The sequence below is a fragment of the Lichenostomus cassidix genome, chromosome 9, assembly GCF_008360975.1.
Source record: "Lichenostomus cassidix isolate B80296 chromosome 9, HeHo_3.0, whole genome shotgun sequence".
Classification (NCBI taxonomy): domain Eukaryota; kingdom Metazoa; phylum Chordata; class Aves; order Passeriformes; family Meliphagidae; genus Lichenostomus; species Lichenostomus cassidix.
Window position 1 is genome coordinate 8,965,793 of NC_139490.1, and position 139,674 is coordinate 9,105,466.

The 139,674-nt window shown below is 51.8% G+C and overlaps 4 protein-coding genes and 2 long non-coding RNA genes across 11 annotated transcripts; 2 read left to right on the forward strand and 4 right to left on the reverse strand.

Annotated features, from left to right (window-relative positions):
- Positions 1-533: 533 nt before the first annotated feature.
- COPS7B (COP9 signalosome subunit 7B) lies at positions 534-10,430 on the reverse strand. 2 transcript variants are annotated; one of them, XM_085069270.1, is made up of 8 exons: positions 10,274-10,368; positions 9,554-9,611; positions 8,188-8,363; positions 6,945-7,020; positions 5,314-5,402; positions 4,528-4,730; positions 3,175-3,280; positions 534-1,887 (listed from the first exon to the last, which is right to left on the reverse strand). In XM_085069270.1, the coding sequence occupies exons 3-8, from the start codon at positions 8,347-8,349 to the stop codon at positions 1,729-1,731; spliced, it is 795 nt and encodes a 264-aa protein (XP_084925396.1). In that variant the 5' UTR covers positions 8,350-8,363; positions 9,554-9,611; positions 10,274-10,368; the 3' UTR covers positions 534-1,728. The 2 variants fall into 2 exon arrangements, with proteins under 2 accessions (XP_084925396.1, XP_084925395.1); XM_085069269.1 differs by lacking the exon at positions 9,554-9,611 and having other exon boundaries at positions 10,274-10,430.
- Positions 10,431-11,645: 1,215 nt separating this feature from the next.
- Positions 11,646-13,039, reverse strand: LOC146433210 (uncharacterized). The gene is made up of 2 exons (XR_014853928.1): positions 12,378-13,039; positions 11,646-11,798 (listed from the first exon to the last, which is right to left on the reverse strand). It is a non-coding gene; the product is annotated as an uncharacterized LOC146433210 (long non-coding RNA).
- Positions 13,040-15,147: 2,108 nt separating this feature from the next.
- On the forward strand, positions 15,148-48,915 carry PDE6D (phosphodiesterase 6D). The gene is made up of 5 exons (XM_085069272.1): positions 15,148-15,336; positions 41,697-41,785; positions 44,914-45,039; positions 45,836-45,941; positions 48,289-48,915. Exons 1-5 carry the CDS (start codon positions 15,287-15,289, stop codon positions 48,368-48,370), a joined length of 453 nt encoding a protein of 150 aa, XP_084925398.1. The 5' UTR covers positions 15,148-15,286; the 3' UTR covers positions 48,371-48,915.
- Positions 48,748-57,332, reverse strand: LOC146433212 (uncharacterized). Its single transcript, XR_014854020.1, has 2 exons — positions 50,073-57,332; positions 48,748-49,786 (listed from the first exon to the last, which is right to left on the reverse strand). It is a non-coding gene; the product is annotated as an uncharacterized LOC146433212 (long non-coding RNA).
- A 2,402-nt stretch (positions 57,333-59,734) lies between these two features.
- Positions 59,735-68,892, reverse strand: PTMA (prothymosin alpha). 4 transcript variants are annotated; one of them, XM_085069277.1, is made up of 5 exons: positions 68,733-68,892; positions 64,477-64,548; positions 63,708-63,795; positions 61,064-61,137; positions 59,735-60,601 (listed from the first exon to the last, which is right to left on the reverse strand). In XM_085069277.1, exons 1-5 carry the CDS (start codon positions 68,775-68,777, stop codon positions 60,554-60,556), a joined length of 327 nt encoding a protein of 108 aa, XP_084925403.1. In that variant the 5' UTR covers positions 68,778-68,892; the 3' UTR covers positions 59,735-60,553. The 4 variants fall into 4 exon arrangements, with proteins under 4 accessions (XP_084925403.1, XP_084925400.1, XP_084925402.1 ...); XM_085069274.1 differs by having other exon boundaries at positions 63,702-63,795; XM_085069276.1 differs by having other exon boundaries at positions 63,708-63,798.
- A 60,545-nt stretch (positions 68,893-129,437) lies between these two features.
- Positions 129,438-135,852, forward strand: NMUR1 (neuromedin U receptor 1). Of its 2 annotated transcripts, XM_085069281.1 has the most exons (4): positions 129,438-130,080; positions 130,641-130,986; positions 131,455-132,351; positions 133,590-135,852. In XM_085069281.1, exons 3-4 carry the CDS (start codon positions 131,457-131,459, stop codon positions 133,991-133,993), a joined length of 1,299 nt encoding a protein of 432 aa, XP_084925407.1. In that variant the 5' UTR covers positions 129,438-130,080; positions 130,641-130,986; positions 131,455-131,456; the 3' UTR covers positions 133,994-135,852. The 2 variants fall into 2 exon arrangements, with proteins under 2 accessions (XP_084925407.1, XP_084925406.1); XM_085069280.1 differs by having other exon boundaries at positions 129,438-130,986.
- The last annotated feature ends 3,822 nt before the right edge of the window (positions 135,853-139,674 follow it).

Sequence of the window (139,674 nt, forward strand, 5' to 3'; positions counted from 1 at the left end):
AAGTGAGCAAGTCCTGTGACTGAGGACTGCAAACACGCAGATGGCAAGGAGTCCTGGTAGCAATAAGAGGAAGGCACGTGCATTGCACGAGCAAGTGCAGGTGACAGCTGTCTGCAGGACTGGAGCATTGTCACAGTCCTCTGCTTAAACAGCTCCCCTGCCTGCTCAGGAAAAGAGCTTCTCTTTATAGAAGTGAAATGCAGGGGCCAAACTACAAAGCAGCACTCTGCTAGACCCAAAGGAAGGAATCAACTGGCCTAAGACAGAGCACAGCTACTAACCTTCCACAACCAAACATCAAAGCTGTTTAGGTTCAGGACACCAGGTTCAGCTACCAGCTTTGCCACAGATCCTTCTGCACAAATCTGGACAAAGATGAACTACTGACAAAACGTGAAGAGGCTTCCCTGTCTCCCAGATGCATCAGAGATTCACACAGTGTACACCAAGAATCAAATAAATGCTCAAGTAAACAAGAGCCATTGTACAACAAGACTAAAGCAGCCTCAAAGTCAAGACTCCAGACTCTGACATTAAATCAGCATTTTTAATTTTTTTTCTAAAATGTGCTTTCTTATGAATTGCTGTTCCAATGTTTCCCCCTTAAAAAAAACCCCACACCTTGCCAAACTAGGTGCAAATCACCTGAAGTTAGTTTGTAACAAATAAAAAAACCCCACAAAACAAAGGCTGAAATGCTTCAGAATCACAACAATGTAAAAAAAAAAAAAAAAAGAAGGAAAATACAACCTGAAAGTGTTCAAAATTCAGAAAGACTAGTCAAGTCCATTGCTTCAGGAAGGGGATGCTGCTGCGACCCCTGCCAGTGGGTCCTGGGCCACCAGCCTGCCTCGATGCCAAACAAGCTCCTCTTCCACTGTCGCCAGCATCCAAGGAAGAGCAAATGCATTACCCTTTGAAGGTATCAATGGGGGAAACAACTCACAAGCAGCTCTGGGAGGTCACATCACATTCAGGAGGAACAGTTTCTAGCATGGCCCTAACCACCTGCAAGGACTGTGTGAAAGAGCAGCATGCTTCCTCCTTATTGTATTGATGCCTCAGAGATGCAGAACAGTGCTTTAAATCTGTGAGAGATTAAAGGGCTTAGTAAGGGCAGTAAACAGACAGTTAAGTAAACAGCCCAGCACTGGAACTCATCTTCACAGAGCGAGGTAGTGTGAATTTCACCCCAGTTTAAAATAGACAGGGGTAGCGGAAAGGCTGAAGACTTCCATGTAAAGCAGTTCCTGGCCTAGAAACTTTCCTGCGCTCCCTTTGGGAATGAAAAGATCTGTGTTGATGGCTTCCTCACTCCCAGCCTGGCTTTGGTAGCCACACTTCAACCCTGGGATTCAGACTCTTGCTATAAAAGCTCTCCCATGATCTGTTTTAGTACAGCAGCTTCCTCAAGGTTAAGCAGCAATGAAACTAGCTGGGAGGGAGCAAAACGGCCCACAGATATTTTGGTTTTTTCCTGCCCCTTTTGGTTAGTCCCTTTCTTTAAAAGTCCCTTTAGACAGGATCAGAACAGGGACACCCTGAAAATTCCTAGGGGCTGCACAGTGTAACTTAGCCAGGTGCTGCTAACTGGGAGCTGTATTCAAACAGGGCTTTTACTTGCCAGCTGGGAAGGGACTGGCCCAGAACCCACCGAAAAAGGAGACGCAGGCCCTTTTTGCTCCTCCTGTTGTCATTCCTAACTGAATGACATTTAGATGGCATGTTCTAGTGACGGCTGGAGACCAGCCCTTTGACTTTGGACATCTTCTTTGTGGGCTGCCTTTGTTCTGTGTGTGGAGGGCACTCTCGCTCTACCAGCTGCTGTTCCATCTCCTGTGCCGACGACGAGGCCGTAGCTTTTAATGTTTTCTTTATGTTTGTGACCTGGCCAAGAAGAGACAGTGAATCAGCACCTGCTTCTTCCTCCCCTCGCAGCAGACACTCTGTTCATAAACATATTGAAAAACCCCTGGAGTGTAAGAGTGGAGATTATAAAAAGAGACTCTCCCAGCAGTAACATGCTCTGCATTTGAGTTTAATAAAGGTAGTGTTTCATCCTCACTCACAGACAGAGCTGATAGTATTTCCAAACCGGCATAACTAGGGATTACTTTTTTTCCTAAGAGACAATGGTATAATATTGTTCCACCCTTCTGTCTGGCTGGAAGAACTTACTACTGCCTTGGTGCAGAAGGCAGCCATCCTACCATTCTGTTGGCCAGAAACAGGAATGGGAAAGGAGACAGTGAAAGAAAAATTTAGTCAGGTCTCAGGACAGAACTCAAAAAGGAAAAATGCCACCTGGGCTAGCTGGCTGTCTGAGACACAGGTATTTGCCAAGAATCAGAAACAGAAATCGGTTTTGTCAGAGGCAGTGGTAATGTTTCTGCTACTCTGGCTGAAAAGGAGACATCCAGCACTAAGCACCATCTTCTGTCCCCCATAACTCTGTAGGGCTCACCACAAATATAGTGAGCAAACCTAAAAAAAAAAGCCCCCAAGATTTGGGAGTCAGGTGTGTCAACTCCAAGCCAAAGGCATCTGGCAAACCAAATGCACTATGCAAGCAGACGCAAACGTAAAGCTGCAGGGATGATAACCCCTGATGCAGCGTCTCGGGAAGCTCATCCCCACCTTCCCAGCGGCCGCACCGAGCTGCGGGCACAGGGCCGGGCTGGACCGCGGGCTCGTGCTGCCACCTAACGGCGGGAGCGCGCCAGGGCCCGGCCCGACCCCGGGGAGCTGCCGCGGGTACTTTTCTCAAAAGCAATTGAGACTCCAGAGATTTTTGTTAATTACGCTTCCAGGTTTAACAAAGAAAAGTGTTTTTGACTTCCCTCCTGCCTTGTGCAAAGGGAAGAAAATTGTAATGAAGATTTGTGGTAAAAGCACATTTTCCTAACGAATAAATACAGGAAAATTTAGTCCTGGCCTAAATTTATAAAGGTTTATCAAGAAAAGTTCCAATCTGCTCAGAATGGGCAAATTTGATGTTTGTGGTTTTATTAGCACTCAGAAGCAGATATATTTTCTTCCTACCCCACACCTTATTTGCATGATTGCTAGCCTTCTTCAGAGAGCCACAACCATCAACCAGGCATTACCAGATTATTTCCCTCAGCAAACAAGTATTTATCCAACAGCATAGAAGCCTGACATGACTGTACCCACCTCCATCTCTACCTGCTGCTGAGTTCGATGATGGTTCTCTTTGTACTGATTGGCTCTAAGTACTTGCTGCTCAATTCCTAAAAGAACTGCTTCACACCCATCACACCTGCAAGATACAAATGGTGTCAAACAGTGTTTACAAGTTCTCTCAGGAGCAGCTCAATCAGGCAATCTGAAAAGTCACGCTCATCTAAAAGTTTAAGAGATTATTAAATTTAAACTTCCTGCTTAGAGTTGCAAAAAGCTGGAAAGAAAAAGCTTTGCTGTGTACTCAATGTATTTTTTAGCATCCTCTAGAGAGTCTGTGTTACTCTCACCATCAAAGAGTAAGTACAGGTTCAATGCACTTTCATCTTCCTTTTCAGTCAGAATTATAGCTTAAACAGGATGCAACACAGTATTTAAATGTAAAAGTCTAAAATTAAAGAAAAAAGTAATATTGAGATAATCCTCCTGCCTGTTAAGCGTTCAAATGACAAGAGCACTCAGCACGAAACTCAGAACTGGAGAAGACAAAAGGGAAATTGGCAGTGAATTCACTGCTACCTTCCAAACAATGCTGCAAGGTCCTGGAAGCTGCCAGAGCCCTCCCACCGTGATGGGACTGAGGGAGTTGGAGCAGAGAAGCTAAAAACCTGCCCCCACCACAGGACCATATTTGCCCAGCAGTTTAATTACTTTTCATGCACTCATTACCACAGCAACTAGGAAGCAAATCCCAGTCAGCTCAGAACCTGCCACAGTCTATGAGGGGATTTCTTTGGGTGGGAAGGGAATCCTACAAAAAGATGAGTAACAGCTTTTTGGCAAAGGCACAAAAAGACAGTCCCACAGTCCCACTATAGCTGCAGATAGGCTGCATCTGCCGGAACAAAGAGAAGACAAAGGCACCTGAGACTTCAAACTTGAAGAAACATCCAAAGAGCTGTGATTCTCCAGCATATGCCCACACAGTTCTCAACAGTGAAAAAGACTGAAGAGTAACAGTTCAGTCTTCACAATCAAGTGCTCCAGCTCTTAAGGGGAGCAGCTCCCACCACAGAACTATGGGTCCAGTTTCGGACCTCTTTCTGCAAAGTCCTCAACTCCTCACTGGGGTTCTGCCATGTAAAAGCTACAGTGAGAGGAGAAGCTCACAATGTGGTACAGTTTGGCTTGATACACAATACTAATTGAATCCCAGATGGGATCTTGGAAAACTTGCTCAACAGACTCCTCCTCCAAGTGCCTACTTATAGCATAAGACTCCTGATTAATGGAACATGGTGAAATTGAGCCAGCACTCGAAACTCTGAGGGGAAAAACAGGACAAGCTATGTACAAGGAACAAGGAGGGTGGAGAGACTGCCTCACCATTCCTGGAGTGTTTTGACAATGTTACTGATGTCCTTCTTCTGAATGTCTCTGCCAATACAAAAATCCACCTCCAACACTTGGTTTCGTTGATCCAACTTCCCTTGGATAATATCTGTATAAACTGCTTCAATAATGAGATCTTCCAGCTCCCTCAGATTCCTCATATCCAGGTCCTTCAGCAACACAGAATAGGGAATGCACTAAAAACAGCAAGACCAAGAGTAAGTTAACAGCCCTAGAGCCAAAATGAATGGCTAAGTCTCAGAAGTTTGAGACTCAAATGTTTATTGTATCCTACACTTTGACCTGCAGGTGCAGCAGTGACTGATCATGGCAGAACAAATGCTTGCCAGGTTATGAAATATTCTGACACAACTTTGGTAATTCCTGAAGCTTTGGTATAGCACATTCTAGAAGAAAAAAAGGTAATGGGATTGTAGAAGAGATTAAGAGTGCTACTAAATTTTCTCTAGAACAAGAAGTCAGTGTTTTTAAGAATTATTCTCCATCCCCAGCAGTGAAAGAAGTCCTACAAAGTTTCCCAGACCTTCCTGACCAATCTGTACATCAGTTCAGACACCCCCACACTTCACCCACGGAAGTCCACAAAGTTAATATCCCACATGCAGCAGGAGAGAACATTGTACCCTACAGGTACTTTCCCAGTACAGGATTTTTTTGTGAGTGCCCATGCAGCCTGATACAACTTCAGTGCTCTGGAATGGATTTAATTTTCTAAAACAAAACCAAGAGACAACACCTGTCACACCCCATGCACTTTACCTTCATTCGGGAAGCCAGGCTTACGATCGTCAAGTGTTTCAGCTTGTTTTTCTGAGTCACTGTTAATTCAGGCAGGTTATCTTTGTTTGCTGTTAATGTCAAAAAGACAGGATTCAGGACTTTACTTTGAAAATAACATAATCCAGGCTGCAGAACTTCAGGCTAGCTATGCCACACTACACCCTGAAAGCCTGAACACCTCCAGCCAATGTCAGTGCTAGTGAACAGAGCGTGCTGCTGCTGCTACAGACAAACTGGCACACCCAGGGAGAGAAGGGGAAAAGTTAAGAACAACTTGGCAATTCCATTCTTCTCTGCTTCTTTAGTAATTCTGGTTCTGGAATTAGAAGATAATTCACAACCGGTGCCCTGCCAAAACTGTTGGTCAATGGCTTTGTTTCTACCAAGTAATTTTTATTTCATTAACAAGCTGACAGAAAAAAAATCTTCCCCCTTTGCTGATCTGGTTGCACATACAGCTGGTTTTATTTCTCTGAAGAGCTGCAGAATTTAAAGTGTAAAGTACTATGCTGAGGAAGAGAGGAGAAATTATTAATCTAGATGGCCACATTGTCACTGTATTATATCCATGTGCCTCATGAATATTTAAAAAGAGAAAGGAAACTGGCAGCTCTCCAAAGCTAAGAAACTCTTTAAAATATCTACTTTAATGGAAATTAGTGTTTCAGGGCCACTCAAGTTCTCCCATCCATCCCACCTCATCCAATGCTCTACATTTTGACTGCTTTTCCCCCTTTCTCTTTCTTCACTAGAAAAGGAAGAATGAACTGTGCTGTCACACACTGTGGCACAAGAGCCATGGACAGCAAACACATCCTCTAATCAGTCACAGAATTCATGAGGCTCATGTTGCTTCACAGACACTGGAATTTCCAGTCCTTGCACTTACAGATGCCACTTCTCCTTACAGGAACTAGATAGCTCATCCACCACACTGAGAATCAGCACTATGACAGAATTATTTGTCACACTCCGTAATGGTCTGGATGAGGCTGCTACCCACAAATGAAGCATTAAATTATAGCAGAATGGAAGCATAAGCACCAGAGATAAAAGCACATTTCAACAGATACAAAGATGATTCACACATAGTCTTTCTAAAGCTGTATAAAAGTCATTATTTCGACTTGTATTCTAGCTAAGAAATTATTCATTTTGTTTCAGCAATGCCGTCATGGAATAAAAGGTTATCTCACAAACCATATAGGTTTTTATAAATAATGCAGAACAATTTTGTCTAAGTTTTCTGCAGTTTCCATAACTGGTGTTATCTAAATTTCCATAGAGATGTCTGAAATTGCCCTCCACAGAGGTAAGAGGCCTGTGAACGTTGATGAATTCTGCTGCAGATCAGTTCTATCCAGGACTGCAGATCCATCCAAACCAGTAACACACCACAGTCTTTAGCCCTTCCTTTCATTTTTAGCAAGTAAAAAGCACACATGACCCAGAGACCCCCTCCACACCACACTCCTCCCAAGAAAATTCTCTTCTTGGGCACTTTTACCCAGCCACACTACACCAGGCATCTTAGAAAGCAACAGATTGCCTGTGACAAACCCTAAAGGGCAACCCAGCCCCACACTCTGCAAAGGGCAGCAGTCACTTACCTATATAGTCCCGATATGTTCCATATGCAAACAGGTTCAGCAGCTGGAAATAAGCAGCATTAGACCCCTCAGCAAGCTGGATGGAGAGAAAAGAAATGTCACATAATATGGTCAACACAACCCTGATAAGCAGCTTCTCCAGAGAATGGTTTAAGTCTGCACAGGACAAGCAGCACCCAGAAAAGCAATTACATCCAGAGCCTGGACCCTTTCTAAGGCTTCATGAGCAGCAGCAAATTTCAGCACTTTCAGAGCCAAGATGATCCAGCCATTTCTATGCACTGGAACTTAACCACAGTTTGGACTGTCAACTGCTTTTGCTGCATCTTGGGAGGTAAAAGAAAAAAGCAAATCTTAATTTCAGCTGGCAACCTACAGGGCCAGCTCCTCTCATCAGAGGATAAGGAAGCAGGCAACAGTGATGGCTGGTTAAGCATCCTGGGAAAGCTAAGACAGCTTAACTGCAGAGCCACCACAGCTTCAAGGCAAAGCAAAACACTGTAACTTGAATGCATTTGAAGGTAACAGCTCTCCTCTTGCCTGCAAACACTTCACTGGAATAATGGCAGCACCAAGCAGTGACTTTTATTGACTGGGTTTTTAATACCATTAGCTGCACACAAACCCAGGAGAAAAAGTACTTGTGATTTGATGCTGAAAAACCACTGAGGTACTTTCCAGCATACTTAAGAAACTGTTTGGAAAGCCAAATTTGCTATATACTGTGTTACTCTAGCTGCAGAGATACTCAACTTAGATTCCCCTCACTGTAGTAGAGGCAGGGGCTGGCAAGACATTCTCAGCAAAAGCTGTGGAACTTTCTTTCCATCTTGGTTTGAAATAATTTGGATTTGGTTACCACCCAGGCCTGATACACTGGACATCTGTTCACAAAGACTTTTGGAGAGCACTGAAGTTCTGCCTTCCAGGACAGTAAAGGAGTAGAAAGTGATTTTTTTCCTTGTTAGCTGGCAAAGTGCCTCCTTAAAACTGCCACTGTGCTTCTGCCAGGTTTTTGCTGTGTTAGCAATTGCCTTAAGATAGCAAAGCTTTACATAGGTATTCTTTAACACCTCACATATACAGGCAAAAGCAAGGTCAGTAGCTTATACAAAAACATCTCTCAACCAAGGTAAGTTGCACCAGGCCCCTCCTGGCACAGAAATTTCATTCACAGGCAGCCTGTGGAATCCCTGGCACTGGTAATGCAGAAGGGGCATTAGATTAAAAACTCAGGTCTTACCTCTTGCACATTTGTTAACTCCAACAGCTCTCCGAAGACATAAACCCCAGGAGCCTCCAGCACTTGATTTATAAGAGCAGTCAGAGCTGAGCCACTTGTACCTTTGGCTAGTAAAATAAACTGCTCTAGAAGATTGCAGGACGGCTTCTGTTCTCCTGCCATTCTAGGTTTTCAATCTGTCAGTAAAAGAACATAATATTAACACATCCTTTCTCCTCTGCTGAGTTCTGCCTGGCAGTGGACCAGAAGGTGCTCAGCATAGCAACATTTCAGTGTCAGCAGAGCCAGACTTTTCTTCAGCATTCAGGGAGCAGGCCAGAAACCCAGCAGGCTCAACTGCTGATTTAACTGGGGAGCAAAAATTAACCAGGCAGTATCTGAGAAAAATTTCTATCTGACCAGTTCCCTAAAAGGACCTGCTCTCACAGAACCCTTCTTGTAGGAAAGGAGTTTAGACATCATGCTCTTTTCAGACTTTTCCTTCTTGTGATGCTGCCAAATAATGCCAACTGTAAAGATGCTTATTGATACACTTCATTGACTTCCTCCCTCCTCATTACACAGCTCCAAACCAGCAACTGACATAGTTCCCTGTGAAGGACTGATCCACACATCCCACCTTTTCCTTTGACTTTGTCTGTTGATAAAGTGTCCATAATTCCCACTGCTTTCTGAGCCCAAAAGTCAAAAAGAACTGTGGCCTGTAAGCAGCTCCCCAGTCTGCACTGCACAGTTCAAGTGTTTTGGGTTAACTGGAAAGCCTGAGTGATAAAAATACCCTTTCTACAAAGGCTCTATTTAAGTGCCTGCAAAGAGAGGTCTTTGTCTTTGGCTGCTGCCTGACATTTCTGGTGTGCATGTTGTCTCCCAGCACCAACATGTTGCTTTTGAAATGTAAACCACTATTTATTAACCAGTTCCACAAAATGAGCTGTTTGTTTACAAACAGCTAAGACAAAACTTCCCAAGCATGCTATTCAGAAACCAAACAAAGAACTTAACAGATAAGGGAGGTTTTGTGTAATGCTTGTATGGGATAATTATCAAGCAGAGGGTATAACCTTTACTCTGGTGATGAAAACCAAACACCAGAAAACCTGTCTGGTTCTGGGTGACCACCAGGTCCACATCCACCCTTGTGGGGGGAGCACAGTCATACAGGGGTTTCACTGTCTCACCAGGCCTAACCAAATTAAGGCTTGTGAAGGCAACACAGACAGCTTCCTGTATTAGTCAACTTCTAAAAATACACTTTACTCTGTTCTGTTACACCTGCGGATATAAATGGCTTCAACCAGAGCATGCAACCTTTAACACTCTCCACACAGAGAAATCTCAGCCCCCAAAGTCTCTTTGGGGTTCTTACCATCAGGGGCACACATGCAGTTTGGCTGAACAGCACCTCAGTTCTGGCTGAGAAATCCCTGCAATACAGGAACATTCAGTGTGGCCTCCTAACACATCAGTGCTGCTCTCTCTGCTCACACAGAAGGAACACACAGAGAGGACAATTTCCTCGGGAGAGAACATGGACTGACTGTGTTGGGAGTGAGATTCAGATTTCACAGTTCTATTGTCCTCCCTCACAGGTAATCAAACCACACGCTGGTGTATGAGGTTACAAAAGACTGGCTGGCTGTATCCATGCCCTGGTAGGACAGGAATGCCAATTCTCTGCCCCTTTCCCAGTAAACATTCGGACAACTGCAGAGCTATTGCGACCTGTGTGCACACCCGTGTACCCGGGAATACCCTGCTGCTTCCACAGCCGACTTACCCTGGTGAGAAGTGACTGAAATACAGCAGACACTCCAACGCAGCTTGCCCAAAGGCTACAGCAACCCAAATATGGGGACAAACCGGGCTCCTCTCCCGGTGGCGCCTCGCTGAGGTACCTCAGGGGGTTCGGGGCGGGAAGCGGCCCGCAGCCCCCGCAGCAGCAAGGCGGGGGTTTCCCGGCCCTCCCGCTCCCCCAGACCCCCGGGAGAGCCCTCGGCCCCACCGAGCCCTGCCGCAGGGGTGATTTACCGGGGGTCCCTCACCGCCGCCCCTTTTCCCGGGAAGCTTCTTGCAGCCCCGGCATTACCTCTCCGCTCCGCTCTCCCGTCCCGCCGCTCCCGGCGCCGAACCCGCCGCGCCTCAGGCCGCCATGATGGCGGCGCCGGTGTCCGCGCACGGCTCCTTCCCCCCGGAACACGCGGGCAGCGCCGAACGTTCCGCCCGATCGCGGGGGCCGCAAGGACCGGGAGCCGCGACCGGCATGGCCGGGATACCGGGATGGGCACGGGATACCGGGATGGGCACGGGATACCGGGATGGGCACGGCGGGCTGGTGTGCCGGCAGCTGTAGAGCCATGGTCCGGCAGCCCATGGAGCAAACTTCAGTTGCGTGTGCTGAAACAGCTGCTCGCTGTGTCCCGAGCAGCTGTTCAGCACAAGCACGTGAAACTCCTGCCTCTCTTTTTGGGCATACGAGGTGCTGTGGCAGCATCCCAGGGGTTTGCACCCCAAAATAACCCGTGCAAAAGGCCACTGTTGTCAGACCGCTTCGTTGTTAGAAGTGGGGCCATTATTGAAAATAATGGTTGCACGGGGCACTGGAACAGCTCCCCAGGGAAGTGGTCATGACCCCAAGCCTGGCAGAGCCCAAGGAGTGTTTGGACAACGCTCTCAGGCACAAGGTGGGATTCTTGGAGCCATCCTGTGCAAGGACAGGAGTTGGGCTCGATGATCATTGTAAGTCCCTTCCCACTCAAGATATTCTATGATTCTACCAGCTGAGCCTCTCAAGCCAATCCTCCTGGGAAATACCAAGAAATGGGGTGAAAGATCATGGGGTGCTAGACGTGATTTTAAACTCTATAGAAAAATGGTCCATACAAATGGTAAACCAAAGGGCAGAGTTGTGACCTGGGGAAACAGGGAGGGAGAAAGGGTTGAGATCTTCTCCATGGCATTGATCAGAAGCCACAAGACTCTTGAAGGGGTGTAAGAGCAAGGGTGGAAACAAGAGGGAATTGGGTGTTACCACTCTCCCAGAGGTCTGTAGGCTCATCCATGCCATGTTGGGAATAAAATGTGCCTTTGTTAAAAATCCTTCAGCTGAGAGCAAAGTGCTTCTGACTTTCAGTCAGCAAGTCCCTGAAGATCAAATCATGGACCAGCATGGTACCAGGAGGGGGGAGCTTTCAGGGAATGAACATCAGAAACTATTAGGGAAACTGATGGGGCTTAGCCTGTGTCTCAGAGCCATCCACAGCAGGTCCCAAGGGTCCCATCAACCATCAGATAAGGGGTGTCAGATGAGTGCAGAGACACAGGTGTTGAAATGCTGTTGTGACCCTCTGGGCTTCAAAGCAAATTGGATGTAGAAAACCAGGCCCTGCGCAACAAGGGAACTCAGCCAGGGCTATAACAAGCCAGTCAGTAATTTACTTAAGCCACACTTAGCTCTCATCTGCACAGGGAGGGAGAATTACCTCTTTAATCGCATCCTAACCAGGCCCTTCCCCACAGTTCATGTCATCCTGCAGACACGCTGGAACAGTTGCCTTGGACAAGCAATGTGTGGCCTCCTTTTTCCCAACACTCATTAAAGCTCAAATTCCAAGCTGAAATGGAAATGGAAATGTATGATTGTGAACTATTTTCCACGGATTGGTTTTGCAACCTATTGCTAGAGGCTGTGGGTAAAAATCAGCTGTTAGCTCCATGTAGGTCAGCCAGGAGTGTCTGTCCTGATACCTCCCAATTGTTGACAGCCAGCCTGGCTGGCTGACCTGGACTTTGGAGGACAGCATCAGCTAAGCTCAGCTTTTGGGATGGATTTTTTTTTAAAGAGGAAAAATATGTGGATGTCCAGCTGTCTCATTCCCTTTTAAACAGCTATTGCAACCTCTTGCTCCACCCACGCAGCTTTCTGTGTCCCAGGAGATGTTAATCCATTTTATCTTTTAATGTTGGCATTATCTCTTGACTCGCCCCATCTCTTTCCCTTGTGATTCTGCAGTCCAGGTCTCTTTTAGGCAGCAGATAATTCATCTTATTTCCCACCACTGCCAGAGTGATGTGCCCAAGCAGAGGGGTCCTGGGCCCCCAGACTTTGCAGACACCTGGCCTCACCAAGGAGAGGGTCAACAGTGAAAATACTTTTGTGTTTCTTCTGTTTTTCCTTATCTTTTGTTACTCACCTGTGTGTGCTTCTACCAAGCTTCATCCATTTATCCTCATTCCTTCCAGCCTTCTGACCCCTGCAGCTGCCAGCACCCACCTCCAGAGCATGGTGAGGGGCACTCCCAGGCCCTACTGAAAAGTTGCCAAACTCTCTGTGTTTCCCAGGATCCAGGGACTAGGCTGCTTGCTGGACTCTCATCACAGCCAGGCAAGGAGCGATGTCTGGGTGGTTGTAGATGTGAAGTTGTACAACCCCTTCCATCAAGTGTGGGGTGGGATGAATCCCTAATTTCCTTGGCAGAAAAACCAGCTCCTTTACCTGCACCTTGAGAGAACATCTGCTGGAGATGCAGAAAGCAGGCTGCATGCATTTTCTCATTTGCAGTTGCAGCTCTGAAATTGCCACACCTGCCAGAGATGTGAAGGAAAAGTTTTCAGTTCCAAGTGGCACCAAGGCATAGTGGGATTTGCAGCAACTTTCCTGCAAGCAGAATTTTAAAATGATGTGCTCAGGAGTGCTGTTTGTGTTAATGCAGCCCAAGGACTTTGAGAGATCCCAGGGTTTTTGTCACTCTGAGTTGTGCTGTCACATGTTCCACTGCTGCTTGTCCCTGCAGTAGTCATATGAGCTTCACACTTCAGCCATATGCTCTTGTGTGATTTTCAGAAGTTCAAGAATGAGAGGTGTATTGGTTTGAAAACAAACCAGTGGGAGATCACAAGTCAAGATTGAAATTAAAAATAAGTGAAATAATACAAGGAAAAGCACTGACAAAGTCAGATACAACCTAACACCCTGTTAGGGTGGTAGTAGCAGTCCAACTGAAGTAGTCCAGTTGAAGCGGTGATCCTGTGAAGGTCTAGTCTCCAGCTGAAGATCCAGTGGTAGCTCTGGTCCGGCCTGTGCTTCCCTGCACAGCAAGGCAAATTTGGGAAATCTGAGACTTGGCCAGGAAATGCAAAAGCTCCAACTCAAAACTCCAGAAACATCCCTACTCCTGTGCTAGAGAAGCCCTTCAAAGCTGCAGGAGTTCTTTGCCATGAGATCCATTTGGTGTCTGGCTCCATCTCTGAGGAGCCTGAATAGAAGCAGGATTGAGTTTCTTATGACTTCTGTAAACCAGCATGTCATACTTCCACCATGCAGGCTCATCCACTACACACAACCATTTGCTTCTGCCTTCTTCAGGGCTGCTTTTTCTCACTCACCTTTTCTCCTAGTCATTTTTTCTCCCTCCTCCTTAGCATGCCTAGCTAAAATCCAGGATGGACTCTTAATAAAACATATATATGTATTTGCCCACAGGTCACCCCTGGCACTCTGCCCAGACTCAAAATGATCCCTTCATACGCTTTAAACTGAGGTGGGAAACTGAGCATGGATTACATACATCAGGGAAATAAATGCTCCCTGTTTTTATTATTAAGATCTCTTATTGGTGATGCTGGCAGTGGCCTTGTCCTTATGCATTAAATGCAGCCTTTATAAATGCTCACATTCTCCACTTTTGTACAGTGGCTGATTTGGAAGCAAGTGGAGCCATGAGTGAGTGTATTGATGACACCCTGACTGTTCACTGGTCCTCTTATGAGGACTGGGTTATAACTGCTGCCTTTATTTTTATCATGACTTAATGCTTTTTACCAGTTTCACTCAGGTTGTTAACAGAGGCATCAATGTGCTCATGTTAAAGAGCAGCCTGGCTCCTGGGATATGCTAACAAACCTGAGATCTCCCCCCAACAATCGACTCTGCTACACAAACATAAGGCCACAAAGATGATTAGAGGGCTACAGCACCTCTCCTATGATGAAAGGCTAAAAGAATTTGCGCTGTTCAGCCTGGAGAAGGTTCCAGGGTGACCTCATTCAGGCCTTTCAGTACCTGAAGGGGTGCTACAAGAAAACTTGGACTTTTTACAACGGTATGTAGTGATAGAACAAGGGGAATGCCTTCAAAATGACAGAGGGCAGATTTAGATTAGATATAAAGATGAAATTATTTACTGTGAGGGTGCTGAGGCACTGACACAGGTTGCCCAGCAAAGCTGTAGATGTCCCATCTCTGGATGTGTTCAAGGCCAGTCTAGATGGTCTTTAAGTCCCTAACAATTCCAACTGCTCTGTGATTCAAAGTTCTGCAGCACAAAGAAAGGCTGCCTTTGTTCCAGGGCATAGCACACTATTTATTTTAAACCTTCTCCACAATGCTGGTCCTGTTGTTTCCAGCCTCGGGACACGCAGAATCACAGAACTGCTAGGTTTGGGAGGGACCTCTGGCGATCATCCAGTCCAAGGCAGTGTCAGATGACACAGAAACTCGTGCAGGTGAGTTCTGAAGGTCTCCAGCAGAAGCTGCTCTGGGTCTGAGCACCCGAGCCCCCGTTACCACCCGGGTTCAAGGCTGGAGCTCCACCGAACAGCCCCAAAGACGAAACCGTGGGACCGCCACTGCCTGAGAAGCGCCAGCCGAGCTCCACCGGCTCGGGGACGTGCGGGCACCGCCCGGCAGGCGCTGACCAGGCCCGTGGAGGCTTCTCGGCCCCTCGACTGCTCCCGGCTGAAGCCTCCCGAGCCCGGGGACCGCCCGCTCCTCCTGCCCAGCCAGCCTGCGGCGCCTCCATCGCGGCCACGTCAGGCCCAACCGAAGAGTCTCTGCGACCGCTGCGCACCCACCCTTGAATGAGGGAGAGCGCTGTCTGATTGGTCAGGGGCGCTGTCATTCCTGGGCAGAAGGCGGGGCGAGGAGGGGACACCGGCGGATGATTGGTCGGTGCGGCGGCGGGCGGCCGCTGGGGTTGGTTGCGCCGGGCAGTGGCGGGTGCGCGGGAGGGAGGGGCGGGGGGTCCTGAGGCTCCGCTGTCACCGCCGCGCTCCCGCCAGGCCCGGCCCAGCCCCGTCCGCCCGCCCGCGGCGCGGCAGGACCATGTCGGCCACGGACGAGCGGGCCAAGGAGATCCTCCGCGGCTTCAAGCTGTATCCTCCGTGCGGGGGCCGTGAGGGGGAGCGGGGATCGCCGACCCGCTGTGGCGAGGCCCCCGGGGCGGGAGGGGGGTTGCCATGGCAACGCGGTTCTCAATGGCGTCCGCCCTCCGGCGGTGGCGGGAGGGTCCCTCCGGGCTGGGACCGGCCGGGAGCCGCTGGGGCGGGGGGACGGGAGAGCACCGCCGTGACGCCGGGGTCGGGGGTCCGGTCCCTGCCCCGAGCGGTGCCGTGGGTGGGGGTCCCCGCGGCCAAAGTCCCCAGCAGGGTGGCGGCGGCCACCGCCCCTGTGGCCCCTGCCGTGGCGCTGAGAGGGGCTGGGCCGGGGGCGGCGGCCCTGGGCAGCGGGAGCCCCCCGCCCGCAGCGAGGACAGCTTACAGAGGTGAAGTAGCTCTGCGCCAGGAGGATCTGATCCCTTTCCCTCCGGCCTGCGCTTAAGCACCTCTGCTTGGAAGGGAAATACCTGGTCGTCAGGTCCAGGAGCAACTAAACACCTTGTTCCTTGTCATAGCGTGAGGTACTGGCACATGTGTTGGTCGTGCAGTGTCTTTTAGTGCTGACGTATTCTGCGTGTAAATGCCTTTCTGTGCAGCTCGTTTTAAAACTTTTCATGTTGCGGCTTTCAAAAAGCATTCTCATTTTATGCCTGTGGTACCTGGATGTGCATTTAACGCTGATGGAATGAGATAGATCTGAGCTTGGAAGAGAAGCGAGAGCCTTTGTGCACCTTCCAACCCGGGATTTTAGCAAAGTAGAGAAAGGCTCACCCTAAAGGCCCATGTTCAAACTAAGGCTGTGAGAAATAGAGTAGCTTTATTTTACATGAAGTATGTTTTACTGGAGTAAATTATTCTAAGCTTAGAAGGCAGATGCAAGCTTGCTATCTTGACCTTTAGACATGAGAATATTGTTGTGAGTTGGTTTGTATTTTATTTTTTGCAATAAAAAGGACAGGAGTGAAGGGAATATCCTCTTGATCTAAACCTATTATTTGTAAACAGGGTGGTGGGGTTTTTTTGTTCAGCAAGATGTTCATAATCTCTATGCCAGCTGTAGCAGGATCTGATTTTCTAGGTTGGATTTAGAGAGAGAGCTGTTATCAAACTATAAGCAGATGTTTTTCTTAACTTTTTATAGAATCATTGCAGTCTCCCCCAGCTGTTAGTACTGCATCTGGTTTCTTTGCTTCTGCGATGGCACTATTGACAGCTCTTTGTATTTATGAAGATGTAGTATTTTAGCTGTCAAAACATAAATTAAAAACCTTTTGTGCTGGCAGTTAGAAGGAGAATAAGCTTTTGACAAGACCAGACTAAGCTATTGGTAGAAGTGAGGAGTGCTTTGAAAGTTAAGCCTAGAGAATAAACTTTTAAGTGGTTTTTGCATGTGTTTGTAGATAATCTTTTCTGGATAGTGGAATTTACATAAAGGCCTTTGTCCAGCTTTGGGTGAAATAACCCTTTTCGTTGTTTACTGTCTTAAGGGGAAAATGCTTTTTCCTCTTTGAGAGGAAGGATGTTAGACAACAAACTGGTATGATCTCAAGCAGCCATAGCATGGACAAGAAGCTTTATTAGAAATACTCTGCAGTCTGTGTTGAAGTGTCTCAAGTCTAGTCTTCCTTTGCTTGTCCTTGCAAAAAAAAAAAAAATTACTTCTGACAGGATAGTTTAAGGCAAAACCTGGACTGCACTTCTCCAAAAACGTGGTAGCATACTTTGATGGTTGCCATAGAGGCCACGTAGTACAAAGTCTGACAAACAGGAAAGTTTGGAGAAGCATTTCATAACTGAAACTTTTAGCAAGTTGAAATAGTTGAAAAACATCTATGTTGCTTTTAGTAAACCAGAAGAGTGGCTGAACAGACATTCCTCATTTATGAGGAAGCCTTGAGACACCACACCATCCCCACAGGAAACTGCTCATGCCCAGCTGTGACCACGCTCCCTGTAAGAGAGACATCAGCTCAGACTTCCCATCCCTTGTCCAAGGGCAGGCATCTGTTCCAGAGAGAATTGCAATTTGGAGATGATTTATCTTCCAGCCAGCCTATTGCTGCATATACTCCATTAATAGAAAAGAGAGAAATGTGTTCTGAAAAACTGTTAAGTTTATGCTTTCAGTACTTAAAAGCTTTCTCATCTGCTCCCACGAGGGAGGGAGTTCAATGCCACCAACTTAAGCACATCCTGCAAACTTGGCACTTCAAACTGAGCTTGCTTTTAGCACAAGAGAGGAGCATGGCATTACACCCAGGGGCTGGGTGCAGGGGATTCCTTGGGAGGCAAGAACAGTTGCTAGGGCCAAAAGCACCACTGAGGAAGCAGGCTTTCAAAATAATTGCTACCTTTAACACAAGAGCAGGCAGTCCAGCTGGAAGTCCAGTTCACATTGAGTAATCAGAGTTTCCTCAAACAATTCTATTTACTTGTGGTTCCTGAGAAGATGTTAATTACAAGCTTTCCTACTGATTGGGGCATGCTGGATGATGGGGGCATGTGGAAATTAAATTATAGCCCAAATGCACCCTCTAATTTCAATGCAAAGATAGGTTTTCCTTCCTCTATGACATTAGTGCAGAAACATGTTGTGACTAATGTCCCAAAATTCAAGCCAGAAACATTTACTCCCTCTTCTCATGGATTTTGCTATTTTAAAAATATTAAAACCAAGGGAAATATATTTGATGCTTGGCAAATATACTTGCAGGCAAATGAGAATATGATACTTTATTACATTTGTCCTAAGAATTTTTATGGCACCAGCAAAAATTGAACACTAACAGTTCAGGAAATACAGTGCAGAAAAATTTTGAAAGCAGACAACAAACACTTACAGCTTGTCACTTGTTCAGGGACAATATTTGTTAAGAGAGTTTGTAAGTATGTTTATCAACAAACTGTTCTGAAGGCACTTGCCTGAACAGCAGTTGTTGCATCCAGCATAATATCTACAAGTAATTTATGAAAATGCATTTGTTTGGCTATAAGCAACATCAGTCCAGTTGGTAACTGAAGGTCCATTCCTGTGAAGTATTAGCCAAGTCTTATTTCTGCAAGTATTTATGCACATCTGGTCCTGTGATCTCAAATGCATGAAATTAGATTATGCCTTTTTTTCTCTGGAAAATGGGACACTTACTCTGTCAAGCTACAGTGGAGCATTTTACTTGACCCTCACTAACCCTTTCAACACATTCTTCAAATCTTGTTCTGTCATTTTATCTTTAGTGTGCACTATTAAATGTATGTGTTTAGCATCCTTTATCAAAAGACAGTAACACCAATGATATACCTCCCCAACAGTCAAAGTTCAGGGTTGTTTTAATTTGATGGCTCCCCCTCAACAACTCCCTTGACAATTTGTGGGTTGCTTGTTTACCTTGGTTCTGAGATGAACTAGCACAGATTTTTTTTTTTAATGCCCTAAGTTCACTAGAATAAGAACACTGTACAGTTACCCTGTTTAGTTTGGTTTGCCAGCATTTGAAAAGTATCCATGCTGTAGATTAGGAATATCCAGTCACAATTTGCAACAGCAGATCCACATCCACCTCTTGAGGGATCACAGTCCAACTTCTTTAAGCACTTCTTTCTGTGAGGTTTCAGTTAGAGGAGGAGAAAACCCAAATGAGTCAGTTTTTTCTCTTAGCATGGTTAAAGTGCCATGTCTTGCCCCTCAACACAGGAATAAGGACATCCACTTTCCATTTTTAATCTTACGATTCAAACAAGATATCACCTATTTATTTGCTTCTATACAGAGAAGTCTCATCAGAATTGGATCTCCATAGTGTTAATTGTCCTGCAGCTATTTATCAGTTTAGAGTAAGTTTTTCCTTGAACTTCATTTTAAGGCTGTGCAGTAGCCTGTCCTTCAGAAGTCTCCTGAAACAAAATAATATGGTGAACATAAGGAGGAAGAGACAATTGACAATACTAACTCCAGAACAATTACAAAGCTGTGAAACTTGTGTTTGTGGTTAGTGTAAACACACACCTGTTCCTCAGACACTCCAGTTTTTTGACCAAAACTTTTGTCAAAGGCTGACCTACTTTTCTGCAGTCCTCAAAATTCCCTGTACAACATCTTCCTAGCTCCCAGAGCTTTTTCCAGTTTTATTCTCACTATTATTTTTCTGTCCAGGAAGTCTTTCTAGTCCTTTCTGTCCAGGAAGTTTTTCTGTCCAGGAAGTCTTTCTATTCCTAATCATTAGGAATATCTGTGAACTTTATATTACTCTGCAGACAGTGAAACTTCCGACTTCAGCCTCGTCTGCTGTACGCACAGGAACTGAAGTCAATGACAGTCTCATCCATCAATTCCTAGTAGTCACTGAAGTTTTGAACTAGTTTGATGCAGCATTCCATAGATGGGTAATTAGAAGCAGCATCAAACTGAATTTCCAATTTCATTGTTAGGCTGGTAGATGTTTAGCAGCTTATTCATTTGAAATGCTTACCTGTTGCAGTGTTTACAAAACTGACAAGGTACCAGCTGTAATTTGCGTAAGGATTCCCCTTTGTTTTGAGGTTTTGTCTGTGCACTTCCTCAGATCTCACTCTGTTTAGACTCATTGCAATGGAATAGAAAGATGAACCATCAAATTCATGGGTAAAAAGGAGACACTGGCCAGCCAAAAGAAGGAACAGGACTGCCCAGAAGCTGGGACACATATTCTGTAGAGACCCAACTCAGAACTTGCACGTAGCTTGCTCTAATGCAATTTCAAAACACCCCAGGAAACATGAGTTTGTTCTCCCTTATCTATATTTCTGCTTTTTAGAACCCTCTTACTTTCTACAAAACTTAAAATACTTAACAAGCAAGAGTTGTCCACATTCCCAGTTAGTCTGACTTCAGAACAAGTTCCCATCCTGGCAGCATTGAGAGATCTTTATTTCAGAGGCTTGAGTTTCACACAGAAGCTTCAGCCAGCTTATAGTTGGTAGTTGAATGTCATGGTAATCAGGGTACTTTTACCATATGAGAATTATTTCCAGCAGAAGTTCTGCACAATGCAGTGATCTATAGCTCTGGCATGCTAAACACAGTCCTCATGTTTCTTATGACTGAGTCATGAGGCACACCTGCAAATAAAGCAGGAGCAATTTTACCAGGTTTGGTTTCACCTGCCTGGTTCCTTAGTGAGCACCAGCAACTTCATGTCCTCCTCTTGTTAACTTTCATTGAAAAAAGTGTATTTAACTATACTTAACCTGTGATTTGCATTAACTTGGTATCTGAACTAGTCAGTTGTCTACTTGTCAGATTTAGTGCAATCCTCATGTAGTGTTGGAAGTGGGGTTTTGTGCCCTTGACAGTGGAAGGGGCATCACAGGATACAAATGAGTTGCCAGGTGCCACAGAGAATACATCTGACATCAACTTAAACGTGTAAGTTGACATTGGAGTTCGAGATTTTCTTTTTAATCAGCAATATTGCTTTAGCACTTTGTAGTTACAGTTTTATATCTAAGATTTATCCTTTCATCTCTCCAAAGCCTAGCCATCCAGCATTTTACTGGAATTATGGTTTCAGTATTTTTAATTGCTTGCTTAGCGCCAACCTAATGAAGTACTTAAAATAATGCAGTTGTCATTAGCAAAATTATTTCCCCTTGTTTCCTTTGTATCATATTAAGATATCAGTTACTCTTTGCATCCTTGGAAGTCACTGGTGCCTTACGCTTCAGCTGTTGTTACAGTATTTGAATTTCCATGGAGCAGAAGATAGCAATTTAATCCATCAAGTGAGAACCAGTAGAGCTTCTTTGCCCCCACTCCCTGCATCTTCACAGCCAACATATAGGATAAAAGCCAAGCTTACACAGATATAGAGAAGCAGGGGAGCTATCCAAAAATCCTCCAATTAAACAGATACTGTTCAGAATAGGGTTTTTTTATATAGACATCTGATGTAGCTCCTGTGTCTCTGGAAAAAAAGAAAAAGTTTTCTGTTAGCTAAAGCAGTCTTAGTGTGGAAGCTGATTTCACTTGTTATTACATGTTTGTCTCTGAAGGTAGGCTGATCCCTGAGAGATTGTTGAGTCAAAATTTTACATGAAATTTGTAAGATAGCAGGCTACTGTATTTCTTATATTTATGTAAGCCTCTTCTATTTCTCCAAGTTAGGAAATTAAGGCAACTTCAAATTTGATCTCAGAACCTCCATTAAAGATAAACCAATGCCATTTATGTTTGTATAGAAGTAGGAGGTATGCTATGTTCCCAGGTACAGGGAACACGCAGAAAACATCATGATCTATTAAGGTCCACCTGGCAACATTGAATTTTGTCCTTTTTTTCCTGCATATTAGTATGGCAGAGTTTATAAAATATAGTTATTTAGGCACATGAAAGGTGATTTTTGCACAGCTGTTGCTCTCACATTTTAAGGAGCACATCATATGTTTATTCTGGATGTGCAATAAACTACAGTAGCAAGCACTGAATATTAAAAGCTTTTCTCAAATGCTTCCTCTTTGTCCTGAGACTGCATCAGGAGCGCTCAGAGAAGCAGTTTTGTCATCTGTGTAGCATCATTCCCAGAGCAGTTCGAGAGACTATCCCTGTACACTTGTTGGGCTTTACTGTGGGGTTTCCAAAGCCATTTGGCCTCATGCCCAAGCAGACACAGTAGGACTATTGGGAGGCTCTCGCCACAAGACACCTGACAGCAACCAAGGTTCTCATAGGAACCAGATCTCCTCTGCACATTGCTAAATTCTAGTTGACAGCCAGGATTTTCAGTTGTGATTATGGGTTTGAGATTCCATTGTCACATTTCTCTTGAACAGAGTTCTCAGGTGTGACAGAAGTGTTATGTATAGAACAGACCTGAGGGAAGCAGTATCAGATTAGTTCAGTCATGAGTGAGCCTTTGAGATGATTATGTTCATGACTAGAATTTCAGGCAACATTCTTCTGGAAGAATGGCAGGCTTAAGTAAAAGGAGGAAGAAAAATAATTTTTTTATTTTCAGTCAGCCTTTGGGCTAACAGTGCACAAAAGAATAGTGTTATTAAATGTATCCAGTCCTGCATTGAAAGGATTGTAACTAACTAGGAGTAATAGTCTTACATTAGAGATTGAGAGTGCAGGGCACTGTACTTAGTAATTCTACAGAGGACTATTTATATGGGTTGGTCTGTGTGCTACACTGTACTTAACCTTCATCTACTCTGTAGCAAGTCAGACACTTATTTGGTCCTTGGGACAGCTAATTATATCCATCTTTGCTTATTTATCAGGAAGGTGGGGAGGATCATATACTTGCCTGTATGGTTGCCTCATTTTCAGATTTACTAGCCAAGCTGCTCAGATGAGCCCTGCAGCCTCCTGCAGGCTGGCTTAAACAACTTCAGCAACAGGCTGAGGAGCAGGGACTTGTGCTGGCTGGCAGTTGTACCAACAGCTCAGCTGTTTGATTTGAGAGAGAAAGTAAGAAGCAGCTGGGGAGGGCTGTTAGTACAGTCCTCTGCAGCCCCTGCTGCTGTTGGATGCGATGCCCACAGCCTCAGCTCAGATGAACTCAGTGCAGCCTTCCCCAATGCTCAGCAGCACCTTACCTGAGGAGGCTTCTCACATAGCATGTGTAGTTACCCAGCACCAATTCTAAAAACCTAGCTTAGCATTATTAGTTGAACATTTTAGCTTCACATTGCTAAGTCTGGTCACATAACTTCCAAGAGAAATGGATTTGAGATGACCTCAGTAAGGCAGACGCTTTTTCTTTGCACTCAAACTGTGCAAGAAATCTTTAGCTTTACTGTGCTATGTGACAAGTTACTGCCTGGTCACAAGGCAAAGTCACAAACAGGGTCTGGGACCATGCAGCAAGTACCATTAGAGACTATTCTCTGCGGCTCTCAATGAACCAGACATAGGAAATCACTGGCTAAAAAATGAACCAGACATAGGAAATCACTGGCTAAAAACCCAATGCAGCCTTGGAGAGAAAATACATGTTATTTTTTAAATACTCTTTCCAGAAAGAGACAAAGTAGCCAGTAAGTTTCTCAACCCAGTTTGGGCTGTTAATTTATGGCACCCTTGTTAATCCACAAGACATCATTACAGTTGCATTGTTGCCATAAAAATGCAGTATTTAAACAGCCCCAGAAAGGAATTGTTTTATGTGCTTCCCCCTGTAATTCCTTCAAAGAGAACTGCATTATACTACTACCACACTGACCTTAAGGGTTAGTTTCATAGGAAGGAAGAAAAACTGGTTTCCTGGTTTTCCAAGCATCTTCCATTCTGCCACTAGAATAATTTTCTCTCACCACTGGCAATCCCTCCATGACCACCTTCTCCCTATCTACACAAATTGGAGGGGAGGCATTAACCTCCAGCTGTAATAAACCTCTGCTGCTGATCCCCCAGCCATACTGCTCTCTTTAATTCTCTCTTTCTCATATAACTGCAGCACTGCCAGTGGCCAGCTGAAAATGTTTCGAAGTTCATGATGGTCTCTTGCATTTGTTTGTACTGATAAACGAATAGTTCCTTGTTTTCCTGCTGAATAAATTGTCTACATCAGTGCTAGTGTTGCCAGTTCTGAAATAGTAAATGCAGTGACTGAGGCAGTAGAACATTTGAAAAGGTGCAAATTCAAATAAAAAGAGACTATATTTTAATGTAGGCACACCTGTAAAGGGTGCAGATAATGCTGATTATAACATTTTTTCAGCTTTTTGCGTATAACTTCTCCATGTTAGCATTCACCTTAACATAAATGCTTATGAAATTCATAAGCACTTTGGAACACCAAAATAATACTTTATAAACATAGTCTTTGTATCAGCTGTGTGTAAGTCTAGCTTTTCAATAAGTAAATTTTTATTTTCTTGGGTATATAGGTATTTATTAATACCTATACTGAAAGAATCGACTTTTGAATTACAGCTGATTGTATTTATACAATCTGCCCTTTTTTTCACAGCAGAAATAAGTTATTCCATTACTTCTGTTGAAAAATATATTAATATATTTTTATAAAAATGGCAAAAATATGATTTAGCATGTTCTGAAAATTTAAGATACAGCTACAAGCATGTTAAAATAATAAAATTTAAACCTCAGCATAAACATAACTGTAGATTTTATTGACAGTGAAAGCTATAAGAGGTGCTTGGAAGCAGAGCAGAGTAATAGAGGTCATTGCCTTTTTTGTTATTTCAATGGAGGTTTCATTACTTTGTCCCCACAATAATGGTTTTTTATCTGAATTCCAATGCACACTTAAGCAGAGAGATGTTGGCACAGACCCTCCATCTTCCAGATCATGGTGATCATATTGACATGCTCAGAGGTTCACATCTGTATAGGTCATGTTCCTGGAGCTGTAGAGGTTGATCAAAGTACAGCATTCAGAACGAAATAATAGTATTTTACCTCCTCTCAGCTGGTTTGGAACTGAATTGTTTCCTTGTACTTTCCATGTTTTGCTGTAGTGCTTTTCCGAGCAACTCCCTCTCTTTTCAGACTGCGGTAATGTTGAACACTGTGTAAAACACTGGGATGGTTAAATTGTCAAATCACTAGTCCACACTGCCAGTTGAAGCACTTCTCATATTCTAGGAGATTCCTAAAAAAGCATAGTATTTCTGATATGGAATCGCTATTTTTTGGGAGTTCTGCATCAATCTGCGTAAATCCCCCTTTATTCCTCCTCTCTGCATCTGCTTTGAGCAGCCTCTGGTCCATTTACAAGATTAGTTTCCTCATGCAACTGCCATTCATTCCCTCCTGACTGTATTTTCATTTTGCTTTCATTCTCCACTTGGTCTGTATGCTCTCAAGTTTTCTTCCCTTCCTCAAAAGAGACAAGATAATGAACTTGTTTTCGTTGAATAATCTTAGTCTTGTCAGTCTTAAGTGGAAAACCAAAAATTGTTTGATCTGTATTGCAGCATGTGGTCCTGCCTGAATAGTACTCCAGAGATAAAACCACTTTTGTATCTCAGATCCATGCCTTTTTTTCCTCTTGCCCATTAAATAAATACATCTGATTCTCACTGTGGTCTTGTCCTGTGAATCTAGAGGGCCACTGACATCCACCTTAGCATTCATATCCTTACTGACTCCCTCAGCTTGGCGTTGAGGGTGTCCATAATCGTTTTCTGCCAGTTTGTACCTGAAAAAGCAGGGTAACTGGTGGTGAGGATGCTCTTCTTGTTTAGTCAGCCCTTCTGGCTGTGAGGGTTGTACAGTTTGCAAGGATAAAGCATGCCCACTTCTCATGCAGACATAGTCCAAATTAAAAAAACAAAACAAAACAAAAATACTAACAAACAAAACTGAAGTATTTGTAGCTCCAGTGAAATTCAGGCCAATACTATCCACAGGGATTGTATATCCAAGGAACCATTTAAGCTAATGCCAGGAAAAGTGTAGCTTTTTCCTCTCCTGTGCTTTGTCAGCGAATGAGAAATTGGCATTTGTCATTGTGGACTTCATGAAAGTGCTTGTTGTAGTTGTTTCTCTGGCTGATTTGAATTTTTATTTTGTTTATTAGGTGTAGAGTGTGTGTGCCAGGGCTAAATGCTGTTTTATATAAAATCTCGATAAGATTAAATCCCCTTGCGATTCTGTAATTAATTTCAAGGATGTTGTGTTGCTTTCCCACAGAACTTCTGGTGATCTCTAGATGTGTCTCTGGTTACAGAAGAACTCTGGATTGAAACAGTGAGGGATGTGCTCTGTGTGAGATATTGTGGGGCAGTTAAAGGTGCAGAGGTTCTGAAAAAGCATCAAGTGCTTTGAATAAACCACCTTTAGTAGAACTGAGTGACTTCTGCCCTACCAACTGGAGCAGATCCGCTGGGCATAGCTGAGAAACTGACCAAAACAAGCAGATTTGTGTTCAGCCAATATTTCTTCTGCTGCAATAGTTAGTTTTCACTTTTGCCATAAACCCAGAACCTTATAGACTAATTACCAGATGTGCTGCTGCAGTAGCACTTGTTCCCTGGAGGCTGCAATTAGCTTTGCTTTCAAAGCTATGTAAGGAAGATCTTTTTGGGATATTCATTTTTGTCTTTTTCCAGCATTGCTTGTGAGAAAGAGCAAATGAGCCCACCTGGAAAAGAAAGTTCAATTGTCTGGCCTATTTTTCTGCATAGCTCACAGAGCTGTAATCTCACCTTGAGGGAATGCACACCATCTTTATGCCAACTGGCTTGGGCAATATGGAATTTGTTGGTGCCAGAAGTTTTTGAATGCATGTAGCTACACAGTGAAAATGTACTGCACTGAATAAAGCACTGTCTGTACTTTTCTTCCCGGTGTCAAACAAAAGGTGGCAATGTTGTTGGAGAAAGCTCTAGTCTAGATAAAACTACATTGTTTATATGCTTAAAATTTACTCCAGTTTAACCATTTCTGCTTGATTTCCCCACTGTGCATACCTTTATCCCTGGGTGTGTCCAGTTCCCAGTCACTTCAAAGCTTTGGGATTGGACTCTATTGGTGTAGAATATGAACATTCAGGCAAAGGTTAAATAAGGGATAGTTAGCTCAACTCTAAATTCACTCTGTGCAATGATCTGGATTGACTCGAGTGCACTGACAAATTCTCAGTTAATTCAATTGCCAGAGAAAGGTAGTTTAAAAATTAACATTGTGTTGAAAAGGTGTTCAGTAAGGGAAGTTCAGACAGAATCAGTGTGTGTGAATGCAAGAGAAATCCAGTGCTTGACCTTTTATTCCTACCTTCTCTTGAGACTGCCAACGAGAATCTCAAAAGTGCTCCCTTTACAGTTGATTTTGGTGGTGTGAACACCTGCCTTTCAACAATTAGAATAAAGCTCACAAGCTCATTTCCTGGAAGGCAGGAGCTCTCAGACGTAATGACTGCAGGCTTTATTGATCTGATGGGGAGGATTTGGAGTGCTAACACACAGCCTGAAGTTTTTCCATGGCCAAATAAAAATCCCTGAGTCCCTGAAGTCCTTTGCACAAATGAATTCTTCCTTTTTTACAGACCTCTCTGAAATCAAGACATGTCTATCTGAAGACAGAGCTACAGATTTTCCCTAAATGTTTTTACAAAGTCTTTTTCAATAGTGATTTTTTGCTTTGTTCTGTATAGGTGGAAACCCCACTTGACAGTAACACTGAAATCTCCCCTGGCCTAGTTTCTGCTCTCAGCAGCACAAGTTAAAGTATGCTCTTGAACACAGTTTTATTTCTGCTCTTTTCTGATTCCCTGGAAGAGCAAGAGACCAAACAAAAGTAACTTTATATCAGAAATGTAAAAAGTCCAAGGGCAGGACTTTCTCTGTAAAGACAACTATCTCTCCTTCATGTGAAAGATGTGGGTTAACAGCTCTCAGTATGAAAGATGCCTTCTTTCATGTACAAAACATTCACCAGTTATATAAGATTGCTGGAGAACAACAAAGTATCACTTGAGACCCTTAAAATTATGGCTCTTGAAGACTTTTGTGGTAACTGCAAGTTGCTTGTTTACCCAGAGTTGAGGATATCTGTCCTCCTGTGCATGGAGGGGTGTTCTAAGGACCAGCTCAGAACAGGATCTCTCCCCTGTAATAGTGCAATGTGCTTGTAGCCTCTTCAGTCTTTGAATAGTTAACCAGAAGTCTTTCAAATGTACAAAATCTGTACTCCTCGACTCTGCCCTGACCAGTCTTCTGCTGAAGAAGATTTTTAAAAATCACAAGTCCCTCCTGGTTGCTAAATTTGGTGTTCAAAGACCTGTGTCAGAGTCCTTGCTAATACAGCTCTATATGTTCAATTGTCACATCTTATACATGTTTGGGGTGTTGGTTGGTTGGGGTTTGTTCCATGAAGAATGAGAAAAAGAATTCCATTAAAAGATGGAATATATATTTGTTCTTTGTGGAATATTTTTTGTCAACAGAAATTACAGTAAAATTCTTGAGTAGACAGTATCCATCTCAGAGGTAACCAAGCTAGCAGGGCTGTTGGCTGCTAACACACTAATCACCTACTTAATGTTAATTTATGGCAGTACAGGAATGATTAATAGGAGGCTTTACAAACTTAGGTGCCTGGGTGGTACATGCATCTTGTGTGTGTGAACTGTGTGGTGCTGATCTCTGACATGGGCACCATTCCAAAGGAACAGTAGGAAGAACCTGATGTTGTTGAACTGTTGAACATTCAGTGATGCCACTGTACCATGCCTTTTTTATCCTTGGAAATGGAACAAATAAAAGCTCTCTGCAGAGAGGAAACCCAATTGAGTTGCTTGGAATTCAGGCGCAAAGAATCCAGAAGAATTTTTGCACTATTGAGGATGGCAGCCTGGTAAAATAGTGGGTTTTGAAATAGATCTCTTTTGGATTAATAAGGGAAGCCTTTATGCAAAGTATTACTGTAATTGCAGGCTCATGTTCTGATTGCCTTATCAGGGGAGATGCATCCTCAATGGCATCTTTGTTTGTCTTACAATGGAAGGAGATAGAAAATAAGCAATTAAAGCAGACTTATTGAAATGCCACAAATCTGAGCATTCAGCTATGAACTTCTAGCTAAGATTGTTGGTTAGTTTTTGTATTAAAAAAAATAAAATTATTGCTACTGTCTGTACTTGCTTTGTAGTATGGCCAGACTACTGACAAAAGAAAAATTTTCTCTTTTTGTTTCAACTGTGATCTTCTTTTCTCTTTTCTGCTTCTCACCCTAAAGCAGTCTTTCATGAATGTGTGTGTAGAAATTAGAGGTTAATTACCTCTGTTGTGTTCTTGGGATCCTTGTTATTCCAATGAACCTTGTAAAGAAATACTACAGAATCTGGCACTGGTAATTTCAAAAATAGATGGACTTTGCTCTGATTGTGTATCAGCTGATATTCAAGTAGTGAATAGTGTATTTATTGAGCTTTATGAAAATGAAAAACAAACCCCTTGCTCCCTATTTTGTGGTCTAGTGCCACCTGGGCATGGGCAAGTCCACCATTAAACTCATATCTCCCAGGAACAGAAGATCCCCAGGGGAAAATCAGCATACATCTTTTATATAGTGATAAGGAAATATATTTTCAAAAGAAAATGGCTTGGGTTTATCCTGTAATACCTCATAACAGCAGTCTAATATTAGTGGAAGATTAACATTATTCAGTCATTTAAATGTCAAATCTTTATGGCAAACCAGCAGAGATTTTGTGTTAAATCTCAAAGACTCTTGCTTTCTAGTTGTCTCTGTGTGTGTGTATGTCTGTGTGTTGCTTAATCTCCCTGGCCAGTATAGGGGATGTTGTGATCTCCTCGTTAAAGACGTCACACTGAGAAGATTGGAGTAGAGGAATAAATAGAACAAGTGCTAGAAAGCCAAGCAGCTCATCTTGGCTGAACTGAAATGCACTCTGCAGAAACTGTCTTCCCCATAGATTTGTTTAACTAAGTGAAACTAATTTCCCATTTTGGAGGGTATCTAACCTGCTCATTTGGGGCTCTGTTAAATATGTTTGCATCCATTTCTGAAATGTTTTACCTCATCATGCAACTCAGTAGACAGTATTTTTTACAAGTTACTCCTCTGGTGGAGGAAGTAGACAAGGGCAAAGAGGGCAAAGAGGCTCAAAATTTGACTGGTGAGGTTCAGTAGGGAGCTTGAGCACTTAAAAAGTTCTGCTGTGTCTGGGTTGGCTGTGTGCATCTTGCTAACTTTAGCCTGTATTCCTGGCCTGTGCATTGCAGTTAATCTGGGCAGGGGCTGCCAGACCTGTCCAGGCTGATTCTGTGTCTCCAGGTGCCAGGGCTACAGTCACAGTGTGTGTCCCTGCACACAGTTCCTCCTTGGAACTGCCCTGTGTGGAGCAATAGGGCTGTCAGATGTTCAGACACCCTTCACAAATGGAGGAGATCCAAAAAAACAAGCACACATTCCTGCATGGCTTTTTGTGAAAGGAAGAATGGAAGGATGTTTAGGAGTTCAGTTACAGGTAGATAGCTAAGATTTGAAAGATTTCCCACTAAAGTGTTTAATTGTTTGTGATTATAGATTGCATAAAAAGAATTGTGCATTGCACAAAAATCAGTGAAAAATTAGTCCTTGCCCTTCTTCTCAGCAGGATCTGGTGACTCTGGAACTACTGGAAAGTTTTTCAAGTAAAGTTAAGTTAGGAAAAGCTTGCTGCTGGAACTTACTGCTTTTTTCCAGAAGTTTTTTTATTCCGGCACTGTGCTTAGTCTTTGTCCTCCTCTGATCCCAATAGACTCTAAAAGAACGGAATGAAAAAAGGAAACAAGGCAGAATGCAACAGGGTGGACATTTCCTCGCAGTGACTGTGAGTTTATTTTTAGTATTTTTATCAAACAATTTCAAGCCTTGGAAATTTTTCTAAAATTTAATTACTTGATCACTGTCATCCCATATTCAAGGAGTCCAGTTTGAGGGTGCTGATGGCGTGGAGGTGCTGTCAGGCTGTTTGGACTTACTTAAGCAAAATGTGTTTATATTGGTTTATCTCTTGGAGTCCTTTAAACTCTTAGTCCTCACTTAATGTCATTCTGTGCAAAATTGATGGTCTCTTGGTACAAAATGGAGCCTGCCTGTCCCTGCCAGCAGTGAACAGCCATAGCATTTGTCCCAAGACTTTGTCCTTTCAGATTTACTGCTGACTGCCTTTTGCAAAATTATTGCTGCAGTTCCCAGAGCTGGCAGTTTTGAGGACAGCTTGAATACATGGAAATGTGCTATGTTTCTACTCATTCACTGGGCTCTCTTTTACACTTAATGTAATGTAGAAGGAAACTTTGTCTATTAAAGCATGTTAGAAACTTTGTATCAGGAGTCTCACTAGTTTTTAGAGTGCTGAATATGTTTTAACTTAGGTGGCTGCTTGCCTTAAATCAGCAAAGAATCAACCTGTGATGTTGACTATCACCTATACACGGAATTCATTGAAGCACTTTGAGCTCAAAATATACTTGAGTTTCCAGACTTAGAAAGGAAAAAGAAAATTCCCACAGGAGCTGTGGTTGAATTAATACAAACTAAGGCAGGAACAAATGCCGTTATTTTCCCCATGACTTTCCCATTTTGTATTTTTGGTGTTTTCTTAAGTTGTCTTAAAGAACAAGTATATTATTGATAAGTTTCAGAGGTTTACACATCTTTCTAGTTTAGAACCATTTTGCTTCTATTGTCAGAGCCAGTGCAGCCATTTTGCTGTCCTGCTTTAAAATGCCATTTTAGACACTAAAAAGTCCTTCTAATTCTGCAAGCAGTCCTCTTTATTTCCTTCCTGCTCCCTACTTCCATTAGTAATGCTTGGCAGTGATTCAGAACCAGCCTGCTTTTGAGATAGGGTGACTGAGAAACCAACAAAAGCAAGAGAAACAGAGTGAAGGAAACCACTGGCACCCACCCCACAGCACGATTGCAGCAATCTGTGCTCCTGCAGTCACTCCAAGTTACAATAAGAGTTTCCATCAGCCAGGGAGCACAGTTCCTGGCTGCCTAAAGAGAGAGGCAGTATTGTCTGTTGAAACACAAGTCTTGAAGCCAAACACCTCCTGAGATGTCTTTCGTCTTCTCTTACTGATTCATTGTGTGGCTGTGGGCAAGTCTTCATGCTTATTTCCCAGTCTCTACAACAGGCAGTTATTAAAAAGCTGCTTTGAGAACATGAGTTGAAGTTTTTGAAGCACAGTGTAGTGCTATGTTTGATTTAAGTTACTGATCACTGAGCTGTACTGTATTGCCTATCCTGTCTGGGGTGGCCCGTGGTAGGTGACAGTGACAATGTGAAGCCGTGCAAACTGCTAGCACAATTCATGCCAAAGCTAAATCTCTCAGCAATTTCCAATCTGCATCTGTTCTTAGAAGTACATGATATATTAATGCCTCCAGTAAATTACATATTCTTCTAAAATACATGAAACTGATAAATCTGTGGACTATCAGAAGTAGACTTTGGAGCTCAATAGGCTGGTGTGCTAGAGAGCTCTGTAAGAAGAGACATGAAATGAAGGAGAGAGAAAAGAAATTAAACATTAATGGGGGAAAAAAGCACATAGTCACTAAATAAGCACAGGCAGTTGGAAGTCTTGGAGGCTTTCTGTGTTGTCAGTTGCTTATTTTACCAGGGGGACACTTTCAGCCTGGGATATTGCTTGGAGTTGGATGGATAAACGGAACAGCGGGGGGACCTACTGATGCTCAGCTTTGCCATTCTCAATAAACATCACTTTGCTCAATAGAGAAATTATTGCAGAGGCCTTCAAGGAACAAAGGCATCAACTGGCCACAAGCAGTGCTGATAAAACTGCCTCTTTAGAGCCTTTTAGGTTTGCTTTTTCTCCACTTTTCACACAAGGCTACAGGTCATTCAAGTGAAACTGTATGAAAATACCAGCTAAGCAGCCGTGTTTATCCCTTTTAAAAATTTGGTCAAAGAAGTCATTGTTCATCTGCTCAGGTCTGTGCCCTTTCAGTATGGGGAAGTGTGAAGATCCTTTTAGACACGTTAAAAAAAATCCAATCCTCCAGTGTTACAAAAATGACATGAAATCAATCCAAGCTTTCTTTTATAGGCAAGCTAATATAATGCATATTTTAAAACAGTTGAATAATTGTATAAAATAAGAGGCATATTGAAGTTTAAAATGCTTCATTTCATTAAAGCTGATTTTGTTTCATAACTGTCATGACATCAGCTCTGTAAAGAACAATAGTCCATAACGATTTACAGGGAGATAAATTCCTTTGCTGGCTTCTGGTTGCAGCCTTATCTATGAAATTGAAGTTATGCACCAGAACCCCCTTATAGATTGTTTCCATGAAACTCCCTCTAGTTCATTTATTGCTGAGAACCTTGAAATGTTACCATAATAGTTCAGCTGTGAGGAAATGATTGTTTTGAAGTAGTTAAGACGAAATAAAATTATTTCAATTGCTGAATCACTTTCAGCATTCACTTGCAGAGAGGAAAATTGTTTGATGTGCTAAAATTAAAAAGTGGACAAACTGATTCCAATTGTTTTGGGGTTTAAAGAATTTAACTTAATTTTAAGCATTCTGGATGTGGCTCCTCAAGATGTCCTGCAATCTGTTTTACCCCTTGATATAAGCCAGGCATCTTCTGTAAGGAGGTTCCAGTGTTTCAACTGTGTTTTTAGCGTCCCTTGTATACACAGTGTCTCTATGAGCTTTCTTCCTAGTTACATTCAGTTTTTTTTCTTTCCACTGAGCTACAAACAACCCACTTTAAAATTATGTTCTGATAAAGCCCTATGGATTTTAAAGGTCATATTGTTTTCTTAGATGAATACATCATTCCCATTGATTCACCTGCTGTTTCTGCAAACTCAGAGTACTACTGATGACATTAATTATGTTAATATTCAAAGGGTTCTTAGCACAAGCTCAGGCTTTTCTAACATGCTAATTTTTGAAATGCATTTAAAATGCAGGGAAGATGGGAGGAGTTGGGTCTTACTGCACTGGAAAAGGGAAAATAATTTTCTTTGTGCAATTCATGGTCCTGCAAGGAATGATGAGTTTTCCCAAGTTATCGATTGTTTTACTACCTAGATTGTAAAGCAGTCTCCAGATGTGATCACATGTTGTTTTTCCTGCTTAGGCATTGGCATAAAGGAATTCTGTCAAGGCTATTCAGATAAGCCAAAGAAAAGCCTAAAAAACACAGGCGGCAGAAAACAGCATAGAACACTACATTGCTTCAGCTTGCTTTTATTTTGGCACTGTTGTCTGGTTCTAGGAACCATTTTAACATCTGTCTCTAGAGGAAACAAAGCACATTTCTAATAGTAGCAAACAGATCTGGCACAAAAGGCAGCTTGCTCCCTCTGACAGGGGAATCTGCCCCATAAGCCAGTGATGTGTGTGTAGATTTGATTTGGAGCTTATTCCTACTTTAAAAACATTGTGTTCCTTGTACCACAAGCATGTTTTGGGTTTTACTTTAAATCTTTTTGTTAGGGATTTCAGATCTTAGAGTATGGGGGTGGTTTTGAGGTTAGAAGTCATTTCGTCTCTTTGTATTGAGTTTGGTTCTCAGGGAAGTGTCTGGCATGCTCTCCAGAAGTCCATCTTGTGGCCTTTGCTGTTGTGCTTGGGGTAACAGGGCAGTCTCCTCATCTGCTGGGGGCAGGAGCTGCTCAGGAGTGTGACTTGTCATTGCTTTTGTCTGAAGAAATCAAAGGCTACTTGCAAATGCCTAAACTGGTTCCTATTGCTCATCAGTGACAAAAGTTGCTGGACTTTGTAAGAGTTGAGCTTCTTCAAGACTAGACTCATCTGGACAGAGATATAAACCTTGAAGCAATAGTGTCTACATCCCCAGTTCATCTGTTTGCAAACCAGTATAATTTATTCTTTTTTCCCTTTTTCCCTCCTGATGACCCTTAGCTTCATCTTCAGTATGTGTGTAACTCTTTCCTTCGAAATGTACATTTACTTGTTTCTTGCTCCTTTGGTTTGAGGAAGAGAGGAAAAGTCAATGGAATGACGAAATGGAAAGCCTGGCTTAGTTTGCAATATTGATGGGTATTACCAGAGAAACAAAACACGTTCTCCCACCCTGTCTGCCCATGCTAGACACTTCTCCTTCCAGCATCTAGGAGCTCTCCATCTTCATTGTTTTTATACAAGTAACTGCTTTTGTTAAGACTATGTCAGGTGTCACGAATTCTGATTTAAATATTTAAGATATGGAGAGATTTCACCCTGAATATTTTCAGACAGTTAATTGCCAACAGTGAAAATTAAATGTAAACTAAGTTAAAGTAAACTCTGCCTTATTCTGCTACATAATGTCACTGGGGTGCTGTGGAGTAGAGATGGATGTTAGTTGTTCATTTTGATAAAAATACTGAATAATACTTACATCTTTCAGCCTAAACTGTTTGAAGGCACAGGTGTTTAACTGGATACAATTTTTATTAGCAAGTGCTGGACATGGGTTTACTTAATTTCCAATGTTTGTAGACATAAACAGGTTCTGTACTTCTCTAATTTATTGGCATTCCATTGTAGCTGATCTGGCTGTGAATTGACCTAGGCTGCATTTTGTTGTAGACTTTTGCAGTGTGCCTCAACATGAGCCTAAGTTGAAATGTATTCAGAGGTTCAAGCAGGAAATACTTGGTGTGAACATAGCTCAGCTTAAAAATGGGCACCCAAGGTGCAGGGAGAATGTGACACAGCAGGGAGTACTGGAGCTTCACTCCAGGACCACCCTACTGCTCAGTGGGAATGGTCAGGGATCTGTCTACTTAACACAGTGGAATGGAGCAATATGAAATTCTGCCTTTTTAGCATAATTTCCGATTACAGCTAAGGTAAGGTTTACATGGTGTCCAGTAATTTGTGTAACTGTCTTTCCAAATATGGCCAAGAGCAGCTTAATCCAGAACTGTCTGATGGATGTTAGACGGAAAACTGCTGTGGTGGTACCAGATCTGTGTAGACAGACACAAAGATGTAAGGCAGTAAGTATAAAGGGAAGTACAAAGCATACAGGTATATGATATTGTGTTGATCTTTTTGCTGTGATGCTGTAGCTGTTAAATATATCCCTCTGATTACATAATTTGCTGTGAAATGACTTTGTTGGTTGCTGAGGATTTTTGCTGCATTTTGTCATGTGGTTCACATTAATCTGTGGATCTCTGTGGCTTCTGTTGCACAGCAATTTGTTCTATGCAGGAGACTTTAAATGCAGGCTCTTTTACAGCAAGTGAAGGAGTGTCAGGAGTGCTTTGAAGGGATAATTGGCTTCCTTCCATTTGAGGATTTAATAGAGCACCTTTCCAGTCCCCAGCACCTCCCATCATTTGGAGAAGCACAGTAACCCATATCTTGTGCATAACTCCAGGAAAGCTGGTTTATAATAGATGAGTTTAAAAAAAGGCCTGCTCCTGTAAGAGTTGTCATAGCATGTTTTCTGTCTCATCTGGAACTCAAGAAAGTGTGCTGCTTTCTGAAAGCAGGAGTTGACAGTACTACACCTGAAGGCTTCAGTAATGTTTGAGGAATAACTTCCAGGTTTTGTGTTTTGGTATTCCTGTTACTACACAGAATGGATGGATTCATTCTCATTCAGTAGGTAGGATTTTGAGCTGAATTTCATCCTTAGGCTTGGAGGAGCACTGCAAGCATGTGTACTTGTGGTTATTAAGCAGCAGACAGCAGCATTTCTCTTGAGTGTGAACAGCGTGAATTCAAGGACCTGAATCAGCAGAACGTCTGATCATATGCTTAAAATTAAGCACACAATTAGGAGTTCTGTGGAAGAGGGATTTGGGAGTTAGTTTTAATAAAAAGTGAGAATAGAGATGGGAAAGATTAGAGGATGAATGGCATGAGTGGAGGAAAAGTGTGTAAGGCCATTTAGGTGGTCTACTTTGTAGTCCTGTAGTTTGGTAGTTACTTTGCATAATTTATACTGGTCCTTGTTCCTCAGACTGGATTGAAACAACTGAGATGCAAATATTCTTCTGGGAAAATATGTCTGATATAAATATAATCCCTGAAGTTTGCTCATTATTTGCCTGTAAGGTAACATGCTTGCCCATGTCATGACTGCCTGGTTGTGTTTTCATGACAGACCATGTAAAGTCAGAAGTGAAAGTTGGTCAGTCTAGATCAGAAGCTTTTTTGGGTCTGCAAGAGAGATTGTAGTCTGAATTGTTCATGGCTTTCAGCTCCACCTTCTCCCCAGAGGACAGGTCTCATTAACATGTAATTGTTGAGATGCTGTTTGCACCTGGCATGCAGTGAACTGTTTTTAATGCTGCATTTCATGTGGGAAAAAAAAAAAAAAGCTGGCAAAGATAATGAAATACCTTCCTTCCAGGAGCGGTTATGAACATTAGCCTTGTTTTTATTATGAAATACAAGAATATAGCAGTTCCTGAGGTTTTAGAAAGGTGTGCACAGCAAGGAATAAAAGGAAAAATGGATCATTTTAACAAAAGAAATGACACCTACTGTTTGTCACAGCCTTTGAGGTATTCAAGAAGTGCTAAACATTAAAACATACAAATCATAGTCAGGGAGATTGAGGCAGAACTTCTTTTAACTCCATACTCTTTTAATGATAAATTTTGTTTGTACTCATTCTTTTCCTTCAAGGCTACTCTTAATTACAAGTGTGGTAATACAAGGCAATCTTTTGCAATGCTTAAGCACTGAAAGATAAGGATGTACATTTTGATTTGTTTGAACCAAGTGATCGCTATGACAGATAAAGAAAAGAAAGAACTTCTGTTCTGACATCAGAGATATTCAAGAAAGCAAAATTTGGATTTAGAAATTCACAAACCATTTCCCTTCATCAGTCTAAGCAAAGTAGGTCTGTGAGGAAGCTAATTCATGTCATGTATATAAAGCAAGTCAAGTTGCAGCTACTACAAAGCTTTTATGTAAGACTTTGCTGACCCAATAGGTGGTGGAATATAAATAGATCAACAGTACACCCTTCCTTCTGCTGTTCTACCTAATCCTTTCTTGCCTTCAGGATTGATGAGTGTTTGATCTATTGAATCTTAAATCAGACATTGTTTCCAAAAAAAACCCCCAAGCCCCCAAAATCCAGGTGAATGAAAATTTAATGGTGTAAGGGTGAGAAACTGAATTAGGAATACACTACTGTTCTTCCTTTTTTTTTTCCCCCCCAAATATACAAACTTCACAAAGCTGTAACTGCCTCGCTTCCTACTTGCTCTTCTTAGCTGCTGCTGTCAAGTGGCTTAACATGAACCTCTTCAAAAAGAGTAATTGTATTAAACCAATATTAATTTACTTTCTCCTTTTCAATAATGCTTGAAATGCCCTCGTCATCCTGCCTGCAGGCCTCCACTGCTGCTCAGGAGGTGGAGCACTCTTTATTTTTAGTAACAATATCTCTCATGCTGGGGTGGAAGAATCTTAAACCAATTAAACACATTAGAAGATAATAGTGTGTGTGGGTTTGGTTCAAGATCTCCATTTTCTTCACTGTGGGGTATGTCCTAGTACCAGCCTTCCTATCCAAGATGACAGAAATAGTGTGATAAGCTGCTAACTAGGTAAGCAGTACAGCTGCCACTTTGTCAGGTATTCCCTTGTCAAGAAATCACTTGTGATGGGGTTTGCCTCTTTTTTTTTAATTCCATTACACTTAAGTTTTATAAATTATCTCAATTTTAACTTAAATTTTTTTTCAGATTCTTGTTTCTTTTTAAAGATTTATTCTTTAAAAAGAATTAACCTCTTGTACATGAAGTGTTTTATCCAATAGAAAGAGACTGTGTGTGTGTGCGTGTGTGCTTTTAAGATCTGATGATTTGTTCTTTCCTTTTAATAATGCTTAGTTACTGGGAAAAAACTTATGAACTGGCTAGTGTACTCTGATCCCTCCAAATATGTGTGGGTCCACGTATTTTAACTCTTTATATAAACTCTGATTAGCAGGTTGATTTTGTTTTTTCGTTTGCAGAAGTTGGAAAAGCATGTCCTGAGCCAGCACATGGACTTGTCAAGGCCAGAAAACCCTTGGCTACACTGACATTAAACCTTTATTTATTTGATAAGGAATTTACACAGGCTAGTAATTTTAGATTGTTTACATACAAGATATTTTCTAGGAACTGTGGCATGTATTGCTGCATACATGAGGCATGCTCTCATTAGCAGGGGTACAGCCTTGAGCTTTTTATTTATTCTTCATCTTGAACTTGACAGTCATAATACAAAGCATGAGGCAGGCAGTCCTGCATGGATTTACTTTTATAGTGGAATATCAATAAACAAAATTAATCCAGATAGCACTTCACAGAAGTCCAACACCCCAAATGTTAACATACCTAACATACATTGTTCAGCACAGAAACATAACTTGTATCTTCTTTCTTGAAATGGACTGAGAGAGAAATCCTGATAGGGAGAAGTTACAGAGGTCAATAGTCTACAGTAGTGTTTTCTCTCACCAGAAATGGTAGAGAGTTCTAACACTCTAGAGTTCTAACACTCTAGAACTGTGTATTTCAAGTAAGGATAATAACTAAGCTGTCAGGCTACTTTTCACTGAAGGGCACTTCTGATATAATACTTTTGAAAATGGTAAGTGTGATTTTAGAGTGCTCCAAAAATTGACAGGGGAAGAAGGATGGGAAAGCAAGGCAAGTCATGGCAAGAAAAAGGAATGGTCCATTAGTTAGAGTACTGATATAGCAATTGAGAGGCTGGATCAGTTCCTTTGCAGTGCTGGGTTTGCAGTCATGGTCAGTGTTTCATTTCCAGTTCAGAGGAACTTACCTCGTTCTCAGTTTGGCACTACAGAGCCTGTGGCCAAACCTGGGAGCTCATAACTCTGTCTGATACTGATAGTGAACAAATAGCAAGTGAGGAGACCATTTTTTAAAGGTACTACAGGTTTTTGATAATCAAGTGCCCAATTTACTAAATTACTGTTCAGCTAATAGTTAAGACTGTTCACGTTGCAGAGTGTCGGGAAGATAAATGAGTTTGTCAGTGAGATGCTCACATTGTCTCATTTGTTATTTTCCCCTCGTACATGGCATTTGATAGATGGCACACTGCTTTCTATGCAAATAGTCTCACCCTGGCTAATTTGTATGTTTGTGTGTGGGAAGATGGTGGGAAAAATGGTGGATTTTTTTGACAGTTTAAGTTATGGTTGGGTCAGTTCCATCCTGCAGGTTGTGTTGGCTGAGGACTTCGAGTTTTCCAGCCAGCACCACATTAAATGCTCAGCCCTGCTGCAGGTTCTTCTTGCCATTCTGCTGTTCATTTTTTCCCTCTGACTTCCCTGCCAGCCCACATCTCCCTTGGGTTGCTGGCTGGGGAGAGAGATCCACTTTGCAGCTTCCTGCTAGGATATGGTGATGCCATAGGGGGCCCTCAGAGGATGATGATTTTCATCTGCCCCTTTCTCTGTCGCCTTAATCCCAGAACAAGTATTAGATACAATGTGTTTAGAAAAGGCCTAGAAGGACATGAGAAGGCTGCCCTATGTTCCCTCTTCCCATGTTCCAAGTTGATGCTCAGTTTTGTGTGACCAGACCTTGTACACACATTCCCTCTTTTCCTTTCAGTAGGACCTGGAAAGTCTGACCAGCCTTCAGCAAGGGAAAGACTCCTCACATCTCTGCTGAAGCAGCCATCTTCCCTTCCCCTCCTCCACACACATAATTTTAAAACAAATGTTACCCTGTAATGCAAAATTCGCTAAAGCATCTGTTTCTTCCTGGGAGCTTTGGAAAAATGTGATCGATGGGATGAGTTTGTGTGAGTCTGCCTGGAAACTGTGTGTTAGAGGATGAGTTCAATATGCAAATCTCAAACAGCTCCTATTTATACCCACTCCAAGGTCCACATTGTCCCTCTTCTGCCTCTCCACCTCCCCAGGCAGCTCCTTGAGCAGTTGTTATAGGCCATACTGAATACAAAGGGTGCGCTGCAATAACACAAACAAAAGGAGCTCCTGGAAAGGCTCTGGTTTGTGTGGGTTTATCCCACACATCCTGCTCTGTGCAGTCTCTGGCGTTGACACTGGTGAGTCCTCGGAGCCACCCTGAGGAGCTGCAGAGCAGGAGGGCCTGAGGCTTATGGACAGCTATGTCCCTGCTCAGGATGGCATCAGGCAGGTGTGCAGGCTCCTTGTCAGGTGTCAGTGTCTGAGTTAGCCTATGAGAGTGATTTTTCAAAGGTTGCTTATGATCATTATTAACTCTCCCTTTGGAAATATGAGTATTTCTTACTTGTCTAAAGATTTATTGACTAATTCTAGGCTTTTTGGAAGCTGGCACAGCCTCACTTGCTGAGAGTGAAAAGAGAAGGTCTCTCTTTGCTTAGCACTCAGCAGCTGAAGAATTCCCATGAATGGCAGTTATGAGGTCAACAGCAATAGAACAACCCTTGATATTGGTATTTTGTAAGCTAAGAAAACGAGCTCAATTGGATGTTACCCTTTTTCTCATGTAATGTAGAAAGGACTCCTTTTCCTAGCATTTTTCAAATGCTGGAACACAGCAATTGTTTGTGTAGAATTATCTGTTATTGTTAGCAATGTTCTCACTTCTCTGCAGCACAGCGACACTGCCTTTATCCTTTAGAAGCAATGGAAAATGATAAATGAGGTTAACAAGCTTCAGTCTAAAGTGAAAACTAAATCTGTGGCTATGAAACTCGTGTTGCATTCATTCTGGTCAGGGGTTGGTTTGTTCATTTATTCTCAGGGAAAAAGCATCTCTTTTTCTTGTCCTCCTGAGAATCAGAAACCATGACTGAAACCCAGCTGGAGTAGCCTATTTCAGAGCTCAGCAAAGAACACTATACACAGAATTCAGGAATATAGATAGCTTGTTTTCCTTATTTGCTTCCCAATCAGAAATTGGATGAACCTTCGGGATGCAGAAACAGGGAAAATCCTCTGGCAAGGAACAGAAGATCTGTCTGTACCTGGAGTGGAGCATGAAGGTACTGTGTGACTTTATTGTGCATTTTGGGGCTGGGTGGTGCTGCATGTGTGGGTCAGCTGAATTGCAAACATATCCCTGCTTTGAAGGACAGATGTCAGCTTTGTCACTTGGGCAAATCATATCACCTCACTGTGCCTCAGATTTTCACCACAAATAAAACAGGAACCATCATCTCCATCAGAGGAGCTTGGGGAATTCATTAAAACATACTCTGGCCTGAAATTAATGCCCATTGTACAAGGAATAGTTAAGACCTTATCTGGTGCACAGTTCACTCATCCATCTAGAAGATGGATGACTGCAAACTGTAGCAGATGCAGAGGAGAGCTATTAGAAGAAGCCACTGAAAAGATTACAGATGGGAGGATAGTCTTCCTTGGGAGAAGAGACAAAAAAAGCAGTTCTTGTATGTCTTAGTTAGAAATGAAATCTGAGGTAGATAGGTTATGCTCAATAAATAGGCTGAGAAGTGGGGGAGACATCCAACAAAGCAGGATAAACTGATGGTGAATTAAAAGAAGGTGTGGGAAAATGCCGTTCTGGTACAGCCCTGCAGCAGAAGCAGTGAGGGCAAACAGAATAATTGTTTTACAATTAAGTCCATATGTGTCTTAAAGATATTATATAGTACTTGTGTATGTGTGTAAGTTCTGTGACCATTCACAGTCTAGGCATAGCAAACAAAGAACCAAACATATAGCAGATTGAATAAAATATTTTTTTAAAACATGACTTCTGTTTGATTTAAGTACAAGTTTCTGTATAAAATGAACTCTTAAGTTTCAAATCATGATACAGTATTACTACCTTAACTTACCACTTCGATGAAATAAAAACAATATCAATGTGGTATTGGATTGCTGCCAAAGTCTTAACATTAAACTGCCTTAAGTAGTGAAAATCACAGCCTGAGCACCTGAAACTGGAATTAATCACCTAAACCAGCTTTTGACAGCAGGAGCTTTTCCAGTCAGTTCAACTCAGTGACAGGGCATTCAAAACTGTGGGCAGTTTGGAAGATGCAAATCTAAAGCTTGGTTTCTTCCAATATACAAGCAAATCTTGGAGTAAACTGCTGAGGTGTAGCTCTTACAGAATCCTTACAGCCAGCTTTCATTCATGACATAAAATAGTCCTTTCATTATCTAAGGAAAGGTGTAGTTATAAGTGCAAAATCGGTTTGGCTAAGATAACTTGCTTTCTTACATGTCCCAGATATTTAAGGTAGCTTTATTTAAACTAAATGAAAACATAATTGTATGGATATTTTAACGGAATTTCAGTTTCTAACTAAACACAGTTGGACCCAAAATGACTTGCTTAGTAAATAAGAAATGTGTCATTCAACATTTTCTAATCCAGTCAACATTAAGTATCTGACTAAATGTGTGTTAACCATGTAAGTGCTTAAATAAATGTGCAGGTGTAGTACATGTTCAAGTTAACAAAAAGCAATAGTAAATTTAGGATTAAGTCTATGTTTGTCTGCATCCCAGCATGTTTTAAAATAGACCTAACTGATGAGAATCAAACTCCCTTCTTTTCTATCTTTTTGAAGGAAAAAAAAGAGAAATTAAAGTAAAATGAGCTTGAAACAAATAATTTCAATTAAAATTTTTGCTTGATGGTATAAATGTAAATTAAAATGTCTTAAATCAGATGTTTAAAAACAACACAGTCCTACTTTTATTAAAAGTAACTATTTATTTGGTAGTTTTACAGTTTTAAAGCAAACATTCTCAGCGGTCTGTCTTGGGGATGAAAGAAATGAAATTACTAAATTGCAGAATACTTTTAATGGGTCATTTTACGCTTAACTGCAATGGGATGTTTATCCACAATGGTGTCGTCTGTACTGGTGATGGCAGTAAAGGATGGTGCCATGCAGATTTCCAGGGTGCAAAAAATCCCATAAAAATAATTAGAGATCATTTACATTTAAAACTCTTGCCTTACACTTTAATTTTCTTTTTAATCTTTCTTTTTTAACCAAACCATGGGCTCTGCCCTTCTCCTTGGGGTAGGATGCTGGCTGTCATTCCCTAACCCTACAGATCTTGAGATTGGTCTCATATCAAGGTCCTACTCCATTAAATTGTTCTACATTAGATAGATTTGCCTGGGGTTTGGGAGACTTTTCCTTTTATTAAACACCAGCCTGCTCTCTGCTCATGGATGTTTTGATATGCTTTCCATTTTGGAACAGTTTGGCTCATAAAGCACATGCCAGCTGTCTTCCCTCCCCTCTTTATTTCTAATAAATTTACATGAAACATTCTCTAATATGCAGGAAAGATTATGCACAATCACACCACTGAAGTATGACAGGCTTGGGAGATTTTTACTGTATTGACTCCCCCCATATTCTCCTGATTAGGACTCTTAATCAGTGCTCTCAAACTGTCCCTTCTCTTACTCCTCCATCTCTAAAAAAAAAATCATTTTGTGAAATATCTACCAGGTACAGTTTACCAGTTGCTGTTGGTGTCTCACCCATTGCAAGGGCCCAGAAACCTGGATTGTCAAATTGCTCTCTTAAACCTTCCAGTGTGGTTCTGGCCTTATAGCCTGGGGAGGTCTCAGTGTTACAGGAACATTTACTGTGAAGGCATTTACTTTACAGGACACTTCCCAGTGCCCTGAGATGGCTAAGGAAGTGCTGCTGGGCTGAGAAACACACGTTTGTGGTTTGCTCTGGGGATGCACAGTCTGAAAGGGAAGGAAAAGTGAGAAAGACTAAGAGGCTTGGTGTGCTAAGCAGCTCTTTGTCTGCCTGTGATCTTCAGCACAATTCCTAAAGTAAAAATTTAAGTTGCATCTCATGTTTCCGCTTGAAAAATTATGGAGTTTTGTAGCAAACAACTAAGAGCCAGGAGTCAGAGAGATGAGTGTTGGATCCCTGGTTCTGCTGTAAGTTTCATTCTTGGCTCTGGGCAAGGTACTTAATGTATTTGCATCTTGGTTTTCACCCTTGCAAATGTAAAAACAAAGTCCTTTATTTTTGCATTTCTCTTGCTGCTATGACCTTGTATAAGTACTAATCATTATTTCCAAGTATAGAGTAATAGTACCTGCAGAAACTGGATTTTATCGTGTCCAAGTAATGCTTCTTTATCTGTTTCACAGCTCGAGTTCCTAAAAAAATCCTGAAATGCAAAGCAGTATCTCGGGAGTTAAACTTTTCCTCAGCAGAACAAATGGAAAAATTCCGTCTGGAACAGAAAGTTTATTTCAAAGGGCAGTGTCTAGAAGGTATGGATGTGCTCTGTGTGCTGCAGCACAGGGACTGACCCCCAGCACAGCAGGGATTAGAGGGACTAAAATGGGTTGAACGTGGTGATTTTAATTTTTCAGAGTAGCACTGAAGCACTCATCTTGTCAGGACTAATGGGCCACAGTATTAAGGATAGCATTTCATAAGTGTATTAACACTTTGTTATGTAAGCAAAAAAGCTGGGTAATCATGGCTGAGGGCATAAATCCACCACAGGCTGTCTGAGGCAAGGAAACAGGTTATTTCAGAGTCATCTATTACTGGAATTCCTGGGTCTTCTTCAGAGTGCCAGCCTGGAGCCTCTGGTTTACCTGGGCTACAGCAGTGCCAGTGACCCCACAACTGCACATCTGACCTCTTCACTGCAGTGCTTCTCTTAATCTGGAGGAGAAGCAGGTAAAACACTGAGCTCTGTGTCTTTTGGGCAACCAGTTGCACACTTAATCTCAACTGGATCCCAGGGATGTCTGCAAGAGGAGGAGTGTGGTTTCCCTGTTCCCAATTAGGTGTGATGAAATTTTCACTGAATGTCAAGGAAGTGGTGTGACCTTATCATTACCATCAGCTATTTTAGAAAGGGAGTGTCTGCTCTAAGAGGAGGGCAGGGTTCAGTGCAGTTTAAACTGTACAAACTAATTTAAATGTAAAATGTTGGCAACACAGCAGGACAGTTTAGGGAGTTCCCCAGCCTGTCAGGTGAAAAGCAAAAGGACCATTTGTGAATTTTGTTCTATTAAATGCCTTTAGATCTCTTTTTTTTTTTCCACTTTGCAGAATGGTTCTTTGAATTTGGTTTTGTGATTCCTAACTCCACAAACACTTGGCAGTCCTTGATAGAGGCAGCACCTGAATCACAGATGATGCCAGCTAACGTTTTAACGTGAGTGTCTTGGGCTTGCAGAATGTGAGAGCAGGCAAAGCAAAAGCAGGGTGTGGTATTTCCTTGGGGGCAGCGGTGGGAAAGAGGAGAGGGAACTGCTGTCAACTCTGAATCACCTCACTACTGTTAGTTGTAGAGAGATTAAAGGGGCTAAGCCAACCTCATTACCTCCCTTCCCATAGGTACAATTTGCATTAATATAGCAATAAAGGTTTGGAGAAAGTAAAACTGATTCGTTATTAGAGTTAGTTAATTTTTTGGAAGGTGAACCTGAAAGGCTTTAAAAATGTTTTACAGCTTAATACTCTTACATCCAGGGGAAGAAAACCCAGCAGATTTTTAGCCATTTTTAAATCAGCTATTGATCACTGACTCTTGTCCAAGGTAGTTCAGTTCATGCAATATATCACCTGTAGTAGCTGCTCTAGTGTTTGTTTCATCACTGTAACATTTTGCTGAGCTTTGTGTCTTTAACACTGGCTTAATACACATTTAGTGTATATGCATTTATGTGCATTTATATGCACTATGCACGGAGTTGTATCTGGGGTTAAAATACCCTTAACAGGTAGGAAACAATCATTTTACAGTCACCTGTAGGAAGATTCACACACCTTTGTCACAAAGTCTAGTCCTGGCTCCATTTGCACATGGGCTTCTGAGCAGGACAGCAATGCCTTGGGCACTGGGCATTGCTCAGTGTGGGCAGCAAGGCTCCAGCTTTGGAGGGATGATGGATAAGGTTCCTGGAGGGAGGCTCTTGGGATCTGTAACCATGCTCCCTGCAGCGCTGGATGGGTGCTGGCAAGCACACAAGGAGTGCACTGGCAGAAACAGAAAGGTTTGGGATCCCTGCTGCCAACAAGAGGCAGACAGGGAGCAGCCAGTCTCACTGCAAGGTCACTGTGTCCTCTGGAAGACCTCCCTCTCCAGCATTTTCCCTCTCATTCCCTATCTGGAGCAAAGCCAGTCGCATAGCGAAGGCACCGGGATGGGAGCTACCGTCACTGATTGCCATTCACAGCACGTTTCAAAGAGAGAGCACCAGTGTTCCAGCAGTGCTCCTGGCACAGCCTGCCCAGAACCTTGGAGGTGCTGCACATGTGCTCTGCTACCAGAGCTGGGAACTGTCAGTACAGGAGCAGCCAGATTTGGGAACCAGAGTAAAGAAATAAAAGACATCTGACAAGTTGGTTTTTATCATCTCAGGAATTAAAGATATTTTCAGGACTGACAGTGAAAAGAAGCTAGTTTTCAAATGACCTTGAGGATTTTCCAGTGTCCCATTCTTTCCCTGAAGTGTGTCCACTTGTAGTGGGGACCCTAGAACTCTCTCCCTCCTATTCATGGAGATGTCCTAAAGGCATTCTTGAGACTTTTCAGTAGAACTGTCAGCCCAGAGAAATCCAATGGGGAACTTGTGGCCCAAAGAAATAATCATTTTACAGCTGCGAAGATTTGGAGAGCCCCTCACTTTCTGATATTCCCAAAGACCTCATGTTTGTCTCGGTGTTTCCAAACCAGGAGAGAATGGAGATGATACTTGTTGCTAACCAAGGCACTCTGCATGAAGAGTTCCCAGGATAACTGAATATCAGATTGAGACCATTCCCTGACATCTAAATTCAAACATTGTCCACACCACAGCAAACCCTTACACTCTCAGCAGATTCAGTGTTACAGACACCAAGAGCCACAGTGGAAGTAGAACTGCTGCTTTGGTTTTCAAGAGCCAGGTTGTTTAGACATGGTCAGATCACACTGCTCAGCTGTCCAAGTGTTGTAATGGTCCCAGAGTTCTTATTTTATGTATCCAAATCTCAAAAGTTAAATCCCCAGAGCTTCTGTCACACACAAATCCACATTTCCATTGCAGTTTGTATAAAATATGCTTGTGTCTTTACATTTAAGCACTTCTTGAGGGAAATGACATAAGTTGGTTGGTGTAGCTTGCTCAGCACTAGAGGACAGAGAAGAAGAATAAAAAAAGAATTCCCATTGGTTTTCACATTCCTGCAGGCCTGAAGGTGCTGGGACTGCTAGTTTATTTTTAGCAATAGGAGTGAGCAGAAGTGTGCTGTCCGAGCACTCTGCAGCCTGAGCATTACTGTGCTCAGATAGGAGAGGGATGGGGGGGAACATTCCACATAGGAATGTGTTTGAAAGATCCTTCAGTCCTGACTGACCCCGACCAGGACAGTGCTCACTGTGTGCAGCTCCAAACCAAAGATCATATGGGGGGTCAAGGTGTGAACCCAGTCTTGTGAGGGCGTGGAGAGGAGCAGTTGCTGTTCACCGTCTGTGCATCCTTCTAACATCTCTTCTTTCTCTTCCTTTCCTCCTGCAGTGGTAATGTTATTATAGAAACCAAATTCTATGATGACGATCTTCTCGTAAGCACTTCCAGAGTGAGACTTTTCTACGTTTGAGATGGGGCTTTTTGGAGCTGTTTTAGTTTTCCTCCATGCAGTTCTTGGTGCAGAACCCCCCGACTATCCAGTGGAAGACACTCCTGTAGGTGGTGACCCTGGGGACCAGCTCAGCGTGGGTTGTGACCTTTGCCCATCAGTTATTTTGCTTTCTCCTCTGACAAGACCAGACCAAACCCTCAGAGATGGGGCCATCTGCTCAGCGATGCCCTCAGGAAGAGAGGCTGTCTCTGAACACAGGCAAACGATGGTCATGCAGAACCAATACTGTAAATTTATGTTTGTCTCATCCTTTCTACTTCTCTGGACCCTGGTATAATTTCCCATTTCCACTCACACCAAACTCTCAATGCTTTTCTTTTGGGATTAAGTTAACCTTTTCATTCTTCTCATGTTGTAGAATTTTATCCTTTCGCTGGATTTCTGTGTAACTGGTCCACACATCCTCTTACCCCAAACTTGTAAAATAGACTGTGATATCACCTAATGTAATTAAAACAAATTTCTCAATTAAAACATTCCTACCGTCCAAAGAAGGGAAGAAATGCTCGTTCTGTGTGTTTTCCTTTCTGTTACAAATATGCACCTCAGCAGGCACAAACTGCCATCACTCAAGCCAGCAGCAGAACAATGCTTTCCACTGCCCTGGCCCTCCCCATCTCTGTTAAATTTCTCTTCTTCCAGCTGGCCATGTTGGAAAGGTGTCCTGACTGCTCTGACCAAGGCTTCTCCTTGGCCTCCCCTGTCTATTAATCTCTTGGGGCCGATTGTCCCTTTGTCACCAGTTTCTCAAGCAGCACTGCACACTATTGTGCTTTTCCAAGTGCCTGGGGACACTCAAGCCCCTGTGGAAAGCCCATGTTCCCCTGAGCATTGCTCCTGTGCTGGGCTGGGCTCCGTGGAGCTCTGCTGGGGCTGCATTTGCTGACACCAACAATCCCCATGTGTGGGAGCTTTAAAGACACACGGCAGCACTTTTGCTGTGACAGATTTCTCCAGCCCTGCTGCCACTTTTCTCTGTCATTTGTAATCAGCTCTAGCATGTGGACATCGTGGGAAGGGGCATCTCCAGCTTCTGCTCCTGAACATCATGGTCTCTGTGATCATGAACTCTGTGATCACTCAGTGCCTTTGCCAGCCTGTCCTGGCCCTCGGCTTGAGATTCTCAGGGGAGTCACAGGAAAATGAAAGGCATCATTTAATGTCCTGGATTCATCCTGGGTGTATATGGGAGGGATACAATGTAAATATCCTTTAGGGGGACTGAAGCTGGACCATTAATCCCCATTAGCCATGGTAGCAACGTTCTCACCAGACCTCACTGATGGATCCCATCCTAGGGCACTCGCAGGGCAGAGTCTTGTTGGCAGCATGACCCATCCTAAACCAGCCTTCAAACAGAGATATCAACTTAAACTGCATCCAGCAGGTCCCCCAGGGTGGTACCATCATCCAAGAGGAGACACAAAGGTATCTGAAAAGGAAAAATAGAAAAGGTTGAGGGCTTTGAGAGCAGGTGCCTTTGTGTTGTAGGGCAGATGCTCTGCTAGCCCCACCCAGGAGGTGTCCAGAAGGGACAGGGAGCAGCTACAGCCAAGGACCCAGAGCAGAGGGATGGATGCTCCCAGTGGGTTTGAGTCTATCCTCGGGTGCCTTTTCCAGAAAAGGCCACAAAAATGACCAGAGGGAAGGGTCAGCTCACCAGGGAAGGCAGGCTGAGACAGCTGGGGTTGTTCAGCCTGGAGAACAACCTGGAGAGAGATCTTTTTGCAGCCTTCCAGTACTTGAGTCCTGTAAGACAGAGGGGAACAGACCTTTTAGTAAGGCCCGTAGCTATAGCACAAGGGGTGGTGACTTTAAACTCAAAGGAGGGTCAATTTAACCAGATAAAAGGAGGAATTTTTTTAAATGAAGGTGGTGAAACACTGGAACAGGTTGCCCAGATCAGGTCAGATCAGTGGATCAGCACTGGACCTGACTGGAGATGTCCCTGCTCGTGGGAGGGGGGTTGGACTAGGCGACCTTTAAAGATCCTTTCCAACCCAAACTATTCTGTGAAACAAGCTGAGAACTCCCATACCCACTTAGCCTCCCCGGCGCCTGTGGGACTGCACACACTGGAGGCTCCGCGGGCCTTCAAGTGGCCACCGACACTCGTGGCTGAGGCTCCCGCAGGGTGAGCAGCCCTGGGAGAGGGTCCGGGGGGGCCTCCGGTGCCCCTTCCCTCCCGCCGTCCCCGCCCTGCCCGAGCTGGCCCTGTTTGCCCAGTTTGCCCAGTTGGTAGCCCAGTCAGAGCTGTCGGCCCCCCTCTGCGGCGGGTCACTGCCGCCCTCCAGTGGCTGCGCGGGAAATAGCAGCTCACCCGCTGCCGGAGCTCCTCTCGCTGTACCCCCAGCGCCGCGAGCAGCGTCCCTTGAAGAACGGGAGGAGCGAACAGCGCGGCCGCGGGAGAGCAGCGGGCTGGAAACAGCCGGCAGAAAGGCTCCGGTACCGCGGGGCGGACACTGGCGTGTGAGCAGCCACCACCAAAACCCAGGTAAAGGGCCCCGCATGGTCAAAGCAGGAGCCTGTGCTTGGCCCAGGCAGCTGCAGGTCTTCTTCCATGTGGGGCTGACAGGATTTGGGAGCCTTGGGAGAAAGGGCAGGAGAGACAGGCAACATGCTGCCCTCACATGTCCCATGTCCAGGACCCAAGCACGGCACAGTCAGATCTTGGCTCCCTTGCATGGTATAGCAAAGGTGCAAGTGAAGGGAAAACAGCGTCTGAAAGAGAGCGGAGCAGGAGGTCAGGTGTGCATGTGTCACCACTGCCACCACCCATATCCATGTGGTGGTTCTGGCTGCAACCCAAGGGCAGCCCTAGGCCACTCTCTGTGCAAAGTTTGGGGGTGAGAATGGGGTGCAAGGACCAACACAGTGATTCCTCCTCTTACTTACCGACTAAGTTCCCACCGGGAAGTTCACAGCCTTGGCAGGCATCTCTGGGCCACAAAACTTCCCCCAGCCAGGTCCACGTGCAGGGCTCTGCACGAGGGAAAGGCTCCGTGGTGGAAGAGAGGCAACTTTGGCAGGGGCAGGACCTGGCTGGGCCACTGAGGAGCCTCTCTGTCCGCAGGGCCTTGCCCACAGCCCAGCCACTCACAAAACCCCTGGCTCATTCGGAGCTGCTGCCTCCAGGCTCCTGCTGGAGCCCTCGGCACAGGGCTGGCCAAGCGGCGCTGGGGAGAGGAACTAGCTGCGTTCGGCAGCCACCGCTGCGGGTGAATCCCAGCAGGCAGCCGCGACTTTTGGCCCATTGTCAGCAGCCGGGGTGTTTTGGCCCCGGCAGCTCCCACGGCGGGCACCGGTGCCTCCCGGCCACCGGCACACACGGGGCATTTGTTTCTGCCAGAGCCTCGGGGCAGGCAACGTGCTCTGGGGGCTGCTCCCTGCCAGCTGGAAAGTCGCCACGGGGGACTGGTCCCTCACCTCGGGAGGGCTGTGAGCTGCCCTGGCAGCCTTAGAAACCTGGCAGTGAGAGCAATGCGGCCCCGCAGAGCCTGGGCATGCGATCTGGGGTCACAGAGGCACACCGGGAAGTGGAGAGAGCTGTACACTGACTGGGGGTCGGCACAGAGAGATTTGGGGTGAAGCTCCATCCTCACTGCCCCCAGCCATGTCTTGGCCTGGGAACCCTCCAAGCTGGGCTGTTGCACAGCCACTGAGTAAAAGCAGCGAGGGAGGAGGGTGATGCACAACAGCTTTTTGGCTTCAGGGGGCTCTCTGCATGGTTTTGGGGTCCATCACACCATAGGGCTCCCTGAAGCACGGCTTATGGCAATGGAATCACCCCGCGATGGGCTGCAGGGCCTCTGCCCTGTGTGCTGCGATGAGGGTGAGGGGGAACAGGGCCTGCTCCTCCTCTCCAGGCTGTCACACCCTCAGCGCCCATCGCCACCTCCCTGCCGGCAGGCTGTCACCTACCCCGGCTGCTGCGGGAGCCCTCGGCTGCCCGCTTGGCAAAGCCACCGGGGCTGCGGCTGACGCGTGGCCCAGACCTGCCCCGCCCGACAAGGCTCAGGCGGGGCGGCAGAGCATCCTAATGTGTTTAATGAGCTGATTCATGAAAGTTGCTGCCGAACAAAAGGCGCAAAAGCAGCCCTGGGCCACGTTATGTTCGCTGTCTGCTTTGCTACTGTTACCTTCCCGCAGGTGCCGATGCACGGTCAGGCGGCGGGCAGGGTGTGGTGACAGCGAGCAGAGCGTGGTGACAGCGGGCAGCCTTCGGGGTAAGCAACATCTCGTCCTACCTCACCCAGTTCCATCCAATTCAGCAGCACTGGGAGGGGACAGGAGCCCTGGGAAGGTTTGAGTCCCTCTGCCCCTTTTGCGGGGCACAGATCCCGCCCCTGGTTTGCCAAATCAGAGCAGGCAGAGCCCCAGGCAGGTGCTCAACCACTTGGACACAAGGATTTTGGGGCTGCCGGGTGACTTGGGCACAGTTTCATCTGTCCCCAAGGCCAGGAGTAGAGCAGCTGGAGCAAAGACAGGATTCAAAGCACCCTTTTTCAGCCCAAAGTGCCCAATTCTTCCTGCTCTAGGAGCCTCTGATCACCATGCCCTCAGTAGTACAGGACCTGGGTGCAACCCCTGCTGGGGCTCAGTAGCTGCCTCATCCCACTGCAGTTCTGATGCCACATCCACAGCAGTACTCCAAGAGAGGGACCAGCCATTGCCACGGCACTTTTGGAAGAGCATTCCATTCTTATGGCACCCAACTCTGTGCCAAATTCCTTCCTGCACCATCCTCTGCCTACCAGAATCCTGCCTGCTCTCCCAGCACTTCAGTGCCAGGCAAGGTAGGGAGTCACACCCAGAAAGGGTGACAAGGTGAGAGGGGGCAAGCAGGGAACATGGAGCAAGGGAAGGAAAGGACAGTGTAGCTGTGCTGGTGTTCTGGTGTCCCCAAAGGCAGGCTGGAAGGGTCTGACGTTGCCTCGAATGTGCAAAAGGGGAACAGTGACAAGTTGTGGGAAAGGATCACACTCACACCAGGTCTGCAAGATGGGCCCCAAGAAACTGCTGGGGATGCAGGAGGAAACCACAAGAGTGATGTGAAGATCCTGAGGGTGAGGAGCTGAGAGAGCTGGAGCTACCTGGCTGATAGAGAAGCAAGTGTTCCAAGGAGAGGGCAGAGGCCCAATTTCCATGGGAGGAGGTGGCAAAACCAGCAGCTGAGGCCAGATACATTTGGCTCAGGAACTGGGAACGTCTGCGCCCCTTGATGTTTCCCGGAATCCTTGCAGGAAATTCCCTGGCACAGAGCAGGAGCCCGGGGGAGGCAGTTCCGGCTGCCCCGGGCCAGCAGCCACGCTGTGCCGCCTGTTCATCCCCATCGTCAACAGCCTGGCCGGCTTTCCTGGCAGGTTGGCCTTGGCAGCAGGACCCAGGGCGCAGGACAGCCACAGGCTGTCCCCATGGTGCTGCCGTGGCTCTCGGGGGGAGCGCGGGGCTTCCCCATCCCGCAGCACTAGATGGTGCTGCAAGACAGCGCTGCTGCCTGGGCTGCACAGCGCGGGTGGCCGGGCGGGGAGGACGCTGCTTGTGGTCACCGCCTCGGCCGGAGCCCCGAGAGAGCCGCGAGGGCCAGCGAGGGCCGGACACACAACAGGCAGGCTGGCGGGTCACCCGGGATGGGTGCCACCAAGTGCCACCAAGCTGCACCCAGGAGAGGAGCAGCCTTAGCGCTGGGCTGGACATGCTGTTCCTTGTGCCAGCCCGGAGCTGGGATGAGGTCTCTCTGCATCTCCACAGCAAACGGCCCGGTGGGGCTCCCCACGGCCAAACGCAGCCCCCAGCCTTTGCTGGGGACCTTTCAGCTCTGGGGGTGCCTGTGGCCATCCCACGGTGCTGCACGGGGTGCAAGGAGCACCAGCTCCAGTGCCTGCTTGGGGACAGGTGTCCCATGCTCATCCCTTCCCATGGCAGTGTCCCACAGTCCCAGTCCTGCCTGCTGCTCACTTCCCAGGACACTGCTCCAGAGCTGCAGCCTTGTCCCACAGCCCATCCCAAGGATGGAGCTTTAGGCTGGGGGTGTCCCCAGGGAAGCAGCACATCCTCACCTTGGGAGCAGGGATAAGGGGGTTTAGCCTCAAGTCAGGAAACCAGCCAGCCGCTGCAATTGTTGGGGTTTGGTTTAACCAAAACTGGCTCTGCACCCCACACTGCACCAGCCCTGCAGGGGCTGCTGCTCTCACCCCTCTTGAGCCCTTGGGGCCTCACTTGGTGGCAGAGACAACCCAGTGCAGGCTCTCCAGCCCCAGGCAGGTCCACACTCCCTGCCATTCCAGACAGGCCATTTAGAGCCACATCTCCTCTCTGCCTGTGCATCCATGACTTGCTATGGGTCATTGTACTCCTCAACATGGCCTGTGGTTCATGCTCCCACCGAGCACTGGGATTTCCAGCTTTGGGCACAAGCTGCAGCACCCCTCACACCTCCTGCCCTGAGCCCAGACAGAGGGGTGCTGCTTCCCAGCTCCCTGAGGGAGCAGGGCCAGGAGCCTGCTCTGCCTGCAGCAAAGGAGAGGAAGCCAGGGAGATCCCACAGAGGCCAGGGCAGAGTGAGCTGGAGGACCAACATCCCCACCCAACACCCAAGCAGAGCCCCTCACCTTCACGCCTTTCTTCTGGGTTGGAAAGGACACATGCAAAGATCCCATCCCTGTGGGTTCTCCAAGGGCAAGTCAGGTTGCACTTTCTCAACCCCAGCTGTTCCCCTTGCACTGTGCTTTCTTACAAAAGGAATGCAGGATCCTCTCCAGGTCCACATCTGCTCTGAAGGACAGCATTTGATGCTTTCTCCCAGGTCTCTTCCTGGCCCACACATGGCACAGCACTATGAAGTGGCCTCTGAGCCCACCACCCCTCCCTCTGAGGCTCCCCAGGCAGCCATGAACAGGAGCCACAGCCCTCACTGAGGTTTGCAAAGCAGAGGGTCCCCCTCAGCCCTTTCTTCTGCTCTCCTGCCCTTTGGAGAGAATCAGCTCAGCCAGACAAGACGGAGCAGCCATGGGTATGGGGAAGGATGGAGGATTCACAAGGTCTGCACAGGAAGAGCCCTAGGCACCCCATCTCTGCTCCCTCTCCAACCCTCCCACCCCAGAGGGCAAAGGACTGGGGTGGTGGCCTCAAGAAGACCTGGCAGTGGGGGTAAACATCCAGTTGGGTTTCAGAGCTCAAGGACCTCCACTGGACTGGGGACAGCCAGGTCCCTCCAAGTGCCAAGGCAGGGCCCAGGGGCAGAGCTGCTCTATGAGGGGTACAGGCTGTGGGCACATGGCAGCCAGGGACAAGACAGGTACAAGATGTCCTACATCTGCTCTTCAGCTTGGGCTGGGCTTTCCTGCCCACTCCAGGCAGCTCTTGAGGCAAATGCACAAACATTCCTGAGCCATTTAGGAGGCACATCTTTGTTGGGTTGAGCCATGACTGGCCAACACCCTGGGCTTCCACAGCCCACTCCTGAAGGGTCTGTTCCAATAGGACACCTCATATCCTGAGCCAGGTGGCAATTGCTCTGCCACAGGAGTAGCTCTTCATGTCTATTTTCAACAGCAACCACTCAAAATTGCTTCTGTGTTTGTGATCTTGAGGAGTCATGCCTGGAAGGCAGTTTCACTCATCAGTCTCTTAAGTAGATGCCAATTATTTGCCCAGACACAAACTGCACCAGTAACCAACCCCAGCCTCTGTCTTGCTTCCAGTCCAAGCCCTGCATTCCCCACAGGCAGGTTCTCCACTGAGCCCCCAGGGTGCTCCAAATTTCATGAAGGTTGTCAAGATGCAACAAGAAGTTTTGGATGAGACTAACCAAAAGCAACAGCTGGTGCAGGACAACCTCAAGCTGATGAAACAGATCCTAACCTGCTAGGGGCAGGTCAGGACTGGAGACAGCTTTGCTGGCCCAGGCTCAGTCCAGTTGTCCACAGGGCAAGGGCTCAGCCCCACTGGTTCTGCTGGCCATGACCTTCAGCAGGACAGCTCCACTGGAGAGATGGGCATCAGGCCAACCACATGGAAGTTGCTTGCAGTCCACCTGGTTGTTCAGCCACACACAGGTGGCTTCAGCCAAGGTCCAACCACAGCAGAGTTCTTGGGAAGGGCTGCCCAAGGTCAAAGTGGCCACCAGAGCACCAGCCTGAGTCCCTCTCAATGCATACAAGGCTCTCCTGATGCTCTGTCCTGCAGCTCTCCCAATGGTACATTTGGGAGCTACCTCAGCCATCTTCAGAGGTCAGCAGGCAGCCAGCACATCTCAGAACAGCTTCATCCACTTGCCTGTGTGGTCTCCAGGACCAGTGTGATCAGCAGATCAAGCAGGATTTGGATCCCTCATGACATGCAGTGTCTGCAGGCAAGGGGTGGCAGGGGCAGTTCTGCTCCACAGGTCACAGCTGAATGTGTGACCTGTGGCACAGCTCTGGGTGAGTGGCCCAGCACCACCGCATGCCTGAAGGCACACTATGGCTGCACGCTCTTCACCTTCCATCCTGTGGCATCAGCCCTCACAGAGCCCAACTCTGGCCTTCAGGCAGGGCTGGGATCATCTCCACACCCGAGGCAGGTGGGACTCTCCAGCTCCCAGCAGGCAGCCCCAAGGCTGGCTCCTTAGGGAGACCATCTCCGAGATCTTCACAGCTGCCTTCAGCTGGCACAACTCCTGCAAGCCACCTCCTGCTGAGGGGACCTGCTGCTCCTGGTCCCTGTCTCAAGACATTATCCAGGTGAGCAATCGCTGTAGCATTTTGGATTCATCCAAGTGGCCCCTGTGGCACTGGGCACCAAAAAAGACAAAGCACCACATTCCATATACATCCATCTGAGACCCTGCAGGTGGGAGTCCTTGCCAAAGGACCCACCTTCCAAATGACCACAGCTCCTCCACCCTGAGATGAGCTGGAATGCTGGGAGAGCCACAGTGCCCAGGGGCCTTTATAGCTCCTGGCAGGGTGTGGCTGTCCCTGATTGGCTGGGACAGCTGGCAGGCAGTAGCTCCTGATTGGCTCAGCACAGCCCCTCTTGTGCTGTGATTGGAGGGCTGCTGCTGCAAGGGGTGAGGCAGCAGCAGAGACAAGTGGCAGCACGTGGTTGGCTGTGGGGAAGTGCCAGGTGGCAGCACATGATTGGTCAGAGCAGGGCGCTGCTTGGCTGTGATTGGTGTAGGCAGCACGAGGCAAGAAAGGCTAGGTGGCAGCACAGGATTGGCTGGTTGGCTGAGCCGCCGCGTGGGGATTGGCTGGGGCCAGGTCCCTGCTGGGGTCCATGCACTGAGCTGTGCCTGGCCTCAGCCCCAGCACTGGTGACACTGGAGACACTAGAGCACACCTGGGGTCACGGGATGGCAGGGGCAGCCAGAACCACTGGGACCAAACCACGAGAGGGTAGAGATGGGGCCCAGAAATACCAGGGCATCTGGGGGTGAGGCAGTGGGGCTTGCCCTCTCCATCACCAGTGGCTGCAGATCAGAAGCTGTAGGGCTGGGGGTCCCTCTGACCTGCCCTGGCACCCCTGGCTGCTCCATGCTCTGCCCATCATCAGTGTGCCCACCTGGGAGGCTGTGGGCAGCCTCCAGTTTTACCCTGCACCAAAGTGGACCCTATGACCCAAGACTGCCAGGTTTTGGGGGGCTGCAGGACAGACAAGTCCTCTGCAATAGGGGCAGTAAGGCCACTGCTCCCCCAAAATCTCCACCCCCTGGGCCCTCACACCAGCTTTGCATGCAGGGTCCCCACATTTCAGGGACACCTGGAGCCAGCTCTCATCTATGCAGCTGCAGAAGTTTATTTGCATAATTTGCCTTGCAAATCTGCAAGTACCAGCTTGAATCTTGCACTGTTGGCATGCATCCCATCCCATCCCATCCCATCCCAGCAGCCGTGCATGGAGCTTGCCATGGTGAGGACAGGACGACATGGATGCACTCCCAGCACTGCACAACAAAGCCCCACCCAGCAGGACAGTGACACTCAGCAGCACCACTTGCCACTTCCACGATGTCACATCCCATAGGAGCACCAGATAACCAAAGCTAGCACTGTCACCAGCCCTGCCACAAGCTCCCATGACCCAGGCAGGGCTGCATAGGGCCTGCAAATTGAGGCAGTAAATCTGATAAGCTATCAGCCAGCACCACAATTAGGTGGATAATTAAGGACAAGAAGCCAGATTTTGAGCTTATTTGCCACCGGTAAGTACAGAGTGAGTGAGCTGGCTGCTCCTAGGGATCAGGAGGGGCTGTGACCCTCACAACCAGTGCATTAAATGCATATTGGCTCCTCCTTTTTAAAAAGAAAAAAAATGTAAACCAGGAATCATCTCCCAGCATCTGATCACCGACTGCTGGGATTGCAGCGTGAGAGGAGGCAACGAGACCATCTGGTGAGGCTTTGGCATAGCCTGGAGCAGTAGGAAAGGGGACTCCCCGGAGCTGGGGTGAGGGTTTGGGACCACAGATACAAAGCAGGATCTTGCAAACAAACTCCACACACCTGGCAGAGCAGGCTGAGCTTTTCCAAGCTCCAATGCCCTGGAGGAAGGAGGGAAAATAAGCTGGAGGAAGGTTAGGAGCAAAGCAGCAGAGGCTTAGGCTAAGTTACAGCATGTTTGTTTTGTTAGAGTGCACAGACTTATCTCAGCCTATCTCCCTGAGTCCCACCACCAAACCTTGAGCTTGGCACCCCAGAAGTTGCTGGGTGACAATGCAGGCTGGAGCTTTCCCCCCCCATGAGCAGTGCTGGCTGAATCCAATCCCTGCTCACACTGCCTCCTACCTCACTGCCAGCAACATTCAAACAAGCTCCGAAGGAGGGAAGGCATTTGCATGGCCTGAGCACTCCCCACCCCACAACTAGGGGTCAAGCATTTCCAGCAGACACTGCAAGGAAGGATTCTTGGGATGGGTTTCTCATCCCCACTATACGAGCCAATCCCCAGATTATTTGGCTGCAGAGATAGAATTGCAGGGCAGCCCATAGCCAGGCACCCCAAGCTCACTGTTTACAGCCTTGACAGTTCTCCCATTTAACTCGGTCCTACCACTCACCAAGAGCAGCCAGAGCATGCAGGATCATGCAGAGGCCATGCTGAGGACTCCAGTGCAGCTCTCCACAGGAGTACAGCCATGGAAATATGCTGCCTCCCCTACCCCACAGCAGCAGGGGGACACTACAGCCCCCAGACCCTCCCCATCAATACCCTGTCCCATCTACCCTCTCTCTCTTCCCAGCTCCAGTCCAAAGCAAAGAAAGAAAGGAGAAAGAAGAAAGAAATAAAAAACTAAAACAAATGAAAACTAAAACAAAAAGCAGCAGTTGGGAGGCAGCCTTGTTAGGACAACTCAGCAAAATAAAATTCCGGTTTATTGTTGGACAACATTGTTTCACACATACATCAAACAGGCCAAAAAAAAAGAAAAAAATAAAAATAAACAGCAACTTCATAGACAGAAAAAAAAAAGAAAACCTTTTTATCTTTGGCCTTGCCACCTCATACAAACCACGATCTATGGTACAGCTAAAGTACATACACAAAAAAAGTTACTGGAATGCTCAGAATAAGATTGTAATTTTTTTTTTGCATTTTTGTCTTTTTTTAATTTTTTTTTACAAGGTTTTGTTTTATTCTCCTTTGAGATAATGGTTTGGGCCTGGTCACACCACAAGTAAAGTCAGAGATAGGTAACAAGAGAGATATACACTTCAAAGCCCCCCTTTTGGTCAATCCGAGATCACTTAAAAATGGCGGACCTCCTAACAATATGTACAAAAATATAAAATGTAAATAAAAAATACAAACAAATTCTCCTTTAAAGTACTTTTAAGAAAGAAAGCAGGGCCTTGAAGTTTTGGTGCCTGGGGGGGAGGGGGTCTGTGGGGGAAGGGGGGTTTTTCTCTCCCCGCTAACGGGCGAATCATTTCCATGTTCGTTGAGTGGCAGCGCCGCGCCGGGGGGCAGGGATGGGGTTCACTCTACTTGGTGAGGATGACCACGGCGGAGGGGGGAGGAAGGGGGTGTGTGTGGGACAGGGGGCTGCAACGGGAGTCCCAAGGGGGGACCCAAGGGTGAAGAGGACGCGCTGGCCTTTTTTTGTTGGTTTGTTTTCCTCCTTATTTAAAAAAAAAAAAAAAAAAAAAAATTTGCTGCCTAGTCATCTTCATCGGTTTTCTGCTTCTTGGGATCGACGTCATCATCCTGGGGGGAAAGTAGAGCAGTCAGGAGAGGGGATGGTGAGCAGGGCTGCCAGGGGCAGGCTCGGGGGCAGGCAAGAGCCATGCCAGGGCAGGGAATGAGGGAGTTTCAGGCCCCTCTCCTGCCTCAGGGACAAGGTCAGAGCACCACAGGTGTTTCCACTCCCTCAGGCAAAATCCTCTCTTCTCAGGGAGCCATTGAGTGCCCCCACTCAGGCCTGCCATGATTAGGCCATGGCTCCCCAGCCCAGGGCCAGGGCTCCATTTGGCAGGAGCAGACACCCCTCTAACCAGGCCAGTGCATCAACAGAATTGGGCTGTGTCCCTGGAGACATGGGGAGCACACGGGCAGAGCATCCCAGCCTGAGCCGAGCCCCACCCACCCCCTCTGGCCCGACTGACACGCTCCCCTCTCAAGCCCTCTGGGGGACATGTGTGGCTATGAGGGGCTGCTTACTCTTCCTACCTCATCATCCTCAGCTGCCCGTTTGCCTGTGGCCCCCTCAGCTTCGTCGTCGTCATCACCGTCCTCTTCCTCACCTGTGTGGAGGACAAAGTGGGGAGATGTGATATCCTCTGGGAGAGTTCCAGTACCACACACCTCCTCTCTCAGTAATTGTGGCTCAGCCTCACACTGTGAGGCCACATCCCATCTCCCCAGGTGCCACACACCCTGCTCAGGACAACAGGTGACAGAGGACACAGTAGCTTTCTGGGCATCTCCAACTGACCTGACCCACCAAAGGGGAAATAACGATTGGCAGCCTTGAGTCTGGCAGACACTGCATTTGTAACACAGGCAGTGGGATGGGAAAACCACCCACTACCACGAGTGCTGAAATCACGGCAAAAATGAGGGGGGAAAAAAAGGGAAAGGAAAAAATTCTTTCTAGTGGCTGCTCTGCCTAACCACTCCAGATTACTTCTGCTTCCCTTCGCAGCTATTAGTCCATCTTTAATGAGTTAAGAGAGCCAGAACGCATTAGTTCTGAGTCAGAACACTTTCTAATTATCAGAACAGCAAACAAATGCTTCCAACTTATCTTACAGCCAGCCAGGAGGACGAGCAGCGAGCTCTGGGCTTTGACCCACTTTGAGCTCAACTAGGCCAGTGGATCAGAACGACTGAGTCAATCACCTTCGGCCAGTTTTGGAGGCTCGGGGGCAAGCCCAGAGGCAGAACAGCTTCTCAGCTGCCGAGACGAGTCTCTTGTGTAACAGGAGACCCTACTAAAACTTAGAGAGTTAAGGCCAGTAAGCTGGCTTTAAACCACTGCCACGAGCCACACGTATGGACAGCCGGGGGGGGGATTAAGGTCAGCCTATCCTCCCTTCCCCTCTCCTCTCCTCTCCCTGTGTGCCCAGCTGCAGCACGGCCCATGCAGCAGGAAGGGCCAAGATTAGCTCCCAGCGATGGATCAACACCCCAGCAGCCATCACATGCACTGGGCCAGCCAGCAGGTCAGGTGACAGTGCCAAGCTGATTGGGAGCATTTTTAGTTCTTTGAGCTGCTTTAAGCAAAGCAAATAATGAGATGGGATGGAGAGATGAGAGAGGAAAATATACCCTCAAGCTCTCCTCTGCTGTCAAACTCCAGGAGTTTGGCTGCAAGTCTTGGCTAAAAAAGCTGATGCAAGCTGGACTTGCTGCCTTTGAATCTCTCTCCTGCAGTGCTCAGGTGCAGCTTTCAGGCAGGGATCACCCGAGGGCAGCAAGCATGGACAGAGCCCGTGCCAGCGGTCAGAGCCTGTGCCGGATCCCCACAAGGCATCAGCGTCTCCAGGCACCGCGTGCCAAATCATGCCTGTGCTTGGCAAGCTGGGAAGAGCAGGGCTGGCACTGCGGGACCAAAGCTCCTGGGTTTGTCACAGCAGTATCCAAGCAACACTTCCACCCCACACATGCGCCTGCAGCACATGCATCCTCCCTGCTCCTGCCCAAGTGTAGCAGGGAGAGGCAAGTATTCCCCATCTCTTCCACCCTAAAGTAGAGTTGGGGGTACATGGGTTTAGGACAGCACAGAGCAGCCCTGCATTACTCCCACGGGTTAAAACCACAAGTATAAAGAGGGTAACAATTCCCAGTTTTTCCTAGTGAACCAATTCTCACCAAAGAACACAGCAGGCTGCTGAGAGAGTGCTACCCCGGAGGTGTCTTTCCCTGCTCATACTATCTGAATAAGCACTGGTCTAATGGTCATTAAATTTCCAGCCCTGTCCCTATCTCCCAAAACTAACCATCAGGTTAGTAGGTCAACATGTAAACCAAAAACTCACAGGGGATTAACCTAGTAACAGATAATCATCAGGGGCCCTGAGTTCATTTCAGCATAACAAGAATGGTTCTCTCCCAGCCTTAACAAGCGATAAAAATAAACAATGTTATTCATCCAAGCAGATCTTGGGAAAATAATAATAGCAGGGAGGATGAGAAGTGATTCGGCAAGTCATTGCTGGATTTCTGGTTGCTGCTGCCAAAACCCACTTCCAGGCTGGGTCAGGTCATGAAGCAGCAGAGGGCACGGAGACACGGGACACTACTGACAGAAGGTTCAAAGCAAGCCTATTTACTCCAGCTGGAGAAGCAGAGGCTCCTCTGCTTATTTCCACACGGCATCCAGCCTGGGTAAGGGCTGGGAGAGAGGGCTCCACAAGCCTCTCAGCATGCTGCTCCATGAACAAGGATGGTGACGACCCACCCTCTGTGTCTGGGCCAAAGCACAGCCACCCAAGGCGGTCCCTGTGACCCTGGCCAGTGCTGGTGTCTGCAGTAGTGGCTGTGCTCACAGGAGTCAAGGGCAGATTTTACTACTCGCACGGAAGGGCTAATGCGCTTATTCAGCGCCGCGGTACGGTGCCGTCTGGCCAGAGGGAGGGAGGAAGGAATCTGCCCTCAACCTGCTGGAAAGGATTCAAGGCTGACTTCACTCCCAGCAGCAGCGGCTCAGGCAAGCAAGGAAAGAGTGAGCCCGGCTGGTGGGAGTTCCCCGGTCGCAGCCGCGAGGGGGAGATGCTGCTCTCTGCTCGCCTCCGCTTGCCGGGAGCCTGCTGTCCATGGCAGGACACTGCCGTGGGATGGGGGTGGGGGGAACAAAGAAAGTTACCATCACCCTCTTCCTCCTCGTCCTCTTCCTCGCCACCTTCCTCCTCTTCTTCGTCTACTTCGTTGTCAGCCTCCTGCTCTCCGTTTTCCTCGTTCTCCTTGGCAAGACAAAACATCACTTAAAAAAATGCACTGGGGAAGGGAGAAGGGGGAAGAGACATTCAGCACAAGTGTGCATTCCCACCTTTCCTGCTGAAAGCAAAGCACCAGGCCACCAGAGCCCTGGGTGCACATCCTGCTTCCTGCCTGCCTCCATGCAATCCAGACAGCCCAGGCACAAAGGGTCAAGCCTACCGTAAGTTGGGGCTGCAGCTTTGAGACAAAGACTGCAAAGGCTCTTGTGACACATTTGAATGTGGCACAGTGATTTTCGTTTTCCCCCAGCATGTTAAAAATAGGAAACCAACAGGTTCACTTGCACACGATGTGTTTCCGAGCTCAACTGGTTGTAACATTGTAAATCCTAGTGGGTTTTTTAATTTTTTCCTCTATCCCTGCCTAGGGAAGCCGCGGCAGTGGGACAGCTTCATGTGGCTGTCAGGGAGGGAATCCAAGCCCAGCCCTTCTGGACACACAAACTGCCCACAGGCTGCGAGTGTCTGTGTAATGTGAAGCGCTAAAGACTCGAGGGCTCTGTGGGGTTCAGTGCTGCCATTTAGAGGGGTCCCCTCTCAGCAGGGTTAGGGACAAACTCGCAGCAAAAGCAATAAGAGAGAAGAAAATGAAAAAACATTGGTGAAGGACTGCCTCTCCCAGCAGACTGCAGCCATACTCACAGCGTTGCCGTTGGCCGGTGCATCTCTGCCATTTTCTGTTTCTTCAACAACTTCCTTCTTCTCTTTTAGATCCTGGAAGGAGCAGAAAAGCAGAGAAGTCACCCCGATTCCAGGTGTCTGGGTCAGAGAAGCTGCAGATCAGGTGTGAAAAACACAGTCTGAGAGCGAGAGCAGGAGATGGTTTCTCTTCACACAGATTTGTTCTGTGATTTGGTCGCCACGTTCTGGCTCCTCCTTGGGAACGGGAAAACATGGGGGCGAATCTCCATCCAAGTCAGCCTTGCCAGAGAGCAGCCATCTAAAAAAGACACTGCTCTGTTTCACCTCTGAGCTCCCAAACAGACAGAGCTGGCCGCCTGCATATGCTCAACAGCAGCAGAGCTGGCTGATTGCCCATCTTAGCACAGTCCACGCAAGCTCCTGCAATACCACGGAGAGCCGGCAGCCCCATCCAAAGGATGGGCTCCACCGCCCCAGGGCTGCGGACAGCCACGGCTGCTCGGTACCTTCACAGCAGGAAGGAATCCCAGGGACTCATTAGCAGAGGCTGTGGTCTCTGCCCTGCCTGGGGAAAATCACACGGCAAATATTACACGCCTGGTCTTTCGCGCGGCAGCAGCAGAGAGGAGGCTCCAGCATCCAGCTCGCAGCTTTCAGTGTGACAGGATGGGGTGGGGGAAAAAGTCTATTTTTACACTGCACCAAGAGCAGTGCCTGGCTAGTTTGGTTCAAACCTCTACCACGAGGAGAGTGAGAGGAGAGCAGGAGCTTGTGTGTTTTTGCTATTGATCACTGTCAAAATGTCATGCCAAGTCACTCAGCAAACAGGCTGAGAGGATCCAACTTTATGTTCCCGCATAAAGAACACTTGGATTTAACACTGGCATCTCTGCTTGCATCCTCCTCCCCTTCTGTTCCTCCATCAGCTGGAGCGAGATCCGTCAGCACAGTGAGTGCTACCCCAGCCAAGGAAAGCAGGGAGGCCCTTCCCCAGGGCCAGCAGCACAGCCACAGCCGGCTTCGGCAGTGACCACGAGGTGTTTAAAAGTTGCTGGAAGCTCTCACTCCGCTGCAGCGGCTTCTCCCCCTCCTGCCTGCCCTCTGCGGTGTTGCACCGCCCACGGACAGCGAGCAGGCACTTTCACTCCCGGGAGCCACTGCCTCGTGGGAACACGGAAGCGAAGAGCATGGCCCTGGCCCTGCTAGGGTGATCACTGTTCCCTTATGGGAGGGTTTCTACTATCCTGCAGGCTGCTCAGGGGAGGCAGCACGGGCATTTTAGACCACTGTGTTACTTAAACACACAGATGCTGTTTCCAGAGGTTCCCAGGCTGCCAGTGCACTGAGGAAAGGCTTTCTGTGGAAGAAAGCTTTGAGGGGACAACACCTGTTGATTGAACCTCACTCACCTAAGCAAACCAACCCCGGAGTCTAGGGTAAAACAAACACACAGGCTCCCTCCTCCTTTTACGGCTCACACACAAATCCCAGGCTGCCTCCTCCACACTGCCCAGTTCCACCAGTTTTATACACTGTCAGTGGTTTCCACTACCCTGTTCCCTGGAGACTGATCACAACCATTTGGCCTCTCATACATCACTGGGCTACAGCTGCTGCCTCACACCAGGCACATGGGCATGAGGGCAACAAAGCAGTTCCCAAGTTAAACACATAGCAAGTCAAGCAGTCAGAGTTTCCACATCTCACTGTGCCCAACAGTTCTTTTTAAAACGAGCTGTTCACAAAATGCAAGCAATCCTCCTGATGAAGGAACAACTCATTCTTGGGCATTTTAGCTGGACAGATCTCCAGCCCTGGCCCTTCCCACATCACTGGAAATGCTCTCAGTTTAACCACCATCACGATGCCAGGTCATGAAGTTTGTGCTAGCAACAGGGTTGCAGAGAGCATCACAGATTCTCCCTTTTTCTTTCCCCGTCCAACACAAACAAGATGTGCACAGGAGCCTCCAGACCAAGGGCCGGTGCAGCAGCAGGGCTGCTCTAGCGCCAAGGCTGGGACACAGCCTCTAATTATAGGTGTGTCAGGGCTGTTTGTCTATGGAATGAATAGCAGCGGTGTCGAGTCACATACCACCGGCCCAGAAAGCTCTACCTTCTCCCCGACCCTGCTCTCGGCAGGATCCCGGTGGGAAGCGGGGGACTCAGGACCCGGGGACGGCGGAGGCGCCACCGCAGCCCGCGCCTCCCGCCGGCAGGGGGCTCCCCCACACCGCCACGCGCGCGACCGCCATTCAAACCCCGCGCCACTCTACGCGCCCTATTGATTGGCCCGCGGCCAGCGCGGCGCCCCACGGGCTGCCGGGAGCTGTAGTCCCGGCGGGGGCGGCGCGGCGGACTCCGGCTCCCAGGCCCGCACGTGGTGGGCGCCCCGCGGCACCGGCCGGGGGCGGCGCCCGGGCGGGGCGGGAACCCACCCCCCCATCCCCGCCCCCCGGGAGCACTCCGGACGGCGAGGCGGGACGAGGGCGAACGGCCCCGGTTCCTCCGCGTTTCTCGGGGGTGTGGAGGGGGGAGTCACCTTGCCGCCGTGCGCGCCTCCGCCCGCCCTGCAGCGCGGACCCTCGTTCGCTCTGAGGAGGGCGAGCCGCAGATGAGGCCCCTTCCCGCACGCGGTAAAGGGCAGGGGAAGGTTAACGGCAAACTTGGCCCCGTTCCCCCAGGGAAGGATGGGGATCGACCCGCCTCGCCGCTTCCCGGCAGTGGGAGAGCTGGAGGCGGCAGGGACCGAGCCGTGGCCCCGTAGCGGAGGCAGGGCAGGCGGGATGGGGGCACGGCTGCGGGAGCGGGAAACAGAAGTGAAATCGAAATCTGCCAGAAACGGATTTTGATGGTTGTTTTTTATAAACCCTCCTCCCCGTTTTGGGTTTTTTTTTTTTTTTTATTTTGTAGGGGGGGATCGTTGGTTGTTTTTGTTGGTTTGTTTTTTTGTTTTGTTTTTTTTCTCCCTCCAGCCGCGCTTCCCCCGGGAGCGGCGCGACCCTGGGCCGGCCAGGGCGCAGGGTGAAGAGGCCTCTGGGCACGTCCCCCGCCGCCTTCCCACGCACCGGCCCGGGTCGGGTCCCCCCGCAACTTTCCCGGCCGCGGCCCCGGGCTCAGCGGGGCGCACCGCGGCGGCTCGGGGAGCGCAGTCCCCCCGGGGGACGCTCCGCCGCGGCTCACAGACAAAGGCGTGCGCCGGGAGCCGCAGCGGGGACTCCCGAGAGAGCCTCTCCCGGCTGGTACCGGCGCTACCCAACCGCTTCCCATCACCTCCACCAGCGACTCGCAAAGTTATCCCGCTGAGAGGAGCTCGGGCAAGGGCCGGCGCTCTCAGCCCCGCCACCCCAGCGCACCTACAGGGCATCTACACTGTGGGGGTGCCTCCATCGGGGTAACTCCAAAAATAGCGAGAGCACCCTCCCCCCCCGGGACAGCTCCGGAGCACCTTCTACTCCCCTCCACCTCCGAGGGCGACTCCGAAATAGTAACCCCTAATTCGGGGCAGTCCCTATACCGCAACTGCCCCCTCCCCCCCTTCCGGGAGGCAACGCCGAAAACGCAACTGCCCCCCCACACACACATACACTCCAGGGGTAACACCAACACAGAAATCGCCCCTCCCGCATCAACCGGGTGCAACTCTGAAATAGCAACCGCCCGCCCAACCCGCTTTTCGGCAGCAACTCCACAACACTCACTGCCCCCCCCACCCCTCCGGTGCGTGTTCCGGAGCGCTTCCCCCCACAGCCCCCCCGCGGGGCCGGGGCCGAGCGGGACGCAAGTTTGACGGGGCTGTCAAGCTCCCGCACCGCCGATTGAATGAGCGAGCGCTGCCGGGTGCTGAAGCACAGCCGTACGCGTCCCCCCCACAGCTCCCCGAGCCCCTCCGCAGCGGGACGCCCGGCTGCTGTCGCCGGGAAAAGCGGGAAGGAGCAGGACGTGGAGCGACGGTGCTCGGCAGCACCGGCGAAGGCGGCGAGCACGTTTCCCGCACGCTGTAGACAAAGGAACGGCGCTGGCAGCCCCGCACGGCGAGAGCGGCAGCGCCGGCTCCGCACCGCGCCGCCAACTTCATCGCGAGGGAAGGAGGGGGAAGGGGGAGAAAGGAGGGGGCGGGACGGGCAGGGGGCAAGAAATAAAAAAAATTTAAAAATCGCAAAAGGAAAAAAAAAGCCAGAAATCGCTCGGAAAAAAAAAAATCAAAACACCGGAAAAAAAGCCGTGGAGCGAGGCACGAGGCGGCGAGTCGCTCACCTTGGCGGAGATCTCGGCGCTGGTGTCCACGGCCGCGTCGGACATGGCGGGGGCGTGCGGGGCTGTGTCGCGCGGGGCTGCGGCGGCGCGGGCGGGTGAGCAGAACAATGCCAAGATGGCTTTGCGAGAGCCAGTGGGGACTCACGCGGCGCCGCCGGCCCTCTTATAGAGCCGGGGGGCGGCGCGCGCGCTGCCCCGCGCCGCGCCCCATTGGCCGCGCGCGCCGCGGCCGCCGGGCGCCCATTGGCCGCGGCGCAAACAATGGGGCACGGCCGCTTAAAGGAGCCGGCGAGCGCCGCCACTGCGGCGATGAGTTGTGCCCGGTCTCAGCGTGGCGGGCGCAGAGGGGAGCAGGGCCACGCCCACCCCGCGCTACCCCCGCCCCCGCCGCCTCCGCCCCGCCCCTCCCGCCGTGTGAGGCGGCGAACGGGAGGGAGGGAGTGAGGGGGGGAACTGTTGCCGCGCCTGCGGTGGGGCGGAGGGGAAATAATAAGAGTTAAAAATAAGAATAATAACAGTAATGCGGGAGAACCGGTGCTGCCCTCCCCCACCCCGCTCCCATGGGGCCGCCGGTGGTGCTGGGGCAGCCCCGTGCCTTCGGTACCCCGCTAGACCGTCTCGTCCGCTGAGTTTTCGGTGCTCCGCGGAAACTTTGGCCACAACAACAACCGCGGCCGCCCCTGGGGGGAGCGGGGAGGGGCGGCCCGCCCAGCAGAAATGCGGGATTCCCACCCGTTTGCTTATTATACAGTAAAAAAAAAGGCGCCTAAGCAGCCTCTACTCCCCCCCGCCCTCCCAACCTTGTGCGAGTTCAGGGCTTGAGGCGCACTAGGAGCCTTCCTGTGCTCCCCATTCCGCAACCTTCCGTTACACTCGGCCGTGCCCCTCGCACCGCGCCCGCGGGCAGCGGGGCCGCATCTGTCCGTCCCCCACACACACACCGCGGGGTAACGGGGTACCGACGCGGTGGGTAAGTGGGGTTTGCCACACTCAAGATGGCGCCGAGAGCCCTTCGTGGGGCAACCCCACGGTGTTGCCACCCTGTGGGAGCCGCTCCGCCACCCGCACCGGCCCCAGGGGTGAGACAGCGCCGCGAGTGAGTGGACCGCGGTGCAGAAAGCGGGAAGGAACGGGTAAAGGGGTACGAAAAGCGCCCCTCCAGATGGAGCAGCGCGGCTGCCACACTCAACATGGCCGCCAGACCGAGGCAGAGCTTGTCCTCGGAGGGCGGGATATAGGGATCGGGCGATGCGGATTGGCCAGCAGCGCCAGGCGAACGCTGTACTGACGCTTTGCGGCTTTTTATTGGCTAAGCCACCTGTCCGTCTAAGGCATAGTGGTTTTGAAAACCCGGAGGCGTCTCGGGGCGAAACCGTGGAGCGGAGCTGGGGCCGGCTAGCCGGGGGCCCGGGGGGTGGTGCCGCGGGCTGGGGAACGCTGCTGCCGGCTTTTAGGATCCGCGCTGGCCCGGGGTTTTTCCCTCTACGGCTGCAGGAGAGCTGCGGAGAAGCCGTGGTAGCTCCCACACCACCTGGCACCAGGCGTCGCGGCACGAGGTGTCATGGCGCCGGCATCCCTTGCCCCATCCCCACACGCGCCCGGCGGCTGGATAGAGACAGGGCCCCGCTTCCAGGACTAAATGTCCCTCCCACCAAGCGCAGTAGCGCCGAAAACAGGCTGGTCTGTGCCTGGGTGCACCGTGGAGCACTTTTCTCCTCAGCCTCTGCGTCCTGCCCCTCGTGGGAGCAGCCTGGGGATGGCGGCGTGGGGAAGGGGGTCACGGCCGCAGGGCTGTGGCGGGAGCGAGAACCACCGCGGCGGCAAATGACCTCACGGCGGCCGCTGACCCTTGGACTGACCTGGTGCCAGGGCCAGCCACCCCCTGCCCTGGCCGCCCCCTGCCCCGGGGGCTGCGACTCCACGAGCAATTCTCGCTTTGGATCACAGGCGCTGTCGACACAGCAGTGCCCCACTGACAACTGTCGGGCACTGTCGGCGTTTTATCAGGGGGATCTTAGGGGCACGATGGATTTCTTGCGTTGGGACCTTTTGGGGACGATGGATTTCTCACGTTGGATGTCCCGCTCTGACCTGGCGGCAGGACTGGGCGGGAGCAGGGCGAGAGCTTCTCCATGCACTCAGGGGAAGGAGAGGGCTGTGGAAACCGGGATTTCTGGTCGCTGCTGGCTACGCCTCTCGCTTGGAGTGTTCGAGACAAGGGCAGCTGCTGTTCCCAGAGACAAGACTCAGTGGGTTTGGGGCAGGTTGCTCGCAGTGCTGGAGGCAGGAGCGCCCTCTGCCACAGCCCTGCCGGGAGCTGGCGGCCGGCGAGTCTCGAAATGTGTCCGAAAGAGGAAAGAAAAAAAACCCACCCAAACCCAACCCCCCAGAAAATCACTTCTGCTGTAACTTGGCTTTCATGCGTGCCTTCTCCTCAAACTAGGGATGTTCCTTTGGGCTCGGGGTTCCCACGTTTCAGGAAGAGTTAAAAAAAGAAAATGAGATGTGGGATATTTCAGGAAGAAAATTCGGAATCTAGGAATCCTCAAGGGATGGTCACACCAGGATCTCACAGAGGACAGGGGGCGGGGGGGTGGTGGGAGGGTTGGAGTTTAAAAAAAAAACAAACCAAGCCTGCAGTGGAAGCAAAACTGCCTTAAACCACTCCGCGTCGGAAATCCATGTATAGTCCTTGCTGCCGTCCCTCCGTGTAGCGGGATAACCCGGCTGGCGAGTGCCTGTGCGCGTAAGGCAGGGAGAAACAGGCTCAGCTTGGCGCTTTATGCCTCAGCAGTCCAAAAAGAAACAACGACAAAAACTGTTGCCTGTAAAAGGCAGCTGCTTCTTTATCTCTTCTCCACCCCTCCCGACTGCCGGGGCTGGGGAGCGGCTCCGCGGGGAGCAGAGAAAGGAGGAGGAAGGTGGAAGGGGACTTTGCAAAAGTGCCCGAGCATCGGGGACAGAAGTTTCCGGGGCTGAGCTCTGTCTGGGACCTCGCTCTGTCTGCGGCAGGCGATTGCTTTGGCAAAGGAGCCGAGGTTGCCGGAGGAGGCGGTAGGAGTTTTCCCTCCTCACCGGCCGTTTCCCTAGCTCAGCAAGTAGCAGCCTCTCTAATCCCCGGCGAAGATCATGCTGCTCGGGCGATTATTTCATCGCGGCAAGCTGCTCCTCGGAGGAAATTCTCATTACGCTCTTCGGAGAGGCAAGGGAGGGGCGACTGTCACTCAGCTGCTCTGGAAAAAACAGAGGGATGAGCCTGCAGCATCCCCGGGCTCCGGCGCACGAGACGTGGTAGTGTTTCTAGGTCAGGCTGGTGATGCGGGACGTGAAGCCAGCAGAGATGACATCCTGGCTGTGTCACCTTCTGTTCCTTGATGGGCAAGGGTTGCACACGGGGGCTGAGGCTTGGTGGATGTTTTCTCTGGAGGAGCATTGCTGAAGGGGATGGAGGGCGATGGGGAGGTGGGAAGGAGCTTCGTGCATGCTCACAGGAGGGAGGGGAGGTGTGTAGAGAACTGGAGTCGGCTCATGGGTCCAAAAAGCATCTTTGAGAGACTGTGGGGCCAAGGCTGAGACCTGGCTGCAGGAGCCAGAGACTCTGTTCAAGAGCACCAGCTGGCCCAGCCCAGGGAAGGGTTGATGAGACTGCCCTGCTCCCCTTGTCTCAGGCTGCTTCTCCTCCGTCCATCCCTACGAACCATGTAAACAGGCAGGAGCTGGGCCCTGTGGCACACTTTAATTAAGAGATGGAGACACTGACTTCGCCTTTCCCCAGAAGATTGCAAAAGGCCCAGGCGGGCCCCACACTGCAGCTCACGGCCATCCCTGCTCCGACACGCGCTCTGCCCCCTGCGTTACAACACAGGGCTCTGACTCACCGGCCGTTCCCAGCCCGCTGCTCCCCAAGCCTGGAGACATCGCAGGGATACCTCAGATGGATGTAGGGAGTCTATCTCCTCTGTACTCCACTGCCAGCATCCAGAGGTGCATGTGATAGGACAGGATGTGGCACAGTCCTTGGGCCTCTGTATGGAGCTCCAGAGAGGACAGTGTTCTAGAAGGGTTATCCCCTGTAGCTGGAGGAAGTGAGAAAGGGCGTGTGACCTCTCCAGATCCTCTGAACCTAGCAGGCACTGACACCATGGTCCCCTGATGGTCACTGGTTTCCCTATGGCTCTGGGAAGCCACTGCCCTGTCTGGCTGAGAGGTGGCCGCAAGGCAGTCCCCTTTTCTGCCTCACTCGGGTGGATGCTGGCAGGAGCCAAGGCCAGGTAGAGGGGAGCAGTATACCCCAGCACTCCTGCTCCTGGCTACAGGCAGTGTGGGGACATGGTGTGGGGACCAGGGAAGCTTCCAGTTTGGCTGTTCCAGGGAGCCCACAACAGCAGGAGTGGATCCAGCATCTCCTCCTGGCTGCCAAGGGCCAGCACTGCTGATGCCACGACCCAGGCGCCAGTACTCACATCCCTGTCCTTCCCTTGTCTGTGTGTTGGAACAACCTCAACTCATCCCTGAGAGACTACCAGAGCCCCATGGCCAGGTTTAAAGGCAGGGAAGCTGATTATTGCCTTTCTCTCAAGGGAAGGGTGAGGAGGCCATTGGGGCAACCTGCTCCTGAGGCAGGGGGAAGAAACCTGTGTTCTAGGGTGTGGGCTCGGTAAGGCTGGAAAACAATTGTTTCTCTCTCATTAAAGGTTTCTGGTTTTCCCCTGGTTTGAAGGCTGATTGTGAGTACGAGCCGTGGATCAGACCCAGAGCAAGGGCCCATGGCACGACGATTACACACCCACACCCTGCCCCAGGCCTGGGCCTTGGGCCAGAGACAGGGTTTCGCTCCTCAGGGCTCCCATCCCACTGCTCAAATGATGCATGGAAGAAATTTAAAAGTAGAGAGAGAGAGGAAGGTGGGAGGGAGGAGGCAAGTCCCAGTTCTCTTCCCTCCCTGCCTCTTCCCAGCACTTTTTAAACACGATGTCTTTGCAATGTCTGCTGGAGGAGGGAAGACACCACCTGCACGTGGCCAAGGCTGGGTGTGTGTTTGGGCAGGGATTGCCCCATGGTGTGGCCAACCCCAGGCACATGACCCTGATGGTGCCCTGCTCTCTGTCCCCCTTTCTCCCGCTGTCCCCAGCAGGACACCACCCAGAGCCACCCCACAGGCGTCCCCACCCAACCAAGGCCACCCTCCTGCCCCAAGCTGGCCATGGAGTGTCAACAATTACCATCCTTCAGGGACAGCTGTGGAGAGCCACTGCTCCTTCCTCTTACCCCTCTTTGGCTCGTTGGCACACCTGGGAGAAGACGGACACACAACACGCACGCACACACTCACAAAACCAACCCCAAATCTGGATCAGTATCAGAGAGAATTAATTACTGGCTCATGCATATTCAGATGAGAAACTCAGCTGAACCTGGCGGCGCCTTGGGCGGCCCTGCAAAGGAGAATTCCTCTGGAGAGATATAAATCACTGCTCCCCTCTATCGCTTTCCCCGTGGAGCGCTACCTCCTGGGGAAGACTGAACCTTGATTTCCTTTTTTCCCTCCTTCTTCTTCGTTTTCAATCTGCGCGGGGCCCCTGTAATTACAATGGGCTGCTTTAGGGCTTGAGTTATTTATTGGGTAACAGGGACACACCTACCCGGCTCCAGCCGCCTGCCTGCCTGCCCGCGTGTTGCGGCTTGTCCTGCCTACCTAGCAGTGCCTGCCGTGCCGTGCTGTGCCGTGCTGTGCTGCTTTAGCTCGGGACAGCACGGGTAGCAGCAGCAAACAGGGACCACCAGCCATACATGATCCACTAAGGCCACATCCCTGGTGGTGTAGGCCCTGCGAGCAAGGGCGAGAATCACACTCTTGCTTATTTCAAAATACCATCTTGCATGCACGTTTGGGATGCCACCGGAGCTCACACCGCTTGTGAAATCCTTGGCCCCATTTTACAGGTGGGGAAAGCAAGGCATGGAGCAGGGAGGTGATTTCCCCAGCGTCATCCCCTGGGATCGGAAGAAGAACCCACCCCTCCAGCAAATGTGTGGCTGGCAAAGAAGGTGCTAGCCCAAGTGCTCAGCTCGAGATTTTGGCTGCTGGGACCTGTCCCCTGTGCCTCTGCTTTGTTTCCCAGTGGAGGTCCTCTGCCCAGCCCCAGCTCTGCAGCCTCCTGCCCAGCCCCACTCCCCCCACAGGCAGACCTGTGAGCTCAGAGGAGATGAGCACTTGGGACTGGAGACCACATGGCTGGAGGGAATTAAATAATTGATGGACCAGAAGTCTCAAGCAGATACTGAATCTCCAGGGGCACCATTTGAGAGGCAAAGCAGAGCCCCAGACAAGACCCTTCTCTCTGATATGATGCCAATATATCTCATTCCTGCCTGGCCTTCTGGTGGGCTGAAGATGTGGGGTGCTGGGCATAGGAGTGCTCTTCCACTTGTATCCCAGCTCACCCCCCACACTGCTGGAGCTCTGGAGGGACTGGCCACCATCCAGCCCAGTAGGGAGGAGCCAGGGGAAGGAGGCTGCTGCTTCTAGGCTGAAACCCTCCTGCTTGGGCTCAATCTCACTGAGCAGCACTTTTGGAAAGAGTGGGCTGAGTAGGGAAGAGGAAAGAAGTCTGCCAAATCAAGGTGGGTGCTTGGCTTTTCTCTGTACTAGAACATGGGGCCACCAGAAAGCATCGAGCTCCACTCCAGTGAAAGGGAGAGCTCTCCTGCCACAGCCAAGCTGTGGCCTCCTTGCTGTGGGAGCACGGAAAATGGCTTAAAAATTTACAGGCAAAAAGCAACTGGATAAATTCAGCAGAGCAATTGGAAGAAGTTAAATCCAATTGTCCCACTCCCCATTCTGGAGGTCCCTCAGCTCCCTCAGCTCCACAGCCTCAGTCCCTCTCCTCAGCCTGACAGTCCCTCTCCTGCTTCCTGCCCTCAGCATCATGGCAGAGGTGTCTGTCACCCACTGCTGGCTCAGCCACGATGGACATCAGCAGGTCACAACATGAGAGGGGTTGCCCCCCCATGCAATGGCTATGGATCCTGGGCATCACCCTTGCAGGGTTGCAGTGACAGGAGAAAGAAGTTTTCCCACCCAAAGCACTGATCCAGAGCTGTGATGAGATTTGCCAGGCTGCAGCATGAAGCATCTCTCTGCATTAGACGTATTTGTCGATATTGAATCCACCAATAAAAGCAGTGCATGACCAAATTGAATATTTAATTTAATATACGCTAACCAGGAGGTGGTTGGCATTGCACCCAATGGAAAATGTTTGCTGCCTTCTCTCTCTCTTTTTAGCAGATTTTTCATGAAAAGTTGTTGATTTTTTTTCTTGTAATTTATTCATATCTTTTTTTTCCTTTAGGTAATAACAATATGATCTGAAAATGACAATTTTCATTTACCAACTCAGGATTTTAATGAACAAGCTGTTTGAATAACCATTTGGACAACTATTGAAAAAAAAAGTAGAGAAGAATGCATTTCAAATCCTCAAAATAGCTCCTCCCTCTACCAACTTCAGTAATTTGCAGAAGAGCAGTTCCTTCATTTTTTTTTTTCCCCCAGCATACTAGATGAAACATTTGAGAGTGTTTGAAGCTGGCAGGAACTGGATTTCTAGCTACTGATGTCATAAAAATATAAATTGGCGGATTTTTCATGCTGGGTCAACGTGTAGCGATAAGCACAATGCCATACCTTTAGGAGCAGTAGTTGTTGGTAAACAGATGGGAAGCAGCCTGTAATGTCCGTAGTCAGTAATACACAGCCAATGTACAGTGCTGGGGTGGCTGTCGGAGCAATAAATTGAGGATCTTCCTGGTGGAGCCTTGGCCATCCTGGGCTGTGACTGCTGAGCTTGTTCTGGGGAAAATACACAATATGGAGCATCACAATGAATAATTTAGAGAGCGCCCTTGTTCAATGTTCTTCAACTGCCCATTGACTCATTTCTGCTGCTCCCGTTTCAACTGGAGGAATCCTTCCTATTTTCCATGCCAAATATAGCAGTTTTTCCAGAAATGCTCAAACACACAAGCCAGGAAGTTTCCCTTCTCTGGGTGAGTCACTGGAAGTTCAGGCTGCATTTTCATGATTGCTTCAAGCCGATCGAAATCTGTGCTGCTGCCAAAGGAGCCGTCCAGCTCTGCTGGTGTGCAGCCTCCCTCACTGCTTGTGCAACGCAAGGGAATTAGGGAATCTGCTTTTTTTCCTTTTTCTTTATTTTCAACCAGGTTGTTTGGCCAACTCGTCTCATGGCTGTGTAGACTTGAGGGGAGCTCGTCTGGTCTGGGAGGTGTGTTATAAGGATGCTCCTTACATCAGTGGCTAAAAGCAAGGGCGATATGGGGGAAATGCCACCCCTGTGGGGTCACAGTGTGTCCCCTGTGCCATTCAGCTCAGCTGCTGAGCTGATGGGGTCTGTGTTCACACCTCTAGCCCAAGGATGGGAACACAGGGAAGATTCCTGCCAGAAGAGATTTTCTTGGGTAGCATTTCTGAGAGTCTTGACAAGGATGTGACTGGGGACAAAGGGACTAATCTATATCTCAGGACTGTCCCCCACTTCTTAAGGATGCTGAGGCACCCTACTTCGGTGCAGACACCTGTGATAGGCAGGATTTTGGAGAGAAGGGGTATTTCAGCAGGATCATTCTCTTCCCACTTCTTTCCACCATCCTGCATCCCTTAGAATTTATTTTAGCTACTATCCATATTGGTTTCTGAAGAAAAGGAGCCTTTCTCCCATTTTTGCTGCTCATTCCTTTCCAATTGTTGCAAACCCATGGAGTCAATTTTAACAAATTTTAAACAAATTTGGTGGGGATATGAGGAGGAGATTTTAGATCTTCTTGCAATGTCCTGGAAACAAGTGGCTAAGCAGATGGGGGGCACTCAAGATGGGGGGCACCCACCCCAAGAGACCTGCCACTGCAAACTCAGGCCTTTTATTAATCACCAGAGAATCCACACCAAGCACCATGACTGAAGCATGGCTTTGCAACTGCAATGTCCCCAGTGCTCTCCAGGGGTGCACCTCAGCTTTTCCCAGCTTCACTTGGTGCCCTCCTGCTCCTTCCTTAGTGGGTGTGGGGCAAACACTGCTCTTGCAACACTGTGCCCTGGAGATTTGGGGCTGCAATCCATTTCATGGGGCTCCCATGAGGGTAAACAAGCCTGGTTTGTATTTCCAGTGCTCTCAGGAGCTGCAGCTTTTGTGGCTGGGGGATCCCCATGGCTCCGTGGCTGCTTTTAAGGAAGAGTAGCTGAGGCCAGGAAGCATCTTGCCAGGTGGTGTGGGTTTGCTACAAAGGAACTCGCATCTCTGGCGGGATATTTTTGGAGTTCAGCAAAGCAGAACAGGTTGAAAATCCCTGCTCTAGAAACCTTTTTTTACTTTCTCACAATGTTTTTTCTGTTGTTTTTCAGAGATGGTGCTCACCTCTATGCAGAGAAGCCTTGCTGACAGGCAATTCCTCTGCCTGCTTTGGAAAAGCATCTCTGCTAGCCTCTGGTCTCTCCCTCCTCTGAGGGAGCCTCATGGCCAGAGTTTGCTCTCACTGGCCCTGATCCAGGCAGGCACTTACGCAGGTCACTGCTCCAACTCGAAAGCCAGTGGATCACTCCCAGGCTGCCCTGGGGATTTACAGGTTTTCCTGCTCCATCTCCTGAAGAGGCTGAGGAAGGGAGGGGGTGTCTGAGCCACGCCAGAGCTGGCTCTGGTGCGTGTCTCTGGGTGAGGTCTTGGAAGTGCTGGGGCAGTTACTGCCTACCCTATGTGGCACTGCTCTCCCCAGGCATTGGCACTGCAGGGTGTTACAGCCACTGGAGTGGGGCATGGCAACTCCTGGTCAGTCCAGGCTGGAAGGGTGCCCACGGATAGCAGCAGGCAGCTGGACAGCACCAGTGCTGGGTATCACAACCCCGTCATGGACTGCTGGCTGCCACTGAGGAAAGTTCCTCCTTCTAAGGGCTTTGCTTCCTATATCCAGTATTTCCCATCTGCCAGGGGAGACTGGAGCCAGGACTCACCCTTGCCTCAAGGCAGGACATGCCACCATACCTGCCTGCCCTCTTCCTCCTCAGGGTCCCTGGGGGATATGACAAGGAGCAGCCATGCTCAAACTGTGACTCCCTTGGGTCCCTGCAGCTCCTGCCCCACCATGGGTGCATCTCCCCATGCAGAGCCAGGCCGGCTTTGGGATACTGATGGTCCCTCCCCAGATCCAGGGGACTCAGGGTATGGGGACAGAGTTTGAGGAGGACATCCCACAGTGCTCCCCTCTCCACTGCTCCCCTGCAGCAGCTCAGATGCAAGCACTCAGGTGCAACCCTGGCTTCTTGTGCCTCGCAATGCAGGCCTGGGTGAGATGCACAAAGTAGTCAGGCTGGACACCCAAAATCCACAGCTGAGAGCTGTCACAGGCTGGGCAGTGGGTGCTGCAGGATGCAGGAGACATGAGGCAGCCAAGGCCCTGTGGATCTGCTGTTTATCTCCACTTGCATGCTCTTGGTCAGGCTCTGGAAGAGTAAATCATCCTTGCCTTCCCCAGCGATGCTGTGTTCACTCTGGCTGGGGCAATGGGGTCCCCACCAGCGCTTCCTGCACCCCACACATCCTGCAGCAAGCATATCCTGACTGAGATCTGCTCCTTTAGCACAACCAGGACTCTGCTCCCATTCCCCGGCTGAACTGCACGGGCTTTGCCCCAGGATGTGAATTTGGGTGCTGGAATTTATCCGCGGCTGTTTTGGCTGTGGCTGAACTCCACCTCCGGGCAATGACATGTTGTTTCCATAGTAGCTAATGGACTCGAGATGGAAGGGGGAAACACATACCCGGGCTAAAAAGGGACTCGTGAGTAATGTGGTTTCTCCCAGAGCAGAGTAGGAGCAACTTTCTAGCACTCGAGGAGCCCCTCCTTCGCCCGGCGCCTGTGAAGTGTCAAGAGGAGAGTGTGTGTGTGTATAGAGCTGTGCACTGGGCAGGAGGACAAGGGGGTCCATGGGGGTGCTGGAGGGTTTGGGGGTGGACGGTGCTGGGGAGGGGGCATGTGGTGGCTGTGCAGGGGCAGCCTGTGTGAGGAGAGGGGACACATGGCAAGCATGAGAGCCTGTGGGAAGGGTGCAGCACAAGTGGTGGGGACACATATGGAAGGCACGTGTCTGCGGGGGTGTCCGCAGCCTTTTGTGTGCAGAGGGCAGTTCCCGGAGGAAGGAGGGAACAGCCTGGGGCAGACTTGCATTGTGGTGATCTGCTGGAGCTGAGGCTGTCACAGGCAGAAGTGTGGCTGGGGTGATGCAGGCCATGGGTGTCTGAGGGCCCTGCTCACCCGTGGGTAAGAAAGGGTAAGAAGGACAAAATCTGGAAGACACAAAGAGGCAATGGGAGAGGTCAAGGACTCTGTCTCATCTGCACCCCCTATGCAGGCATCGAGTGAGTCTTGGTGTAGAGTGGGTCAGCTGCTGCTGACCTGTTCACAGCCTTCCCACCATCCCTGAGTCCAATACCTCTCTGAGTGCAGGGAGAACTGGATTTACCTCTGTGCCACAGCCCTGGGCTTCCTCCTGGCCAGCCAGGCACAGAACTGTGGGGCTTCCACCCTTTGACATTTCCACAGACTACCTTGGGGGGAACAGCTCCACAAGCAAACAGAGCACAGATCCTGGGGACATCCTTGTGCCCATCTGTGGCTGGCAGCCCTGGCCAGATCCCTGCACCCTGGCTGCTGTTCCCGCATTTTTCTTCCACTTGCACGTTCCCCAGCTTGTTCAGTTGTGTAGCTCCCGCCGTGTCCGGCTCTTTGTGTTGTTTGCTGTTAAGTAAATCACTGGCAGCTCCCCAGAGCGCTGGGTAATGGCAGGATAATTCCCAGCAAGACCCTGGTAATTCACTTGAAGGAAAGCAGAGCAGAGGAAAACAGCACTATTAGCCATTATCCTGGCCTCTCAAAGGCCTCCTCGCCTGCAGAAACACCGCATGGTGTGGCAGGCATGCCTGCCATGGCTTCCAGACACTGTGGGCCCTGGGAGGGCCAGGAGCAGCAGAGGAGGCCAGGATTCAGCCTTCTCTTGCCATCCTGGACCAGCAGATGAAGTGTGGGCGAGTGCCTCCAGTTGCCAAGGGCTCAAGCAGGTTGATGTCAGTCCTGGGAGAAGCACCCCGAGGACAGGAGTCAGGTGAGGCAGAAGTGCCCATCAGGCAGTGCAGACCCACAGGATGCCTCAGCTTTATGTCTCCCACCAAGAGCATGGATGCATGGCTTGGCTGACATCTCAAGTTGCAAGAGTGACCCTTCAGCCAGGAGTCACCAGACACCTGCCCTGCTGCTAGCAGGGGGTATGGTAGCCAGAATGTGGAGAAGGCCAGTCACAATACCCTGGCTTCCATGGCTCCTCACAGCTCCTCTGGAGCTGTGGGGGCTTTGCCACCTGCATCAGTAAGGATCATGTCCCTTCCAGACAGCCTCAGCACCTTTACACCTCCCTGTTGTTGGAAGACCCTGATCCTGGTTGGGGCCCAGTGGAAACCAAGAGCATGGTTTCTGCTGGAGATTTACTGGGGGCAGCTCAAGCACCAACCCTGCCCCACTCAGCCATTCTGCACCCACAGGATCCACATCCATGTGCACATGTTAACCAGGGCTCTCCAAAGAGCTCCAGCAGTGTTTCTGAGCTGCACAGGTGGGTGTGTGGCACAGACCCTCCAAAGAGCCTGGAGTGGGTCTTGAGGTGACAGGTTCCCTGCAGAAGCCACTTGCTTCCTTCCAGCTCTGCAACGGGGCACCGAGCTCCTCTGCAAACCTGCCCCTGAAGTGGCTGTCGGCGTTTCTGAGAGAGGCCTCTGTTTGCAGAACTGCTGAACTTCCCCCCTGAGCCTCCCAGCAGCGGGAGGGAGCCTGGAGCTGCTGGCTGCCCCCTGTCTGGCTCCCCACAGCAGCACCCAGGAGGGCGAGGTGAGCTTCTGCCCCACCCAAACCCACGCTCAGAGCCCTTGGCACATGCACACACATGGGCACCCACACACCGAGGAATGCACACAAAGGTGCACCAGGCTTATATACATGGACACAGGTTTTCTGATGCTTCTCATTGGCTGGCTTGAGAGCAAAGTCCTGGCTTTGTCAGGAGCAATAAAGGCTTCCAGGCCAGGCTAGTAGTAAAAGTAGTAAACTTTAAGGGGAAAGGCTTTTCTGACTGTTTCCGCAGCGGTAGTTGCTGCTGTTGCCTGACAAAGGCTTTCCCTCTGTTCACTTAATGCACATTTGGTGCTCATTAGGAGTGTGGGGCTGCAGCTCCAAGTGCATGGGGCAGCTCTGCTCCCCAGCTCTGCAGACTGATCCACTCCCACTCCCATCCAGGCTCCCCTGGCAGCCAAGTGGAATCTGGGAGACCTTCCCCAAAGTGCTATGGCTTTGGTTTCATTCCCACATGTTCCCCAGGAGCAGCAAGTCCATGAAAAAGTCGTGATTTGATAGTCATACATGCCCATGTTTCCCAGCAATGTCCCTTGTTCTGTGCATGTGCAGCAAGAAATGAATCCTCCCACCTTTTACCCATCCCATTGTGTCAGTGACCTTCCACCAAGTAACAAGGAAAAGAAGATGCTCTGTGTCCAGAGGTACCTCTCAGTTAATAAGATATCTCAAGGCAAACTCTTGGGTCACTTCTGAGAGGACAAACTTGGCATAGGTGCCATAAGGCACCAGAACAGCATAGTCTAATGGAACTTCCCTTGAGCATCATGGTCAGCCTCAGGCTGGGGACACAAGGATTTTGATTAGAAACAAATTCCCCAAGTTGTGACCTCCAAGGTCTCCATGTTTGGTCTTTTGGGTTGGTGACAGTTCCAGGTACATGTCAAAGATTTATGTATCAGAGAGCCTCCCAGGTCTTTGGTGACTCTGGGCTGGGGTTAGCCACACTTTGGCTCTCTGCCCTTCACTGCTTTACACTGCATATCAAGGGATCCCTTGAAGGCAGAGAGGAGGGCAGGCTGGATGAGCTGTCTCCCCAACCTTGATTTCAGGGAGCCAATTTGCTCACCTCCAGATCTCAGTGAAGCAGGTGGAGGTGCAGTGCATTTAGGAGGATCAGACCAGAAGAAATGGCCACCCCTCCCATGTGGCTTCCTTTATACCACAGGCCATTGTATTTTGCCCACTTACTGCTACAATGGATGCCAAAGCAAACACCTCTTCCGGGAGGGAACCAAGTCTTGATCTGGAGATAAACCCATAGAGTCTCTCATTAGCTGGTTGGTTCTGGTGATTAATCATGCTTCTTGTGGAGGAAGCCTGATCATTTCTCATGTGGGTTTACCCTGGCTTTGGAATTTGGCCTTTGGTTTGTTGCCTATATGAAAGCATTTAGCATTGAAATTGAAGTAATTAGGCTCCTGAGAGAGTTTTAATTTTAAAAACTTTAACTCCTAGTTAAGGATTTTGTCAGCATAAAGAAAAGGGTCATAGGACCTCAGATGAAGACGACTGGTGGACAATTTTGTTAATGGAGCGATAAAATGATAAATCTCTCGATGTGTAAAGGTGCTAGATTAAAATGGGTGTAGAAGGAGCAATAAGGGTATTTTAGCATTGCCTATTCTCATAAGACATTAACAAAAATCAGGCTGTATGAACACCACCTTCCTCAAGACACTTGTGAGATCAAGCACCGATAACGATACGTTAAGTGGTGCTAATGCTTTGACTAATGTGGAACTGATAGGAGTGTGATGTTAGCCAGCAGAGCTAGGTATCCCAGGTATGTGCTGTGGGATACCTGCTTGGAGAATGTTGAGATGAATATGTACGTTTGGATTGCTGTAGGGGATCAAAGGGCGTGTCTGAGGGTTTTGTTTCCCAGGGTGAGGTCTCCGACACCTGTGGTGGATCTTTCCTCTGCCAAGCCAGAGAGACTGGGAACACGATGAGAAAGGCTGGAGGTTTAACTTTGTTAGAACGCGCCCCTCATGTCGGCAGCAGGCTGAGGAGTTTGTCTTGTTGGTTTCTCCTCTGTAAATGTTCGGTATTGCCTACAACAACTGAAATTAGCTTTCCTGTGGCTTAGGAAAGCACTCTTACGCCTCTTAATCTCTGTTTCATTTAGATAACCAGACTAGGCATGTGTGCTCTCGTTCTCTCCCATGCTCAGGCTTCCTTGCAGTGATTCTTTTCTGCCTCTTCTCCCATGTTTCATCTCCATTAAAAACAAAACAAGACTCAAACCACCCCCCCCCAAAAACCCAAACAACCAAAATTCAAAAAAACCCCAAACTAAAACTGCTGAACTGAAAATCATGGGCAGGATTTGCATCAGCCATGTAATTACTCTCCATATAAACATCCAAAACCTGTGCTACTTCTTGTACTCCCATATCACAGTAGGAGCTCTGGTTGAGTTGTTTGCTCTGACCATTTCCATCCTCCCACTTGGTAACTGAAGTCCACAATTTGCTCCTTCCTCCTTGCATTTGACTTGTAAAGATGTTTTGTTTGAATGGGTTGAGTTCACCAAAGAAACAAACCACTGAGCAGGACTGTGATGTCCTTATCTCACTACCCGTCCTTCCGCCATGCGCCAGCATTATCAGCCCTGAGAAGAATTCAGGAGCAACCACCTTTCCGTGGGGAAGATTCCTGTGTATCAACAGAGGTCATCTATTCCTGAGGCTCACCTGCAGCTAACTCCTGTAGGAAGTACTTTATCCTGCTGTATCTCAGAGTTCTCAGTCAAAATGTTCACAAGAACATTGTTGTGGTCATGTAGTGACCTTCACTCACCAAACCCAAACATCGTTACCAGAAAAACTGGGCAATTTATTATTTACATTCTGTTAGCTCTGTGTTGGTTAATGCTCAGATTCTCTTCCACTCTTTTGCATGATGCCAGGTTAACAGGTCTGATTTATCCAGTGATCTCATTTGCCTTTTTAAGAAATTCTGGCAAAACATTAGCATTTCTCTGATCTTCTTGCAAATAAGGATTAGTAGGGCAGGACACCTCTGCCAGCTCTCCAAGGACTCTTCTGGGCTTGTGAGTTTATTCCTGTATGTGCTCTAAGATCTTTCCAAGATTCCAGTGGTCTGTATGATATCTCATCTAATACAAGTAAATCCCCTTCTGGAATTACTGAGCACAACAGCTTTTACATATCACTGTCAGTTTTACCCTCTCCATGATGTTAGGTGGAGACTGTATCAGTGCTGTCACTTCTTTTCTTCTCCATCTACCTGCACTTCTCTTCTGTTGTCCTCACCCCTGCACAAGTATGGATTTTTTTTTTTAATTTGTTTTCTTTAGCATTGGCAATCAATAATTTAAGTTTCCATTTTATTGACTGATTTTTAGTATCTTCCCTTCCAGTTGACATGTGTAGCCCTTTGGTTTCCAATTTGCCACTGAATCAGAATGGGCTTGTAGCCAAACCCGTTTCCTCTCTGTGTGCACTGTGACCTGCCACCTATGAAAAACTCTTTCTGAAGAGCTCACAATATTTTCTCACATTTTTTCTAAATTATTCCTCCCAATCTGAATTCCTCTTCTACTTTCAGCTTTGGAAAAATTAACCCTATGGAGCACCACCTTTAAAAGAGACAGAACAGCTTTTTTTTTGCCCAGAACAAGCAGAATCAGGTCAACCAATCAGGACAACCACTGCCTTCCAGCCCAGCAATTAATTCATCTGTATCTGTCATAATGAGGGCCGAAGTCATGTTATTTTGTGTCCTGTGTGGTTTCTTTCATGTCAGATTATTACCTACAGTTTCAGCAACCTTCATTCTTTGTTTTTTGACTAGTGGATGTGCCAGACCTTCAGGATGGTCTTTACCCTGCTGCAATTTCTCTGAACAATCCATTCTGGTATGTGTTAACCCCAACAAAGACTTATCAGACTACTTCAAAATTCCACCTGGCCTCACAACTACATCCTTTCTTCCAGGAGAAACCACAGCATGTCCCACAGCTCCTGGGCTATTTAAGTATCTCCATTTAGTTTTCAGCTCTCAGCCCCGGACTTTAATTCTCCTATAAAGTATAATCTTTCTTGTCCAAGTGTGTGTGGCACCACTTGTCTGGGTACCCAGAAGGTCTCAAATCCATGAGGTCCCCAGAGTGTCTTAGTGGTGGACCAGACACCCTTGTCACCTTATGGCACAGGGAGCACGAGCTGTGTGTGGTGTTTAACACCCACTTGGCCGGACAGTGGGGCAAGAAAAAGGACAAGAAAAATGTGTCATTTCCAGGAGAAATCACTCAGCTGGCAAAGGATGTGTGGGAACCTCACAGCCCTGCAGCCAAGAAGCCAAGGTGATGGGTTCTCACCTGAGCTGCAGTCAGCAGGGGGGATAAAGGCTAGGGGAAGGAAAAGCCCAGAGCATCTCCTTGCAGCTCAGGGAGACCAGGGGAGCACAGAGAGGAGCAGAGGAGCATCCTCCACTCTTCCCTTGTGTGCAGGAGCTGGGAAACTGTTGTAATTCAGGTCCCAGCCTGGCTAGGCTTGGTGTGCCTTTGCTTGTCAGGAGAGGCCAGCAGCCCAGGGCTGAGGGGTGCCTCAGAAATGAGAAAACAGAGATGGCAGCTTGGGGCACGAGAGCCCACAGGTGGGGCAGTCTGGTTGTCCTTCTGTGGGATCCTTCTGCTTTGGGGTCAAACAGCCCTCAGAAGGGACATCCCTCACTCCTCCCTACTCCCTCCAGTGTGTCCCCAAGGACTTTTGCAAAGCATCCTGTATGGAAAAATTTTCTGCCAACAGTCGTGCAAGGAAAAATGCAAGGAAAAATACAACAAATCTTTTCTGTGACCCAGCCCTGGGAGAGAGACAGGAGGATGAAGGGCATCACCGAGCTAAGAGGGCTCTCGTTTGGAGGGGACACACAGCCTGCAGTCGAGTGTGCTGCTCCCTCACTGTGACACCAGCCCTTGCCCTGCCAAGCGCTGCCTTCTGCAAAGTGGCTTTTCCCATGGTGTCCTCTGTCACCCCAGAGCTGTCCCCAGGAGACCTTTCTCACTCCTGAGCAATGCTGGTAACTCCTGGCCTTCAGGCTGCCAGCCAAAGGCTTGCCAGGCTGCCTGGGCACACAGGCTGGCAGGGGAGGGTGGTTTAGCATGAAGATTTTCTTTCTCTCTGCCTTGTGCACTTCATTGCTGGGGAAGGTGAGAAACACAATGCAGAGCCAGCAAAGCCAAGCGGGAAACAACTGCATCCATAAAAGCTGGCAGCCAGGTGTACCAGCTCCCCCCGGGCAGCCCTGCATGGGCACCAGGCTGTGCAATTAGAGGAGAGATCAAGCTGCTGGTAATCAGCTCAGGGCTTGGGCCATCGGGATCACGACAGCCCGAGGGCACAGGGCCAGCTCCTTGTCTGCTTGTTTTGGTTCCTTCTCCAGTGTTTCCTTCCCGTAGGCAGCAGGGACCGATGGCATCGGACAGCACCAGGAGCAGCTCTAAGGGACTGCCAGAGGGTACCATGCCAGGACACCAATCCATCTCACTACAATCTCCAGCTAATTCTTAATCTGGCGATGAGCTTCGGGGATTTCCCAGCGCTGACACACTCTACAATTGCAGGAGCATCTGAATTACAGCACCGATCATTCCTCTGCACGAACACAGCCTCTGTCCCTGCAGCAGAAGGAGGTGGTTTATAGCCTAGATCCTATGTCACCAGCTTCCCCTAAATCCACCTCCTTTGTGTATCTCAGCTTCCCAGAGAGGTTCAGCTGTAGGCAGTTATTTTTATGGTCTATTTCTTGGTCCTTTGCTCATGCAATGAAAACGAGCAACTCGGAAGCCAGATGGGACAGGTATTCCTGGGTAGGAGCAATTGCTCTCTTTTAGGAACAGAAAACCAACCCAGAAAATACTCGCTTTTAATTTTTCTTGCTCCAGACTGAGCAAGAAGGGAAGAGAAGTAAAGCAGGACAGCCCAGAGGTCTTTCTCCACCACTGCCCCATGGTAGCCAGCCTGGATGTCTCTCAGATGTCCAGGGGGCAGTGCAGGAGCAGGAACCACAGGATGGACCAGGTGGTCCTCTCATCTCTGACCACTGCCAGAACAGAAATGTCTGAGCTTTGTATCTAACAGACGTCTACGGATTTTTTCTGCCTGCAGTGGGGAGTCCTGCAGGGAGTCCTTGAGTGACCTACACCGCCCATTTTGCTTCTACACCTTCAGTCTTCGTTTGCTGCCCCAATGGCTTTTCTGTTGGAGGCAGCAGGAACTGTCACCCTCCTCACCTTTCCCCTGACACTTAGGATAGTAGTTTAACCTTTGATCATCTCCCCTTGGTGTCTCTTCATCCACGTGGACATCACAGCTGTTCCCTCCGCAGAACATCCCTGAAGTGCCACTCATCCAGCTCTGGGGGATCCTCAGGAAATACGAAGGCTCGAGTGGCAGGGGCAGGACCTGCCAAGGACAGGGATGGAAGCTGCAAACTACCCTGTCCTTCACGGGGCAGGGATGCAGGGAAGCAAGGATGCAAGCTGCCAGCCTCCTCACCGTTCACAGGGCAGGGATGCAAGGATGCAAGGATGCAGGGGGGCAGGGATGCAGGGATGCAGGGATGCAGGGATGCAGGGATGCAGGGATGCAAACCACCTCACCCTCGGTGGGGCCCGGATGGAGGAATGAGGGGATGCGGGCTGTAAACCACCTCACCCTTTGAGGGGCAGTGGTCAGGTTCCTGTTTCGGGAGGCAGTGGTGTTTGCTCTGGCTTGGGGAACCGGCTCCGCCGTCCCCCTGTCCCACTGTCCCCCTGTCCCACTGTCCCCCCTGTCCCCCCGCCATGCGGCCACTCGCAAGCGTGGAGCGGGGCGCCCTCTACCGCGAGAGAGCGGCACTGCCGGCAGGGCGGGCGGGGAGGGGGCGAGGCAGCCACCCCCGAGCCTCTCGCCCGGCTCCCGACAGCCCTGTGACGACAGCAGGGTGGGCAGCAAGGCAGAATCCCCCCTTCCCTTCCCTTGGAAAGTCTGGATGCCACTTCTAACGCTCACCCCCATCCCCCCATTCCCAACCCAGGGTGCTGTGACAAGCCCCCCAACTAGTGTCCTCCTCCATGTAGGGTGCAGCACCCTGATGTGGAGTGGGAGCTTTCCCTCCAGGGGAAGGAGGAGAAACGTGTTTGTGCTCCCCAGCTTTTCCTCAAAGGCTCTTTTCAAGCAGCGGCTCCCAAGTGAGAGGTGCTTTGCGGCGTGTCTGGGCTCGTGGGTTTGGCTGCCGAGGACTTTTCCAAGTGCTTTTTGTCTTTGTGGCTCCTTCCTCTGCACCCCGCTGCCTCCCGACTCTCCTGCAGTCCCTGTCTCGTTCTGGTCCTTTCTCAGAGGAAGTCGTGCCTCCTTCCAAGCATTCCCAAGCCACTTTATGCACCCTGTTTTGGCAAACTGGCTCCAGCAAAGCTGGCAGCGGTGAGCTGAGACATCACAGCATCCAGCTGGCTGCTCTCCTCTGCTGCCGGAGGGTCCTGCATGTCCCTTGTGTGTCCCTGGTCCCTTTTCTGAACCTGAGCGTGCCAGTGGATTTGTACTCAGGCCCCAAGCTGCAAACTCAAGCTTGGAGAAACATCCCCTGCGGCTGCCTCTGCTTCCCCAGGGGAACGTCTGGCAGAGCCCGACACCAGCCAGGGGCTGATTTATGCTGCCGCCTGAAATAAAGCGTTGCCCGTCCTGCTCTTCATGCTGGGTGAGCCGAGCCCGTTCAAAAACCAGTTTCAGGACGAAACTTCTGTGATCCCTTGGTGTGAACCAGGCCTAGGCAGACAGGTACGGGGGAACGCTGCACCCCTGGGCAGGGCATGGGAGGGGTGTTCACAGCACGGGCACAGCAGGGATGCGGGCAGCTGCGGGGACAGATGCCCTGATTCTGTAAGGGACCATGGCCAAGGGCTCCCTGTGACAGGCTTAGAAGAAAGGGAATGAAGGGCTTTTTAGTAAGTCTTCACCATCTGGGCAGATCCGGGGTCACCACTCTGGGGGTGCAGCACCCCGTGGCACCTGGTGGGAAGTGACACAGGGCAGCATCTCCCCTGTTCATGCCACGCACTGGGTGCTTGGAGCAGGGACCCATCTGCACCCAGGCACAGCCGGGACCTGTGTGTCTGTCCCCTTTGTGCTCACAGCCCCAAAGTTATGTCCACTGAGCCCCCAGCAATCTCCTGCCCTTGCCCCCACCCCCCACCCCGGCTCTAAAATGCCCTTTGGGAAAGGAGGCGGTGGTCTTTGTGTCCCTTTAAGACGCGACGATGCTTTGCCAACGCCAGCTGCTCCCCAGCCACACACGCTCCCCTACAATGCCCTTTTCATGCGCAGCGGCCGTCTGAGCAGTGAAATGCCCCTTCAGAGCCGCGCCGTGCCCGTGCCAGCTGTGACTCTCGCAATGCGGGTGCTCTCACAGCATGGCACAGCGTCCTTGCCAGCTCCGGCGTGAGCGATGCCAGCGAATACCCCCGGACCGCGGGAGCTCTCCCTCGGTGCAAACACGGCGTCGGCAAAAGTCGCTGGGCAGCGCAGCTGTCCCGGTCCTCCCGGCATCCCCAGGGATGCGGGTGCTGGTCTCTTTTCCCCGGCACTGAATGCCCGTTTCTGCTCCAGGTCACCCGGCAGCGCTGCAGTCATAAATCCTGGCCACCTGCCCTCAAGGGCCAGCACAAATGCTGCCTCGTTAGGTTTAGCTAATAAAGCAATAACAACAAGAGAAAAAAGAGAGCTAATCCCTGAGTGCTGGCGCTGGGCTTTGAGGTGCCATATTGCACCAGGGAGAAGCGGCGAGGCAGCCGGGCTGGGCAGGCTGCAAGCTGGGCAGAGGGGAGCCCACAGCCATATGGAACCCACCTCGGATTTGCTGGGAATTACAGCAGGGGTGTTTCCAGGGAGAAAGCTGGTGTCCCAGGCCTGGCTGGTTTATTTGCAGCCTCCAGAGAGGCAAACCAGCACATCTCTGGGTACAGGGAAGGGGAAGAAATGTGTTCAGGAAGAGAAGCAGTATCACAGAGGATGCTTGCAGGGTTGGAGGGGTGGGTGTGAGCCCCCCACTGGCTCATGGGCCTGCTGCTGTGAGCAGAAGAGTTTAAAACCCAGAGCGAGGCATCTCTAAGGACACTTCTCAAAATGTAGTGTGGCCATCCTTAATGCCTCCCACAACCTCATTTTTCCCCATTAGAACCCCTCCCTAGTCCAAATGCCAGAGCACTTCCAGCCTGACACACCCCAGACCAGCGTCTCTTCCCAGCCACAGTCTCTCCACAGTACGGTGGCATCATGCCAAGTGCCACAGAGAGTGGACTGTCCCATGGAACATGCAACTGCCTTCCTTCCTGAGGGATTCCTGCAGTGGTAGGGAGCAGATCCCTTGGGTGATGCTGCTGTCACACCACTGTGCCTTGCTGCCTTGACCATGGCTCCCCCAGACAACTGGGCTGAAGTCCATGTGAATGTTGCCCCCCACTGGAACAGAAGCAGGTTCTCAGAAAAACCCCAGCTGGCCAGGGATGGGTTCTCCAGGTGCATTGGTTGCTTGGACATTTTGGGAGGAAGATCCTTTCCTTAGTCTCCTCTCCAAAGTCTTCCAGATGTGATCAGCCCTGGGATTGCACTCATCCAGGCTGGGCCTCCTACACTGAATGACACCCGATGTGAAGCCATGTGCTCACCATGTTCCCCTGCCTTCCTCTCGGTCACCATTCCTTCACCCTGGGGAAGTATGATGGGGCCCACATCCCTTGCTGCTGAGTGCTGTGCTCATGTCCAGGCTGGGAAGCACAACATTCCTAACTTGCTGGTCACGGTGGAGTTTGTGACAAGGACTGGAGTGTCCAAGCAAAGAGAAACTGCTCTGCCCTTAGAGAGAGCAATCCTCAATAGAAACACTCCTTGATATAATGTGACAGTGGGTGCTGGGACTCACTGGCCAGTCTTTGGTGCCACGAGCAGCAGTGGATGTGGGCATGAAAAGCCAAAAGGAGGCTGGTACATCGTGACTGCCTAGCAGGGTGTTTGATGAGCTGGAGCCCAGGGCTCTTCATCTCTCACGGGCATATTTCCCAAGGAGAAGTGCATGCTCACCACTTTCTCCTGAGCTGCAGCCCAGGTCGGTTATGAATAATGTATCGGATAACAGGCGATCGATGTGTCTGACTCGGATGGACCCCTCTCCTCCAGCCTTCCCCCAGCGCCTCTCTCATTCTGCACGGCTGGACCTGTGCCCCTTGTCTCTCGTTTGCTGGTTGCATCACACACAGACAGTTGGGACTCGCACTCTGCACATGAGTGGAGTCAGAGGTGCCAGCAGTGATAGCCAAACACGGGACCAGCCAGTTCTCTACATCATTTCATATCGCATTTCCAGTGAAAAATTTGGCAGGGACAGCATCTTCTCCCCCACCAGGGGTTTCCCTGCAAGGCAGAGCTCAACAGCAGCAATCGGTAACTCTCCCCTCCACGCCAGCAGGAATGGGAGTCTCATATCCAGTGACCTCAGCTGGAGGGAATATGGACCTGGGGATGCATGACCAGTTCAGAAGAAAGAGAAGGCAGAGTCAGCCCCTGAGGAGTTGCATGTGCTTTGTGGACAGGAGAGCAGCTTCTTGCCACCGCCAGGCCATTTGCTATGGGGACAAATGAGTGATTTTTATTGCATGCACTCCTTGGATACTGTGTCACTTGCCAGAGCTCCCCAGTTGAGTGGAAATGGGGCACAACCCTTCTCAAAAGCCCCCTGAGAGGATGCCGCTGAAGCCTAATGGAATTTGAAGCTAAGGGAGCCGAGCCAGAAGCAGGAGTGAGGGCTGAGACAACCTTGAGTGAAGGGGGATTGGCAGAGGTGGATGCAGATAAGGAATGGCTGCTCTTGGGGGGGTGTGTCTGAGCACACACACACCCATTTGCCTGGGGTTTGCAAATCCAGACTGATTTATCCTGCCTCCAGGACTTCGGCCAAATAATGTCTTGGCAGGAATTTCTTGGTAAGATGCAGAGACAGCTCTGGCCTTGGCAAGGCCAACACTGAACCTTTCAGAGAGGCCAAGACCAAGAAAGTCTCTGATCACTTAGACTTCCAGTAGGGTGCAAGTACCAGGACTCCAAGCATCCTCCTCCTTCCCTGCAGCAGCCCATTCATGGGGTTCCTGCAGCACCTCTTGGGTAGCTCCCAGCCAGTGAGGAGAGCAGCTGGATGCTCCCAAGTATTAGACTGCTGCACTTCAGCTGGTTCCTATTTCATCTCCAGGTTGCTTTGGGGCAGTGTCACCTCTCTCTATCCACCCACACAGCCTTCACTGAATCACAGACTCACCTGCATGCAGTCATCAGATTCCCCCATCCCCTTTTGTTGTCTCCTGGAGCTCAGCATCTGGCTCAGCGTCTCCAGTTCTCTGTTCCTGAAATGTTTTGGGATCACACCATTACCAGCAGGGCCAAGACTTGATCTCTTGGCGACACTGGAGATTAGCTCCAAGGCCTTGAATTGGCAACAGAAGAAGAGGCAGAGGCTGCTCGGAACTGTTTCCAACTGGGCCAGGCGTACAGTCGGCAGAGGATGTAATCCTTCCCCAGGGAAGCCACTGTGATCACAGAACAGTTATGAATGGACAAGCCTCCCAAGCTCCAAGGGTGAGAGCCAGTTCTTGGGACATCACAGCCACATAAGATGGCCATGCCAGTGGCAAGGACCTCAGAGCCAAGTCCAGGCAGCCACGCTGACCTGTCACTCCTGAGCACTTCCCGTGTTGTAAGTGTTGCATGAGGACTTTCTTCTATCCAGATGTTCGATGACAATACCATAACCCCACTGATTCAGAATCAGCATCAAAACCCATTGCCTCACTCCTTCCCAGGGACTCTCCTGCCTCATCCCATAATGCCTGCACAATTTAACCTGCTGCCTGTTCTTCCCGGCAGATGCTGCTTTGCTCCACCTTTCTGAGATCCTTAGCTCCCTCCCTCTCCTTCTCCTGTCTCAGGGGAAAGTAGTTCCCAAGGTGCTCAGAGCAGCAAGGCCAGAAAACCAGGGCACTTCTCCAGCTCACCTAATTGTTGGTTACTGTCCCTCTCCCTCAGTGCCTAATTAAGTAGAGCAGGAGGAAAGCCCAGGAGAAGCTGCTGAAGGCACAGGAACACGTGTGCACATTACAGAGAGGCTGGTGAGTGAGTGGCCTCATCCACACTGCTTCAAAAACAACAGGAGGAGAGTAATGCCAGGGAACAAGCAGGAGCAGTGACTGGACCTTGTGTCCAGACCTGGATGCACACCTGCAACGCGACAAATGCTTCACACATGCTTGTTGCTAAGTGATCTGCAAGACAGCTGTCAGGTTAAGTGCAGAAAAGAGAGCTCATCCCAGAGGGGCTGCACTAGGGATGAGAAGGACCAGGACTGCTGACCAGACTCCCTCCTGGCTCCAGCTCTTGCTTATCCCCCACCCCAAACTTCAAATCAACCCCTTTCTATTGATTTTTGTCATGGCTTCTTGAACCCAGTCCCAGAAGCGCATGGGGCATGAAAGACCATCTTGAAACTGATTTCCTGTCTTCCTCAGCCTTGTAATCCCTCAGAACAGTGGGTGGAGTTGGATGCTGGTTCAGGGTCTGACCGAAAATCCCTGAGCAGACCTCTTTCTCCTATTGCTTTGGGAGGATTTCAGAAGAGCTATTTCAGCTTTGAATCCTTGTTTCAAATTTACTGCCAGCCAGGGTGCCTGAACCAGCACCTGGCTGCAGCGTGTTGAAGGGGAGGAATCCCACTCCATCACTGCAACATCTGCAAAACTGCCGTCCCTGGGAAGATGTTGCTGCAGGCAGAGGAAGAGCTGAGCTGGTATTACAGAGAAGCCAGTCCCAAACATGATGCCAGCCCCAGCTTCTCACTGGGTCACTGCATTCCCATGGTCCAACATCTCTGGTTTAGTTCCCACTCTCGGCTGAGGACAAGCAGCCAGACTGCCAGATTCACCCACGGTGTCCCAGTGGAGGCAGGGCACATGTGTGTGTGTCACTGTGTGCAGGCAGAGCCTCGCCCAACACATGCCCAAGCCCACGAGGGCAGTGAAGGCAGGATCCTGAGCACCAGCAGCACGCAGTGCTGGGATGATGGAGCCGTGCCTGCCTTGTGCTTTTCTGTTGCCTTTGGTTCTCCTCCTGCTGCCTGCCAGTGTGTTTCTCCCGATGACAAATAGTCCCTTGATGTCACCAAGGGTCGAGATGCTGTTATACTTCTTGGTGAAAGAAGCAATAAGGTCTGGGGTGGAGTCAGGCCTTTCTGGCTCCACATCTCCCTCCTACAGCCAGCCTGGCCCCTCAGGGCTGCTCTGATGGGCAGTGAAGAAAACTCGCCAGGACCCTGTTTAATAAAAAAGGGGGCTTCACAGGAAAACTGGAACAAACACTAGCGGAGCGTTTGCTTTGCCAGGATGCTCTAGCCAGCTCCAGGCAAAAAGTTTGAGGAGCCAAACTTTCCCTGCTCAGTATTTGTGTTTGTTTTATCCCCGTTGCCTGGGCTGTTGTTGGAGAGATTTATCTCCAAGAGAGAAAAGGCAGCTGGATTTGGTGGCATATGTCTCCTCTGGGATCCAGCCCATTTTGGGCCATGCATGGATAAGGGTGAACTTAGTGTGTATGGCCTGAGCTGAGCAGTGACTTCCAACAGCCTTGGGAAGGTTTAAGTAGCAAGGTGAGCCCTGGGGATGGACAGGGCATACCAAAGCAACATCCCATCCCTCCTTGCCTGTATCCCAACCCAAGCAGAGCCCAGGACCCTTCAAACACCCAGTACCCACCATGCCTTGTTCCACTTGTGCCAGTGCTGGCAGCCTGGAGACCTGTGTAGCCACAAGGAGTTCTCAGATGTACTTCTGAGCAGATCTGGTTCCACACATGGGCACTGCAATAGGGCTGCGTAGGTTTATATACACAGCAATCTCATTAAAGTCAGGGGTTTAACGAGTTGTGAGCACAATGCTGTGTCATCATTAGCACTGTTTGTCGAGGAGCCCCGAGCACTGCTAACCCAGACTGTTCAGCCCTGGGGTTAATTCCGAAGCCAGCCTGATCACAATCCCTCCATGGTTTTACCTACCTGCAAAGGAATAGCAGAAATCCAGAGTCAGGTCAGGTTCTCTACAAGAAAAGAAAAGATAAATCAAAGAAACGGAGCCTGAATGCAGCCTGTGTATGATGTAGCCTTATTTTTTTTTATATAGACCCACTGATCTTCAAGGTGGACTCACCATGACTGCGTCTGCCCCTCTGTCAGAAGCCTCAGGAGCCACCTTGCCCTTGGTGTGGGTCCCTCACAGGGTGCAGATGAGCCCTTCACAAACCAATACAGGGGCTGGAGGGCAAGAGCAGTCATGAGACCTCCTGGATCCTGGCTTCAAATTAGAACTTTTTCTTTTGGTAGGTGAGCAGTTTTGACACAGGTGCCAGCCTGACTTCCCTGCCTCAGTTTCCCCCTCCCCCTGCTCCAGAGGATACCAGCTGCCCAGGCAGAGTCAGACAATTCCAACAGAAGATGTGTGGAGAGGGGAAGAGGCCACAACATCCAACTCCATATCCGTTGGCATTGCCAGGGGAAATTCTTCCTGAGGACATGAGACGGCAGCCACACAGCATGGTATTAAGAGTAGAGTCACCGAGTTAATTTGGCTTTCCAATTAACAACAAGGGAGGTCATTACTGAACTGCTCATGGCTCTCTGTCCCAACACGTTATTGCCCAGGGCCCAGAGCTTGGCAGTGGAGCAAAGAGGATGGGCTGGGGGCCCTGGTGAGGTATTTGCCCCCTGCCCTGTGAACAAAGCCCAGTGCGGGCAGAAATGCAAAGCAAACGAGGGGATTTGGATTGGTGTTCCCAGAGGCACTCAGTTTCCTGCCTGTGCTGGGACCCCTCACTTCCCCATTGAGTCCTCACCTTCCTGCAGCTATCCCCAGAGCATCCATCCTGTCTGAACAGGGCCTTGGATCTGCCCTGCCCTGCATGCACCTGACCAATTCCCAGCTGCACATGGACACTGCTTTCTGTCCCACCCCCATAGCTTTGCTCCTCACAGAAGGTGTACCCAGCACTAAGGGTACACATACAAACCCTAGAAATTATTTTAAAAAAACTGGTCAGGAACACTTTGAGCCTGGGACAACAAAGTGCCAAGGCTGAAGCATGATGAGGCTAGAAATTTTTCCTATCAGGGTGGGATTTAGCAAGGTTCTTCTCTCTGTATCTGGGTCAATCACATGCCAAAAGCCTGTGAAGGCAAGATAACCCTTGGCCAAACATGCAGCTACTGAAAAGGTGTGACACCGTGCTTTGAGCATCCCTGGCCGTACCATGGCTGTCCTGCCACCCTAATCACTAAATGTGCTCCATCAGAGCCACTGAGTCCCATAATATCCCCCTCCTGCCCAGTGCCCTTTATAGCAGCTCTGGTGGGGCCGGAAATACCTTCCAGCAGGTAGGACAGGGTGAAGAGAGTTGTTCTCTTGCCCATCACCCCGTGGGGTGCACCAAGCAGCATCTCCCTCCGCCGTGCCAGTGCTGCTATCGGCAAGGGCAGATTCTCCCGGTTCTCCGCCGGCCTCGGGGTCTGGCAGCTCGCGGGGCCCCTGCCTGGGTGCAGCTCCGAGCGGGGCGGGGATGGGGCTGGGGCTGGGGGCCAGCATCCCGGACAAAAGAGCAGGATTATTCGGTACAAGCATACCCCCTGCCGACGAGCTGGAAAAACACAGCTCCCCGGACAACACACCCTCCCCCCGAAAAAACCCAACCAAACCCAAACCAGCTACAACCACGGGACAGAAGCGGGGGGGCCGGGCAGTCCCGAGGCGAAGGCCGGCGGCTGGAGAGGGGCAGGACACCGGCAAGGGGCTGGAGCCAGGAGTCGCCCATAACACGCGTGAAACACCCGCCCAGCCCCGTCTCGCCAGGCCCGGCATTACCAAGTTTTTTCCACAGGAGGTTTGCGGTTTCCAGCCTTTCCCTCCGCGCAGCACCCGGGACCCCTCTGAGCCCCCCAGCCCTGCAGGCGGGAGGGGCCGGCGGGTCGTGCCCGGGGCATCCCCCAGGCTGTTTTTTCCGATGTTTGCGGCTGGTTTGCACTTTCCCCTCCGGTGTTTGCTCGCTTTTTTTTTCTCCCCCTTCTTTTTTTTTTTTTTTTTTTTTTTGTTTCGTTCTGTTCCCCCCGCGGCGCGGCTCCCCCCTCAGCGCTGTCCGCCCCGCCAATCCGGGCCCTGCGGGGCCGGGGGGCTCCGGCAGCGGCTTTAAAAGCGGAGCCCTTTGTGCGCCGGAGCCCGGCGGAGCCCCGCACCGGCAGCCGCCTGGGCCGGACCGGGATGTGCCGTGCCGGGATGTACCGTGCCGCGATGTGCCGTGCCGTGCCACCGGCAGCCGCCGCCGCCGGGAGGAGCCCTGGACCACGCTGCACCGGCAGCCCCGGGACCTGAGCATCCCCCTCGGCAGGTATTTCATCCCCCTCCCCTGCACCCCAATAAACCTGTGTCAGCTCGGCTTGCACCGCTCGCCGTTTTGCCGGGTCTGGGGTGGTCGGCTTTCATTATTTATTTACTTTTTTTTTTTTAATACATATATATATATATATACCCGCCTTTCTTCTTCTCTCCCTCGCACCCGCTGGTTTGGGATGGCGGGGCTGAGGGTGTTGTGCTGGTGGCACTGGAGCAGGCTGGGATGACGGGGCTGCTGGTGGAGCCGGGGTGCTGCCCACTGGTGGATATGTCGGGGCTCGTTGGGGACAGCTCGATGTCACCGCTGCTGCGGTGGGGTGAGCACAGAGCGGCTCCCTGGAGTCTGCTATTGTACGGTCTCTCGAGGGGATGGGATCAGCACTACGGGCTGCTGCTGCTCCACACTAGGTGCTCTATGGGCAGCTCTAGACTCTCCAGCGCCTACGGGCAAACCTCTCCCAAATTGGAGAGGCCCTAAACAGTCCTACAGCTCGGCTACCAGCTTTACAGGGAATTCAATCTGGCTTGGGATGTCCCTGCAGCTGCCTTGTCACCAAGTAATACCACGAGTGGTAGTCCTGGGGAGCAGCTGCAGCCCTGCTCTGTCCCCAGGCAGCCCTGCTGCGGTGGGACCTGCCTGCATCCCTCCAGCCCCCTGCTCAGCCCTGCCCCACCTCTGCATTTTGGCCAAAGCTCTGCTGCAGTCCCAAAGCTGTGCCATGTCCTTGGAAGCAGAAAAGTTCCCTCCTGAGGTGAGCAGTGATGGTTGGAGCCAGCCAACAGCACCACAGGCGCTGGGTGTGGGCTGTCATTTTCCCTCCTTGTCCCTGACTCCCTGGCCCCTGGGCTGGGCTGGGAGGGGATACACTGGTGTCTCAGGCTGGAGCTGGAAGACAGGAGTGGGGTCAGGTATGTGGTGGTTAGCTATCCCACCTGGGCTTGCTCTTTGCTCCTGGTGGGTTTGCAGGAGTACTGGGGAAGTTATCAGGCTTGACAGGGAATCATGAGGGGCCTCGACCTTTGCACTGTGGGAAGTCATCCAGAGAACCGTTGGTGAACTTGGATGCCAACGCAGCGTTTCTGTGCCAAAGCCACCAGCCTTGCGTGAGCAGAGGATGGAGGAGACATCGGTCACAGCCACCCACAGAGCCACCGTTCCTCACCCCTGTTGTTCGAGGGATGCAACTGCCCTGATTGCTGGCTGGAGCGTGACTGAGCAGCCACGCAGCACAAGGCACTCCGGCTGGGCTTGCAGTCCCCTGCGGCACTTCGGATGGGGACAAGCCCTGGCTGGGGACCAAGGGCGGGCGCTCGCCAGCCCCCACGTGCAGGGAGGGAGCCGTTGGTGCAGTTGTTTGCATGAGCAAGAACGAGAGCTGGGGCTGACCGCAGGAACCTGCGGCTGCCACAGGGGGCCCGGCTGCTACAGGGGTCCCGTCGGCCCCAGGGAAGAGCTGAGGGGCTGTTATGCAAATTTAGAGGAGTCAGGAAACCGGTCGGAGGGCAGAAGTGTCAGAATTTCTCTTCTCTCCTCTGAGCCACCAGGGCTGACTTCCCTGGCTCCAAGATGCTGTGGTGGTGCCTGATGAGAGCCTTGGCCAGGATCCTTGCAGCATGGCATTGCTCTGGCACCTAGGCACTGGCTGGTCCTTGTCCCTGTGCCTGGGCAGGGCTGGGCAGCAAGTGGTACCCTGCTCCCTGGCTTGCACCCCAGAAATGGCACAGCCTTGTGGTCTCCATACTGGCTCTGCAACCTCTGTCACCACTGCCAAGACCTACAGCTATTTTGGGAAGGGGCTGGGAGAGATGTGCGGTTGTGACTTGGGGCGGGAGTTGGTCGTGGGACAGACAGAGAAGGTGCAGTTTTGGGAAAGGGCCAACTCTGGCTATTCTCAGCTAAGTTTCTGTTCCTGGGATCCTTCCATGCATGGCTTCATAACAGCCTCCAGGGACCGTGGGACTGCTGCAGGGCCCCGATGGAGGGGACTCTCCTTTGCCCTGGAAAAGTGGCACTGTGGCTGCAAGCACGAAATGTCTAAGCATTGAAAGTCATTCTGGTTTCTTCCTTTAGGCACATGTCTGGTGCACTGGGGGTCAGCAGTGGGTCTGGGGACACTGCCATCTCCCAGGAGGGCAGGGGCTGGTTCACTTTGCTGTGTCCCAGGACAGTCCTCTTGCACAGTGTCCTTTGTCACAGCTCCCTTGGCAGCAGCAGGGGATGATGTCCTTGCCTGCCCAGGTGTGCCAGAGAAATCCCACAGCTGCACAAACCCTCAGGTACCATCACAGCAGCACTGCCATGCTCTGCCCTGCTCTTTGAATGCTGGTGACCCAAGAGATAGGCACAGACAGAGGCTGTCCTCTGGGAATCAGGTGGACCCTGTGATTTCACATGCCAGTGCCCGGGCTGGAGGCAACAGCCTCCTGTCAGATACAAAAGGCTTTGCCTGCCACAAAGAAGGAACATGTGTGTGTGTGAGCAAGAGAGGCCAGCACCCGTGGCAGAGCATACCCAGGCTTCTGCCACTTCCTCGCTCCACAGGAGGGACACAATGGCCCCACTCTGAGTGACAGCCACCACCAAGCACACTAGTGTGGCCAGCTTGGCAGCATCCCTCCTTCCTGCAGACCAAGTCACAGGTGAGTGGGATGTCACTTACCTAACACAGAAGAGCAGAGCCCAGTCCTCAGAGCAGCCTTTGGTATGGTAGAAGGGGACAAGCCTGGCCAGAGCCTGGCCTGGCATGGGGAAAAAAATTAGTTACAGCAGCTGAAGGTCCCCATGCCCACACACTCTGCCCAGTGCCTGCTGGAAGTGTCCTGACAGGCAGATTTCCTCTGGCACAAGCGAAGGAGGGCGTAAATGCCCTTGTGCCAGGGAGATGGGAATCCCAGCAGGATGGGATGTGCACAGCCCCCCAGGCTGTTTCCTGCAGGGGAAATGCCCCATAACAATCCTGAAAACACCTTTGTGTGACAGTGTGACAGAAGCCAGGCACCCGTGACACAGACTGGCAAAATGTTGCTGCAATGTGGGGTGCAGGGGCTGATTCCCTGTGCTGCTCTCTGGGCTCTGGCTCCTGCTGCCGCCATTTGTCCCTGTGCCCTCCTTCCCAGCTGCCTTCCCGCGCTGCAGGGAGGCAGAGCACAGCTGAAAATACACCTACTGCGTCCCCCCTTCCTGCCTGTTTGCTTCCTCCCCTCCTGGCTTTGCCTTTCAGCGTGACTTCCTAAGAAAACAAAGGTCACACCGTCACGCTTTGCCTATATATACACACACAAACACACACACATACACGTGTGTGTGCGGCTGGCGCCCTTCTAATAAACTTTGACCACATTTCCATCCCTGTGGACAGAGGGGCGGCAACCTGCAAACATGCTGAGGTCAACGGGGCTGGCAAAAATGTGCAGCTGGGGGAGGGAGAGAGAGGCTCTCCCTTCCTTTAGCACAGAGGCAGGCTGCTCCACAGCTCAACCCCTTATTAGACAGGGGAAAAGCCACACGTGGCGCACCCAGCACTCCCCAATGGCAGGAAGGGCTTTGATCTGGGTTTCACACCTGAGCTGTGCTGCTGTGGAAGCTCCCTAGGGACCCACAGCATGACTGCCAGCCCACTCACCTGGGATGAGCCCTGCCAGACTCATTCCACAGCCTATGCCACAGGCTGGCTCCTGAAACCCTGTCAGCCACAGCCTGCACTGCACACACCCCAGAGAAGCCAAGTCCCACCAACCCAGAGGCAGCAAGCTGCCATCAAATGTGGGCATCCCATAGCTCCCCCATTCCATTTTCCCTCAAAAAAAGCCACAACTGCCCTGCAGAATCCACCCGTCAGTATTCAGGTTGAGAACACAGGGGTTGCAGTGACTTACCTGACATAGTTTTCCAGAAACTTCCCCTGTGGGCTTGTTACTGCTGTGTTTCCATGCTTCTCTCAGCAGCGGGGTGCTTGGAGGGGATGTGGGCTCCAGCCTGTACTGCAGATTTTGGAGCAGCACTGGAGCTGCCCATGGGCTGGGGACAACGAGTGGGAAACTCACAACGCCCTGTGGGACGCTCTTCCTTTACTTTGTTCAGTCTAAAATGTTTAATTATTAAAATACACTTTGGGAAGAGCTCTAGGTTGAGCAGGCCAAGAGCTCTAGGTTGAGCTAGGTTGATTGACCCAGGCTCTATGGCACTGGTGAGTCTGGGAGTTCTCAAAGCACCTTCAATGCTTGGTGAAGGTGTGACTGCTGGACATGGCTTGGGACAAGTGTCTCTTTCTGTCCCCAGGATGCAGAGAGTGCTCTGGGGGAGCACAGAGGCACTCAATGCGGGCCAAGCTCTCCTTCCTGGGATGTGCCTTCTCTGGGGCTGTGCTCCCCACTCTTGGGCAAGCAAGCATCTGCTGGGCACAGGGAGATGGCCCCCCCAAAAATGCCACTCCACAGTGCAGGCAGCAGCCACACAGCCCTGCAGCACGGCTGCCATGCGTGCTGCCCGCAGCAGCCACCCAGCACGAGCCAGCCGTCCCTCCGCCCTTCCCTACTGTCACTCAGGCTCCAAATGGGGTTTTATTGCATCCTGTTTTGCAACGGCAGCAGGGACGGGCCTGTGGCGGGGCTCTGGCAGGTCGTGTCCCCCCAACACCGGCAGGACAGGCTGAGCTGGGGCAGGGGGTGGGTGCAGCACTGTCTGCTCCCAGCTTTGGCCGCTGGCCGTTAACGCTGGGCTTTTTATGCTCCGTATCACCAGGACATGGTTTATTCCCAGGAAGGAAGCCAGGCAAAAGCACGCTATTAAAATGCTCCGGTGGCCTTTGCGACGGGAAGCCCTCGGGCTTTGCCGAGCAGATGCCTCAAATTAGGGCAGGGGGAGGCGAGGAGCAGCCTTTGAGCGCCACGAGGCTGCCCCAGTGCCCCATATCGCCTCCGTCCCCACTCACCCACCCCGGGGGGATCCCCTGGGCTGAGCAGGGGGGAGCTCAGTGACCCCCCCGTCGCATGGAGGAGGCAGGAGGGGCAGATTGAGTTATCTCCCGTGCCGGGGGGCTGAGGGCGGGCACTGTCCTGGCACCCAGCCCGGCGGCAATTACTCCAGCGGCAATTACTCCAGCGGCATCGTGCGCAGCGATGATGCCACGCTGCAGGAATGGCAGGGGTGGCTCGCCTCTGCTCCTGGGGCTCCCGCGAGCCACCAGACTGCGACTGGGCTCATCCAGCCATGTCCTGCATCCGGTTCTCCCAGCCCTCGCGGGGAATCCCGAATTTTCCCGGCTGTGCACCCCAGTCTGGTGCTGCTCTGGATGTTTCCCCTCCCAGCTGCAGACAGGGAACTTCTGTCTTGCAGTAAGCGTGGGGACATGCCTGTGACCTGGTGTCCCAGTCCCCTGCATGCTTTGGGCTCATGAGCAGGATTCGAGCTCTCATTTCCACCACACACTGCACATTCCTGGTCTTTGTGGTCACAGAAGGAAGCCTGAAAAAGGACCTGAAGGTGAAAAGAAAATTAATCCCTTGCCTATCCCCCTCCCAGGGGACTGAAGATAGCTATGGTGGTATGATGTGGTGTGGCATTTTCCAGCCTCTCCTCTACCAAAATTCACTTCTCTTTCCCCAACTGTAATACTTACTTCTCTTTAAAAAATACTCCTCCTGCCATTGTCACCCTTTGATACCCAAGCAGCAGAACACATTCCCTGCCCTACTGCGAAAGCTATTTTTCTCACTGCCCTCACTCTGTCCTGCCTCAGCACCCATGCCCTGGGCTCCCAGTTGCTCTGGTGGATACTGGGATTGCAGCTCTAGGCAAGCTTCCCTCCCTTCCAGCCCAGGGTGCTGGCTTGGGCTCCCAAAGCCTGGGTGTTCATGCATCTACCGCCATGCATGGTCACCTGCCCCCCTTTTCTCTCCCCAGCCTAGGCTCTGGGTCAGGGTTTGCTGCTGCTCTGCTTCAAAGAAGGGCCCTCAAGGCCCAGCACTTGTCTAGTACTCAGGGCTGACCTCCCCAGTCATACATGTCTCCTTGCAGACCCCTGTTAGCTCTGCTGCCTGTGCCTGCTAGCCATCCCACAGGAGTTCCACATGGGAACAGCCACTTGCCACGCAGTCTGCTCCCACTGCAGCACACAGCAGGCTTCCTCTGCCCTCAAGTGACCTTGTTTGGGACCTGATGGGTATTAATCCATGCTTAACAGGCTACTGGGTGAACAGGCCAGCTGGTACTTGAGAGATGGAGGGGAATGAGGGTTGGGAAGAAGGAGCTGCTCCTGGACAGATCCAAACCAGGGGTAGAGATGCAGGGAGAGCTGAACCCTGTGTTGCAGCAGGCAGATGCACGGGAGAGCAGCTGGCAAGGGGGCAAGGTGACCCTGGTCCCCAGGGCCACCACTCAAATGTGTGCTGGGGGATGTGGCTCTCCTCTCCTCTGCTCTTGCTCGCTGCTGCAGCAGGCTGGCATGCAGCATCCGCCCAGACGCATCCCAGCGGCGCAGGGCATGGGCAGGCCAGCGGGTTCATTGCGATGCTGAACTCCTTCGCAGGGAGGGGATGGAGAAAGGAACTGAATATTTAATGCTGACAAAGTGCCTTGATGCTGGTGGCTGGAAGGCGCCAGGGAGGGACAGGAGCCGTGATCAGAGTACTGCTCACTGCGGGCAGCTTGTGCAGGGCAGGGTGACACCAGCACACGTGCCATGTCCTCTGCCCTGGTGTTTTGTCCCCTGGCTGATGAAGGCATGGTTTGACAGCGCTGCTTGGCATCCAGCAAGAGCACGACAGGGTACAGAAGTGGCGAGACAACAGGGACTGGGGGCTCATACATACAAAAGTGGGGGCTGTGGAGCTGCAGATGGCACCAGGTGCTGACCCAAGCCCATTTGCAGGTGAGCTGTGCCCTGCACTGCTGCTTGAATTGGTTTTTCCTTGGAGGAATATGGAGTGAGGGGCAATACAAGCCCTACACAGGGGGAGATGTTTTGATTGCCACCCAGCTTAAAGAATGAGTGGTGCCCAAAGCCAGGGAGTGCTGGGAATTATTGGCGTGTAGTGCGGGGTGGAAGTGGCAAGGCTGTCATTGCTAGGACAAGATGAACCTGAAAGGGGGGACAGAAAAAAAACAGGTGGAATATGAAGGAAGGAGCCAGGAACAGCTCCAGCAGCAGGGCTTCAGAAGACAGGATGAGGCCCTTGCATAGGGTCTGTGGCAGGGAGGGCTGGGCAGGGAGCTGCATCCCACCTGCCTCCTGCATTCCCGGCCACACACACCTTCCAGCACCACCACTCCCTCCTTTTCTTCTCCCTGGAGCACCTGGGGCTGTACTCATGGCACAGGGGACAGGGTGGGGCAGCTGAGACCCCAGGCTCTCCTCCCAGCCCTGATGTTGGTTTCAGTGTGAACAGTGACAGAAGGCACAGCTGGGACTGGACTGCTGGTGAGAGGAAGAGGAGGAAGAGCAGAACCACTCTGCCTGGGGACCCTGCTGCCAGTGCCCATGGCGGGTCCAGTGCAGCCTGCCTGTGGGCCAAGGCTGTGCCCCCAGCCATGCACCTCAGCCCCTGCTGGTTGCCCCCAGACTCATCCCTGCACCCTCCCACTGAGGGAATAAACAGAGGCACAGCCTGGATGTACAATGTGGGTGCCAGATTTGTGTGCCCCCACATGCACACTCACACCCCCCTGAGCCACACTGAAGCTCCCACGTACACCCCCAGTGCTGATGTGCACACGTGTGCACACTCACACTCTCTTGCTGTCACACCCTCACCGCCTGGCACATAGACACACTCACAGCCACGCAAGCACGTGTGGTGTCACGTGTGGAGTGACACACCTGCCCTGTCACACCTGAGCACACGGCCACCTGTGCCAGCTGTCATGTCATCACACACCCACATGTCCATCTCATGTGCCGTGGGCTCTCCTGTGTGCCCCATCACATGGGCACAGGCTGTCACACGAGTGCCCCACTCATGTGCACACATGGTCACACCCACACACCTGGGTGCACACGCAGCCCCTCTCTGAGCCTCCCTCGCTCGGGTGCCTTGGGAACCACTGCAGGCCGGCTGAGCCCCGGCGCACGGGAGGTTCGACGGAAGGTGCTGCTTCCCCCGGGCTGAGACCGCCACAAACTCATCACACGTGGATTCGGGATAGGTCTGATGTGGGACCCCTGGTCACACACAGCCCGGGCACGGCGGGGGATGCCCGTGGGGCGGGGGAGCGGGGAACACGCGTGGCGGGCTAGGGGCGGACGGGGGCTCTTTGTTCCTCCCTCCGCCGGTCCTCCATGATGTGGAGAGGGCGCGGGCGAGGCCGGCGCTGCGAAATGGCGGCCGGAGGGGCGGGATCGGGGGAGGAGGAGGAGGAGGAGAAGGGGAAGGCCAGGGGCCCTCCCAGCGCTCGGCGCCGCGCACACAAAAGGCTGCAGGGAAAACACGGAGGGCAGCGGGGTGTGCGGAGTGGCCTCGGCAGGCGCCCTGTGCCCGGCCTTGCCCGGCCAGCTAGCTGTGTGTGATCCGCTGCCCGCACACGTTCAGGGGTGTCCCCTTGCCGCTCATCGCATCCCCGTGCCCCGCACCGCATCCCCGTGCCCCCGGGCTCTGGGGGACAGTTCGGCTCAGCTCAGCCGTAGATCGGCGCTGCCGGTACCGGGACTGCCGCCCCTGCGTGCCCCGGGCTCTCCCGGGACAGAGCCGCGCTCCGGCGGGCGGGAGCACGCGGTGAGTCCGGGCACAGGGCGGCTTTGTGCCGGGCTCTTGGTGTGAAGGGGTGGCACGGCCAAACACTGGCACCCCACGGCTGGTACCTCCCGGGCAGCGAGAGCCAGCCCAGCCGCGAGTCAGGAGGACGCGTGGCACTGCCGTGCTTGGTCCCTTTGCCTTTGGGGACGGGGCTGTTCCTGGGGCAGAGGCAGGCGGTGGGAAAGGAGACCCGCCTGGGTCTCCTAGCACGTCTGGGCTCCTCGGCAGGTAGAGCCGGTTTGGAGGAACTGCGACCCGACGGCAGCTCCCCGGGGCACACAGCACCCACGGGCAAGCGGCGGGGAGGCTGGGAGTGACCCGCGCACATGGGGCAGACGGGCAGGGGGTGTGGCGACAGAAGCCCGTAGAGCTGGGAGAGGGATGGACCAGAAAGTGCCGCTCCCTCTCCCCCCCTTAGTCTTCCCCCTCATCTCTGCCGCGCCTGCGTGTGATGAGTTTGTTCAGTCTCAGCCTCACGAAGTGAGGATGGGGACACACTGCAGCCCCCACCCCACGCCTGCCGGTGTGAGTCAAGCATCTCCTACTCTGGGCAGGTTTATGGTCGCTGCAGGATGGGGGCCACTGACACCCAAAAATGTGTGGGACACAATAGGGGAGGGGGGAGCTGCCCACCCACCCAAACCATACACAGACCCTGCAGCTTCCCCAAGCTGTGCCTGCTTCCCTGCCAGCAGCGCACCCTCTGCAGCAAAGCCCCCTCCTCCAGTGTCACCGGCGTGCTGATCCACCACTTTGATCTTCTCCTAAAAATCGTCGGCACAGGCAGGTGTCACCATGGCTGTCACTCTCCCGCGGCTATGGTGGGGGGCTCTGCCTGGCACAGAGGGCGGTGTCCCCTCATGAACCCCCCATGTCCCTGCGCAGGGTGCAGGTTTATGTCCCCAAAGGTGACACGGAGGCAGGGCACCATCTGGTGGTGCCTGGGCACAGCACACGCCAGCCCACACGCGTGGTGCCCACCCACACGAGCTCCCAGTGAGGCCCCATGCGCTGTGCACACACGTGTGTGCACCCCGCTGCCCAGAACTCGTGTGTGTGTGCAGAGCACACACACGTACACACGACCCACGTGTTAATGCATACCTCCGTGTTTGCACATGCGCCTGCCCACGCATGGCCATAGGCACTCGCAGGTGGGTGCCCAGGTGAGCCCACGGGTGCCCAGGTGAGCCCATGGTGCACACACAGCCGTGGGGGGAGCACAAGGCTCAGTGGGACACCTGTGCCACGCGTGTGCCATGTCTGAGCACACACACAGGTAGGTGATCTGTGGGCACACAGGTGAGTGCTGCTGCACTGTCCCATTTTCAGCTGAGCAGGCAGCACTGAGAAGGGGGGCACAGGGCATGCCTGCTCAATTCTCTGCTCCTCTGGAGTAGCAGAGCTGGACTGGCTTTTATTTCTAGCAGGGATTTCCCTTCTTGAGCCTGGGGAGTCATATTCAGCTTTCCTGGGAGGACCTTGGGTCTGTCAACCCTTCCCACTTGCCCAGGGCATAGGCTGGGGTGACCACAGGTGTGGGACATTGCAGTCCATGGGGAGGGAGGACAGAGCACTTCCCGGGACTCCGAAGCCCGCCAAGGCAGGCGGCTGGTCTCCAAGGGGTGTGTACGGCTGCAGAGGTTTTGGCCGCCAGCCTGGCTCGCACAGCTGGAGACGGAAGAGCTAAATTTAAAGGTGTTGGGGGGGCCGGGTGAGGCTGGCTGGCGCAGGGCTTCTCTCTGGCCGCCTGTACAGGAGGCACGGGCGCGTTTTTGGCTGCTGCTCCCTTTCTTTCACTGGGGAGGTAGAGGCCTGGCGGAGAGAAGCGTGTGTTTCATCAGCGGGAAATGAGGTCAAGGACTGAGCTTGAACAGTGCCATGTGCCCCAGTGGGGACATCCCTTCCCTTGCACAGCCCTGACCTGTTCAATGTGAGCACCCCCAGACCCCCACGCTGCCTAGCAGCTGTACAGCTCACACCCAGCCAGGCACGTGTGCGCTCGCACAGCTGGACACACGCACACAGCTGGACACACTGACACCCCGCAGCCCCCCACACAACGCAGGCACTGGGTACACACATGCACCCCACAGCCCCAGGCCTTCATCCTCACACCATTTGAGGGTAATAAAAGTACTATTTGAGGGTGTTTACAACTTTTATTTAAAAATCCCCTTCCCAGATAATTTTCAGGGCTGTGAGCCAGGCATGAGGCCTGTGTGTGAGCCCCTTGCAGGCAGGGTGGGGAGTTAAGAAAACCTACAGCAGGAAAGTAGGGGCTTCATCAGGCCCTGGAAAGTTCCTTCAGCTGCATTGGTCCCCAGAGCCAGGAAGCCCCAGGGACACCCAAACTCTGGGGAGCATGGAGGCATCGAGCCAGTGGGGTGCCCAGAATGCTACCCCAGCAGCTGCAGGTTCTTAGGCAGCAACATGGGTGCTCCCACTCCACAACCACCAGACCCGGGACCCAGCAGGCGCCAAGCAGACTTGGGAGTTTGCTAAAATGAAAATAGAAAAAATGCCTGGGACACCATCCAAAACTGCTGAGTGTTAATTAATTCGTCCCCGCGATGTGATCTGCCCTCGGCCCCAGAACATCCTAACATAGTCACGGCTGCGGCCGCCCACCCCAGCACTCCTGCTGGCCATGGCCTTATTTTAGGGACAAGGCAGTGCAGCTGCTCTCCTGGCCCTTGAACACCCATGGGTGCTGAGGACTTTGAGATATGGGTCGTGGAGGGAGGGCAGCCATGCCAGTGTGTGTGGCCTTGACTGTGGGGTTGCAGCGCTGGTTATGTGGTTACAGCCCTCATTATGGGGCTGCAGCCCTATGTGCCCTACAGCAGCCTGCCAGCTCCACAAAAACTCCATGGGGCCTGGGACAGCACAACAGTAGGACACCCCATCACCCCTGGGAGGTCAGATGGGGTCCCATCCCACCTTTGTTCTCCCCAAGGATGAAATGAAAGCATCAATATGCTGGGTCTGGCAGGAACCTGGCACTGACACACCACTTGATGGTCAAGCAGAGATACCTCATTTCCCCATCTCCCACCACAGCTGTTACCCCAAAATTCTCCCTGTTCCTACTCCATTCTCATTCAATGGGACAAGGGGACCAGGCACAGCACCCCAGCCTGGCCCTTGTCACAGAATACAAAGCAGCTCTTTCTGCCTGCCTCTGCCTGTTCTGTCAGACTTTTTATCCCTGAGGTCTGGGGATAAGGGCTGGGGTCATGCTGGCAAGCAGGATACTGCTCAGGGTCTGACTGTATGCAGTGGGGTCATCCCAATGTCATGGGGTTGGGGACAGTGATGCCACCTTGCAGAGTTTTCTCCCTAAATCCCCAGCGCTTGAAGCCCTGATATGGGAGAAAGCGAAGCCAACCTCAAGGTTGGCCCTGGGAGAGTCAATACCCCATAAGTGAGAGCAGGGCTGGCTTGGGGGGCACCAGCTACTGCTTTTGGGGCTGGGGTGGGCAGGAGGGAGGGGGAGGCAGGGGCGAGGGGAGCAGGCAGTGCTGTGACTCAGCCGGGGGTGGCAGCGGGTGAGGTGTTTGTGTTTAGTTTCTAACGTTACCGTTTCCACAGCACCGGGAAGCAGCCCTGGGGGGCCACGGGGGCCTGGCGACACCGAGGGCGGGATGGGGCAGCAGCTGGACCGGAGAAGCTGTTGTGTCGCTAAGGCCACCACAGCTAAAAATACTGCAGGCCATTGTCACCGGCAACAAAGCCACTGGCGTATTTCAGCATTATCTCCGTTGCCATCAGCTCTGCTGCCCTCCCAGGAAGTGCTGTGCCCACTCCACCCGGGCACTGCTCTCCAGAGGGTTGGACAGGGCCTTCCACCTGCCCCTGGGTGCACCTGCTGTGCCTCCGTTTCCCTCCTGCACACTGTGCTATGGTGCCACCCCCTATTCCACTGCTGTCATCCAACTTCTTGCACCCCACAAAGAGCCCTGAGCTGCCACACTCATCCCCTTTACATCCATGGTGTCCCCTGCCCCTAACAAGTGCTTGGGGACACATGGCTCACAGGACAGCCATCTCCATCCAGGCAGCTCCAGTCCAGCCCAGGCAGCTGGAAGAGGATGGCAGAGACTGGATGCAATGAGTTGGCCAAGTGTCACCAGGAGATCTGTGACAGTCCCTCCTCCCTGCTGGGGCACCAGCCCTCCTCCTCAGCTCATTCCAGCAGGCAAAGCCAACAAGGCTGCTAAGCTGCCCAGTCCAGCCGTGCTCAGCAGGGAGCTGTCATTGCTCACCCTGGGTGAAGCGAGTTGGCATGGTCTCAGCACAGCGACCGGGTGGCCAGGGAGGGCTGTGCCAGGCTGTGCAGGCACTGCCAGCAGCTGGGCACTGCCCCAGCCCCAAACCACCAGGGTAATGCTGGATTTGTGCAGATTTCCCCACTAAAACAGGGATTGAGGGGGGTTTAACTTGCCTTTTCCTTGCCAGAGCAGCTCGGCTTTCCTTCCTTCCTTCCAGCGAGTCCTTCTCCACCACAGAAAGAGCAGATCAGAGTGGCTCATCCGCAGCAGCTCGGGGCAGACACAGGGTGGTGGCAGTGACCCAGAACTGGGTTCAGGAGGTGGGTGGTCAGAGACAGGTTGGATCTGCGGGTGGGCTGTGGCTTCCCACGGGCGCTTTGCTGGCCAGGGGGCACAGCCAAAGCAAGCAAAAAGTCCGTCTGGTGGCACTTGGATTTCTTAGCACAGCCCTAGGCTGTGACTGCTGTGGCCCTGCTGGGATCCCTCCCCAGCCAGTCAGCTGCACCCCTCCATTGCTGTATGGGAAGCTCAGGACCAGGGGCCAAGCAGGAGGGACTGGTTACTCCTTCCTCTTCTCCTCAAGTACCTGCTGAAACTCTCTGTCCTCATAACAGCCCCAGCAAGTCCCTTAGTACACACTGGGAGACACTTTTGGTTTGAATGGGGGTAGCTCTGCACCCCTCTCCCCTGCCCCATGCTGCCATGGCATCTTGCCCCACTCTCATCTTGGGGTCTTGCTTGCTCCAGCTGCAGACCCCAGGGCAGAACAACCTCTCCCCACAGCACAGATGGTCCCTACGGCAAGGGGAAAGGGAGGTGAGACCTGCTTTGGGAGAGGCAGGGAGCCCCACTTCCCTGGGGGAAGATACATGGTTAGGGCTGTGTCCGTGGTGGGACTGAATGCTGCAGCTGGGGCATCTGTGGCTGTGTGTGGGGGGGTCATCCACGCCCCAGAAAGGGGACAGCTGTGGGCCACCCTGCCAGCAGCACCCCTGGAAGTAGCGATTGAAGAGTGGGTGGAAAAAAAGGGTCTGGTCAGAGCAGAACTCTGTGCGTAGGTACAGGGAGATGCTGGGGAGCAGAGGCCAGGAATACGGGAAACGGCAGTATTGGGTGGGGGGGGGGGCGGCAGACCTTGCAGGAGCAGATATTTGGGGCGGGGAGGGGGGAACCTTCAGCGAAGTGGGGTGTGTGAGACCAGATCCGCCACTGCAGTGGGGATTGAGGGGCGGGGGGGAATCGGGGTCCTTCCTCAGCCGCAGTCCTGGTCCCCATTCCCCGGCAGCGGGGCGGGGAGCACGCAGCCCCCCCGGCCGGGCCCCGCGGTGGCGGCCCGGGGGAGCGGGAGGCAGCGGCGCGGGCGGGGAGGAGCGGAGGAGAGCGGCGGCACCGAGACCGGCCCCGGCGGCCCGGGCACCGCGGTGGGTCGGTACCTTTGGGCAGCTCGGCACCTCCCGTAATCCCGGGCGGCTCCGGTACCCTTGGGAGGCTCCGGTGCCCCATGGCGGCTGCGCACCCCGGCGGCTCCGGTGTCCCAGCTCCGGTGTCCCGGCTCCGGTGTCCCGGCTCCGGGTAGAGGCGAAGGAGGCAGCGGCCGCAGCAGGCAAGCGGGCGGGGGCGGCCGGGCCGGAGCTCAGCGCCCCGCGTCCCGGGACCCTCGCCCGCGCCCCCTCCGAGGGCAGCGGGGCAGCCGGGGGGGATTCGCTGGAGGGTGAATCCGGGGATGGCAGGGGATATATGCAGCTCCCGAGCCGAGAGCGGGCCGGATCCAGGATTTGCACAGAACAAAGGACCAAGGAGGGTGTGTATGGAAAAGTACCGGCGGGAGGGGTGCGTTGTTCGTTTCCAAACCGGGCTGGGGGCGACGGTGCGTGGTGCAAGGTCTGGGTGTGCCTGGGCAGCATTCCTCCCCTCCCCGGGGTGGGGGCTGCTCGGGGCTGGGGGCTCTGCAGGGAGAACAGGGTTTGCAGCCATCCCGGCGGCTGAGGAGGTTCTGCCCCCCAGTCATCCTAGCGCAGGTTTCATGGTACAGAGGGGCTGCAGGATTTGCATATGGGTCAGGGGGTGCAGAGTGCCCAGAGTGCGGCAGGGAAGGGTCAATATGCAGGCGGGCATGGGGGTCTCATGCGGGGGATTTGTGGCACCATACGATGTGGGTTTAGGGGTGTTGTGCTTGTAAAGGGGCGTTGGGGGTGGCTGGAGGGCAGATGGGGGATCCATGGCGCTAGCGTTTGCCATTCTCTGTGCCGGTGGCAGAAGTGCCGCCTGTGCTTGCCCACATGATCTGCTCACTGCTCCGCCAGCCACCTCTGGGCTCTGCACCCCAGTGCCCTGGCCATGAACCAGGAGATGGGGGGACTCCGGGCGGCAGGGTTGCGCTATGCAGGCACCGAGGCTCGGAGACCTGCAGGAGGGCAGCGCTTCCCCTTACATGATCTCGGCTGCGTGACCGGGTCTCGCAAGGGGAGATATTTATAGCACTGCTCCACTAGCCCGAGGTTTGCACGGCCTGGAACTGGGCTGGCAGCTGCCGCCCCCCCATCCAGAAGCCTCTGGATGCAGCTGAGCCGTTTCCCCGGCGGGGCCAGGGTGGGTGGGAGCCTGCAGGGCTGAACGAGCTGCATGGAACATGCTGGGGCTGCATGGAACATGCTGGGGCTCGCTGCCAGAATACAGGTTCCTGCGTGCTCTGCTGCCTGCAACGCTGCCTGCAACGCTGCCTGCATGCTGGGTGCTGTGGAGGCCGCACAGGGGGGGTGCAAGTATCAGCTTTTGCTCCAGCCTGGGCCATCCAGGCTCTGCCAAAGGAATACCCCACTGTGCAAGGATGGGGACAAGAAGGAGAGTTCGTGTTTTGACTTTGCTGTGAGACACAATTTGGCCAGAGGTATTGCAGCCTGCAGGAGAAGGTGAGAAGACAGGTGGGACTGCATGTCTGGGATGTTTTCCACATGCTTCGTACCTGTGATTCCAACCACCATGTGTTCCCAGACCCCAGCGAAGGGAAATGAGAGGTCTGGGAACTGCCCCGAGACAATCCATGCTGCTCCATACTCTGTGTGTGTGCAGCAGCCTTCTCTTGGGTCCTGCTGGATCTACCAGCATGTGGTGAAGGCCAGTGCTGGAGCCATGTTCCCTCTTTGTGTCAGATGTTCCCACAGACGTGGTCCTCTCCTGACTAGACATCTGCTCTGCTGATGCCTTCAGGCTCTTCCCTCCCTGGCACAAAGCCTCACAGTATGTGGGGATGCCTCTGTGTGCCCCAGCTCCTCTTCCAGCCTCCTAATCCACACAGTTTGCACATGCCAGCCAGATGCCATTGCTGTGCTGCTGTCACCACCCTGTCCCAGACCCCCTCTCCATCTTTTTTACCCCTTCCACCCAGAAACGCCAGCACCAAGCCAGCAGCTGTGTTGTTCCCTCCTGCCGTGCTCGCTGGGTGCATGGCATCTGCTCGCCTTTGGGTGGGGGGAAGGAGTGAGGCAGGGAGAGGCAGGAGTGGGAGATCAGGGCGAGGGATAAAGCCAGACCTATTTTTATACTGCAGAGTAATTACCAGAGCTTTCCAATCCTTAATCTGCCGAAAGCACCCTGGTGCGATTGGATCCTTCCCTGAGCCTGGCAACAATTCCTCCATCACACATCTCCTGCGTCAAAGCCCCGTAAACGCCCACACTTGGGCTCACACTGGGATACATGTGCTGCAGAGCTGCCAGCATGTCTGCCCCCTGCTTCCAGCAGCCCCTGGCACAGAAACAGGGATGGGGAACCTGGTTGGGATCCTGGTTTACAGCTGGGAGGATCTCACCACTGAGCCAGCGGGATAGGATGCAGCCTTGGCCACCTTGCTCTGCTGCTGGGTAGATTTGGGTCCCAACCCTGTGAGCACACTACATCGATGTTTTCCCCATCATCCGCCTCCCAGGGGGTTTTGGCCAAAATTAGTGGCCCACACAGCACCCCCCAGCACCCATCCAGCTTGGCTTCCCACCAGCACAGCCAGGGTTTGGGGTGCCTCTTTCCCGACAGTGCACAGGGCGGTTCTGGACAGCAGTGCCAAGTCTCGGCTGGCTCCTTTCCCGGCCTCTCCCTGTCCTGTCGCTGTGCCAGGGGGTTGCTGAAGAACCTGTTCCATAGCTCCCGCCACAGAGGAGGAAATGACGGGTGATGTTTGCGGGAACACCTTTCATCCCGGGGCTGGGGGACTGCTTTGCCTCTGCCTGTGTGCAGCCAGCTCCAGGGCAGAGCACGGGATCTCGGGCAGCCCAGGGATGGAGGTGAGGGCTCACCTTCTGCCACCCACCCTGTGCCACCAGCTCTCTGACACCTCACCCCAAATTCAGGCTGGGGTGTTCAGCCCTGCTCCATGACGGAAGGGGGCTTTTTGTGCCTCAGTTCCTCCACTGTGGGGTTTGCGACACCTTTGCCAAGCATTTGGGAGTAGCCCTCGATCCATCTGTCTCAGTGCACACAGCAGGCACAAAGTAAACTTGGAAGTGTACAGGATGCAGTGTCCCCACAATGCTGCTGTTCTACAGCAAGACCCAGTGCCAGGGATGGCAGAGGGTGAGCCACCCTCAGGGCATCCCCAGGTGACCCCACCAGTGTCCCTTCCCCCTGCCTGGCAGGGACCCAGCGCCCTGCCGGAGCCAATGGCCATAAAAGGCCCTGAAATGCAGGAGCTGGGCGGGAGGCCGGGCTGCTCCTCGAGCCTGAATGGGATTGTCCCATCTGCCCACGCAGGTCAGGCTTGCCAGGAAGTGGGAATGGGAGGCTGGGTGGAGGAGAGCAGCCCTAGCAGCGTGGAGTGGGTTCAGGGGGCTGGGGCACACCATGCTCCCCTCCACCTCCCCCTGCTTCCCTAGGGGGGCACATTTGGACCATGGCCCGAGATGCTGGGGATCTGCATTGCCTCCCACGAAGGGCTTGGGGGGATAAAGCTGCCTTTTCATCGGCACCTGAGCTGTGGGGCAGTGGGGGTTGGGGGGCGAGGGGCACTCAGCGGGCTCCCCCGCCAGCCCCCCCGCCTCTGCCCAGACAATGGCCACCCTTTGTTGGGGTTTTTCTCGTCCGGCCCCCTTCCCTGCGGCCCAGCTGGTGACATTTTACCACCTCCACATTCTCATGGGGATTCAAAGGGCACAGATGCACCGTGAAACCAGAAAGCACAGCCGCTCTCCCTCCCCTGTGCCTCAGCATCCCCAGGGAAGCAGAGCTGGGATGCACAGAGGGTGTGCTCACACTGGGAACCTTCCTTTGGAGCTATTTCAAGGGTGACCTGCCAGCCCTTGGGAGCACCCTCCATCCTCCTGCCCTTCCCTTGTCATCAGCCCTCCATTCCTTTGTGACTGTTGAGAGCCTTCCCCTCATCCCTGGCCCAAAAGGGCTTGGCATGCTGAGCCCCCACTGATAGGAGATGAAGGGAGGCAGCATAGGTGCCATTTCCCGGCTGGTGACACTTGACCTTTTGGAGCTGGAGCCATGTGGGTGGTACCCACCTCTGCCCTCAGGCATCCAGCTGCCAGGGCAATGCCAGGCAGGGCTGGTGGTGCCAGACTCAGAGTTGCCCTGGGCTCCTGGGTGTAGCCAGTTTGTGGGTGTAGCCAGGCTGTGGGATACACAGTGGCCTCTGTCCTTCAAGAGCAGTCCCAGCATGCAGGCGTCCAGCCCCTGCCCCTTCCCTCCTGCTCCCAGACTTCTGGGGGCTTTCCCTCAAGGATCTGGGCAAATAGCCCAGTTCCTCCCAACCAGTCGTTGCCTCCGCAGGGACCTTGGGAAAACAGGCTGTAAACAGGCAGATGGAGAGCGTGAGTCACAGTGACCGAGAGGGAAATAAATGCATGAGGGGAATTTGCAGCATGCGTTGGGTCATGGGGATGAATCCAGCCTCTCCCAGCGATGGTGAGTGGCTGGCACGTAGGTGCTCTCCTGTGGAGCCAGCTGTCCCAGGAAGGGCTGTTTATCCCACTGATGGGAATGTGTCCAGACAAGCTGCAAAACAGATCCAGCCCTCTTCCCCCACCGAAAGCATCCCCTGATCCTTGCCACTTTCATCCCAAGGGATGAGCAGTCGCTGCCCTGGAGGCAGCAGCATTTCAGCACGCAGCACCCTGCCCGTAGAGCCATGCAGCTCATTTCCCCGCTGAAAGTCACCCCGCCGTAGTTATTTTTGGCTGCCGGCGGGGCTGGAGGAGCTGGCTGTCTCCCAGCCGCTGCAACGCGCCCCGTTTGGAATTGCGTCTTGCGTGGTGGGTAGTGCTTGGGTGAGCAGGCTGCCTCCAGCATCCTGCTCCCTGCTGCCAAGTACCTGCCAGCTCCCTCGCCCGTGTGCAAAGCAAGAGTGCAATCTAGTGGCTAGTCCCACTGGGGACACCGGTGACGCTGGGCATAAACTTCTGCAAAAGCCTCCGGTGACACCGGTCACCCCTCTGAGCATCACCTCACCGTCCCAGCGTGAGGACTGGTAGCCCAAGGTGGTGAGAAGTTTATCGAGGGTCCAAAAAAGCTGCCCTTTTCTCTGGCCTCACGTGAGGCTGGGGGGGATGTCCAGGGCTTGGAGCCACGGGAGAGTGTGTGAAGGGCCTGGGAATGTGTTTGCCAAGGTGAGAAGTGTCCTCAGTGGTGGGGGAAGAACGTAGCTCCCGGAGATGGAGGGTGCAGGTGGGTTTGCCTGGGGGGCAGGAAGCATCTCATTCGCCCAGGACATGCACTCACCCGGCTACACCCCAGGAGCACCCAGCCTAAACCTTGCCGTGCTTCTCCATCAAGAACCGCTGCTGCCGTGTCCCCCAAAGTACATCAGCTCCGTCCCCTGACCAGCCTGGGGGGACACCCGGGGTGGGGCTGGTGCCCCCGAACGGGGTTGAGATGCTGCTGAGCGATGCTGAGGGGTTTGGGGACGAGGGAGGTATGTTGCCTATTTGTGCCCCCCGAGACCCCCGTGAGGTCCGACCGGGGCTCATTTCCCTCTCTGCCCCACCCCCACGCCGTTGGCTGCACCGGGGGTGACGTCCCTAAGAAATGCTGATTTATTCACATTAACCCTTTCCCCGCGGGGCTCGGGGGCTCTCGGGGAGGCGGTGGCAGTGGGGCGGGGGGACCCCGCCATGCTCCAGCCCCTCCGGCCCGGGGTCCCCCCGCGAACGGCCCCTGCCTCCCTCCCTGCCCCGCGGGTTGCCGTGGGAACCGCACCGGGCTTCTGATGTCACCGGGGCTGTTGCTACGCGACCGGTCCGCTCGCCCATCCCCGTGTGAGGTCACTGTCGCTATGGCGACGGCCGGTGCGGCGGGGGGGATGCGGGGCCTCCCCCGGGGCCGGGGGGCGGTCCTGGGGCCGGAGCGGCGGAGCTCCCCCCGCGTACCCCCGGGCGGGGGGCGGGCACGAAGGCGGGGAGGGTGGTGTCCTCCCAGGGGAACGCTAAAGCTTCGCATTGAAACAGTGGAAAAAGGAAAATAAAGCTGCTTTTTTTAAAAATTTTTTTTTCCCCTTGGCTTGTCCCGAGGTATTATTTTTAGAAATCCTGGCGGAAAAGCCGCCCGCGTCGGGAACGTCCTCTCGTTCCACGAGAAACTCGTTTCCCCATGGAAACGGGCAGCGGTGGGGCTGGGCTGCGTGGGGAGTGGGCATGGGGGCGATGGGGGGGCTCAGCCACGGCCCGGTGCTGCAGCCCATTTTCTGCTCTGGTCGCAGTCCTTGAGAGGCTGTGGGTTTTGCATCTCACCAGCTTTCATTCCTGCTGGAGGCGATTTATTCCTAAACCCTGACATCTGCTCCATGGAAAGCGATGGAGCTTCTCCTTCTGAGGCACAAATCCCTACTCCTGTCCTGCACTGGCTCTGGGACCCCGGTCAGGCCAGGCACCATCACGGCTGGCAGCTTTGCTCATGCTCCTGCGGGCATGTCCACTCACTGCCCCTTTTTCCTGGGGACCTGCTCCATGCCTCCATCCTGCCACCCTCAAGCCTGATGCCCACTCTGGTGATCCTGCTGGCCACAAAACCACGGGGATTAGCAGCTTCCACCAACAGGGATTTAGCCAAAGCTACTCAGAGCCACGCCGGGGAGGCAGCAGCCAGATTTTTTGGAGAGAGGGAGACGGGGAAAGCCAGGATATACGGCCTGAGCCTTTCTAAGGATGCTGAGTGGGAAAGGGGTTTCCCAGGGTTAATAGCTCAGCATCCCTTGGTGAAACCCTGGGTTTGGCCAAACCAAGTGTCCTGCAGTGTCTTCCCTTGCCCTGGTGAGCCTTCAGCCTCTGTGTTATTTCCAAAGCTTTGTGGAGACATTTGAGCCAAATGTCCATCCTGCACAGGTGGGATGGAGAGGACAGAGGGATGGGAAGGGGCAGACGCCGTTCACATGGCGCTGCCAGCCAAGATGTAGGACAAGAGCTGGCAGATGGAGGCGGGCAGACGGAGGAGTGTGAGGCTGCACCGAGACGCTCTTTGCTGTGACGGGATCTTGGCTCGCTGCTGGTTCAACAGCTGCTGAGCTTCCCAGGGCTGGGGAGCTGTGGGACTCCACAGGGATGGAGGATGTGGGGATGGGGAGCTTGGCTGACTCCCCAGGGAAAATGCCAGCTGGAGAAAGAGCAGGGAAAGGCTTTCTGCTGAAGCCGTGGAGATGGGTGGTCTGGCTGGAGCTGTGGCTGGGGGATGGAGCAAGGGGTAGAGGGGCTCACAGCCCCACATGGGACACATTCCTGTCCTGCTGATGGCATGGGGAACGCTGTGTGTGCTGCTGCTCTGTTGGACCTCCTGGATCACTGTGGAGACCACAAGGAAAACACACCAAGCCTTTGTAAACTTGGCAGCAGGTGAAGCTGAGAGCAGTGGAAAGCCCCCACTCACCCTGCCAAAGCACATGGGCAAAGCGGGAGCTCCATCTGAGGGACCCTTAGCCAAAGTCCCCTCTGGTGGCCTTATCCTCTGTTAATAGGATCCTCTGCTACCTTATGGAAGACACTCAGGGGAAAATCTGGCTGCAATGAGGGGACAGGAAGGATATCCTGTTTCCCTTGGGAAGAGGTCATCAGGTAAAGCCAAGGGAATTCTGTCCTGCAGCAGTCAGCCCAGAGCAAAGGGCTGCACTGAGGATTGAGGAGAGCCTGACTGCCCACTGAGAGGTTTGGGGGTTAGTCCTGCTGGTGCTGAGCCCGTGCAGGATCCACCAGGACCCTCACAGAGCCTGTGGTTTAACACAGGTATGTGTAGGGTTGTCATTATCACAGTCATTACAATCCCAAGCCCTCTGTGGTGGCTCCAGCCTGGCTCCTGCTCCTCACCCAGACTATTGTGGCACAGGACGGGATGGTCACCGCCCTGCCAGCTGCTCAAGAACAAGGCAGGACCCTCAAACTCCAGCTCCCCTGCATCCATCTCCTCCACTCACTGCCTCCCTCTTTCCCAGGGTGGGGGTTGTGGCTTGTCTGGAGGGTGGAGAGGTGGGAAGCTCTGCCCCTGGCAGAGGAATTTACTGCCAGGCCAGGCAGCTCTGTGCACACCTGAGCCAGGTGAGGCTAGTAGAGGAGACAGAAGACAAGACTGGGGGATGAAGCAGAGAAACAAGGATCAAGTTTTACACACCTCTCTCCTGTTTTACACCTGGAGCAAAAGCAGGAACATCCAAAGCCAGAGGGATGCTGAGAGGAGGGGGTGCTGGCAGGGGGTGCTGGCAGGGAGCTGTTGCACAGCTCTTACCCTCGAGTGGGGCACTGCCAAAAACGCCATCATTGCTCCGAGATGCAGGATCACACAGCTCTAAGGCTTGGGGACAGTATCCTGCCATGCCATCATGGCTGGGGACACTGCTCCGGGTCTGGTGCCATCGTGTGGACACACGACACTTCCACAAACCCCTTGTCCTCTTCCCTGGTGGAGAGACCAAGCTGGGCAGCACTGCTCTCCCAGGCTGTCCTGAACACCAAGGGGGTTTATGTCTCACTCCCACCACCCCAAGTCTCCCAAAATCTTGCCCACTGTCTGGCTCTCCCGCTCAGCCATCAGTGCTGTACCCTGTTTCCCCAACCCATCAACCCCATTGCTCTACCCCACCTGCTCTGGCCACCCCCAAATTGTGACTACACTGAGGGGGTCAAGTACCTGCTGATCTGGCGAGGAATCCTGGGCAAGTCCCCTGAGCAAGGGAAAGGGGAAAAATAAATGACCACAAGTGGCCAGACACGGAAAGATATGATGGAAAGATATGACATGGGGGGAATCTGCTCTACCTCCCAAGTCTCAAGAGAGGCTCTCTGCCACATGCAAACTTTGTCTCCACATTTTGCACCCCTTCTCCCTCACCCCATTTCATATTCCTTCTTCCCCATTTTCCCGGAAATCCCTCACACCTCTCCATGGACAAGCAGGAGATCTCCAGGGGTCACCATGCCAGCACACCCCCGGGGTACCCCATCACCGCGCCCATCGCGGGGTGTCCCGGGGGGCTGCAGCGAGCGGGCACAGCGCCATCCCCACCGCTCCAGCCCGGCAGGGGTGCGGGAGGATGCTTGCCGTGCCCGGGAGCCGCACACCGGCTGGGGGTGACCCGCGGTGGCCTCGGGGCTGCGGGACACGCCGGAGCTCCCACGCGTTCCCACCAGAGGGAGCCCAAAGGACGCGGATCGTGGGCGCGCTCGCCCCGACATGCCACAGCCCGGGAGGCAAACGGGGACTGTCGCCCTCCGTGCGGTTTGCAAATGCCCCGACACCTCCTGCCAGCAGCCACACATCCCTCGAGGAAATGCCGGCGTCTGTCCCTCCATGGGCTGTCCCTGTCCCGGGGGCTGCACCCCCTGCCCGAGCTCTCCTCCAGCCCAGACGCCTGTGCGGGGAATTTGAGAGCGGACAGACAGGAAAACAGCGCTTGTGACAGCAAAGAAGGTGTTTCCAGACCTCGGGGCAGCCCCGAATCATCGCTCTGAAAAGTGGGTTTCCCCCAGTTCAAACCATCACCCGACACCACGTCCGAACTCAGAGCGGGGTGAAGCGTCTCTGCTCTGATCGCTTTATGATGGATGTAATTAGCCTAAATTAATGCAGACGCAAGGCACCAGAAAGGGAGGGTTTGCAACGATGCTCCTGGTGCTTTTGGAACGGCAGCTCGTGGTGTTGCACCAGAAGCTTTCCTGTTCGCACCTCGTCGCTCCACAGGTTTGGGTACTGTTGGACACACGGTTGGTGGGAAAAGGGAGCAGGATGGAAATAACCTGCCAGATGGGGATGGGATCTGGGTGGAGGGAGAGTCAGAGAAGAAAAATCGCAGCCGATGCTGCATGATGTCAGAGGAAAGTCCCTCCCATTTGCCCAGCATTTGCCCGTTTATTTAAAGCCCATCATTAGCAGCAGCCATGTGGAAGGGGATTTAAACCTGTCCTGAGTGAATTAGGTGCCACATTTTGACCATGTGTCTAATCTACCAAAGTCCTTGAAATTCCTGCTTTCCACGGAAAACTGCTGCTTTCTGCATCAGCCAGGAGGTCTGAGGGCTCCAGCCCTTCACCTGCATGAGGGAAATTTTGGGCACATCAGAGGCTGGGGCTGAGAGCAGGAGGTTGCCACAGTGTCAACAAGAAGTAGAGAGGCTGTGGGCCAGGGAAAATCATGGAATAAACGGGATCTGGGCCAAATTCAGGCAGACAGTGCCAGGCTGCTATTCAGCACTGCTGCCAGAGCAGTCTGGCACAGACAAGGAGAGGAAATCCCAGCCAGACCTGGCATTTAATCCTGACTTCCTGGTAAAGTGATTGGAAATGTTCAGTTCTTGGGGACTTTGGGGCATGGAAACAATCAGAGACCAAGATGCTTCTGGAAGGCTGTCAAGCCTGGCTGGGAAACCCCATCATGGCCATCAAGGGGAAAACACTCTTTCATGGGTTGAGTTTGTGCCCCAGACTCTTCACAGCAGTCCCAGAGATGCTGGAAGCAGGGTGTGCATGTCCCAAGCCTTGTGGTGAGACGGCTGAGATGGGGAAAGTTGCCTGTCCATCTGGGAAACACCTCAAGGAGGGAAGAGAGGAGAAAACAGGAATTTCCTTAGAATTGCTGTGGCAGGCAGAAACACAAGGGGAAACTGAGGCATAGGAGAGTGGACTGCTGAGATGGAGTGTGACAGGGCAGTTGAAATATGTGGATGCACTGCTGTCCCCAACCCTCTCCTCTAGAGCTGCTGATGAGAGTGGCATCAGGCTGGTGGTGGCTGGCAAGTGTAGGGTCAACCCATCCCTTCCCAGGTTCTGCCCAGCCTGGCCCAGGTGTGGGTGGTGCCAGGAATATTAAAGGGCTGTGGGAAGCCAGGTTGGAGGGCTAATGGGGTGGGAGGGAGATACTGCTGTCTCCAGGCTTGAAAGGTGGTGGCAGCAGAGCTGTACTGCCATGCCAGAGCCTGTTCCCTGGTTTGGGAGCATATTGTACTGGACAGCACTGGGAATTTTCCTGAAGCATGACTGGGCCAGTCTGGCTTTCTCCCACTCACCACCATCCTGCTGGTGAGGGGAACTGGACTGGCTGGACCTGCTGTGCTTGTGAGATGTGGGTTTGGGATTACAGTTAGTGGGTGCAGGTGGGATGTTTAATTATTCCTTCCAGTTTCCTTCAGAGCGTGAAAATCAGGCTGAGAGTCTCTCATCCCTACCCCTCCACTTAGAGAAAAATGTCATCCCTAATTGTCTTCCATCCCCTGCTCTCAGTTAATAGCAGGATGACTGTGGTGTCTTGCTGTGGTCCCCTGGGTGGGTGTCATTTGGACCTGGCACCCTGCATCTGTCTGGTTAACCTGTTAGTGCCTGTGTCCCCATATCTGCTTCATTCCATCACTGTGTGTGTCACACCACAACTATGCTGATGTGCCTTGTGCCTGTGACTTCTTGTTCTGCCCATCGTGTGCCACACTGAGTGATCTCTGCTTGCTGCTGGAGAGGCTGAGGTGATGCTGACAGCCCTGGGAAGCACAGGTGAGACCTCTAACAAGCCCAGCATATGGCATTTCTCACATTTCTGCTATTTCCCCCATCCTGGTATGATACATCTGATCTATCCCAGAGCAAAAATCAGATTCCCAGATGATTCAGCCTCCCTGGCCTCTGCAATGATCCCTTTTCCCTGAACCAGAGGATGCTCAGGCAGGTTACACAAAGAACTGGGAGCTCACAGTGGAGCTCTCTTCATGTCCAGCTCAAATTTGCTGGCAGCAAAACACCACAAGATTCTGAAGAGGCTGGATCCACTGGAGTCTAAGCATCCCCTGCTCTCTAGCACAGCAGCAGTGCTGGCAGCTGTCTCACAAATTCAGGTGCCGTTTGCTGCCTGTGCTTGGAGATGAACCCTGCCAGCTCCACCAATTTGCTAGATTTCTTTTCTCAGTGGGCAGGAGTGTTTCAGGCTGTTCATTCACATTTGTGGCTTTTTTTTTTTTTTCCTCCTGGGGCTCAGGAAACTTTCATTCACACTGAAGTTTCTACATTGCCATCTCTGAGAGCTCATAATGTTCTTTAAGCTTTAATTGTCTCTATCTGCAGCATAAATTTTCTGATGGAAAAATGAAAGATTGTGCATGTGTCACACTTTGTTTTAGCTGAATTTCTTTTGGATGCAAAACAAGAGTGGAAAAATACAGCCCTATTGGTACCTGGAAAATGAGACTTAGAGTAAAATCCTGTCTCAGTGCATGGAGCAGTTGGTACTTCTTGCATAGGAAAGGTGCACCCCAGCCCCTTTTTTCTCCCAGTGAAGCAGCAAAAGTGCCAGCAACAAGTGTAACATGCTCCCATCCTCCCCAGTTGTCAGCTGTTGCACTGCGAAGAACAAAGCAATAAGGAAAATTGTGGTGTCATTAATGTGATGATTAAATTGGTGTCTGGGGGTGTCAGCATGAAGAACAAGGCACTCACAGCAAACCTCATCCCTGCCACCCCCATGGTCCTGCCCCTCAGCCCTGTCCCATGCCAGACCTGAGAGGTGCTCATTTGCAAGTGACTTTGCACCCGCAGATCCTGTGAAGAGTTTCCCTCCCTATCCTGTGTCTCTATTTGCTGCCATGCTTGTGTTTCATTGGGATGTTGTTGCAGCTGATTGGGGTTTCTTTATGACTGGAGGTTTTGATCTTGACTGGGAGAGTGAGTCACTACATGGCAAATGAAATCCCATCATAGACATGTCATTTCCTCGCCCGGTGTTCTTTGCAAATGAGGTTTTGCAGAGCTTGAGCAGCTGTTTTTGCTTCCAGCTGAAAGCCTCTTCCCAGGCACATTTAAAGACATGAATTGGGTGCTGAGAGTTTGCATAGATAGGGAATTAATATCTATCATGGCCCAGTGGGAGATGTAACAAGTCCTGGCAATCAATCCTGGAAGCCCTCGGGGGCACCATAAATCGACCTGTGAGTGCCAAGTGGCTCTGAACCAAGAGTAGGGGAGGGAGGCCAAACCTGTGCTGTGCCATGCAGTTACATATTTTTGATAACTAAAAAAGGAGGTGACTTGGAAAGTAACAAATAAAACCATAAAGTGACTTCTTGGTGCTTGGTAAAATGCACTGGACCTGTGCTCCATTTAAATGTGTTTTGGAGATGGACCTGCTATAGCTGAGGTGGTCCCAAGCTCATTATGGGTTGGCCAGGATGTTTTCAGCTGGCAAAATGCTCCTTTGGATGTTTGCTCCAAAATGCTGGCTTGGCTCTGCTGCTGAGAAAAGGCAGAACTGATTTGGCCAGGTGCTGGGTCCCTCCTGCCCACCGAGTGTGCCACAGCCTTTGTCATAGAGCAGATTTCAGCCACAATGAGGGATTTACATCACAGCTTGCTTGCTGCTCCTGGGGCTGGCAGAGCACTCTGCTGCAGCCCTGGGACCTGCTGTGAGCTACCTCTCATTGTCCCCAAGCTTGGATTTTTCAGGTTCAGGAAAATGTGGTGGTAGCCATGCCCTTAGGGTGAGACTGAGGGCCACAAGACATCCCCCTCCTTCTTGCAGCTGCATCTCTCATCTCCAGGTACAAAATGCCATCTCCATTACTGGTTGCAATGCCAGTGTTGGCTCTGCCACCTCTGATGACCCTGCATGGTGCTGTGGGGCAGCATCAAACAGGAGCTGAAAGAGGTGCAAGGGGGAGACAGGAAAAGTGTGCTATTAGCAAAGCCTCAGCCAACAGACACATCCACAGCTTGGGGTGAAATAATCTTATCCTTTCTGATCTTTGGTGATTCATTCTGACCTCAGCTGAACAACGTGGTCCCCAGCCTGGTGCTGGATGGAGGGCACAGAGTTGGAGCTGTGCAGATTCTCTTCAGGATGCCTTGGCTGCAGCCAGCCTTCATCCAATTCCATCACTGCCCAGGGGGCATGGCCAAGGCAGCACCCCAGGGTAATTCGGCCTAATGGCAAAAGCCCAGTGCTCCTGCCAGGTGAAAAAGCACTTCAAGTCTGTGCTGGCCCTGATTAGCAAAATTATGGTTGCCATGGAGCCTGAATACCTGCTCATAGAATGCCTGCCTTTTCTGTCCCCTCAGCAGACCCAGAGGACACAAGCTGTGGAGCAAAGGCCAATTTTGCTGCTCCTTAGAAAGCTGATTGCTTTCATCCTAGTGAATATTGAAATGGTCCTTTTGTTATTTTGTTGTTTGTTTTTCCTTCATTCTTCCTCCTTTCAGCCTCGTTTGGAGGTTTGGGGTAGAGGAGAAATGTCCCTCCCCAGCTATTCCTCAAATGAGCTGTGGGGCTTTAGGTGCAGAAATTATTGGAGGGAGAAACCCCAGGCTGTGAGTAGGGCACCCACCCTGCATCCTGTAGGAACATGGACAACAGTCCCAGGGGAGCAAAGGCTCCTTGCTGTTCCTTTGCCAGATGCCTGCACTCTGGAAAAGGTGCTGGCAAGTTTATGACCAGCTCAGAAAAGAGGACTTGGAGATCTACAAAGAGCTGCCACTGCTGTAAGGGGTTAAGATGTCACCTGCTTAGGCTGTGTGAGAGGGGAGAAGGAGGTAAAAATGCTGAGCTGAGACTTTTGGGTGCAGCTGTTACACAGTGAAAAAGGCCTCTGGAGAGTTAGTGAGTAGAGATGCACAGGACAGTGATGGCTAAAAAATTATTACAGGAGGGTGTCCCACACAGACAGTGATGGGTGGGTGGGCTCTGCTGGGTAAATCACAGCAGGACTGCTTTGAAAAGGCCACCACACTGACCTACCTTCACCTCTGTCTGTGCAAAATTATCCAGATCCAGGCTTGTTTGGTGCCCTGTGGGTCTGAGTGGTCCTTCCTGGCCTTGAGGTCTCAAATAAGCATCCTCCTGCTCTCTGAAATGCATCCTCTAGACACATCATCTCCAGGTGACCAAAGAGGGGCAGCTTTGAGCTGGCAGCTACCAGCAGGGAGAGAAGCCCCTTTTACATTCCCATGGCCAAGAGATTTGCTTACCCTCCCAGGGGAGAGGGTTTATTCTTGTCCAAAATCTTTATGACCCTGTTCTGTCTGTGCTGACTATCCCTGCCCTGGAAAATTTGCTGCATCAATACCCTGAGAAGAGGCTGCTCATCTGTTTCCTTCTCTGGCAGAAGAATACACCCCAGGGGCTCTTGCCTGCTGCAGGATGGCATGGAGGAGAAAAGGAACTGTTTGTGCCTCAGTTTCCCTCTTGGATGCAATGTCACTCTGTGGCTTGGAGGATTTTGTGTTCAGAACCAGAGGGTGTTAATTAAATCTGCAAAGTGCAGGAAGAAATGGGGACAGAGCACAGACAGCTCTACAAGGCAGTGCTGGGCTGCCCTGCAATTACTGTGTGATGCACTCTTGAAAGGAGCCAGAAGTGAATGCAGTAGGTTATTAGGGCTATGCCTCTCAAGTTTTGAAACTGATCTTTGCCTTCTCTTTCAGCTTCTTAATTCTCCTGGCATGGCTGCAGAGCTGGGCCTTGCTCAGCTTCTGTGTGGCAGCCTTAACCCACTCGTGGGGTACCCAGCTGCCCACAGGGACAACCTCTGCACTGGCTGGCCCTCTGGGAGGGATGGGTACAGCAGGGAACTGGGGTTACTAAGGGGGCCTCATGGGTGCCCTGGCTTGTCTACTTCCAGCCTAACCCAGCGATGTTCTGGCCACAGAGAGGGCTGGGCTGTGGCTGACAGACCATGAGGAGGAACAGGTTTTGGTGTACAGGTGGCCATCTCCTCTGTTACCTCCCCAGATAGGGTTAATATAATAAAATACCTGACAAGGGGAATAGTCTGAAGCATCCTGCTTCCATGTGCAGTTTACCCTCTTTTAAGCAGTGGGGCAGCAGTAGAGGAAGAGGGGTTGTCACCTCCTGGTTATTTGGTTTATCTGAAAATTGAAAGAGAGAATGGATCATTTTAAAGGAGTGTAATATTTGTGAGGACCTAGAGGTGGGATGGAGGAAGAAACAGATCCAATGGCAAGAACTGATATGAAGTCAGTCCCAGAGAGCTGCCCAGCCTGCCTCTGCACTGGCACAGATCTGTTCCCTGCCTCAGGCATCCCCCAGGGCAAACACCCTGTGCACAGAAATCCCTGCCTCATCACTTACTGTTTGTGGCTCTGCCACCCAGGGGCTGTGACCTGAAACATGCCAGTTCCCTGGCACTGTCACCCATCCTGGCATCTGCCAAACCAGCCCTGCTGAGCCCCTGCCAGGATCATCCGGCTGCTGTCCCTGTGTCCTGTCCCAGCTGTCACCAGCATTGTGCCACAAACCCCTGTTTTACTGTGTCTCCATCTCCAGAGGGGATGAAGTTTCATTTCCTTTGTCACTTCCATAGGAGCAGGCAGCAACTCTTCCAGTTTCAGACACTGTTTCCAGCTTCTTGATTTCTTCCCTTGAGTAATGTCTTGTTTACACTCATTTACCCTCCAGGCCTTTGGCTTCAGCAGTTCCTCTCCTCTGGGGAAAAAGATGATTTCCCAAGGCAAGTCAAGGCTCAGGGCATCTGCAGACCCTTCCTGCCCTTGGCATATTTGCTCTGCCAGCTCCCCTCTGCTTGATGCTTGCTTGCTGCAGGGAGCTGACATAGGGCCAGGTCAGGGCTACCAAGACAGCCCAGAGCTTTGCTGGTCTTGTCCTGTCATCCCTTGTCTGCTCTGGAATTTCTTTGAGCAAAATCATCGAGGAGTGAGTGGTACTGCTCCCACCTGCTGTGTGCGCTGGCATCAGGAGGAAGATTTGGGGTGCAAGACCCCAGAGGCTGCGTGCTGGTGCTGGAGGCCACCAGACCCAGGTAGCTCCTCACATCCTGGCCTGTGAGGGCTCAGCACACACAAGCATCGGGCTCAGCAGTGCACTGAGCTGTGCTGGGGCTCAGCTCGGGTGGGAGCTGGGGGGTATAGGGCTGGCAGCAGGTCTCTCCTGGCAGGTCTCTCCAGACTCCTTCTCCAAGACACCTGTACTGCCTGCTCAAATCCAGCCCTGCAAAAAGCTCTTTCACCTCTATCCTGTCCAGCCCAGCCTCTCTGCAGGGTGGGATGGTGCTGGGAAAGGCTGAAGGAGGAGGGTCCCGGGATGCCAGAGCCCTTGAAGCTGTCCTCCCTGGGTGGGACCAGGTCCACCTGCCCTACCACCCTCGGAGGGCATGAAGGGACCGGCGCGTATCCTTGTGCCCAGGGGTGCCTCCCCATCCCGTCCCGCGGGGTGGCAGTGCCCGCTGCCGTCGCACGGAGCGGTGGAACGGTGCGCAGCCCACCCCGCAGCCCCTCCGCCTCCTCCCCACCTGCGGGGCTGGGCGGGCTGGAGAGCCCGGAGCCGGGGAGCCCCCGCCCCGCAGCACTCAGCCCTTGGCCACCGCAGGCGGAGAGGGGGCCCGTGGGCTCTGCCGGCTCCGGGCGGGTCTCGGACAGGTCCAGCACGTGGAGGAGAAAGAGCAGCGGGGACACTCAGCCTTGACACGCCTCCGTGGGGCTCAGGAACCGTGAGTTGGTCTGCGTGTGCATTTATGTACATGTGTGTGCATACATGTGCGTGTGCGTGCTCGGGTCTGCGACGGCAAAGCAGGAGTGTTCCCTGGGACGGGGATGTCAGCTCGGGGGACAGGCGGGACGCGGATACACGCTGGGCACGGGGAGGGAGCTGAGCCGGACGCGGAGCACCGGCCGATGCTGCGAGCGCAGCAACTCCTTCGCATCCAAGAGTGACGGGAGCCGTCTGGAGCCACCTGCTTCACGGGGCAGTGATTCGGGTGACCCAGGGACTGCACATCTGGAAGTGGGGGGACTCCGGGAAGCCGCTGGGTCTATCTGCACTTCCCCGAAATGAGCCCGGACAAGCGGGTCTGCACAGGCTCCCGTGCCGGACAGTGCCAGGGCGGCCGCGGGGATGATCGATGTTTTACTCACCGCCGAGGCCACGCAAATGACAAATGCCGGCGTTGCGAAGGCTGCCGCTGGGGCTGGAGACGCCTGTGCCGCCCTCCCCTGGGACTCTCAAAGTCAATGGAGTTTATTAGTTTAACGTTATTTCCTCTCTCTGAAGGGCAGCTTTTTGGCAGAATTGTTCTGCAGATAAGGAGCCAGCCCCGGGCAGCGGCAGAGTGTCCGCACCGCGATTTGTTTGGCCAGCGGTGGGAAAGGAAGCCCCTGGCACACCCCCGGCTCATCCGCCAGCCTCTCAGCTGACAGCGGACAAGAGGGAGAAGGTGGATAAGGGCAGGCGGCTCCTCCGAGCTGAGCTCCGAGGGGAAAGCAGCGGCAGGATTTCATTTGCCTGCCTCTTAAGGCAGTGAAGTCTCCATCCCCTCCCACGCTCCCTCCCCAGCCTGACCCTGTCCGGCGCAGTGGTGGTGGGACCTCAACATTCATCTGGAGCTTCCCAACAAGCCGTAAGTCCTTCTCACGTTGGAAAATCAGTTTTCCCTCTGGCTGTTTTATGATTGCCCTGCCAGCCCTTCTACATATCTGATAGAGTTGTGGCCAGGAGTGATTTTTAGAGCTGGCTTTTTGGGGCTCTATACTGTTCTGCTTACAGAGCAGGGAAAGAGGACAGCCCTGCTGACATTCCCCTGATGTTGGGGTAAAGTAGCTCAAGTGGACTGGGGAGATGCCAGGGTAGTTTGCAGATGGGAAATTGGACAAGAAGCACTTGGGAACCCTGGAGAGAGGTTAGGTGGAGGGTTTGTGTGGTTTCCCAAAGGAAAAGCTGTGGCTGGGGCAGGATGGGTGCAAAAGTTCAGAGTCCTGGTGATGAGCAAAATCCTGATACCCTTACACCAATCGGGAGAGGGACAGTGGGAGCAAGGGGAGCAGAGAAGTTGGGAAAGCATCCCACAAACCTCTCCATCTCTCCACAGCCATGAATCCCTATGTCAACTGCTCCAGTTCCGAGTTCCCCCTGCCCCAGCAAGACTTCCCTGTGGAGCCCATCAGCCCTGATCTCAGCAACAGGACTCACCCAGAGACCTTGCTGGACCCTAAGGATGCCAACCTGACAGAGGAGCAGCTGCGGGATAAGTACCTGGGACCTCGACGGTCCAACTTCTTTGTCCCAGTCTGTGTCATCTACCTGCTGATCTTCTTGGTGGGAGCTGTGGGCAACATGCTCACCTGCATCGTCATCCTCCGGCACCGGTTCATGAGGACACCCACCAACTACTACCTGTTCAGCCTGGCAGTGTCTGACCTGCTGGTGCTGCTGCTGGGGATGCCGCTGGAGCTGTACGACATGTGGAGCAACTACCCCTTCCTGCTGGGGGCCAGCGGCTGCTACTTCAAAACGCTGCTCTTTGAGGCTGTCTGCTTTGCCTCCATCCTTAACGTCACAGCCCTGAGCGTGGAGCGCTACATTGCTGTGGTGCACCCGCTCAAAGCCAAGTATGTGGTGACCAGGAACCATGCCAAGAGGGTCATTGTCACCATCTGGGTCTTGTCGGTTGTCTGCTCCATCCCCAACACCAGCCTCCATGGGCTGCAGCCTCTCTACGTGCCAGGACGGGGGCGGGTGCCCGATTCAGAGATCTGCACCCTGGTGAAGCCACGCTTGACCTACAACCTCATCATCCAGATCACCACTATAATCTTTTTCTTCCTGCCCATGGGTACTATCAGTGTCCTCTACCTTCTTATTGGCCTGCAGCTCAAGAAAGAAAAGATGCTGGAAGCCTTGGGAGCCAAGACTGGCAGCAGCCGCAACTGCCACAACAGCCAGGGGCAGAAGAAAGTCAAGAGGAGGCAGGTCACAAAGATGCTGTGTGAGTCTGTGCTGGGGATGGCAAAACCAGGGAGTGTCTTCCCAAGGCTGTGTTGGGAGGGTGCTGGGGGGAAACTGAGTCATGGACAGTCCAGGGCACTGAGGCTGGGTCATCCCAGAGGAAAGGTGTGGGTCTGGTTTGGGGGTGTCAGGGCAAAGGCAGATCTGGTGATTCTGGTCCAGCAGAGAGGACTGTGTGCCAGCTCCATCCAAGTAGTGCTATATCCCCTCCTTGAGGAAAGTGCAGGGCAAAAAAGGAAATGGAGGTGGGTTGGGGTGGAGGAACCCACTCCCTGTCCCTCCAGCTGGACCTCAAATGCTGGTGGCAGTGGTAGGGTTTCCCAGAAGGGCAGCACTACTGCCCAGCCCCACAGCTTCTGTGATTCTAACAGGGCAATGACCCAAGGCTGGATTGGAGCATCCTCCTTCTCACTGCTCTTCACTCTTACTCCCCTCCCCAGCACGGTTCCCAGAGCCTCTGGCCCTTGTCCCAGCAATGGGAGCTGGCTGCCCTTGGGTAGTTGTCTCTCCCAGCATGCTGACCTCCACACGCTCCCACTCCCATGGTGGCACAGCAATGGCAGATTGCCCAGCCCAGTCCAAAGGCAGGGCCAGGGATGCTTCTCCAGCACGTCCCAGGCAAGTGGTAACTCTGCTTCCCGTGGCACCAGGGCTGGGATGGGGACAAAGGGGAACCTGTCCCCATGTGCCACAAAGATGCATCGTGGCATGGGTATGGCAGAGCAGGGGACCCCAGAACTACCTATATGTATACACACCCTTTCCTTTCCATCAGCAGAACTGGGTTATAAAACAAAACAAAACCAGAGCACAAGGAAAGGTCTCAAATAGCTCTTGCTCCTTGGACTTTGCTGGTGAAGGTGGTAGGTTCCTGAGGCTGGATGCCAACAGGGGAGTCCCCCAGCTGTGCTGCATGGCCCCGGGGCTGTGACAGGGCCAGCTGCCTGCCAATGAGGAGTGGAGATGCATGGCACAGGAGTGCCTGAGGCAGCACTGGCAGGAGATGGAGGGAGGAGATCCTGTTCAGACCTCCAACCCCTCCATGACAAATCCAGAAGGTACTGAGGGGACTTTTCCTCTCTCCTTCTTCCTCTTTCTCTCATCCTTCTTTGCCATGGCCAAAGCTGAAATGGGGCAGTGCTTGGCCAGGGACGGGAGGTCTCTGGGGCATTGGCAATCCCCACGCCCCAGTAACACCAGCTCCTTGTCTCCCCACAGTCGTGCTGGTGGTGGTGTTTGGGATCTGCTGGGCTCCCTTCCACACCGACCGCCTTGTCTGGAGTTTTGTCTCCACCTGGACCAGCAACATGCTCCACATGTTCCAGTACGTCCACATCATCTCAGGTGTCTTCTTCTATCTGAGCTCGGCCGCCAACCCCATCCTCTACAACCTGATGTCCACGCGCTTCCGGGAGATGTTCAAGGAGGTGATGTGCCGCCCTGGCCACCGCGGGCCATGGGCACGGAAGTACTCGCCCAGCGTCACCCGCACCACCACCCGCAGCACCGAGTGTGAGCCCATGCCTGGCACCAACGGGCTGCCCCTCTCTGATGCTGAAGAGTACGAGCTGGAGGACATGGAGAGGGGCCAGGCCACCACCCACGCCATGTCCCTCTGCTGAAGAGTGGGAGGACAGGAAAGGACTGGGAGCAGCTTTCTGCATCACCAGCATCCATCTGACTGTGGCACCCATCCTGTGGTGGGGAGCAGGGCAGGAGTGATGGAGGGATCCCTGCCTCTGTGCTGTCCCACTGGGATGGAAAGGCTGGTTGTATCAGCAGCACTGCTCCAGGGACACAGTGGCACTGGCCTTGCTGTGCCCTGGATGCATTGTGATGCATCCTGCTGTGTTCAGCACCAGGCCTGGCCAAGGCCAGGGCATCCATCCTGGTGTGGGGACAGCTGACTTATATGTCAGGGATATGCCAGCAATCCCCAAAGACATTCCATCCCTCCTGGCCCAGTGGTGTGAACCCACAGGTGTTGGAGCCAGGGGTTCAGGCACCCCAGGCTGTTTTGGGACGCAGGGATGGATGGGATCATCTGCCAAGAGTTGCTCACACCTGGGCTGAGACTCATGAGGGTGTGAGAGGTTTGCATGGGATGGAGTGGGGTAAAAATGGCCTGTGGGTGCCTTTCCCTTTGAGACCTCCTCAGCACTGTCTGGCACCAATGTGACCCTGATTTTCTGGCGCATCCCTTCAGTGGTGCCAGCTGGTGCCTGGCTGCAGGGTGCTGCTACAGCTCCTTGCTCCCAGCCTTTCTCGTGCCCTGCATTCCCAGCCCTTTGAGGGCAAAGGGAGCATGGCTGCTCCCTCCAGAGCTGGAGTCTATGGGGGGAAAATACGAGACAAAGGGATCTCCAGGCTGCCTGTAGTGCCAAGGCAGAGCTGCATGACTGGCTGTGCTGCATGAATATGCTCCCCTCTCCCCTCTCTGACCAGCATGTGGTGGGTGCAAATCTCCTCTTCCTCTGCCCACCGTGGTCACCTGCACTTGTGGGGAATGTGGGGAGCCCTCCTCCATCCCTGCCCTGCATGGGCTGAGCCTCATTGAGAATTAAAACAAGCCGTTGCTCTGATTTGTTTCCTGGTTGTGTTCCCCAGCACTCAGCTCTGCTCCCAGCATGGGACTGAGCCCAGGCCATGCTCCTGGGGAGGGTGATGGATGTGCCACATGCCAGGGTGATGGTCTGTCACCTGATCTCCGTGAGGGTTCTGCTGCTGTGATGGGTCTGCTAGTCCAGGCACACTCAGGGCACAGCAGGGAGGGCACAAGTGGGATGCCTGCACCCTTCCTGGTCTTCAGGATGCTCAGGCTGAGCTGGGGCTGGGGCCTTTGCAGAGGGACAGCTGCCTCTGGAGCAGTGGCCATCAGTCCTTCCCCAGACACACAGCTTGGAAAATGTCACGAAAATGCCAGGGAGCGTGGGCTGGCTGGTTGTGCTCTCCCAGGCTGGAAGGACCCATCGATTTCCTGTCTGAGATCAATGCTGCTGCCTTCCCTGTGTACACCAGGTCCTGCAGGATGAAATATGGAGGATCTGAAATGGTAGCTGAGGGACCGTCCAAGCAGTCTGAGCTCTTGTTTTGCGCTACTTCCCGAGCCCAAACTCCCTCCCAGGCCAGCTCTGGAGGCTCCCCTGGCTCAGGATCACATGGCCGTGTCTGGTCAGCATGAGCTTGTCTGGGGCTTGCTTAAGCAGAAATACTGGAGGACCAAGCCCCAGGCAGAACACTGGCAGCTGCTGCTCTGCTTTCAGCCCCTCCTAAGCACATTGTATGGGACCACAGCCAGGCCAATGACCAAGAATGGGCAGGGTTTGGGGCTTGCACACTCCCTCCTGCCCCCATCTACCCTGTCCCTGGCTCAGGGGCAGTGCAGCTGGCTTCCCCTGCTCCACATCCCCAGGGCAGGTTTTGCCGTGGGCAAAGCCCTTCCTTAGCCCTTGAGGGGTCCTGTTGGGTGTGGCTGGGTGAGGGTGGGCATTGGGCTGCAGTAACTCTGCACTTCAGGGTCCTGCCGACTGCTCACAGCCTCTCTCTGGAGCGTGTCAGTGTGGTCCAGGGCATTGAGACCTGTCTATTTCATCCTCTCTCTCCTGTTACTGATGGTCCTGGCAGGGGACAGCACCCTGGCAGCCATGTGGGGCCCCTTGTCACTGCTGCGTGGGTGGATGTGACTGATACTTCCCTGATGGCCATTATTGCCCCATCTCACTTCACCCAGCTGCTTCCTCAGCCACAATTCTCCAGGGAATGGCTTTTTAATAGGCAGTCGATAGTATTTTATAAAGCAGTGACAGACGCCTGTGTGGAGCTTTAGGGTGCCTTGTGCTGCACATTGGGAGAACTTGTCCTGCTGCTTCTGAACAGCCAGGCTGTGCAGGGATACAGATGTGGCTGCTGCAGCTCAAGCTCCTTTGTCAGTGTCACAGTGTGTCTTTCCAGGGTTTTTTAGGGGGTGCTGGGTCTCAGCACAGCTGGAGTGGAGTCCAGAGCAGCCAGAAAGGTGAGGCACTGGCTTTGCCTTCACCTATCCTTGTATCCCCAGCTGTCTCCTGGCCTGGGGCTCCCCGTCCTCCTTGGTGACCCCCAATTCTCCTCTCTGAGATGCAGGAGGGGAATGTGCTGCTCATGCCCTGGTATATTGAGTGGTGATGCTGGGGCTGCCCCACCACCCACTCCACACGCACAGCTGGGCCAGGATCACCCTGGAGAGCATCCCAAAAGCTTGGCAGAGATGTAGCTTCAGCACAGCTGGTGGCAGTTCCTGGGTGGAGATGTGTGGGCAAACTTTGCTCCCCTGGCTGGGTTTTGGCAACAGCATGTGGAGACCTCACAGGTACCACATGCCAGCCAGGCTCCCAAGAGATGCTGGAATCAAAGGCTGCTGGGCAAGTCCTTTAATCTTATAATCAATTGTAAAATCTGCATGAAACCTAATAAAAAATGAACTGATCTCCTCAGGGAGAATGGTTTCATGAAGAGCACTCTACACCTCTCCATCACTGGGAAGGCAGTGGTTGATGACTTCTTCCTGCCTCAGGCTCATTGCAGCCCCCAGGAAGGGAATTATGGAGCTGTTTGCTCCAAGAATGATGCTCCCCACTGCCCTGAGCCCTCAGGCTCAGTCTGGTCCCTGCCACCTTCCCAGTACAAATCAGAGTGATTATTCCTGCTAGGGATGTGGTACAGAAGCAAAGGGCCCTGTGGGACGGGGAAATGCAGAAGCCAAGGATGGGCAAGTTGTTCCCACTGCTCCCATCCATGAAACTGGCCAGGGGGAATGACTCGTGCTTCAGGATGGTTGGGCAGAAGGAGCACTCCAAAACACTGCCTGGGAGTCAAATAAACAAATATTTCAGGACCCAAGGGAGCCCAGATGGGACGGAGTAAAGGTACATTGATGGGCCAGGAGATGCAGGGAGTGTGTGGATGCCATTGCTCCATGTCTTTGCTCGGAGCTGGGAGAAGCATCACTCTGTCCCTGCAGTATGATGGAGCACATGGTCACGCTGGGCTCTGTGGCACCATCTTCTCTCCAAACCCTTTGTTTCTGAAGAGCTGTTCCCCAAAACTTGTCCATCTGTCCTCCCAGACTTACAGCAGTTTCTGTCCAAGTGCCAGCTCCTGCCTAATCACCTGCTCCAGGCTGCAGGAGGACCATCCTGCTCCCCCACGCCTGCTCAGCTCCTGGAGCTGTTTTCCCCCCATGCTGCTGCATGCCCTGAGTGACACAGTCTCTCCAGAGCTTCCAGTGAAAAGATTTATCACCATAGCTTTGGGGATTAAAAAGCAATCCATCTACGAGGCTGCCCCAGCCTTGTAAGGCTTTTTTTTTGTGCTGTGATTGTTTGCAACAAGCACGGGGTGGCGTTTTTTTTCCTTTACAGAGCCAAACTCAAGTTTTACAGCAATTGCCTTGTGTATTTGTAGCCATGATAAATGGCACCAGAGTGTGCCAGTGGATTTTTTTGCTGCCTCTTTTCAAGGGAAAATGGTTTCAAGGGAAGGGTTGTTTTTCCCTTCCTTCACATAGCCACGGTATGGGGAAAACTTGTACAGCATGAATTTGGCAAAGCCCTTGTGAGGCTGGGAATGAGCAGTCCCTGTCTAGGGCTGGGCAGGGGGCAGGTTTGGGCTGCCCAGCCATGGTGCTGCACAGCAGCCTTTCCCACAGATCCCAGCCTTTGTTAGGGGAGGAGGGAAGAAGGAAAATGTAGATGTCAGGAAACTGTGCTGGGTTTGAGCTTAGGCTGCTTTTTGAACGATATTTCATTTATTCCCCTTATTCCAGGCTAGCAGTGATGATGAAAAGCCAACGCCTAGTGCCTATAGATGGTGATGGGCAGCACGAGATAGGCAGGGAGACAAATGGACAGGAAGAGATCACAGAATCATGGAATAGTTTTGGTTGGAAGGCACCTTTGAATGTCATCTAGTCTAACCCCTAATGTATATATGTAGAATTTGATTCTGCTCCTCAGGGACAGCTCTGGGTTCAGTTTTTAGTCCCATGCCAGAGGCAGCCCATCTTCCTGCCTGCCTCCTCAGAGGCTTCCCCAGGAGCCAGGATTCTCACAGAAATCAGCTTTCAGGCAGTCACAAGCTGCAGGGAGGCTGGAAAGAGGCAGCATGGGGAGCTCAGCCCAGCCAAGGGCCTGGATGGAGGAGCTCAGGTGCCGATCTGGGTGCTCAGGCTGACTCAGGCATGCTGCACTGCACTGCCACCTGCACTGGGGACAGTCTCCCCCACATCACAGCAAACCAACAGCCCTGGAGGGACCAGGCCATGTACAGGGAAGGGATGGGGTTCCTGTACCCCACCCCTCCCCACCTTAGGGCACACAGGGTTAGTTGAGAGGGACTGGTTAGCCCTTACCTTCTCCTGCAGCAACTGTGTGGTTGCTAAAGATGGCAGAATTTATGTCAGAGGAGCCTGTGTGATGCTTAATTTTGTTCATGGGGACACTTTGGTTAAGAAATTAAAGTGATGAAAGATAATTAGCACTGCAGTAAGTGGATTAAAGCTGGCTGGATGGCAGAGCTCTGAGGCAAGTGGGGACTGCTAACAACTGGATTGGGCTCAGGGCCCTGAGACTGACCTGGAGGACAACAGTCTGCAAAGAGCTTTCCTATACCCCCACAAGCTGTGCTTAGGGTCCCCAGCATACATGTCCCTGGGGCCTACCCTGGTCCTGTGTGTGGGATGTGGTAGATGAGTGGGCACCAAGTTCTCTAGGTCTCATCGGGGTGGAAGCAAATTCCAGCATGAAGAGGAAGGCTGGGATGCCCAAACTGGAAAAAGATAACTCATCTAGTGTTATATATATTTAGGACCAGTGAAACTAGTCCCTGACCAATCATTATTGTCCCTGACCAGGTTTCTAAGGGCAGTTGTGTAGTCCCTCAAGGGGAAATGCCTCCTTATGAATTGTGTGCTTTTCTATAAGGTCAGCTCCTCTTCAAATATGGGTTTGAGGCTATTTGCATCTGCTAAGGACTTCTCTGTGTTACAGTGAGGAAGTGAACAACAGCCTTTGCTCCTCTATTCCACCATGCCCAGATGGCATTTTCCCCTCCCTCCTGGCACCCGGCAGTACTGGGCTGAATCTCTCCAAAGTGAGCTTGAATGAAAACAAGTAAAACCCAAGGTATGGACCCAGGCTCAGCGCTAGACTCCAGCTGTCTCTGCTGCAAAGTTATTACAGTTGCAGACTTTAATTACGTGGGTTTATCACTCTTTGTGCTTATCATGGCAGCCAGGGCGAGTTTGTCTTCTCAGTTCAGGACTATTTAA

What these genes read in the sequence shown, in the direction of transcription:
- PDE6D (XM_085069272.1), top strand. Translation starts at nt 15,287, where the DNA reads ATGTCGGCCACGGACGAGCGGGCCAAGGAGATCCTCCGCGGCTTCAAG. An exon ending in ACCTGGAGTGGAGCATGAAG is followed by an intron (nt 41,786 to 44,913) that starts GTACTGTGTGAC and finishes TCTGTTTCACAG; the next exon opens with CTCGAGTTCCTAAAAAAATC. An exon ending in ATGCCAGCTAACGTTTTAAC is followed by an intron (nt 45,942 to 48,288) that starts GTGAGTGTCTTG and finishes TTCCTCCTGCAG; the next exon opens with TGGTAATGTTATTATAGAAA.
- COPS7B (XM_085069269.1), bottom strand. Translation starts at nt 8,349, where the DNA reads ATGGCAGGAGAACAGAAGCCGTCCTGCAATCTTCTAGAGCAGTTTATT. An exon ending in AGTTAACAAATGTGCAAGAG is followed by an intron (nt 7,021 to 8,187) that starts GTAAGACCTGAG and finishes CTCTCCATCCAG; the next exon opens with CTTGCTGAGGGGTCTAATGC. An exon ending in GTCAAAACACTCCAGGAATG is followed by an intron (nt 3,281 to 4,527) that starts GTGAGGCAGTCT and finishes TGTATCTTGCAG; the next exon opens with GTGTGATGGGTGTGAAGCAG.
- NMUR1 (XM_085069280.1), top strand. Translation starts at nt 131,457, where the DNA reads ATGAATCCCTATGTCAACTGCTCCAGTTCCGAGTTCCCCCTGCCCCAG. An exon ending in GCAGGTCACAAAGATGCTGT is followed by an intron (nt 132,352 to 133,589) that starts GTGAGTCTGTGC and finishes GTCTCCCCACAG; the next exon opens with TCGTGCTGGTGGTGGTGTTT.
- PTMA (XM_085069273.1), bottom strand. Translation starts at nt 68,777, where the DNA reads ATGTCCGACGCGGCCGTGGACACCAGCGCCGAGATCTCCGCCAAG. An exon ending in GCGCCGAGATCTCCGCCAAG is followed by an intron (nt 64,549 to 68,732) that starts GTGAGCGACTCG and finishes TGCTCCTTCCAG; the next exon opens with GATCTAAAAGAGAAGAAGGA. An exon ending in GGGCAGCTGAGGATGATGAG is followed by an intron (nt 60,602 to 61,063) that starts GTAGGAAGAGTA and finishes CTTTCCCCCCAG; the next exon opens with GATGATGACGTCGATCCCAA.